General features: G+C 42.3%; 2 protein-coding genes and 1 long non-coding RNA gene across 4 annotated transcripts; 1 reads left to right on the forward strand and 2 right to left on the reverse strand.

The window, feature by feature from the left end:
* Positions 1 to 4,027: 4,027 nt before the first annotated feature.
* On the reverse strand, positions 4,028 to 63,512 carry xirp2b (xin actin binding repeat containing 2b). 2 transcript variants are annotated; one of them, XM_061234318.1, is made up of 10 exons: positions 63,304 to 63,512; positions 35,044 to 35,167; positions 19,834 to 20,003; positions 18,013 to 18,144; positions 16,913 to 17,008; positions 16,463 to 16,532; positions 15,716 to 15,819; positions 5,468 to 15,005; positions 4,305 to 4,438; positions 4,028 to 4,166 (listed from the first exon to the last, which is right to left on the reverse strand). In XM_061234318.1, the coding sequence occupies exons 1-9, from the start codon at positions 63,481 to 63,483 to the stop codon at positions 4,344 to 4,346; spliced, it is 10,509 nt and encodes a 3,502-aa protein (XP_061090302.1). In that variant the 5' UTR covers positions 63,484 to 63,512; the 3' UTR covers positions 4,028 to 4,166; positions 4,305 to 4,343. The 2 variants fall into 2 exon arrangements, with proteins under 2 accessions (XP_061090302.1, XP_061090303.1); XM_061234319.1 differs by lacking the exons at positions 35,044 to 35,167; positions 63,304 to 63,512 and adding an exon at positions 25,224 to 25,369.
* Positions 63,513 to 81,173: 17,661 nt separating this feature from the next.
* Positions 81,174 to 90,190, forward strand: LOC133123352 (uncharacterized). The gene is made up of 5 exons (XR_009708235.1): positions 81,174 to 81,290; positions 87,923 to 88,055; positions 89,161 to 89,218; positions 89,295 to 89,388; positions 90,088 to 90,190. It is a non-coding gene; the product is annotated as an uncharacterized LOC133123352 (long non-coding RNA).
* On the reverse strand, positions 84,383 to 85,982 carry LOC133125102 (uncharacterized). Its single transcript, XM_061236818.1, has 2 exons — positions 85,783 to 85,982; positions 84,383 to 85,280 (listed from the first exon to the last, which is right to left on the reverse strand). Exon 2 carries the CDS (start codon positions 85,160 to 85,162, stop codon positions 84,383 to 84,385), a length of 780 nt encoding a protein of 259 aa, XP_061092802.1. The 5' UTR covers positions 85,163 to 85,280; positions 85,783 to 85,982.
* Positions 90,191 to 106,716: the final 16,526 nt, after the last annotated feature.

Genomic DNA, 106,716 nt, shown 5'->3' on the forward strand with positions numbered 1-106,716 from the left:
ACTCAGCCTGGACAGTATTGGACCACAAGCCACAAACCGGAACTATAGAAATAATTTGTAAACTGGACATTCCGGTTAAGAAGTTGGACATCTAGGTGTAGCATCTAGTCTTGTAAAACTTGTCATACACTTAGCTAGCTAATCAATAGGTTAACCTACTGAACATACATCACCAGTGTCCGTTGCCCATAGGGGATGTTTATTCGTCCATCGACGCATTATCTAACTCGCATATTCCTGGTCAGGGTCATGGGTGCTAGGTGCCTAACCCAACAAGCATTGGACGAGAGACAGGAATACACCCAGGACACAAACACCATTTACTCACAAACTCGTACCATGGTACCTAACCTGCATGTCTGTGAGTAGTACCTGGAGTAAACCCACGCAGGCGCTGGCAGAACAAGAGAACTGCACACAGAAAGGCCCAGGCCAGGATTCAAACCCAGGACCTTCTTCCTGTGAGGTAACAGTGCTAGCCAATGGACTACAGTGCTATCTGTGTAAAACATTGCATTTAGAAATGCTTGCAGATGGCTATATATATATAGGTAGCTATCTATATCAATAACCTAGTGGGTATAACTTTCTGTCTGGTGCTGTGCATGCACCGGTTTTCTTGACTTCTGATAATTAATGCACTTCACCTTATTCATCCTTTTTCTGAAGTGGCTAGAAGAATAAATGGACTGGAGCATAGGAAGAATATTCTGGATTCTGATTTCATTTGTGAAACTGAAGGTCAAATTCAATAACAGCTTTGTTTATTATAAAATTAAACCCATTGTATCCCCTGTATATACTTTGACACAAGTGAAATGTACTGCTCATAGTGCTATAAACTGTGCACAAGATAAAAGGATAAAAATCACATGAAAAGATGTATTCATCATATAACAGCTCGTTCCTCATAAAACTCTCTCATGCTCCATTACGTTGCTGTTTCTATTAAATTTACATTTGAGACACCCCTCAAATTTCCACTACATCTCTGCCTACTCAGTTTTTGAAGCACCAGCCATCAGTGACACACACACATACACTCACTCACTCATACGCTACGCACTTTATTAGGTATTTATTAGACTCGTTTTTTAGACTTCTACTGCTGTAGCCTATCCACTAGAGTTATGATGCATTGTGTGTTCAGAGATGCTCTTCTGCATACCACTGATGTAATGTGTGGTTATTTGCATTACTGTCACCTTTCTGTCAGCTTTGATCAGTCTGGCCATTCTCCTCTGATGTCTCTCATTAACAAGGCATTTCTGTCTGCAGAACTGCTGCTCACTGGATTTTTTTGTTTGTTCTTTTGCACCCTTCTTTGCAAACTCTAGATACTAGTGTGTGTGAAAATCCCAGGAGACCAGCAGCTTCTGAGATACTCAAACCTGCCACCAACAATAATTCCATGGTCAAAGTCACTTGGATCACATTTTTTCCCCACGTCTGGTTGATCTGAACATTAACTGAAGCTCCTGACCCGTATCTACATGACTGTATGCATTGCAATGCTGCCACACAAATCGGCTAGATAATCGCATGAATAAGTAGGTGTAATAAAGTAAAAATGTTCCTAATAAAGTGAACTCTGATTTTGACTCAACATGCTTCCAGCTTTTATTGTCCTTTATTTTTTTCTCAATAGCGACAGCAACCTTTTCAGACATATTTGACTGAACAATTCAGCTATAGGCAATTGGGCTGCTGAAGTAAGAAAACTGCAGTCTGGTACAGACAATACAAATGGTGCAATCAGTGATCCTTATCACACTCAGGTTGTCTCAGTGGAAATCAATAAAGCACTCACTGGAACCATCTCAGCACATCTCAGCTGTGTGGCCGGTCCGCATCAAGCACACATATATCAAAGCAAACCTTTTTACGCAGTCGCAAAGTAATGTCATTTTTGTATTTTTTCTGTTTAAAATGTAAATGTGTTCTTTTTTTACACTTTTGAAGACATAAATGCTTACGGGACTTGAATTGTTTTATGTTTTTATTGTTGTTACTATTTATGGATAAGCAATAAAATATAAATACTGCAGGTAAGCCAGCCTGATAAGTTTAAAGGCATCAGGAATTCAAAGTAAGCAAGGTGCACTAATCTAATAATGCATATACTGTATGCTACAAAATATACCAAAACAAACATGATAAATAAGATTTGATGTATAGATGATGTGTATTAAATTGAACAAAAGGAATTGCCTTGATCATTTTTTTCTAAACTGCACACCAGGTGCTTACAAAAGGCATGTTTAAAAATGTAAATATTTATCCATGATTAGACTGGACAGAATATAATCTTTGATAGTAGTACAAAAAATGAAGAATTTTAAATGCAAACATTTAAACATATTCAAATCATCTCTCCATGGACTTAATGCTTAAATGAAGAGAAAGTGACATAGTACATATAAACTGTATCTGTCTGAATTCTGACTTTTGCATTAGGAGCTTAATATCAGGGCCAATGCCCAAGAATTCATTCATCGTCCTCATAATATCTGTTTCTCTTGATTTGTTCCTCTACGGACAACATCTCGGACTCATCCTGCCAGGGAAGGTCAGCTTGCTCTGATGTGCAGCAAACATTTTCACCAAAGGTATCAGCCTTCCCATCCTCGCCTGTTGGATCGTCTGTGGTTACGTTCGGCTCGGATCCAAAATCCAAAAGGTCGTCAAATAAAGAGGCGAAGGACTTTTCCCTCGGAGGTTCGCCAAACATGTCATCAGAAAGCAAGCTGGAACTGGTGTCGAGGCCTGCGAATATGTCCTGGAGAAAGCTTGAAGCAGTCATTTGAGGTTCCTTTCCCAATGAAAAGGTATTTTTTGGAGACGGATCAGCAAACACGTCAATGGTAAAGCAGTCCCCTGTTTTTTCAATGGATTTGGCACCTGATGGCACAAAAGCGTCATGCTTTTCGGCTAACTGTAAAACATTATCGAGCTGCGTCCATTTCAGCTCATTTGAATCACCAACACAAGTGTCCTCTTTTAGAGACAACTCTGGCATGACTTGCAGGGAAGGGCTACAGGAGCTATCCAAGAGCTCGGGATCCACCCAACTGCTCTCTCTTTCTGTGCAAAGTGTCCCATGGTCAAATAAAATCTGATTGTTGTTATTGTTTGAGTTTGCGTTTTCTGCCATTTGTGCTTGTGCTGTGTCCTCAATCAACATAACCTGCTCTGCCCTTGCATCTCTTTCCTCCTCTTCCTCTTTACTTCCTTCCTCATTCACCTTCTTGTTCAAACTTTCAACACCTTCTTTGCAACCTGCATCCTCTTCTTCATTCACTTGAGTGCCCAGGGGTTGTTCTCCTTCCAGTGGAAAATCCCCATCACTCCCAGCTTCCTCACTACTCACATCACTCCTGTCTGCCTTTTCAGCTTCATCCTTCACCTGTTCCAGCATTTCAGCACCATTCACATGTTCTATAACGTCCAGACCTGGTCTAACATCTGCTGCTGTTTCTCCACTTTCTATAGGCCCTCCATTTTCTACAAGCCCTACACTGTCCAGAGGCCAAAGGCTTTCCACATGCCCTATGCTTTCTAAAGATTCTATGAGTTGTATAGGTGCTACAGGTTGTGCAGTTTCTACAGGTCCTACTATTGCCTTGTTTGCTGCTTCCCTCTCTGTTACTATGCTGTTTTCCTGAGGTTCAATTTTCATTTGCACAGTTGACTTAGTGATCTCTTTCAAAGGCCGTTCCTTGCACAGATTTGTGTGGGCTTGTGTTTCAGATACAGTTGAGCAATTATCCTGGGGAGGCCAGCTTGGCTTTACCAACTTAACATCCTCCTCTATGTTTAATATTTTCTTTGGGGACTCGCTTTGAGGGGGCCATACAATAGAAATTTTATTTGTGGGTTTTTTGGTCTCATCATGTGGTTTACTTATTTCTTTTTTGTTTGGGGCTGGCAGTCCTTTCTCTGCAGAGCTCAGGCTGATCTGTGTACTGGGGCATTGCAAATCAATTTTCACAGGGGAGGTGTCAAGTGTTGCCTTTTCTGGAAAATGCTTTTGGTTTTTAGAGCTCCATAATTCCGTGTATGGTTTCTGTCCGAATCCCTCGTAATAATTTCCTTTGGACTTGAAGAGTTGCTTGAAATGTGGCTTGCAGTATATATGTCCATGGAGAGAGGCGTAGTTGCCAAGGCTGTGGATAACCCCCGCCCACCCAAAAAAAGAAAAGAAAAAAAACTGTGAACATAGTGAAATGAAAGGGACATGTAAATTATGTTCAGCATATTTTGCCATTTTGGGGATTGTTCAAATTTTTATTGGATGAGATTACCTTAATTTACTGCTGCAGTGCACGCAGCGGAAACAGGATTTATGGAAGTTTTGTTTGTCTGCTATCAGGGATTCCATCGGATACACCCTCTTTTGACACACCTGGCACAGGTCCAACTCTGGAGCTTGCATTTTCTAGAAAGAAATAAAGGAATATTAGTACTCTCTACACAGCAAAATAACACCACTGTAAAACAATGTGGAAGGTACATTATATACAATAAGGTATAAGGTATTTACAACCATGGCCAAATTTTCACCACTGTGTAGAGACAGCTGTAATGTATTTGTAAGTATCCAAAAGCAATTATTAGACATTTCTACTGAATAAGAATTATTAAATAATTGTCCACCAAGACTGAATTTGTGATAATACAAATTACACAAAACACAATTAAATCCAACTTCTTTTTAAGCAGATTGCACGTTTGTTTGACAGCATAATAAGAATAATATTGTTTTATAGATACAGATGGCTGTCATCGTGTCATTATCAGCAAATCCGTACAGTAGCGATATTTGGATCTCAAACACAAAGGTGTTTGGCCATAGTTTGTTTACATACACCAGCATTTCTGTTTGCAACATCACACATCCCCATCACATCAATACGCACAAACCTTAGTCTTGAATTAATTCAGTGAGACAGCATGCAAATCCAGTGTCATATTATTCCAAAGCATTAATGACTGATGCATAAAAAATGACATGGCATAAACCGAGAAGCCATGCTGTCACACAGCTTAGCATTCACAATGCTGTATCTTTTAGTATGAAAAAACCTTATTTTTTCATGCTTTGTAAGCAGCTTAATACAACTGCACATGTAACACAAAAGCTTCCGTCTGGGGCTACAGTAACAGGCCCCTGTAGACAGGACATCATGAGACTGCTTCTTCAAACCACATCCACAGATGCTGAACAGATTGTCAGCCCCCATTAGGTTTAGATGCTTTAGTGAGAGATTACAAGGCGTCAGAAGCTATAAGGTGGAAAATAAACCAGGGACTGGAAATCAGACATTGCATCATGCAGGGGAACAGAGAAGGACAAAGCATTTGTTTTGCTTCGTGAAAGTACAATTTTGAAGATTAATAAAACCAAAACACACAGTTCACACTGTTACTGCGTATTAATTTCTTCATGCTGCACATCCCAGTTTACCAGTAATGACAGTCTTCTCCTGGTGTGACACAACCCGTGAAGTCCTCTCCTCAGAGATGGTGTAACCAAGGCTCTTGAAAACATTCTGGCTGTCTGTCCAGGTCTTGTGGAAGTTCTTTAGCAGTTCCTCTGGTGAATCCTCTGCAGACACATCCAATGCAGGGACTTTCCCTTTCACGACGTCTGCGTATGTGGGAGGGGCATGTCGGGTGACCACACTTTCTGCATGCTTGGAGACTGTCGTGGCGCTCCTCGACCCACTTAATTTGTTTCCAAGTTCATCAACGCTGGAGAACTGCTCACTGACAGCCATTGTCTCGCAAAGCTCTGAGGGTTCAGTTGATTCCTCTTTCTTTTCTTCTTCCTGGTGGACAGGCAGGGGAGAGCTCAGCCCGGAGCCCTCTTCTAGCCCTGAGGACTCGGCCTGCTTTGAACCATCTGTCATGACTTCTGGCTCCACTGCCTCCTGTTTATGTTTTTGCTCTTTGGCTTGGGAACTTTTGTCAGTTGTCTCAAACACAGTTCTAATAGCCTTAATGCTATAGGTGGGTATTTCCTCCATCATAGTGACTTTTTTGTCTTCCTGAGTGTCAGTTTCTTCCACGTCAGTCCCCAGCCTTTCTGCAATGAGAATCGGTTCTTTTCTGACATAGACCTTTTGTTCAGGTGACTCAAATTTGTTAACAAGTTGCGACAGGTCCACCCTGGGGAGATCTTCCTTTTCCGTATCTACCTTTTCCGTCTCCTCTGCCTCGGGACCCAGACGCTCAGGGATAGCGATGGGCTCCTTGCGCACATAGGTCCTGTTCACCTCAGCCTTTTGCGCTTCCTCAAAAAAGTCCTTTTTGTCCTTCACTGATGCGCTCGCCGATGCATCTGAACTTTCCGACGTTTCCATGGTGCTGGTTTCAATTTTGATCTGTCGATGGAAGGAAGCGGGCGATTCCACGATTTCAGCCTTTTTTTCCACGAAGGCAGCAGGCTGCTGTGGGGGAGTCGGGGATGCTCTTTGAGATAGCATAGCAGTGGTGTCCTTCAGTTTAGCCAGGCAAGTTGGAGAGGGCGTGGCCCTGTTGATTTGAGAGGAGGGTGTTTCTGATCTGCGGGGAGGAGGGGTTGGAGGCATCGGCGGAGGCGAAGGTGCCATTCTCAGGGGCGAATCAGTTCTCCGTGTCGATTCGATGGTGATGAAGGATGGCGATGGTGAACGCAGCCTTACCATGGGAGAGGGTGTCCTGGACCCAATAGGTTTTCCTTCCATCAGCTCCTGCTTTTTGCTCTCGTGTGAGCTATTTTCTTCAGTAACCACTTTCTTTTGAGTGTCAAGTTTAACAGATCCGATGCTTATTTTGCATGTCTTTGGAATTGCCCCTGCAGCATCTGTCCTTTCAGAGATGTGCTTTTCCGCTGTGGTGCTGTTTTCATTTAGGATTAAAAGCTTTGATTGTGCAAGATTTTTCACATATTCTGTGATCTCTGTCAGCTTCTGCACATTACACTCAGACACAGCTCCGTCAAAATCTTTCTTTTCCTGTGGGTTGATTAACCACTCAGGGATTTCACTTAACATGGTCTTTACCTTATTAGTGTCCATTTCTCCTGACATACCCTGGAGCTCATCAATGTGAGACAGCAGCTTCTGTATGACTTCACATTTTTTAAGGGAATCCTCAGTTACAAGCTGAACAGCTTCTTTCTGTTCCGCCTTACCTATCGATTTGACCACAAATCGCCTGTATTCGCCCTTTGGTTTTCCTGGTATTTGTTTTTTGCTTGATTCCTCTTTTTGCTTTTGAGAAGACCTGACCTGCATCTGAACCTGAACGGAGCCCTGCTGCTGGAAACTCTGGTGAACGTTACTTTCAGTAATAATCACTTCCTCATGAACCTGGATGTGCTCCTCTTGGTGGGTCTTTTGTGTCTGGTGAACTCTTATTTCCTCCTGCTCTTGCACTGACTTTACAGAACTTGGTGGCTTTGTCTCCTTAGAGGCAACTTTAACAGGTGTTGGTAGTCTAGTCTCTTTCTCCTTCTTTGATTTGTGCTTTGGCTTTTTCATTGGGACCTCTGGTTTACTGTCCTTTGGCAAGGCAGAATCATCTACCAGTTGTTGTTCATCTTGTTTTTCAAGCTTGGATTCGATTTCTGTGTGTGTCTCAGCACTGCTGGCTTCCTTTGTAATGCTTTCTTGAACTACCTTCACATCACAGGTCTCTGAAACAGCGGAATCTGTCTTTTTTTCTTGTTTTTCAATTTTCTCAGCTCTTGGTAATTTGACTGTTTTAACTTTAAATTTGGGAATAACTTTTGGCTTCTTGTCCTTTATAGGTGCAGCAGTCTCAGACAACTTATTTTCTTCTACTTTAATTTCAGTTTCAATGTTTTTATGAATGGTGCCAGACACTTCAGTGCTTTCCTGAACCACTTTCATTTCCTGTAGCTCTGAAACAATTTGTTCTTTTTGGCTTAATTCTGAAGTGTCCGTTTGGTCTTCCAGCGTGGTGTCTTTCTTTTGTTCTTGATTCTCAATTTTCTCAAGTGTTGGCACTTTTACAGTTTTAACTCTGAATTTAGGAGTTACTTTAAATTTTTTTGCAGGCTGTGGTGCCTTGCCTGGTCCCTCAATGACAGAGCTTCCTGCTTTCTTGATTCCTTCTATTTTGGTGCTAGCAGAAGTCTGACTTTGCAAATTTGTAATGTCTTGCATAATTTCTTGTTTAGTTTCTAGTGGCTCAGCAGGTGTGGATTCAGAGACTTGATCTTTGATGTTAGAGGAAGAGTCAGACTGAGCAGAGGAAACAGAAACAACCTCTTGTGTTTTGGTAGAAACAGTCTGACGCATGGTGGAAGAAACAGACGAGGACTGCTGCTTTGAGACTACGCTCTGATTGATGGTGACATGCTGTTTAGCTGAGCGAATGTCAGCAGATTGAGAAACGCATTTCTGACTAACAGTCAGACCTGTGGACACAGATGGGAGAAGAGATTCTGTGTCTAATTTAGTCTCAGTCACAGCTTTCTCCTGAATTACATTTGAGGCAATGATCTTTTCAGATTGCTCCTGGGTTACGTCCTCTTTCACATCCTCCTTAATTACAGCATTGGCTGTGAACTGCAGGTCTCCATTAGCAGGTGGAGAGGTTGGGGTCGTATCCTCTGCTCCATTCTCCTCCTCTCTTTGCTTTCGGTACCTTTCCTCTGCCATCATTAGTGGTGTTTTGAATTTTCTTGCATACGGTTTGGGTTTAGCAGGTGGGGACTGAACAGTTGGTAGAGGCAGTTTCTTTGGAGGGCTGAAAACCTTTCTCGGTGGGCGAGGTGATTCTAAGTGAGCAGGCTTTGTCAGCGGAGTTCCAGATGAAGCTTCTGACGAGGACAGTGATTTTAATTCAGTTTGCATCTCTGTTTTCACGGTTTCCTCTTGTTTGCTTATCTCAGTCACAGTTTTGCTTACTGTATTTACATCCGTGGCTGTCATTACTTGCTGTATTTGTATTTGTGAAGTTATCACTGAAGGTTGCGGGGGCGGTGGAGGTGGCATTTTCTTCTTCTGTGCCATTGTTTTTTCCTGCTTGAACTGCCTGGATGTTTCAAGCTTTGGGACTTTATATAAAGCAGGAGCCTTTACTGATTTGACTGTCATTTTTTTAGCCTCAGCAGTTACTGGAGGAGGTGTATGGGAAGGCATAGAGTCCAGCTCTTGCTGTGAGGGTGGGGGAGGCAGAATATCTTGCCCTGGCATTGGGGGTGGAGGTGGAGGTGGAGGGAGAGGGAAATGATCTGGCTCAGGTGAAAGGGATTCAACAGGAGGTGGAGGAGGTGGGGGGAGGTCACTGTCTTGCCTCATTTCAGGTGGAGGAGGGGTTGGAAATGTCTGACGGTCAGGTTCAACTTCAGGTGGAGGCGGGGGAGGGAGAGATAATTCAGACTCAGATCGTGAGGGCGGGGAGGTAGGAGGGGGTGGGGAGGTAGGAGGTGGGGGGAAGTGTATCTCTGGTTTCATCTTCTTCTTACCAGTCTTAATGAGACCCTTTCGGCTTACGTCAAGATTACGGAACTCGGTCTTCAGGGTTTTAACGTCATGCTTTCTGGTGATTGTTTTTTGCTCAATCACGGTTGTGTGCACCTGACTGACTGCTTGTGTCTCCTGCGTATGCTCTGTGTTGATGCTAGTTTGAGATAGGTTGCTAATCTCTGCTGAGTTTGCTGTGTTTTCAGTGACCAGATTGCTCACATTTTTCTTATTTATGGCCACAGGTTCAGGGGAGACCACCTTCTGTTTCGCTGGTCTTTCTTTAACATTTGTCGGTGGAGGAGAAAGGGACATATTGATTGCTGTGGTTTGTGTTGTGAGAGAATGCTCCTCCTGGGCTAAAGACTTGCTTTTCACCGATTTAGTGGCTGTGTGCTTTTGTTGGGTGTTCTGTGATTCAGTGCTCTCAGACAGATTTTTAACAGCAGGAGCTGGCGTCACAGCCTCATTCTCAGCTTTTGTCTCAACTGAGCATTCATGGATCTCCTGCTGAGAAATTAATGAGGCTTTCACAGTAGCTTTAGCTTTCCTGAAATCATTAATAGTGGTTTTAGCTCTTTTCTGCTCTTTCCCCCGGAGCAGGCATTTTATAGTGCCTTGAACGTCACCTTTTATCACCTCTTCCTTCTCTACTTGGGTTTGCTCCTGTCCATTATACAGAGATTGTATAGACATTTGAACATCTCCCTCTGTACTAGGCCTACGCTGTGTAGATGGAGGTGGTGGTTCCAGCAGCAGTTGTATAGTGCCTCTCACATCGCCCTGCTCACTCACTTGCTGCTGGTAGACTTTCTTTTCATTGGATGCCTCTCTTAAACTCTGCATTGCTGTCTGAATATCACCTTTAACAATTTCCTCTTTTTCAATCTCTCTTGAAAGTTGCTTGGCCACCTCCAGTGATTTCAAGGTGCCTTTGATGTCACCAGGCACTAAATCTTCAATGACAATTTCGACTTTTGCAGTCGCCGATTTCCCTAGGGATTCCAGTGCTCCTTTGATGTCACCTGGAACAATCTCTGGCTTCTCAATTTCCTTGGACAGGTTTTTGGCCTCTTCCAGATACCTCAGTGTGGTGGATATATCACCTTTAATCACTTCCTCTTTCTCAACCACAACTGCCTGGCTGGCGGCTAGTGATAGTGAATCCAGGGTAGCTCTTAAGTCTCCCCTCACAATGTCCTCCTTCTCAATATTACTCATGGAGAGCACAGGTTCAGTCATGAACACCTTGACTGTGTTGTGCACATCTCCAGGGACAATGTCATCCTCCGCAACACTGCGTTCAATTTGCAGCTTGTTGTTCTTCAGGATGAGCTTTGTTGCTTTAACATTGCCACCAACAATCTTCTCCTTTTCTTCTTTTTCTGGGAGAATATCCTCTGCCTCAACCTGTAGGCTTTTCAGGTACTCCAGAGCCCCAGACTCAATGCAGGTGGAATAAAAGTTCACATTTCCCTTCTCTGTATCACTAACTTGAATCTTCATCAGCTGTGTATCTGGGCCAGTCAACAGTGTGTTGAGGGTACTCTTAACATTTCCTTTGACAATATCTTCTTTTTCAAAGATATTTTCATCTCTTTGATTGAGGAGAGAATATATAGTCATTCGTACATCTCCCTTCTCGTCTTCCTGAATAAGAATGCCATGTTTGGCAGATCCTTCTCCCTTCAGCAGGTTGTTTATAGCTTCCTGAATGTCACCCCTGATGATTTCCTCCTTTTCAATGCTTCCCACCTCCTGATTGTACAGCTGCTTTACCGTGGTGTTGATATTGCCCCTCTCTTCCTCATTGATAATAACGGCCTTCTCTATAGTGTCCTGTGTGTTTAGCAGGTTCATCATTATGTTTTTAATATCCCCTTTAAGGATTTCCTCTCTCTGGATTTCGGGTGCATCTTGATTCATGAGCTTAAATTTGGCCATTCTGATATCCCCGATTTCATCGGCCTCGATGAGTACGCCTTTTGATGCAACCATTTTCTGACTGTATAGCTCATCTAGTGTCTCCTTGATACTTTTACCAATGATCTCTTCCTTCTCTATGGTTTTTTCATTAAACTCATGGACTGGGGTTGTTTCAAAAAGCCATTTTGTTGTCTTAACATCTGCATTTGGAATCTCCTCACGAGTAACAGCAACATCTGTTTCCTCAGTTTTGTTTATACTACCAAGGGGCTGTTTCTCAAATAGCCAGACCGACTGTTTAACATCTCCCCTTAACACTTCCTCCTTTGTGACTGTTTCCATTTCATTGTATTCTGAGTCTTCACTACGGATCTTATCCAGTGTATGTGTTTCAAACATCCATGTTGCACTTTTAACATCACCTTTGTGGATTTCACTCACACTTACTGTTCTCACAAGCTGTTGTGACATCCCGTTAGACTCAAAGCGTTCTTTGTTTGTCCTTACATCGCCCCCTTGAACATCACTGACTGTTCTGACTGAGACTTTTATGTCCTCCGCAATTTCATCCAGAGGTTGAGTTTCAAACCTCCACCGAGCTGAGCTCACGTCCCCTTTATTTATATCTTCCTCAGTTACAGACTTAATTATATAGACCTCATCAGTGTCCTTTATTGAGTCAAGAGGTTTTGTCTCAAAAAGCCACCTCGCACCCACCACATCTCCCCGCATTATTTCTTCCTTAGTGACAGTGGTGACCTCATGATAATGACCTTCTTTGTCCTGGATTGCATACAAAGGCTGTGTCTCAAACATCATGGTGTAGTTTTTCACATCTCCCTTCTCCTCCTGCTGACGAATGATTTTTTGAATTTGGCTCACCTCTATGTCAGAGGATTGTTTCTGAAAATTATCTAAAGATGTGGTTTCAAAAACGAATCGCCCTTTTTCCACATTACCCCCCTGCACATCTACTATAGTCCGGATGTTCTTGGGTTCTTCAGAATTCTCACAAATGGCATCCATTGGTTGATTTTCAAACATCCATGTGCAATTAACAACATTTCCTTTCTGAATGTCCTCGGTCTGAAGAGTTTTCAGCTTGTGCATGGTTTCCTCACAAGTTGAGGTCATAATGTCAGATGACTGATTCTCAAATATATACTTCATTCTGGATACATCTCCAGATAGAATATCTATATCAGTGACTTTCTTGAAAGAAGTATTTTCTTCACCTGTGATGTTCTCCAGGTTTTCTGTCTCAAAAAGAAAACGAACCATGCGGACATCTTTGCTCTGGACATCCTCCTGCTCCACTGTACGTGTTTTAATACCGGTTTCTGACTCGTCTCGAATTTTGTCCAGGTTCTGGGTCTCAAAGAGCCAAGTGCAGGTTTTGACATCGCCTTTGTGAATTTCCTCAATTTCACTCTCATTCTTTTCTTTCTCATACAGTGTATCCATTTGCTGTGTCTCAAACAACCATTGACATGTTTTGACATCGCCTTTCACAATTTCAACGTCTGTCTTAGTTTCACTTTCCTCATCCTCAACATTGCTGAAATATTTAATGGAATCCAGAGGCTGCGTTTCAAACAGCCACTTAGCTGTTTTAACATCACCTGCTTCAACCTCCTGTTTAGATATTCCTTTAATAATCTGGAACTTTGTGATGCTTTCATCAAACTGATCAATAGGACGGGTTTCAAACATCCACTTACAGCTTCTGACATCACCTTTCACTATTTCCTCCCTTCTAACTGTTTTGACCTCATGGTAGTGACCAGAGCTGTCCTGCATTGCATACAAGGGTGTGGATTCAAAAAGAACTTTATTTGATCTCACAGAGCCACTGGTGACACCCTCAACCTGTATTTTCTGAGTTTCATCACACCTGCTCAAATCCATCGTTTCAAAAATGTCCTTGTAGTTTGAGACATCGCCTTTATCCAATTCCTCCAGCATTACTGTTCGGATTACTTCCTTTTTCTCTTCTCTGATGTTCTCAAGTGGCTGACTCTCAAACACCCACTTCTGATGTCTCACATCACCCTTTTCCTCTTCAGAGGCAACTAGTTTTTGAAGTTTTCCCACTTCAAGATGTTCCTTCAAAGCCTCCATTGGAACAGTTTCAAATAAATGTCTTGCCGCTCGCACATTGCCTCCTACAATTTCTTCAGTGGACATGGGTCTGGCATTTGAATCATCTTTCAACGTGTCCATTGGCTGAGTCTCAAACACCCAACACTGCTTGCGAACGTCAGCTCCAATAATCTCCTCCTTTTGCAGTTTAGAGCCTTCCCATTCTTCATCCTTGATTGAGTCTAAAGTCTTTGTTTCAAACAGCCATCTGCCTTTTTTCACATTATCCTGATAGTTGCCCTCCATGGACACACCACAAACCACCTTCACCTGAGTGGCATCCCTATTAATCATGTCCAATGGCTGAGTTTCAAAGAGCCAGCGTGAGGTCTTCACATCCCCCTTCTCTGTTTCCTCTCTACGGACAGTTGTGATCTCCAGCATTTCACCAGAGTCTCCCCTGATCACACACATGGGCTGCGTCTCAAACATCTGAGTGGTTGTCTTTACCTCCCCTTTGATTTCCTCTAACTCTGACTTCAGCTGCAGGAAGTTGGTCTCGTCAGTGAACTCAGTGTGGCCTAGAGAATCCAAGTGCTGAGTTTCAAACAGGTACCTTGCGGTTTTGACGTCCCCTCGAGTTACATCACTTGCGAGGATGACTTCTGTGGTCTGTCCTTCCTCATGGTAGACCTTGTTGAGAGCATCTAATGGCTGCGTTTCAAACAGCCAAGTCGCGGTGCGCACATCTCCCCTCGCCAGCTCAGGACATTTGCCTTTCTGTTCGACTGCGTCTGGGTCTGGGTTCTCCGTTCCTAAGGCATCCATAGGCTGCGTTTCAAACATCCATGCCGTGTACTTCACGTCACTTCCAGCAATTATTTCTTGCTGAGCGATGTTCTTCACATCGTCCTCATCTGGTGATTCGTCCTTTATGGTGTCCAAGGGTTTATTTTCAAACATCCAGCGCATGGACTGTACTTCCCCTTTCAGGATCTCATCCCATTCCAGATACTCCCTCTCGGGGCTCATACATTTGCTGGGGCTACCCCCCGTGTTTTCAAACACAGACCTGGCCTGCTGGATATCTCCCGTCACCTCCTCTTGGCTCTCCAGCTGGGTCCTCTCCATCTCCGTCACGTCACTGAAGAAGTCTCGCTCCAGGTTCTTGCGGACTTCTGGGTGGATGTGCTTGTAAAGGCGTTTCAGCTCATTAAGGTTTTTCTGCTTGGTGTACTGCTTGTTGACTGATTGCTTGGAGGGAGGCACTGGCTCAGGAGGTTCTGGTGAGCACTCTTCTGAATGCTCTGATGGTGGCTGAAGTAGCTCTGGGGGTGGGGGTGGCAGGCTTTCCATGCTCTCGTACATAGCACCAGAGGCAGAAGCAGAGCTGGAGGCCGCCGCCTCCTCCACTTTTGAAGTAACAACAGACGATACTTCAGTCATCTTGCCTATTGAGGCTTCAGACGAAACATTTGCAACTGGAGCCCATGGAAATTGGTTGTAATCAAGATCAATCTTTTTGGAGGAAAGAATAAGGATACATTCATTGCTTTTTTTAACTTAACATTTGTTAACATGATTTAAAGCCATTGATTTAAAATGCAAGGCAAGTACAATAATTTATGATGTTGCCTTCCCGTGCTATCATTTCGGTTAATCTTTGCAGAAGAGCATAGTTTCTCCACAAATGAACCAAAATGACAGCATGGGAAAGCCTTATGCTGTCCCAGTAAAACTGCTCAACGTCATAAAAGTAACATAAATTACATTTATGTTACACAAGTCTAAATTTGAAAATGATTTGGTTTATCCTTTATTTAGCTATGAATGTATCACATTATTTTGAAAAACAAGTGAGAGGACAGTTTGGAAAAAAGTATGAGATAAAAGGTAGCAGAGAAACAAGAGACTGAAAGCAATGAAAATAACTGTGGGTAAATGCTCATGAAAACATTATTAACAAAAGCTTGTTTTGAAATGTATGAATGGTTCACTCAGATATTCACTTTTTTACTTAATACACATTTCCTTGAAAAAAAATATTACCTAATGGATTATAAAATTTCCATTCCATTTATTTTTTCTTGATTGTTCAGAAGAAACTAGAGGTTCCAATTTAGACAGAGATTTTAACTTTATTAAAAACATTTGCATTATTATATTTGCTAGCACTGTATTTGCTCAAGTTGTGAATGTGGGTGTGAGTGATAAATAACCCAAATTACCTTTATTTGCTTGCTTGGGGTGGCTTCTCCAATGGCTTTTTCAAACTGCTGCTTCAAAGCCTGAGTGGAAATCTTTGGCAACTCCTCTCCTCCAATGACTTTCACTAAAGTAAAAATGAATAAACTATAAATGACAACAAAAGTAATGACGGACAGCTGAGGTAGTAACAGGCACTACAACATGTAACATTGTACTGATATATCGCTTTGGATACAAGTATCTGCTTAAAAACATCAATGTCATAGTATATAGGTACTTTTCCTGAACCTTAAATGTAAATGTCCTGGTGTATACAAATGTTCACCTTACAATAACAACCAGCTGTCCTGATTATTCCACATAGAACATTAATAAGTCAAAGTCATTTTTTTAAATGATCAAAAAAAGATCTTTAGCACAGTATACTATGATGCATAATATGTGAATATACTGTATGCGACATCAATACCCTCAAAAGGAAATATAGGTTAATTAACTTTTAGAGTGGGAAACCACAACCCCGGCCATAAGTAATCCCAGCAGATATGAATAGCCTCTACATGTTTCAAATGTAGAATTATGTAATTTTTATGATATAAAAATTCAAGCATGACCTGAAGCATTTCTACGCATCATGTGTAATGTAAAGAACATTATATTCAGATTGTTCTTAACCACAGGAATGCAGGTCATCTTTTCTCCCAGGTTCAGTGATAGAGAATAGAGAAATCTGAATCAATTCAACATAACAATAGATAACACTTTACCCGTTTCCTCATAATGGTTTGCATAGTCGGAGGCCACGGAGCTCTTGTGAACACTATCATCATGTGATACCTATAATGAGATCAAGTCACAGTGTGATTATTGCAATTATTGACAATCCAATTTCATACTATGATTAGATGAATGAATGCAACACACTAGAAGAGCTATGACAGCTTTAAGGAAGCAAATGCCTACCCACTGCATTTCGATGGTCAAATCTACTGGATGTAAATTATGTCACTATTATATTGAAGTGATAGATCAATAAAGTATTGATCAATGAAAGATCTGACAAAATCAGCTGCATTTTGTTTATTATTGCGCTAACCACATTGTATGAACTGCCTTTATTTTTCGATCATTAGGGAGATTAATTTCCGAATCATCGAAAAAACCACCCCCACCCCGAAAGTTGAATTCATAAAGAGTGAAGCATTGTCCCGCATTACCTTTTCTTCTTGAATGAAAGACGCCAGGTGAGTTGATGGGACCACCTCCCTGGCTTTGCTCTTCACAATCACAGTCTCTGATGAGCTCGACACTTCCTGTGGCAAAGAGGACACCATCAATCACAGTCGCTCACACCTGCACATGCATGCACACACAGCTGCATACATGTCAGCACTCATTCACACTAATGAACATGTTCACCTGTACCGCATGTCATACTTGCACACACACATACAGTATGTAGCCATTCTTAGGCTCCCACAAACATCCACAACACAATATATGTGGACACGCACACACACACACACACATGCACACGCACACAGAAGCACACACATACAACGCATACAAATTTTCTCTGGTAGCCTGGTGGCTGGAGAGGGACTAATTAATGTTAAAATGGTGGCAGATAAAGAATGTATCAGGGGAACAATAACACACAGGGGCTTCACAATTATAAGCCTTTCATATGCAAAATTACATTAATCTGACAGTGCAGCATCAATTCTGGGATATCTCACCACACATGTTTACCAGGAATAGGAGGGAAAAGGCTCATTAGCTTCATTAGACTTTGTGGGCCATTTTAGAATGTGTGCCATACTTCTGTGATACTTGCTTAATTAGAAGGAATCTCCAATACTAGGCTGTATAAAATAGGGGGCAGCAGTGCTGAGTATGTGGGCTGTATCTTTTTCCTTTGCCATATTAAAATACTGCTGACATGCTGTACAACACAAAAGCATTTGCGCCTATCACCAGAACGTAAGACATATAGCTCTAAACCCTCCCACATGAACCAGGTACCATGAATACATTGCACTACACATCTCTTCAGCCCTGGGAAGCATTCAATATTCACACACATTTGTGCCTGCTGACTGCATTGAACATGTTTTAAATTCTGCAGGGGGAAGTCAAAAGATGTAGGAGTTCACTGGAGCGACGTGGCTCAAAAGGACAACCAGATGGTACACAAGAGGCTGGGGGCCAGGCTGTCTTTGCGTTCTCCCTGTGTAAGCACAATCCCCCCTGACGGCCTCTTCTCTACCCAGCGTCCCTTGTGCACCGCGCATTGGCAATAACTTTCCTTAATTACCTGCACAGATCTGTGTTGGATGTGGAACTGGGTGACGGTGCTGTGAGAGGTGGCGATTTCCTGGCTCTCAAATTGTTTCTTCACACCGGCAAGCCCTCCGGGCAAGGAGCAGACCTCGGCCTCCTCCACCACCTGACGGAGCGGTTAAAAACATTGTTAGCTCCCTTCGCTTTAAATTCCCGCAAATACGTAGCTCTTTTACGTATTGACCTTTTGGCAGAAGCATTGAGTTGTGAGGCGGGGGGTGGGCACCGTGTACCGTTATAAATAAAGGCGTACAGAGCAAACCACGTGCGAGAGTTCCTTTTCCCAAAGACGTAAAGATGTTTTTAGGCTGTTGTTCGAGGTGAGCAGGCACAGCGGTCGAAGCACGCAGCCCGACGCGCGCCCCATACGCCCTCAGAACCGTGATGACAGGTACACGGATTAATGGGGAAATGATGCTTCCCAGGGAAATCCTGCAGGGGGCACAAATAAGCCGTCGTGTAGCAGCACGCGCTGGAGGGAACTATTTTCATCCCGTGTACACGGAGCGTGAGTCATGCTTCCTTTCGCAGTCGCGGAATCTCGACTCACAGCGGTCAACCGCTTTCTCGTTCTATCGATTCCGCATGACATAGTCATCGAAAACAGTCACGGGCCCATAACTCAGAATGAATTATTGTGATTAAGCTGAGCCAGGTGTTAGAGCAAATTCTCGTGCGTAAACATCATTCAGTTCTATGCAGAATCGAACGCTGTTAGAAGCGAGCTTTGTCCAAAAATCTGTGATAAGCATTCATCACAGTTTGGTATTGCTCATTTTTTTTCGGGTGTGCAAAACCAAAAGGAATGTGACAACACTTCAATTTATCGACTGGGGTGATCTTGGGGCCACAACTGTTTGTGCTTGAGAAATTCAGGATGTTTTATGTCTCCAAAAAGAAATAGATGAATAAAAATATCTGCAGTCGTGGTACTGTAATTGAAAATCAGGAAAAAGAAAATCGGAAAACCTCCCCTCATCTTCCTTTCAATGCATTTTAAGCAGATAAGCTACCTCCGTCTTTCTGTAAATGTTTGAGAGGGAGCAGTTGAGAACCAGAAAACAAGTGAATGCTGAATATCTGAACATGCTTGATAGGTTCTTTCACACAGGGTTAGTCATGAGCATGATGTGAAAACATGTCCTTGCTCACTGAACAAAGGGAAGAAGCGCAACATGACTGAACCGACCTTGATGTGGTGTTCATACGTGTGCTATTGAGCAGCATTGTCAAAAGACTGAAGCGGTGTCAAAGTGCTGTCCTTATGGCATTCTAAACGTGTGTGAGTGTGTGTGTGTGTGTGTGTGCAGCTGTGTGTTTGAGTGCGTGTGCGTGTGTGCAGCTGTGTGTCTATGTGTGTGTGCAGCTGTGTGTGTGTGTGTGTATGTGTGTGTGCAGCTGTGTATCCATTTTTTTTCTCTCTAGCAAGTCACTCTGTCCTCAGTGCATGTGCGCAAGTTTGTTTCATGTTAGAAAGCATATCTACAGAATGTACGTATGCATGTGCTTGATTGTTCATGCACTACGTGTCTTTGAATTTGCATATATACATTTGTGTGTCGTGTATATACATTTATGTTTAAATATGCTTGTGTGTGTGAATGTGTAAATTTGCAGCTTCTATCACTCCATCACTGTGTGCACTCATAAAATATAAGACATAGACATGTACGTACAATTATTTATGTGTTCATGATGTATGCGCACATGTCCTTGTGTGTATTTATGGGCGTGTGAATACGTATTGTGAGTGCAGGTAATTGTGTACAATGGGCCGGGGCAGAGGAACCCTCACCGTGTTGGAGGAGGCGAGCGCCTCCTTCTTGGAGACAGCAGCCTGATACATGGCCAGCCTTTCCTTCAGCGGGATGTGCTCTGGCTCCGTTCCCTCAGCGGGAGCACTGCTCCACTGCCTCTCAGCTTCCTCAGGAAGTCCTGTCCTGGGTCCACCCCCGCTGCCTGCAGCTAGGGAGACAACAGCCTCCGATGACTCACCGCTTCCACCGTAACACAGGTGGAGAGAGAGCCAGGGACCGGGCCCGGCTCAGTGCACCTTAACACAGGTGGAGAGAGAGCCAGGCACCGGGGTCAGGCTCAGTCCCATTTCATATCAGTTGATTCAGGAAGGAGTCGAGAAGTCCTGCTAGAACATTCCGGGCATTTTTTTAATTAACAAATTGAATTTCGGTTAATTCACCGAATACCCAAAATTAAACGCTATTGACCCCAACACTCCAGGGAATGTAGACAGAATGATGCAATGCATTTTTCATTAATTATGCAAGAACAGTGGGTTTTGATGAAGCCCTTCTGCATGAGACATGATTGGTTTTCTGGTATCGAATAATCAGAACTGGAACTACTAATAACTCATGAAAACGGTGAACTTTTTATTTCCAATATTACTTTCTTTAGAATTCTTTGTAGTGTAATAGGATAATATTAATTTGTTTGTGTAATCTCATTACCGCAGTTCAACACCAGTTTAATAAATTTAAGTGAAATCCATATCATACAACAGGGAAAATAAACAATAATTAATTTCTGTAAAATAATGTCAAAATCTATACAAAAATGAAAAGATGCTGCTTATGTATTCTGTGTTATATATATATATATATATATATATATATAATATATATATATAAATATATACACACACACACACACACACACACAGTGTAACGCTATGGCATTTATATTTTTCTAATCAGAGGATAGCAACCGAGATTAACTTCATATCATGGGCGCCCATCAAGCACCTTTAAGAGGTTAGCTGCACACATTTATACTGCCAGCCGAAGAGTTATCTGCCATTTTTTAAACATGCCAACATGCTTTATATCCAAGCTTGACACCAGCAACTGTGCACGTTAATCTCTCCTGTCATCTAAAGGACTCCATACTCCAACATCGTTGAGTATGAGGTCATTCTAGAACCATTTACATTCTGCACATAGCTACCTAAAGTGGTATTTATAGATGATGTTGTCACGGAGTCCAAACGGCATGCTCATGAATCAGAAATTACCATGTTGGCATTGCACCTCATTAAAATCCCTGTAGGTCATGCCAGTGGATGGCCAATCAAATAAGAGAGGGTAAGGATTTATACTTTTCTGTACACTAAAAATATACGCTGGTAATAGGTCCTGGTAACAATGACACCCAAAATTGCTCATAGACCTACAGAGGAATGTAAGTCGATACAGTGAGTGAACATTGGTTTTTTCAGACCTCATTGTGCTCACAGCCAGGCTCAGAAACATGAAAAAATTAATATCAAACACTCTTTACCCTTGTAGACCTGTCGGCTCTTATGATGCACATGCAGATAAAAATCATCTGGGGAAATCATATTAGTTCAGTACAGTGCTGTGAACCAGCTTACAGGGAATACTATTTGAAATAGTCTGCAATTTGTAACAAACTGGAAGATACTAAAGTTTCTGGGAAAAGAAACACATGCCGATAATATACAACATGAATTCTGGAACAGTACATTAACTTCATAGGCAGGCACAAGATATACGTTTTGTCACAAGTGGCATAATGCCCTGCATAATTCATACACTTGCAAAGGTAAGCTACTGTATGCGAATTCACCAAGGATAATAATTTCAGTTCATTAAAGTATGAAACAAGATTACAAGATAAATACAATACAGCCACTGAATTTGTGTCTGCATTTCCTTTCGATCAGCAGCCAATGTAGGCCATGGAAACAAAGTGTGAAGTCTTTTGTCAATGAATGACTTTTACTCAGTTATGTCCAGTTATGTAATGTCTGGCTGCTGGGTGGCTCAATAGGATAAGGCGTAACACTGTGTTGCATGGATAAGCCCCACGTTCAGATTGTAACCAGACCCTGCCATCTCCATAGGGCATTGCAAAATCGGTGATTGCGCTCCTGCGGGTACGTGAGGGTTAAGTCAGCTACTGGTCCAGGTTTCATCACTCTCTAGTGACCCTCGCTGATTGGATGCCCGTGGACTGCACGCCAAAGCCGCATATAAATGGTCCTCCTCCCACTCAAGTCTATGCAAGCTTGGTTGTAGCAGAAATTAAGCTAAGATGCTAACAACACATGCTCCATAGGAAAACTCTGTTTACGCTGTCCTGAATCAGCAGCAAGGTTCACATATCTTCTGTATGCGGCTGTGGTTGCAAATAAATGGACATTCGGGATTTGGGTGGAAGTTGGATGTGTTCAGCCCCGTATTTATAAAAAATGTAAGTGCTGATACATATCCTCCACGGTCTGAGTTTAAGATCCCTGTCATACAGACTTTCTACGTAATTGGCAAGGTATATGAGCCATCATCAGTGCAAACCAAGTGAAAAATATGGTGTTTGCTGAGGGCAAATTGATGACTCTCCTCAGCAGAAAATGATTCCCTTGCTGCTGGAATAAAAAAATGAATAATCCGGTTACGAAAAAAAAGATGTGTCAAGGTTTAATGATTTTCTTCATAATTACCGTTGATGATATAAAAATGTACAATGCTAATGGACAGTTAACATAATGAAATGGATCGATATGCATTCTTAACAGCTGGAGAGTGAAAAAGTAAATCTGACACAGCTCTGCGTGGAGATAAATATATTACGGGGAGTTTAGACTTGTCTCAACGTATCTGAAATGTAATTGAAGTCATACTAATTAAATAGATTTTATTGCACCGCAAACACAATTTACACCAAAATCACTGCAATTACTAATCTAATGAAGCTGAGGGAGTGGAGCGTTATGGACTGAGTAATGAGGTGTCAGATCTGAGGAGAACAGGTGAACCGCACTTTGGGATTGCAAACGCTTGACTATTCTGACCTTACCGTGTCCCTCCACATTACTATAGCCATTCCTGCCGCATCTCCGGTGCAGAAAAAAGAGGAGAGAAACGCTCTCGGTCTACACTTACGTCATAGCATGCAATCGCAAGGCTCCTGTCAGACGCCGTGCGGTTTTATGACACGATGTTCCCCTTAAACACCAATTTTAGATTCTCAGCCACGACGGGTATGTTGGTGTAAATCTATCGGTCTGTCAGGAGGGGATGTGTTCCTGGCACAGTAGCCCCCCGAAATAAGCAGGGTTTTACCCCTCCAGCCTTTAAAAAGCCGGTGACATGTTCTGCGCCTCAGGTGAAAGGCATTTAGGAACGCAGTGTATGGGAATACGAGAGACAGGCTGTTGTTTTTTTTGTACACGGTCAGAGACTGAGGTTTCGACGCCAAAAAATGTGGTGAGAAAGGTTGGCTACTGTATGATCAGCTTTAACGGCCAGAGGTCTTAGAACAGGATACCGAATGTGCCAAGTCCTTTCGAGAAATTAACCAACTTTATTTGAATCCATTGTCCGTGGAACCATTCTTCCCAGGGAGAGGGGAAGGGGGGAAAAGAATGCCAGGAACAGCAATTTCCCCTAGTTTCAAGAATGACAAATGAATTATCAGAAGGTTGGCAAAATCATCTTGATTGGTGGTGGAAAAAGAAGAAAATTCCTGCTAAACTGCTTACTTTATAGTGTGCATTATAATTGTATAAAGCTCTATATGTAACATTGTTCTTTCTTCACAGTGAGAACATTTACACATACAACATGGCATTTCATTGTTTACAGTAACAATATAATTTCAATATTCATTTTTAGGGATGCATTATATAGATTATTCACCCATGTACTTCAGAACAATAATTCAGTGCTTTCTGTCTTTCAGAGAGCTAATTCAAATTATTGTTATACTTTGGCAATTCTGCTAGTTTCTTATAATTGATGGGTTTAAAGACAGTGATGACAGAAACCAGATACGGTCTTGTCTATGGTATTCAGAGTGCAGCATTACATTACCTTACTGGCATTTAGGAACACTCTTATCCTGAGCGACACAACTTTAGCATTTTTTCCCTTTTTCTAGCAGCTGTTTCAAAACATAACTTGAGTTGGTCAAACCACATCAACTTGGAGCTGTGCTGAACTGGTCAACCAGCTAAACCATGTCAAGCTAAGAGATGGCGGAAACTGGTAACCTGTAAAACTGTCACTGCTCTACACTGAAATTCAGCTATCGGAGGTGGAAAAGAGAAACATGTTAATATGACAATGCTGCATAGCACAGTGCTGCCAGCTACCAGCCTCTTTCTCTTTGCCATCCGCTGGCTGAGTCAGACTGCTGCTTCCTCTATAGCCATCGCAGGCAGATAGCAGTCATCCAATCGACCAGAGGAGCGGATTTTCTCTCAGTTAGATTACCCTGCGCACTGAAATCTGCCCACCCAGGGCCATACTACAGCCAGTTATGCCCCAACCCATAAGGCTGGTGCCCACACCCAGCACCCCAGTGGGGCCTACCACTAGACTGAGAACCTGTGCTTCTTCAGGATAAACCACAAGGTAGACCATGCGATCATATTTCAATTACATCCTAGTATAATTGACTGAATAATGCCTTTCCACCTCAACTCAAGTGCCAAAAGCCACTGTGTAAATAAAATGTGTACTCATAAGTAATTAGTAAATGATTTATTTGGTTTCATTTGTGTAATAATTCAGCCAAATATATCATGCAAATTATTAAATGACACAGAATGTGGTGACAAAAAGACAATGTTACAACACTTTGGCATTGTTGCTTCTACAGTATATAGGGCATATAGACACCCAAAAACATTATTATCATAATGGCTGGCATTTACACAAGTAGATAGTTTCAATAAAATTTTCATAATTTCCATATGGATTTTGTTTGACTTGAATTGGTTCACATAAATAAGTGCCTCATTTTGTAAGCTTAGCATGTATTGCATGATAGATAATCCAAGTATTTATAAAGCACTGCAAATAAATCACGCACATGCGTGCATGCACAACCGCACGCACATGCACACGAGAAGCGCAAGTTTATCATTGCATTTCGACTGTTTACTAAGCTATAAAATACACTTTACCATTAGAATAAAAACAATTAAAAACAGTACTTAAAAAAAAGGAAGCACCATTAAGGTGGCACTGATAAAACATGCCTGAGATCATCAGTGAAACTTCCTAATTATTTTTACATTAGTTGACTGAAAAAAATCGATGTTATTGAATTTCTGTCTCAATAAAATGCCATGGCGATTATCAGCACGACCAAAGCAGTTTGCCTGCCTCATGCTTTCATTTGACAAGTCTGGGTACTTACCAAATAACTGTGACTCTACCACAAGCTTTTTCCAGAGCTAGAATCCCACAAGACTTAAAATCCCTAGCCTGCAGGATTTCTTTTCTGCCCGCAGAAGACTAATAGCCCTTAGCGTTGGAGACCAGCTCCAGCAATGCGCGCGTTAGCTCACCTCTGTCTCTCTAGCAGACAGGGGCAGCTGATTTTATTTTAAACCCCCCTTGTAAAATGATGGGGCCTGGGGGTCTTTTTTTAGAAGGTGAGGTGTACGTGTTCATCAGACCTCAGAAATCTACTTGTAGAGACTTCCTGTTAGTCAGTGACTCCCCACCCCCCCCTCCATATTTAAATCCTGTCTTTTCATTCACGCCATCAGAGAAGCACGTTCTGTAAATGGGCAGGATTATGGGCCCCCAGGACATTCAAGATGAATGAACCGCAAGCTTTAGTGCCATTTTGCAATGACACATACTTTTACAGTTGTGTGCTTTTATGACAACCCATATTTATTCTGAAATGATGCAAAGAACACAAAAGTCAAGCGGGTGTATGATTGGAGTAAAGTTAGGATACAAAATGACAGCCATTGCATTGGCATTACAATTATGGGCATTTAGCAGACACTCTCATCCAGAGTGAATTATAAAACTTTTGAATTCTAGAGTGCCCTGCTATCCAGCTATGCCAGCTCAACCAGCTTGAAAGTTGAGCTGTTGAAGTTGGTCATAAGCTGGTCTAGCTGGGTATGAGCTGGTCAACCAGCTAGTGCTAGTAACTTGTCTGATCTGGTCAACCAGCCACCTGCCGTTTCAAAACCTAGCTTTAGCTGTTTTTGTTTCAGCAGAGTGCTTAAGGGTACAACAGCCGTGTCGTGCCTGGGAATCAAACCTGAAACTTGTAGGTGACAAGCCCAGTTCACGAACCATTATACTACACTGTTGCCCATAGAAAACTCTTTATGTGTTTTTTTCATTGACCTGACGGTGTGGGCTGAGGGGTCAGACTGTAGACAGAGTCAGAATCACCTGAGGCTTGAGGGTTTCATATCCCACCAGCCCGTTCTGGAGAATGACGGCGCCAGAAGCAATAGCACCACCGTCTGAACCTGCAGTCATGTGTGGAGTCCAGACACTATGCAACCAGAGACCACGTATCACAGCAGCACTGTCTACTGTGTGAAATCCTTTTTTACTCATGTCATTGTGTGTGTGTGTCTGTGTGTGTATTTCAATGTGTGTGTCTTGCCAAGGTTAACATAGAGCAGGTCTTACTACACTCACGGATATATTAAACCAATATTAAGGGAATGAGAGACTACAGTACACACATATAATAAACAAAGGTAAGAGAGGGAGATATTAAACTCTCATATAGTATATTAGATTACACTCAAAGATCTACAGTAATAAACCAAGATAAGTGTGAGAGAATATGAGAGATGGTTCATTAGATGGCATACTGTAACAGCAATTGTGATCCTCATTGTAATTATTCTAATAACAATAATGTTTTGATAATTTATCATTGGATGGGCAGATATTAATTATTGCTCACTTTCAAAAGTTGACGTACATGCATCTTTAGAGTACATACTCATTGCCATTTCATATACATTCAGCATTAACCTCTTTACGTCTAGTGCTTCGATTCCAGAGGAATGCCACTACTGCACAGTCATCAACCCACTGATGATTTATGAAGTCTTAACTTCCATATGGTACCTCATAAAAGCTTGGACACTCAATACTTTTTAAGCATTAAGTGGTTATTTAGAGGTACTGACAACTGTGTAAAATTGTGAAACGGCCTAAATGTTGAATATATTATTAAACCATTAGTCATTTTCGTAACATTACTCTTTCTTGTTCTGCTTTGAGTTTGCCCCCTGTAATACGGCACACGGAGGTGATTTATTCACAGAGCTGAGTGGAGAGGACAGGCCACTTCAGAAAGTGCCAGCTGTAATCCAGCAGGGCTGGCCGTCACTTTTCACACACTCGGAGAGGAGATGTGGCTTCAGCCCGTCTCTTAAATCCTTTACATGCTACTGAACACATGCCGCGAGCAGCCAGGAAAGAGGCAGGCTAAGCACGCGGGAGAAATAACAAGCCGGAGACAGGGGGTGACAGCAAGAGGTATATCGCCATTCCATATAGGGGTCACTCTGACTTTGAGGGTGCATTTCACGAGGACTAAAGCCGAACAGACCTGGGGTCAGGGTGACAGTTACACCAGCTACTAAGTTTGCAACTGAGAACACCGTATACTTTTGCACGCTGTGACTCACAGTGACTGCAAGAATTCCAGTGAACAAGCTGATGGCTCTAGAAAGCACCAAGTTCGGGGCATTGCATAAAGCACGTGGGTTACTAAACATACATTTTTTATTTGTGGCAGACACCTAGGTTATATTTGTGGATATTTTCTCATTTTGTATGACAAAGTGTTCTAAAGAAATTCAGTTAAATTTACTCCCAGGCTGAAGTTCCCTTGGGGGGAGCCTAAGCTGAGATTTGAACCTACATATTCCTGTTTACAAGCAACATCAGCCGGCTTGGTTCAAGTACAACGTTTTACTACATATACAGTAAAATGTTAAATCAAAGCTTGCAGAGTACATACGAGACCTGCTCTATCAAAATCAGTCGTATCGACACCAAAATGTATTTGTGTTTCTAAAATGAGTTTTAGGAACTAATCAAAAGAGAAGAATGTAAGCTTTCTAATGATACCAGGGTTATCTCTCTACTCCAGCCATCAAAGGGGTTTTGTCCCGTTTCATTTTGAGTGCTATCAAACCATGTTTTTGAGGAAAATGGCTTCAAAGTTTCATTGCGAGTTATGTTGAGAGAGGCTTGGAGATATCCGACACTGGGCTAACAAAAATCTGGGGCTATAACTTGTCATCTTATGCATAAACCCTTTATGTTTTTACTGTGAACATTTTACTCTAGACATTAGGACACACATACCTTGAAAGCAAATACATTAACATGTAGCCACGAATGCAGCTGATGTGGTTGTTTGTGACTGGTGAACGGTGACAACCTGGCTAGCCTTCAAACAACTCCGGCATTACTTTCACTCTGACACCTTTAAAAAACGATATTTTTACTCAGAATTTAGCATGAAGACATGCAGATTATGAAAGCCAAGATATTGTTCTACAAAATGCAGATGAAAGCCAAAAACAGCCAAAAGTGAACATTTTTACATAAACATCAATTTATGTAAAACTGGCTGGTGTGACTTGCGACTGATTACGATAGAACCGGTCACATATGGTCCCCATTTGACTCATATGTACTCTGTTAAACTTGAATTAATACTGGACATTGACTGTGTATCAATTAAATTGAATACATAATACAATTATTGGCTGTTATCTTGTGGCCAATAAAAAATGAATTTAACACTGACATCTAAAACGCTCTGTTGGCATATGAAATAAAAGCAGTGAAATTACACTGTCACAGCTCAGCAGCGTTCTGTAGAAGTCTTCTTTCAGCATCCTTGGCATGCACATAAACTGACACTACTGCTCAGACGCTGTGAAATGAACCGGAATGAGCAGATAAAAGATTTGTTATCAGGCATGAGTGGAGCTGGGATTACTTTTCAGGAGTTGTCACATTTTGTGTCGAGCTGCCATTGGGTCAAATCGCGCTAGGCTAAGTGTACAGCTAAGTGTAGCTGTATTGTAGTGATCATCTCATTATCATCTGGCTATGCATGGCGAAGGCATTTACACCCCAAAGCCAGATGCAGCTTGCACAGTCCATACGCAGGAATCAATTCTAAATACTGACATACTGGGAAGAGATTATGGATGAATATGCATAACCTCCTGCAAAACAAACATTGGGCCTCATGCAACAATCATTCATACGAACAGATCTGTTGCTTTTACGTTTCACTAATTTTCTCGTTTTTAGCTTATTTTCTTAGGTACAAACAAAATGTATTCATACGATTCATGTGCACTTACCCAGCCATTTTCCAACCAGGTTCTTGAGTATCACATGGTATATGTCATGACAATGTTTTCAATTTGAATACACAAACACACAGTATATAGGCTAATCTATGTAAATTCTGCATATAACATTTTTTTTATAATGTAAGACCATGTTGAAGTTATTCTGACAGTTGCATTTGACTGTTTTATTGTTTTAAAATTCTAATATAATTCATAATCAATATAATGATATTAATTGGGTAGACAATAATCTACATTTTAAATGTCATATTGACCACCTATCAAAGGAATTTAAATTTACACTGGGTTTCTTGTACAGGCCAAAGTATGTATCATGAAAACGGTTAGTTGCTAGCCTATTTCTGCCTCAGCTTGACTTTGGTGATTCTATCTATAGGTCTGCCTCCTCCTCCAAGTTATACCCCCTGTATTACTCAGCCTGCAATGGCCATCTCAATCTCCAGACCTATATCCCATGAAAAACCTGTGGTCTGAACTGAAGTGGGGGCACCCTAAGCAAAAGGGCATCAATGATTCTGGAAAGTTCTGCTTGGAGGACTGGACAAAGATACCTCCCAATGTGTTCTCTAAACTTATCACAAATGATAGGAAAAGACTCATGTCATCTTTGCCAGGGGTGTTTGCACAAAGTATTAAACCAATAATAGGTGAACCTATTTTTTATAAAAGTTGAAGACTTCACTTGGTTCAGTAATGAATCAGTAATAAAGAACACTACTGTACGCATGTTAGAAAATAAAGCTTATGCCAGTAACTGTTATTTTTTTGAACTTTTCTAGCACTTTTTGTGCATATTTATTAAGGGTGCCAATAATTCTGGAGCCCACTGTAAATTAGATATATACTGTATGTATATACACACACACATGTTTCCACTAAAAGAATTCCTGCCAGTAAAAATGAGTAACCTTAGTAACCAGTAATAAAGTGTGACTGCCCCTGTGTGCATCCATCACCCCTCTCAGTTCACTGCCTGGTCGTCTGAGCCAAAATAAACTGCGCCAAAGATCAGGGCTTGTCCTCCTATCGACAGCTGATACTCTGTGTTACCAGGAAGGACTTGTTCTCTGCTTGTCAGTGGAGGCCTCTCGTGGCAGAGACCTAACCAATGGCAGGGGCCTAAACCACGAGAATCATTAGCTCCCAGGAGAGGGTGGGGTTAAGCGTGTCCTTCGAGTACACTGAGGATGATATCACAAGCTATTCTCTATCTGTCCCGCTGTTTGCAAGCAAAGGACAGCGTGATGCAATTCAAGGAGAAAAAAGACATCGGTCTATCAGGAAAGCTCACCGCCATGTTCTAATTCCGCTAAAGATATGTGCACCACACACCGATATCTAATTACCGAAGCGAATTCAAATCTGCTTATCTTATGACTAATGAAAGCAGTTGGATTTTGCAACAGAAATATGACATGCCTGCACATCAAATAACACGTGATTACATTATCACGTAAACAACCGATAAGAGCTCAAGACAAAATAACAACCTTCACCACTAGTGTTGAAGAAAGCAAAAACCGCCTGTTTGTCTGCGCTTATCTTCCTGTAAACAGAAACCTTTAAGTGCCTTTTAAGAGAACAAGAGTGATTTTTCTCACCTTCCCACTCCCCTAGATAAAACCTTGATGAGGACATTTACATTAAACCCTGCCAAGAACACTTTTACCTTTTGTCATTTTTGGAAAACGTGGCAGTTTTTACATTATGTTAACTTATGAGATTTTACTTCACACGTTCTTCATCTTCTTGCACACTGTCGCCCTTGTTCATTAATATCCCAGACAGTATACATGGTGGGTGCCTGACAGTCACATATTTCAGTAATAGTATCTGAATGTTATTTTGGTGCATACTATAGGTGTCTAGGAGGTCCCTGCCTCGCTGTCTGGAACAAAGGTCGATTATCAGCCGCTCGGACACCCGCACGCCAGTGATAATGCCGCTGGACTTAAAACTTGAATTATTGGACCGAGAGCTTAACACGCTCCTCTAAACCTGGCTTTGACGATAACGCCAGCTGGTGGTCTAGAGCTGACACTTGGACTGGAATTCACAAGGTTTACCACCAAAATTCCTGCCCAGAGCAGTGGAGTTCCAGTACAGTCTCTGGGATTGGCTCCCCTCCAGCATTCAGATTCGGCTGCTGTGAAACTAGCAGCACAGAGTACATGTATGGAAATGAGGGGACACTTCGGCCAATCAGAGACAGGGAAGTAAATTACAATGCCTCCTTTGTTCTGCATGTGGTAGGTTTCAACTTTGGTCTCCTGGATAGCGTTCATTAAATTAACTCTCTAGGGGGTTGGTTTTAGATCCATTTAGTAGTGTAAAGGACAGAACCCGGGTCCAAGACTGCTGACAGGCATACAGAGTTAGAATATTAGATCAATTATCACAATACATTAATGCAAATGACCAGTTTAAAATCATTGAGAAAGACCTAGGAGTCTAGGGCCAAGGTTGCCTTCCCTAGCCACTTATCAGTCTAGATTATAAGACAAAAGACCCTATGTTTACTGTTAAAGAACAGCAATGTATGTGTCAAGAAGTAACAGGAAACACATGGCAAACTTAGTAAAAACTTGCTGCCGTTTGTTAAACCCGAAAGCATCACATGCCCCACATATGTGCATCTATCTCCAATGGCTTGCAAGGCTACGTGGGCAGCCTATAGCCTAGTGGCTAAGGTGCTCAAGTGGGATCTGTGCTTTAAGCACCAGTGTAGCCACAAAATGGTCTGTGCAGCTGTTGGGCCAACATGACCAATTATAACTGTCACTACAATTCTGTGCAGTATTATTTAGCATGTCAGATATTTAGTGCCTGAAGAGATTTCTGTATTAACAGTCAGATTATGTAATTATTTAATTCGATTTTTTCAAGGGCCCTTTACTTCACAAGAAATAACTTTTCAGAATCAGAAACTATTTGGAAGGTTTATGTGTTTATGTATTTTGAAAACAGCTGGAAAAACATTTCACTCCATATTTCTGATTTATAAATGTTTTTGGGACTTCAAACCCAACTGCAATAGTTTCCTAGATTTTTGCGAGAGTACTCTTGGTTCCTTAGTAGTGCAAGGGATTAGGGGCGTGTGGAAGGGCACAATTTGCAAGAAGGAAGCAGAGCAATCCGAGGGCCACGCATATTGGTTAAGTAGGTACACACTTGGACTACATTTCAAATTAGTCCAGGCTGTAAAAAAGGGGGGTCTTTTCCACAGTAGGTGACTGAGACCGGAGAACGAATGTGTAAGAGAGAGCTCTGTTCGTGTGAGCATAAGCAAACCTGAAAAGCTACTGTTAAGGTTTTGATTTTCTTTGCCTTCATTATTTTAGTTTATTATTTTTACCCTGTTTGCTCTCTCTCCCTTCCCCAATCCGTATCACTCATAAAACAGCGGTGCAATCCGAAATTTCCCGGGGTCCAGTACTTCTATTCTCTCAGGGGTGTGTCACGGTGTGTGACAGGGAGGTTTCTGTCTGTCTGCACTGCGTGCCACAGTCAGCGGTGTACACACTCTACGGCTGCCTGACTGGAATGTGACATCACTCATCACGCTTCTGTCTTACACTGCCAGCATGACCCTTTCTCCTGTATGCAAAAGGTCAGGGAGATTAAAATATACATTGATTCAATTCAAGATATATTTACACTGCAAACATTGTATGCTTCACATTTACATTTATTGTTTTGGAAAATGAATTACTTAATACTACTAGTATTTACTGCTTGGGTAAAATAAATAAATATGAAAATATGATATGATATTGTCAGCATGCCTACAGTAGAGTACACAGAGGAATTCTGCTGTCATTCATTTTTAATCACAAACTTGCTGTGTCTCAAGTAAGCTGTATTGCTGAGATACTTTAATGGGAAGAAGTAAGAAATAAATGCTCATTTTAATTATCTGGTGGATAAACACCAATGAAAACAAGTCACAAATAATTTGTGCTTGCCAATTTGCGACGACAATATAAGCAATATTTGCTCATCCTTTTGTTATGTCACATTTTGATATTTCAATTACTTTTAAATGATTGCTTAAACAGTTTTAATCTAATGAATTCACTACAGCTGACATTTGCTGTATTTATACATTTAATAAACACTACAAACTTTGCCTCCTAAGAAAACCTCAAAATGGTGAAAACGACTTTAAAATTGTTACCGAGAAGGCCAGTTTAGATGCTTATCAGCCTCTTATTTGCAAAATAGAGCAATAAAACTCCAGCCTCTCCCTCTCACAGTTTACAACCCTCACCTTGCAACAGACTCAGACAATTAAAGGCATCCTTTAACAATACTACTAACAATACATCATTTACATAGAGATGGTTATCAACCTAACGAAAGTTAAAGCGAAGTAAAAGCTAAAGTAAAAAGTAAAGTAAAGCTAGCTAAAAGGTTGTCTTAGAACAACTAGCAGTGGGAGAATGGGCAAGGGCAGGTGTTCGCAGCCTCTGGAAACCACAAGTAATGAAAAAGGAGCAGAAGGCGACCTGGGCTTTTGTGGGGCCCATCATGCAGCCCAGGTCACCCCACATCACAAATGATTATGTTGGTATACGTTACTTGAGCTGCGCACTGCATGAGGTGGATTATATCCAGTAGTTTAGACTGCCTCCGGCAGAATGAAATTCTGCTATGCAAATGCATCAGACTTGATGAGCAACATAAATCTGTGCAGATTAAACTAAGCTTTTACCCCAGGGATGGGCTGCATTGCTGTAAAGCTATGCTTTTAGCCTATAATGGGGTATTTATCTGGTTGTGGTGCATACATTGGGGCAACATTGGCTCAGGCGGTAAGGGCAGTCGTCTGGCAGTAGGAGGGTTTCCGCCCTGGGTGTATCAAAGTTTCCTTGAGCAAGACATCTAACCCCCAAATGCTCCTGACAAGCTGGTTGGTGCCTTGCATGGCAGCCAATCGCCATTGGTGTGTGAGTGTGTGTATGAATGAGTGGGTGAATGAGAAGCATCAATTGTACAGTGCTTTGGATAAAGGCGCCTTAGAAATTCTAACCATTTATACATGACAGCAGGATATATCAATATCAGAGGACAGTTTTTTAGCACATGCGTGGGTTGAAGTTTGGTGGTACAGCAGACATCATACTGCTTTTGGTCTGTATGTTCCTATATTACAATGGTAATGGCACAAAAAAGCCAATTTACGGTTGCTGAGGTATTGGCAAAACGGAGGTGGTAACAGAAAATGACAGGATTTGGACTTGCTATAGATAAACCTACAATTATACTGGGGCTCTGGTTAACCTAATTCTGAAATAAAGTTTCATTTTAAATGTGATGCAGTATAAACATATTCTCTCATATGTGAATAAAACACATGTGAAGATTCATTTTCTCAACATTTGTATCAATCATAAGCTTTTCTAACCATTCATATGTCTGGACAAAGATATATACATATGTTTTGTTGGAGAGATTCTGGGACACTTGAGGACCTTTTGGGAAAACTAGAATTTTATCACCTGGAGATATCTTTACTAAATTTTGACATCAAGTTTGCTCACATATAAAGTAGTTCTGGGTTGGTCCTTGAGATATTCAGTGATAAACTAGAAAGATAAAGGTTTTTGGTATTATTATGTCTTGATATCTTTTGTGTACACTGTATGTACATGCACTGACATAAATTAGTTATGTCTCAAATTTCTGAATCATACAAGCCTCTTCTTTAATTTAAGTCTTCAACCTTGTGTTCCCAGTAAATAGTTTAAGATATAGACACTTTTATAGGACTAGTACAAAATATGTGGACATTGCCCTCTAGGGGGAAAGGGTTAATAAAGAGATGGAGAACTTCCTTACTCTGGTTGTGTTTGGAAGACATGTTCTTGTCGGGTGCTTGCTGTTCCTCAGGATCCACGGACACACCGTTGGGCTGGCCTCCCTGGGGTCTGGGGTAGAGTGCACCTCTCTCACATCCAACTTCCTGGTGGAGACAGAAGGGGGAGGGGAACAGTTACCACAAGACTGGTGACCCTAGTAGGGTAGCCATTCACCTGCTCCTGCCCCCTGGTACATGTTGGGTTGCACAAGTATATTTTCTGCCAACCGCCCACAGAAATGGGTGTTTATCAGTGGTGGTTGTCTTTCAGTGGAACAACATGAATGGCATGAGCTCGCTGAGCAAACAGGGACGTCCTTGAACGGAATACGCAATATGAGTTGCTGAGGAAAATAGCACTCACAAGTTCAGCTCAACCAGATTCAAAGGACATGTTGACAACTTTCATTCTTCTTTTTGCTTTGGCTCGTTTTAAACCCACATAAAAAACATATACAAAATACAACTACCATGCCATATACCCTGAGGTGTCATTTTAAATGCAAATGAGTCAGTGTGCCGAGACAGAACAGTTAATCTTTCTGTGTAATTTAAACTGCTTGAGAAAAAGTCATTGTCATCACTCTATGAATGGTGCTCACTCATTGCCATGGCAGCTAGAATAAGAATAAGTTACACCGCGCTCACAAAATGTTTACCTCTGTCTTTCCGACTAATACTGACATGCACCTTAAAAGCAAGGATGGCTGCATATCAGCTTTTTGGGGAGGAGGGAGGGGTGGATAAATGTACCTTTGTCTTCTATTTTAGGGTATTTGCAAATCAAATGTGCTCCTAGTTGCGGTTCCCTGACGGCTCCGCTGTGGGACGACTTGCCGAAAAGCAGGGCGCCGTGCCAGAACAGAGCGCCTTTAATCACCGGCTCACTTGACTCGAGCATCCCACTTCGGCTTTGTTTGGGTGGAATCAATGGCCACCAACTGCATCCCAAATAAGCAGATGGGAAAAGAACAATAAAAGCAGCACCTTTTCATGAGTGAGATGGAGTCCCACCGGATCAAATTACGGATTCCCAAAAGGCCAAGTGTTGTCCTTCAAGGAGCACTGAGCTCTCCCTACAGGCTGTGTTTCATTGTTCATTGTTTCATTAAAGTCCAATTTAAGCATTGCAGGCAGACATTGTATAGTCTCCTATTACTCAGTATTGTACATAAGAACATCAGAAAGTGTATTGATGCCATTCAGTCCATATAGGCTCCTTGCTGTAGCTTAAGTGACCAGAGCAACTTTGTTCTTTGGAGCTAACATCAATGATGTATTTTTATTGTTTGTATGTATGTATGTTTGCATTTGTGCCTGTATGTATGTATGTACTGTATATTGCAGTGAGTATGTATTTCGACAGTTGGTACATTTTTTGTTCTTTTGCCTCTGCAGTCCAGTACATTGGATTTTTAATGAAACAATACATGTGAGGTTAACGTTCAGACTGTCCCCTTTAATTTTGGGGTATTTACATCCATATCGGATGATGTGTGTAGGAATCGCATCCCTTTTCAAACATTGTCCGCCCCATTTTACAGGACCAAAAGTTGTTGGACGGTTGGCTTCTCAGCTGCCTCTGATTAGTCAGGTGTATTCAATAGCTTCCTTAATGCAGGTATAAGAAAGCTTTCAGTATCTTGTCTTGATTCTAGGCTTTTGATTGCCTTGGGAGTCTGTTATTGGCATGCATTAACATGAGGCCCAGAGTTGTGCCATTGACAGTCAAGGAAGCCATTATGAGGCTGAGAAATAACACAACACATGTGCTTGTAGAGATTACTGATCAAGTGTCTAGCATTCATTTAAACCGTCAAGGATAAATATCAGTAAAATCCAATATTATGACGTGGTTAAAGGAAAGTGTCAACAATAGGAAATACAAATGTACCAACAACAACTGCAATATTGTCTGATTCATTGTACCCAGATGGTTATACTTTGTTTTGCCCAACACGCAATTTATTATCAGACCACACCCACAAGTCCATAAAACAGCATTTGAAAAGCATTCAAATGGGGTTTGTTTCCTGTTTGTTTCTCAATAATATTGAAAATGTTTCAGTTCACCTTAGCAGAAAGCTCAAACATAATCTTCAGTAAAAAAAAAAACATTAACTCCTCTTTTCAGTTAAATTACAGTGGCAAAGTGTATTCCCATGCAGTATATTGCAGATTAATTACCCTAGTACTAATTTGCACATTGATATTCTCTGAACGAATGAATGCTCTTACATTTTATTTATTTAAAAATGTCAGTTAATAAAATAAATAGAAATGACAAGGTAATAAACAGTATTTAAATAAAACACACAGAATGCTATAATCCAGCTCAGCAAAGAATGAAAATATGGCCAGTGTTTTTCCTGTCAATTACAATTTGGAGCATTAGGTTTGTACCTACTATTGAGTCGAGCAGTAGATAATAACAGTTCCAGGAATGCAATCAGATCACCAGGGCTGGGCTGCTGGTGATTACATTAATATATATGATTAATGTACCACAGTGGGTTAATTGCTTAACAAGAGGCTTGAAAGCAACTACAGTGACCTTGCAGTACTAAGAGGAGGGGACTGCTGATAACAAAATAAGTAAATAATTTCTACAGGCCTTACACATTAGTGTTAAGATTACTTGTCATTGGGGCAAATAGTACTGGTCCCCTCTAATCAGAGACCTGACACACCAAGTGAGTGCAATATCTGGCCAATCAGTAACATTACTGGACTATCAGGCAGACGAGAAAACCGGCAGTACCACTGACCTTGAGGGCCAGATTTGTATACCTCTGATATAGACATATTAAAACATATTCTTCTGAAGGAGCACAGTACAGTGCATGAGCCCTATTTCTTTTTAATAACCCTCATTAAAGCCCTGTCCCACCATTGAGACCTGTTAAATGGTAAATGGTTGGCATTTATATAGCGCCGCCATCCAAAGTGCTGTACAATTAATGCTTCTCATTCACCCATTCAAACACACACTCACACACCAACGGCAATTGGCTGCCATGCAAGGTGCCGACCAACTCATCAGGAGCATTTAGGGGTTAGGTGTCTTGCTCAGGGACACTTCAACACAGCCCGGGCGGGGGATTGAACCGGCGACCCTGCGACTGCCAGACGACTGCTCTTACTGCCTGAGCCATGTCGCCCCATGTTCATCACGACAGGAAGTGCAAGCGGGTCCCGAGCATTCTGTAGCCAGGGATGGATGGGAGCGAGGGACACACCCTCCCTGATATCTAGGAACCTATGGCTGGATTGAGAAGTTGACTCAGCAGGGACGTGGGGTGATTGGTGGGGTTTGAATAGAGCAGTGACCCTCTGAAGAGTTCTGGTCCTGGAGAGCCTTTCGATGTTAGTTTGTACTTAATTGATAAATCAATTAAGCAGTCGATAACCCAGTTAACTCATCTCACCTGATTTCTCGGGTCTGAATTGGTTGCTAATAGTGTGCCTGTAAACAACAACAGTACTCTTAAAGTCACGTGGTTTCACAAAACCCATAACCTTAAAATCCCCGGAAGTCAATAGCAGCAAGGAGGTCATTGTGGACTTGTCTTCTGACTTGCCCACCAGAGAATAAACTTAATTTTTCCAATAGTGTGACTTTTGCAGTCTCAAAGCGTGCCCTTGGCATCAGCCATTGCTTCATCAGTTGCAGACGTTTCTTGATCTTCAGATGAACAAACCCCTGGAGATGTGGTGTGCCCAAAGTGCCTTTCTCAAAGCGGACAATGGTGAATTTGCATGTTTCATCGGTCAAGCGGGTCTTAAGTTTCACATTTTTTTCCTCGGTAGAGTTGTTCAAAGTGAAGCACCAGCTTTTCACTGGATTTATGCTACACACAGTGGCTCTCCAGGACCAGGAGTGAGGATCACTGGAATAAAGAGCTCTGTCCTTTCCTGGGCTGGCTTGGAAGGGTCAGTCTGAGAGAAGCCCTATTTCGGAGCGCTGATGAGGAGCCTGGTGAGCGGCTCCGTGTGGTGGGACTGTTCTGCTGGAATTGCAGGTCTCTCTGGAGCTCATCTATCCTGCGCAGTAAGACCTCCCACGATTGCCCCCGTGATTGAAGCGCATTTCCTGTTGTGATCGCTGGCTCCCTTATTACCTACCCAACAGAGCGCTAAGTGGACACTTTGAAATTCAACAGGATGGCTTCCAGCACTAAACGAACACAACAGCAGCGGCTTATGAAACCATTACCCCCAGCTTTGGAGTTTAAGGAATGCTCATATTGCAAATACTTTAGCGGCATACAAAACGACCCCTCTATTTTCATTCATCTAACGACCGTTTCTTCATTATCATATTTGTTTTATTGCTTAATACTAGCTTAGCGGAACATTTTCCGAATAATTGCAGTCACACAGCCAGTAGTGCAGAGATATTTTTGATATATTGCATTATGAAATTGTAATTTATGTCCTTCCTGTATTTTGCTCCCAATTTGTGATCGCTAATTGTGCCCCTCAAGTCACTGCTGAGCTGATTAAACCTGTGTGAGGAACTGCAGTAGCATGCTGAGGAATACGTAATTGTCTTGACTGTGCTCGATTGATCTTTTCTGGTGTAATTGAGCCAACCAAGAGGACCAGAAGGCAGGGCTTGTACTTTTTGAGAGTGAATAATAGTTTCCAATACACCAGAGAAGCTCAGAAAAGTATTTGAATCCAGAACATGCATTATGTATTTGACCCAGACCTGCTGAGCTGAACTCTAATGACATAAACCCACCTTTTCACAGGCAGGACAAAGAATAGCAAAGCTTGACTCAAACCTGCAGCCACAGCCAGGCACACCACTATGGATTTTGGGCACCATGAGAAGTTCTCACATTGGGCCCCAGCACCCCCAAACAACCTATGTGGTAATATTTTTGAGGGCACCAGGCAACAGGCCTCAACTTGTGTTACTTATTAGCATCTTCACCGACAGAGTCTTTTGGGGGTTCATGAAATGCATAATTGAAGACTCATGCCCTTGCACCAGCATCAAAAACGCCCCACGTTCACAGAACTCTTGTGCCTCTGATCCACTGCTGTGGGGAGTCTCATGGACTGCTTTCTGCAAATAGCTCTTCCTTCAGTTTCAATCTCTCATCCCCCTCTGAGTCACTGAGTGGAAAATCTGAACTCTGCAAATGCTTTCCTCACAGCATATGAAGTAAAGCGTTTGGTTTGGAAATACTGGGGTTGTTCCAGTGTTCCAGGGGAGCAATATAAACATTTGCTGTGGTCACAGTCCTCTGTACCCCATGGTTCTGACTGTTCTAATGGTTGTGTATGCTCTACATCCCAGTTAGGTTTTCTGGTGCTGCACACTGTTGGTGCCTTGTGCAAGTCTAGTATTTTGGATTCAAATACTTTTCTATGCCGTACTGAGGTTGTCCGGTCTATTGGAACCCATTAAATACTCTCAAAATTGCAAACCCCACCTTCTGGTCCTCTTGGTCAGCTCAATTGCACCAGGCCTGATCAGCTGAGCACAGAAAAGTATTTGAATCCAATGCAATTACACACATATTTCACTAAGGTCTGTAATGCATTGCACCTGTGCACAACACTGCTGCAACTTCCACAACAACATGGTTCTTCTAATGTTCCCCATTATACAGAAAAGGGGTCTCACAGCTCATCAGCAAATACGGGCGTTCCAGCTCCTCACAGGGCAAAGCCCATTGACTGATGGAGACAGAGGGGGAGACAGTAAGGGCTCTGAGATGTGAAAGCACCAGGAAAGTGTCCAGCCCGTCCGTGGTGGTAATTGGAGGCTTGCATGAGCGTGGCTTGGTCCACTCTTGGGCACAGCTGTCGGCCACACAGGAAGGCCCACCTCTCGCACATTAATTCACAGAGCAGAGTGGCAGAGAGTGTATGTACCTCTTGTACATCCGCCAGCCAATTGCGGAGTGACAGAGAGGGCTCCAGGTCCAACTGGCACTGATTAATGCACTCTAACAGGAAGGTATGTGTATGTACCTCTCACAGTGAGTGGGAGTGTAATTTAGTATACTAAATGTTGTGGCTGTGACTGTTCACTAAAAATATTTACATTATGCAGTGTGCCTTTTGCAGTAGCTTGTGTCTATAATTTCTAAATATTTTTATCATTATCTACTGTATCAATTTGCATATTACAGTATTTCATTAACACAATCCCTAGGGTGATTTCACAAACATTTTGCATTTTCTAGAGCAATTACATTCATTTACAATTACTATTAAAAATGTTATCATTTGTCAGGTAAAAGGGTGGATTGTACATCTCTTATTAAGAAATTGGTTGATTGGTCAAGACAGTCAGTTACAAACTTCAAATCAAATCATTTGTGTAACAATATGGTCTTCATGGTTAATACATGGTTACAAAATAAGGTACTGCTGTAGCTAAAGCAATGGCATCTTAAAGTAGGTTACACAGATGGAACTGTGAGTTTTAAAGCTTTCAAAGGGAATATCCTGTTACCATAGTGATTGAAAATTGCACCGTGGAAAAAGGAATGAATGCAGATAAAATCCAGGCCGTTTTAGCATTGTGTTTGGAATTCACTACACAACAAACTGATTCTTCAAGGTGGTATATTAGGTACTAGCATTGTTCAATGTGAGGTAATATGCAGTATAATGCAGACAGAGAACCAAAAGACCCCTTTTTCTTATACTAATACAACTCTGGCAGCTTTCTTTATTTGTTCAGAGCTTTATGAAAAAAGCTATTTCCTTTGAAAGTAAAAAACTGTGATGCTACTGCTACAACTTTCACACAAGTCGAAGGAATGCACTGTGTTCTATGATACTGCCAAACTGTAATTCAGTGAGGTTCCAGCACAACACTTCCAACAAGACGTAAATCAAATACGTACCTTACCGAAATGGCTGGATCTATCGCGGCACGGTGCACTGTTGTTATTGTAGCACTTACAAATAGTGCTGACCATGAAGCAGAGAAAGCAGAAGTAAATCTTAACTGCAGTAACAGGAGATTGAATATTGTTTGAGCAGAGTTACAGAATGCCTACACCAGGCTTCCTCCTATTCTCATTTGCATGCAGTTCTTTAATGGATGCATATCATGTTTCAGTTTTATATTAAACCCTATATTGTACTAATACTCGCCACATGCAGCTACTGTATTTATTTCCAAGGAGGTAAAACTGCTCTCGCAAATCATTTCTATGCTTTTCTAAATAATGCAGCCGGAGTTACCATCCCTGTCGAGCGTCTAATGAATTCCACTCGTCCCAGGGCTATTTATTTTGTGCAGGCAAACGCGGAGGTCTGTGCAACAGGTCAGTCATTTTATTTGCAATGCAGTGGAAGAGAGCACAGTAACCTTGACATGAGTGCGATGTAGCTGTACTAGCCTCCTGCCTGCACCAGAGTTAATGTTTTAACCAAGGTGCGCTGCCAGACTGTGTATCAAACTTTCCATCAGGCTGACGCATATCGGGGAAGCAGTTTGGAGGGGGATAGAGGACTTGGTGAGAACTCTTTCCTCTTGCAAAATTTTTCGAGTTGTTTTTTTCCTCCTGGAGGTCTGCATCTAGATGCCAAAAATGTGTCTGTGAGGAAAGGGCACTATCAAATGCTAAAGTAATTTGGTGTCTGGTTCATTTTCACCATATCTGTCTTTATAACATAGACAGGCTAGGCTACTTGGTGAGTGCTTCATCTCTAATGAAACTAAAGCCCACTTGTTCTCTTTACATTGGACTGGTACACTGGATTCAAAACAATACATAGTGCATTAGAGATACATCATCATTTATATAGGAATACATTGCAACATCATTTGTCCTGTGATTAATATATTTTACCAGCCCATCTAATACCTATTGTAGAGCTTGTCTGTACAATTGTCTTGCATTTATACTACACAAAGATGAGGGAAATTATATTATGGCCTTTAGCTAAGAATGCATACTGTAACTCTTTAAATAGTAACATAAAACAACAATAAAATGTTTCAAATAGTTTTCCTTGCATACAACTCACCTTAAATAGCAATGCAAATTCTACAGGCTAAAACAAAGGAGAAGAAACAGGAAAATATAAAGTACAAATTGTCCACATACAGTGCTGTAAGCTATGCACACTATGCACTTCATTACAGGGACAACGATGGAATAACCACAATTACAATTACCGTAACAAGTACAATGTTTATATTTAATGTTGATGATGTTCTGTTCTTACTGTAATTGATATAAATGGAAATACAAAGTGGATCCTCAAATAAAGCTATAAAACTCATACACGTTAACATCATGAACCAAGATTGTGAATTAGCTTTATTTTATTAAACAAAATTGAATGTAATAGAAATTATATGAAAGAACTTGCATGTCTCCTCAGAGAAAGACAAATTGGGTTAGGATGGCAAGTTAGCAGCAGTAGCAACAGTACCACAGCTCATTGCTGGCTAACTAGAAATCTAGCAGTTTGATTAAGCTACTGTATGCATGCTTTCCTTTCTGGCTTGGTATATTTCATAACTGTTAACTGACTGTTCTGTGTGAACAAACGTAGCAAAGTGGTGAATACATAGCAGCTGTGTGAACTTTAAACATACAGTAACTTTGCAAGCTATTTCTCTTTCACAGTTTTTCACAAACTAACAAGCATGGATACACATCCTTATACACATCACCAGCTTCTTGCCAATAATTTAATGACATCATAAACACTATGATTTAAGGTAGCATTTCTTCTGCAGACATCATTGTAAAGAGAGGATGATGCTCTTGAGGGCATTGTTCATTTTTTTTACTTCAAAATTTCATAGGAAAAGGTATGATGTTTGTCACTCACTATTGGACAAGCTAGGAGGCAATGTTATGTTGTGCTAGATTATGGGATACACGTCCTGTACATTACATTACCTTAGTGTCATTTGGCAGATGCTCTTATCCAGATCGACGTACAACAAAGTGCAAAGTGCATACACATAACCAGGGATAAGTGCGCTGAAAGGCCCTAGAGGGAAGTACAATTTCAACTGTTACCAGAACAAAAAAGATAAGGACTTGGGCCTATTTGATTATCAGAATTCTTTTAATTATTATTATTATTTTTATATAATACCGCACCACTCAAATATATGAATATACAGCTTATCTAGCCAAACAAATCTAGCAAAGGTATCATTCTAATAACAAAGGTAAATAACACAAGTTAAGACAACAGTTAAGGTTTACAGGGAGCTTAGGAGGGGCAGGGAGAGGTGCAGCTTGAAGAGGTACGTCTTCAGTCTGTGCTTGAAGGTGGTAAGAGATTCTGCTGTTCTGACCTCCACGGGGAGTTCGTTCCACCACCGTGGAGCCAGAACAGACAGTAGTTGTGAACGGGAGGTGGAACTGCGGAGAGGGGGAGGTGCCAGGCATCCTGTGGTGGCCGAACGAAGAGGTCTGACAGGCATGTCAGGGGCTGACCCCTTAACTGCTTAGAACGCTAGCACCAGTGTTTTGAATTTGATGACAGGCAGCCAGTGGAGGGAAGTAAGCAGGGGGGTGACATGATAGTTTGGGATTGCAAGTATATGTTACACTTTGATTGCACATGAATGATCTTAGGCAGTCGCAGGTTTGTGAAATACAAAATTGTCTTGAACATTTCTTGTTTATTTATAGACACAGATATGAGTCTTTCTGGTGTGGGAAAAGAACAAACAGAAGACAGAAACTGGGTTAAAAAAGAAGTGAACTGACAGGCCTCAGAAGTGTGACATGTTATCACAGCATCATGTCCCCTGCTGTGTGCATACAGCCTTGAAGCTATGCTGCTACCAATCATAGAAAACACAGTCATACAGTGAGCTCCAGAGATATTTGCACCCTTGATAAATATGCACAAAAAGTGCTGCAAACTAACGGATGATACAGTTACTGCCATGATCTTTACTTATGTGCAACATAGTGTACTATAGTACTGATCCACTTAGAGTTATGATGTGTTGTGTGTTCAGAGATGCTCTTCTTGATACCACTGTGTGGTTATTTGCGTTTCTGTCATCTTCCTGTCAGCTTTGACCAGTCTGGCCATTCTCCTCTGACCTCTCTCGTTAACAAGGTGTTTCTGTCTGCAGGACTGCTGCTCACTGGATTTTCTTTTGGGGTTTTTTTTGCGCCATTCTTTGCAAACTACTAGTGTACATGAAAATCCCAGGAGATCAGCAGTTTCTGAGTGTTTGAACTGTTTCCCCTGTCTGCCACCAACAATCATTCCACAGTCAAAGTCACTTAGATCACATTTTTACCCATTCTGATGGTTGATGTGAACATTAACAGAAGCTCCTGACCTGTATCTACATGATTGTATGCATTGCACTGCTGCCACACGATTGACTGATTAGATAATCGCATGAATAAGTGGGTGTAATAAAGTAAAAATGTTCCTAGTAAAGTGCTCGGTGACTGCATATTTCCCAACAACAGGTTTCACAATTATTGGCACCCCTAATATTTTATGCGAACACCCCTGGCAAAGATGACAGCCATGAGTATTTTCTTATGGTTTGTGATGGGATGAATGGACCTCTTGACCACATCCGCATGCTTTCATGCATTTATTTGCTGCCACATGATTGGCTGATTAAATATTTGCATTATCAAGCTGGTGCAAAGGTCTACATAATAAATTGATCACTGAGTGTAGTTTCCCATATGTTTGAACATAACATAAAGATCATTATCTGTGTTGTTTATAATTCATATTAAATGCAGAGTAATTGTTAGATTATTTACTGCGATGCCATGGACATATTACAATTTTGAAACTTTAGAACTATTTTCTTCAGAAATAAACAAGTGAAAAAGGAATGATTTCATAGAACAGAAAGTCAACCCTTCTCACACTTTACTCTCATATACTGCATATGTTCATGTAGCAGACTGCTGTGGATAGCATTGGTGAAACATTTTGTCAAACCACACACATTTTATTTTCCTCGCTATCTTGCACAGCAGTTGTAGCTGTAGTTGTCTTCCTTTGAAAATAACACGACTCTGAGAAATTGTATGGCACTGAATGGGGCTTTACTGAAGCTGTATTTAATCATGAGCTTGTGCAATAAGCATGCAATTTCCATTAACAAAAAGTAATATGTATCTCAGGTATAAAACGTCCTCAGCAACGCTTCAAAAGTTTCAAATTTGGGATGAATAAAATAGACAATTAAGTCAGTATACAACAGTATATACTATAACCAAGCTATGTTGTACTGTTGTTTGTTTCCAAAACAAGAATGTAATTCTGCATCTGAATAAGTACATTTCTGATTTAAGTAGATTATTGTCTTGAAAAAAAGTGATTATTGATGGAAGAAAATGGAGAAGACAGCTGATGGAGGCTGGCGGAAGTCACTCATTAATTCTTCAATGCGCATATAGATGTGCATTCAGGTATAAACATAGAACGAGATAAAATTACAATTACAATAACTCAAATATATGAGTTGTAAAAAATACAAGAAATTAGAAAATACAGCACCATATTTTCAGTGTCTATTCAGCTAAAAGCTCACAGCAGTGGGAAATTCAGGCGTATCGAAGTCAATTTCTGTAATTTTGTGACTAGAGACTGCAGAACACCTGCAGTGGAGTTGTGAAAGGGGTTGGCTTAACAGGAATAAATTACCCGTGGGTAATTCAATTCCAGGGGGAGTTTTGTCGAGTGAAATCAGCAGTCTTGGGGTCGAAAACCCGAAAAGCCTCAAGAAATGTCTGTGCTGGTTGAAAGAAATATGGTTTCCCTTCGAGTGCATCAGAGCTGAAATATATTGTCAGTTTCTGAAAGTTTTTAGACATTCAGTATTTATTGTTTTTGACTATGCTGTGCATCCGTTGAGCCAGTGTTTAGTTGTTCAGTGTTATTGTACTTTTAATAACGCTCTGATTTTTCTGCTCATAAACCATATTCCATTAACATGAGATCTAAACACAGTGCAACAACTCCCTGGGCTGTGCCAGCTCAACAGTACTGAGACATCCATCTGCAGGGCTACAAATCTGGAATAGGTAACTGAGAATGGCATGACACAACAGAATACTGTCTGATCCATCTTGTGTTGGATGGCTGTAGTTTTATTGGTAGGTCTAATACTTGTTCTGCTATTACCTTCTTGTATAGAAACCTTTCACATGGGCCATGCTTAAGCTAAAAACTTTTTAAAAACCAGCTTGTCAACTTGAAGGAAATAGTGTGGTTAAAATCCACTCGGGAATTGATTTTCCTTGGAAAGCAAATAATAAAAAGTCTCTGTCATCAGTTCACTTGACTGGTTCCTATACAGTTTATAGACAAATGCATGCATTAGTGTTATCCAGTTTTTTTAAGTGGAATATTTGCACTCAAAAAGTGCAAAAGTGCAAATTGTGGCCAATTTATGCACCGCTCCACCAATCTATCCATCTATCCACATCTCCCCTGCTCAGTTGACTGATTCTCTCACGTTGTTGGTGTCAGTTCAAGGGTAGTTGATATTTTATATTGTAAAAGTCTATTGTTGTTTTGTGTGCATGTATGGATGAACTGCGCAGAATATATCGAATCCATCTGTATGCAGTGTATTCGGCAGATACTGGTTCCCTTAGTCATTCAAAGACCTTTTTGTTTACTTTCTTTCCTTTCTGTGTGTTAAGAAAAGGACATACTTTTATGAGCGTCACAATTAACCAAATGTAATCAGGTTATTGCACCAGTAATCTATCTATCTATGGGGAGTTTTAAAGTGTACTTTTATGGTTATATTTTTAAGGACTTAATGGACTGAAGAGGTTTTTCCGTTTGGCTTTCATTATAAACAAGAACTGTGATAACTAACTGTTTAGGCTGTGCGGTTGCTTGGTATTTATCAATACACGGATAGCACTTGCAGATACTACTCAATAACAACATGAACTGTTGTCCATATTTTCACTCAGTGGAGTTACCAGTTAGTGCTTTCAACTAACTAAAATTAACAGCCCTGAAATGCCAAAGCAGGGTAGCAAAGATAGTGTAAATAACAGATCTCATTTTTGTTCTGGTTAGTATTCTTGCGACATTCTTGCCGTTTTTTGAACAAGCTGCAATCTGTCAATAGATTTTTCTTGGAACACCAGTAAAAAATAACATCATTAACCTCTGTAATAACCTCTCAAAATCAGATTGGAAAAAAAAAAAGAAAAGAAAAGGTGGCAATATTTTCAAACTAAAAAATGTGGTTTTAATTATAGTATGCATATGATTGTGTAACTCTGTGGAAGTCTAGAATTACTTCTAGTACTTTTTACTTTTGGTTTACACTGCAGAGTAAAACAATCCAATTTTGCTCACTATTGTTTTCTCTCAGAGAATATGGGTCTGTAAATAGACAAACATTTAACTATTGGTTTAAAAGTGTGGGCATTTGGCTCAACCGACATCCATAACTGTCATCACAGTCACAGTTGAGCTCTACATGTTTTACTTTACGCATATGGTCATTGGCTGACATATAATTGCCTTCCTGACAAATATGATTTCACCCAATTGGCACAGTTCTATAAAGACAGGCCCGATTTTCAAGGTGATGAGTTATCATTTCACAGTTTAGGGTGTCGAACATTGCACTGGAGTCTAAAATAATAAGATCTGATAAATCTGATCATTCTCTAAGTCCATTCACCAGCTTCAAAGCAGGCTCAGTGCTTTGAGCGAAAACCAGCTGGAAATCATCCTGTTTTATTTGGGAAACTATTCATTTAATTGAAGACCACTCGTAGAATTTAAGGCACATTTTAATATAGGTGTAAAATTGCTAAAGAGGTGTTAAAGTTATTTTTCTGGAATAAAGGTTTCACTACAGCAGTATTTCAGAGCAACAGGGAAGTCACTAGTCTCCAGAGACCAATTTATTTTTCCAGTCCATTACCAGAAAATAAATCCTTAAAGACAATTTAACAATTCTGTTGGAATGAGATCAAAGGAGTGGATAGTAGATTTCATGTGACGGACAGTTTTGCAAAGGTAAACCTCATTATCCCATGCAAAAGAGCTTAAATCAGCCACATACAATGTAGTTGGAGTAGACAATTCTGGATAGCAGTACTCAGTGTACAGCTCCTTTAGTTTGGAATAGAAGGCTACTACATAGGATAGTACTGCGAGTAATGTAATGTTTATTTTACTGGGTTCAGAGGGTGTTATTCATAAGTAATAATAGTTGTAACCAAAATGTGTTATTTTTCAGCAGTAGACAAAGGGAAGAGAGTAGTGGTTCAGGTGAGAGTGGGAGGAACCACTTGGAGCCTCTCTGTCTCCTACCCTTCAATTGCTCTGTAACGTAAACTCACAAGTGGCCAGTTCCACCAGAAGTTAACATCTGTTCAATGGTAGTTTTTCTCCTGAGGAATGTGGTTTATGATTATGGTTGCTTATTGATTATCTCAGAAACACTGTGATTGATGTAAATTGGACCAATAATAATGGAGAAAACCACAAATAACTGTACAACGTCCCTGTGAAGGGAAGGAATTAGACTTTATACACACACAAAAATACCAAAGCTGATCTGGAAGTAATTTGGTGAGCTAACTTGGTGTAACACAGTGAGTTTATGTTACATGTACGGTCCTGCTGATATATGCTTTTCCATAAAAGCTACATTTCCTTAATCACATTTTCCATGGCGACCTCACAAAGAACATCTCCATTTTGGAAAAAAAATCCCTTTGGTTTTTGCTCTCCATTCTCCTCATATGGGCTTTTGAAGAAAATGGGAGTTCATATAAATAATATATATATAATAATACCCTCAGCCACCAATTCAGTTAAGAACAGTCTGGTCTCTGCCCAATCATTGTCAATTTGCAGGCTATATATTGCTGAGTGGCTTTCTTGAGTGGTACTTAGGGTCATAATTAAAACAGTACCACTCCTTACTGTCTCTTCCATACCAGCCGACAGTTAACAACTGACTCTGTGCTGAGAGCTGCAAGTGGTTAGCAGAGACATTTCATTATGCTATAAAATGAGATAGTTATGTGTGTGTGTGTGTGTGTGTGTGTGTGTGTATGTGTACATGTCCGTGCATGTATGTGTGTGTTTCCATGTGCGCATGAATACCATTGCTACATTATCTGTGACTGAGCCTCAGAATGCAGTCGCCTGGTTAATACGTTGAGTTACTACTGTTGAAGAGGTTAAGGTGGGACCGTCAGTCCTGGCTCAAAGACCCAACTGTTGTCAGAACCATGCAAGCGGCAGAGAATAAATGGCCTTCTATCGCGGCACGCATTTTGGTTCACGCTACGGTGGCTCGGATTAAAAATTCTAATTTGCACACAGCGAGGCGGAGGGAGTCAGCTGCAGAAGGAGCTATGCGATTTGGGCCGGTTCGGTTTAAAATGGAGAGAGCGAGGCAGGTTGGAATAATGTATGGGTCCTATGTTTTATTCAACAGGCCCGCGCCCCGCTCAGGAGAGAGAGTGAGGGGGTCACAGCCTCAGTCTATGGGCCATAAAGCCACCAGACCGCCTCCTCCACTGAGGCGGATTACAGCCAGCCTTCAACACTTGCGGGAGAGAAACATGCTTCCTCGAGGGTCCGCACAAGAGCCGGCCCCACCTTAATTAGATCCCCAGGCAATCCCGAAATGGATTTCCAAGCATTAAAAATTAAAATCAGGGAAACCTTTAAAGATCAGTACTCAGAGTGATTAAAATGACAAATCCAATATTACTGCTACTTTTGGTCGGTGGCTGAATGTATTGAGTTTCTGTTTTAGAAAGCAGCCAATGTTCTGCATCATGGTATAGAAATAAACAAAGAGCTATGTAGTTGCACAGTGATAGTTGCCCTTATTTTAGGTAATATTGACACCGCTGGGTATTTAACTGACACAATACAGGTCACAAGGTTAAATGCTTAGCTCAAGGACACAATAGCATTTCCACCCCCAGTTTAAGAACTTGCCATCTTAGAATGAGAAGTGCAGTTCCCTATAGATTTATGTATTCAAATGAGAACAAAATAACACTTCTTGATTTTTTTTGTACTAAGTAAGTGGTTGTGAATGGATGCAGCTTTCACATAAAATGTAGTAGTGACTGAAATATTCGAATAAATCATTTTCATTTTTTACATTTTAAGGTCATATAATACTATTTATTACCTAAAAAAAAGAGCAAAATTATAATGCACATATTTCATACTGGTAGTATTAACCTATTATGGACTAAGGTGCCTTACAGAAAACCCACATAAAGACCTAGGAATCATAATGCATTTCAATAGGATCAAATCATATGATGAAATACAATGTTGGCGCCACATCCGTCTGTTAAGGGAGATGTAACACGCAGGTCGCATCTGTCTGTTAAGGGAGATGCAACACGCAGGTCGCATCTGTCTGTTAAGGGAGATGTAACACACAGGTCGCATCTGTCTGTTAAGGGAGATGTAACACACAGGTCACATCCGCCCATAAGGGGTTAAACTTGGAAAGTTGCTCAGGGGCCGTCTGTATATAAAGGTTCTCAGAATAACACCTAAGAAACACATTGAGAGAGCTTTTAAGACCAAAGAATATTTGCAGAATGTTACTCATTCAGTAGGACCAGGTTATAAAACTGTTCAAAATAACTTATTAGCAGAGTCAGACAGCCTTAGGAGGAGCTTTTAGATTTTAGGCAAAAGCATCTGCCAAATGACTAAATAATAAATTGTACTTGTAGATAATCTTTATTGCTTAGAAGGGGCAATTTGTAAATGTGTATGCAGTATCGTTTAGGATTTATCGAGAGCCGTTTGAGAATAAACATATTACCTCCTCTGAACTGTGAAATAATGAAATAATGAAGTGAAATAATAAAACAAAGAAAAATAAATTAATAATAAAACTAGGCTATTTCATGATACTGTACATTTTTCGGGGTATTTTCTTGGGTTAGATGGGAAATCAATTAATCTAACTATATGAGACACACAACGTACGTTATGGCTTGACTAATGACAGATTAGGATGGTCCCAAATGACTGCTGCACAGCTGCAGTTTTCTCTATGCCAGAAAATGCACTTATAATGACTTTCACTTCTCCCATTAGAGTCATTTTTGCTATGAACGGAATCTGTCACAAAAAGAGGACCTTCATGAGCAAAGGGTATTTTATTATTAATTCCATCTCGTCCAATGACAACGCAATGTCTCTTCTTTCACAAACATGAGCCCTCTTCCTCTGGCTAGCTGGAACATTCTGGCAACTCTTCAATGAGACATTGCAAGGACTGTAAATTCAGCTTGTTACAGCTCAATAATGCTTTTTTAAGATTTGTAGGGTACAACATATATACTCACGGAGGACTTTATTAGGAACACCTGGACCGCTATTTATTCATGCGATTATCTAATCAGCCAATCGTGTGGCAGCAGTGCAATGCGTACAATCATGCAGAAACGAGTCAGAAGCTTAATTTAATGTTCATATCAACCATCAGAATGGGGAAAAAATATGACCTAGGCTCATGTGATCCAGTGAGCAGCAGTTTGACTTGTTAATGAAAGAGGTCTGAGGAGAATGGCCAGACTGGTCAAAGCTGATAGGAACGTGACAATAACACAAATAACCACACATAGAAGAGCATCTCTGAGCAGAAAACATGTCAAACATGTAAGTGGATAGGCTACAGCAGCAGAAGATTTAATAAGTCTAATAAATAAGTCTTATAAATACCTAATAAAGTGCTCACTGAGTTTATACTGTGAGTCTGAAGCTGCACAATGGAGTGGAAAACATATCACAATGTCAACATGCTAACAAGCAACATACTACAGAGCCCCTTTGTAGCCTGCCCCTTTACAATCCCTGCCAACAGAAAACATGAACAAAATGGCAGGCACAGAGCTGAAGAAATGATAGTGATCTCTCATCAGCAGAACACAGCAAGAGCACACATCTCACTGAGATTAAAACAAGCTCAGTTGACCGAAATGAAAGAGCGTACAATGTAAAAAAAACCACGCTACATCAGAGCTTGAATCCTTGAAAATGTCACAAATGTGAAGCACACTCTCCGTGCCTCGAGAAACTCGAGTGCACTAATTAAAGACGAGCATTTCGTCTGTATTCATAGCAACAGCACATATTTTTAGGCACTGCATGTCCTGGGATGTGATCCTCTCACCTCAGAGCCAAAAGCTTTTCTAGAATCTCTGAAAACAACTAAAAATAGCAATGCGGAGTGACAAAAGACCCTGTATACAAATAGCAGGTGAAAACGCATTGTCATTTCTCATATGACTTGACTATATACCTGCCAACAACCTGATTTAGAGTCTCCTCGTAGTCTTATGTAAAGGCTTTCTTCGCCCTTTAACCTTTACAGGCCTTGGCCACAGCTCCATATCATTGCGCTACATGATAAATCGGTCACTGGAACAAAAAGGTCCCCAGACCGGTTAATGCCACTGACTTGTTTAAACCGCGTGTTATGAAGGAGTTTTTGTACCTCTGTGACTTTTACTCTGGAACAGCTTTACTCTGAGGTCTGCTTGTGCTTTGGCAGGCAAATAGCTGTGATGTCATTCTCATATCTGTATGTAGAGGCACAAAGGGAAGGTCTGTCATCGGGCACACGGGAAGCACAACAGAGACACTGCGTTTGCATTACAGTGGAAAATCACCACCTATATGTGTGAAATAATAATTTATCCTACAAATCGAAAATATCAGCTGTTGATGGGTTCCATTGTAGCTACGGTAGGCCACCTTACAGCTTTTTATGTTATATTACATTACAGGACATCTTATTTAATAGATTCTGTTATCCAAAGCGACGTCAAAATCAACGACATTATAAACTACAGAACAGGTCAGATAGGATACAATTCACATAGAATCAGTTGTGAACATTTTGTCCAGTACACATGGTAAATAGGTCAAGTGTGTAAGTAATTAGGTCAGTAACAACAGTACCAAGATGAATGGACATGCAAATACAATATAAATACAACTGCACTGCAACAGTCTCAGACTACAAAGTATAACAAACTACAAAGTATAACAAGGCGCTAAAAGATTGCGACAGATGAAATAAGTGGTAATAGAGCAGGGTGCTCCCGCAGAGAAGTCAAGGTACAGTGTGAAGAGATGAGTCTTCAGACCGTGGGGAAAAACGGGCAGTGAGTGAGCAGTTGTTATAGGAATGCAGAGGTCGTTCCACCATTACATTACATTATTGGCATTTGGCAGCTGCTCTTATCCAGAGCGACGTACAGTTGATTAGACTAAGCAGGAGACAATCCTCCCCTGGAGCAATGCAGGGTTAAGGGCCTTGCTCAAGGGCCCAATGGCTGTGCGGATGTTATTGTGGCTACACTGGGATTAGAACCACCAACCTTGCCTGTCCCAGTCATTTACCTTAACCACTACGCTACAGGCCGCCCACCACTGGGGAGGGTGGAGAAGCACCACAGTTGGGACAAACGAGGGCCATGCACAGGATGTGCATGTCACCCTGTGGTCAAGCTGATTGATAATTCATTTCACATCAAGTTTTTATATCATATATGCGTTAGTTCTGAACTTATGGATATATGCCTTTAGATACACATGTATTTCTAATACACCAATATTAGACACCTTTATTTATATCTTTATTTCTTTTTATTTCCTTTTTTTGGGTCCTTGAGGCCATTGTCAAGAGTTTTGGCCTTCCCTTTCCTAGGAGGACTTACCTTTCCTTTCAAGTCTATCTGATGATTTACAATAATGCTATTGCTTTTTCATATTTTAGTTAAAACACAATGGTATGTGTAAGTTTTTTTTTTCTGTTGGTAGAGCACACATATTTCATGAATTAATTAATGACTGAGTAAATGAATAATGACTAAACAACTAATCTTGGAGGACAACATCCCATACATAAATAGGCATATGCAATGGACAATGGACAGTTTAATTCTAAGCAATATGATGTGAAATTAATTGTCAACCTGCCTTTCATACCAAGCCACTATATCCTGGGTAACTTTACATTTGTTCTTTCTTTGTTGCACCATCAAAATATCTAAGACATTGTATGGTAATGTATGGTATGATGCAACATTTAAATAAATGTATCTAAATTTAAAAAATATCTAATTTAAATAAAAACCCATTACAAAATGACTCGGTAATCACCAATGTTTCTCCAGGCAGTTGACTGCCACCTTGAGGCTGACATAAGCAGTTACGCCTGATGCCATAAGAGAAATTCACCTCAGCTTTTGTTTCAAGTGGAGATCCAAGAAGAGAGGCTGCAGGCAAGAAACGGGCAATAAAGGAACCATGTAGTGGAATATAATACAGCAGCACATGACCAACGGTAGAAACATATCAGTTGTCCTCGAACCAAAACAGCTATAACGGGCCAGGATCTAAATTGGCCATCGGCTTGTTCAAGCATGAGTTTAAAAACGCGATTAGGCTTCAGGCCCTGATAATTGAGTGACACTAAAGGACATCTCTGTGCGCTTAGCAGGGCTCAATTGAGGTTTTAGCATTTTACACGGGCATATCAAAATGGCAATCAGGGAAGATATTGCAGACACAATGTTTTCAAATGCCCGGGCACGGATGTTCAAAGAAAGAAATCATTACTCGCACACAAAGTGAATTTCTTGCCAAAGGGCAAACTCTCAGAGAATTCAAGTTGTCATAGACATAAGAGTGCCTTGCCGGGGACTAATGTATAATTACTAAATCTCAAACAAACAAAGAGCAAAAAATAGATGTTTGCTTTCATTTGCGCCAGAGTTGTTTTTACTGCACTACTGCCACTCTTGAGAAACCTATCACTGACCTATATAAACTCTGAAATATATTGCTCTTGTAAGAGATAGAAGTAACACAATGAGGAGAAGCTAAAATGTTAATCAAATATTCATCCAAGCCTTCCAGGCTTCACTGAAGATAGGGCAATTTCTTCATTCTTAAGTGCAAGAAATTTCTCCTTGAATGACTAAACATAACATTATTATTTTGAGATGAGGCCATTTCTACTACACTGAAGCAAAATTTGAACTGTATGTCATCTTACATTTAATTATACATAACAACTGTAAATAAGCACAAAGAAACAACAACAAATAAGCAAGACAATTTACTTTAATACATACAACAACGAAAGTAGATGTGAAACTACACAAATCTAACATAAAACTATATTTTATTTGAACCTACAACACAACAAGGGTGCTTTGGAGCATTTCATTTTTTTGGTGCAATGATTTTTTATGAGAATTTCAGGATTCAGTAGTCTCTACCTCCAGTACAAATCCTGTCGAGCAGTTCTATGCATTAATAACTCCCTGTATTAAGTGTTTTTGTAAAATCTTTCTAGTGTTAGTTCAAAATTGACTTTTAGATTATTTCCGCCTCTTTGCCTGCTTTAGATTGAAAGGAACATCTATGGCCCTCTGTATTAGTCCCTTCCATGAATGTAAATTCCTCAAACAAGTCTCCTCTGAACCTATATCTACATATTTATATGTATTGATATATATTATACATCAAAGGATATGTGAAGTCTCCCTTCATGAATAATCTGTTTAAAACCTGGAACCAGTCCTGTTGCCTTTATTTATTATTTATTTAGTATTCTAAATTTGGGCTAAGGCATACTATAGTGTCAAATCCATTTGGCAGAGCGAGTGAGAGAGAGAGAGAGAGAGAGAGAGACAGAGACAGAGACAGAGAGAAAGAGATATAACGCATACATCCACACACAGCATACACACGTACAAGCTTACAAACACAGACACATGTACACACGCACGCACGCACGCACGCATACACCTACAACGTCACTTACTGTCATTTTCTTTATAGCCATTTTTTTTATTCTAATTCATAATACATCATGCATGTTGTACATTTTACTATGAAACATATCTGAACCTCTCATTTGGCAAGTTGTCATGCCAAAAAAAGCACTTTGAAATTGAAATTGAGAGAGAGAAAGAGAGAGTGTGTAACATCTGTTAAGCCAATAGCTAAAAAAAATTAATATATCTTCAGTTATTTCCTGTTGTACATTTTACCATAATAGACATTCAAAGACATGGTCCCTTATCATAACCACCACCTGTGACATCTACACTCATTCTATTCTATCAACACTCAATGCAATATAATTACGCTTTTGGAGGAGGATTTCAATGACAGGAATGCTAAATTCAGGTCACCATGCATTTAACGAAGACTGTCTGCATGATGCATGGTGGAGACAGACCATGGGGAACATGGATAATAAGAGGTATGGACAGACCATGGGGAACATGGATAATAAGAGGTGGAGACAGACCATGGGGAACATGGATAATAAGAGGTGGAGACAGACCATGGGGAACATGGATAATAAGAGGTGGAGACAGACCATGGGGAACATGGATAATAAGAGGTAGGGACAGATCATGGGGAACATGGATAATAAGAGGTATGGACAGATCATGGGGAACATGGATAATAAGAGGTGGAGACAGATCATGGGGAACATGGATAATAAGAGGTATGGACAGATCATGGGGAACATGGATAATAAGAGGTGGAGACAGACCATGGGGAACATGGATAATAAGAGGTAGGGACAGATCATGGGGAACATGGATAATAAGAGGTGGGGACAGACCATGGGGAACATGGATAATAAGAGGTGGAGACAGACCATGGGGAACATGGATAATAAGAGGTGGAGACAGACCATGGGGAACATGGATAATAAGAGGTAGGGACAGATCATGGGGAACATGGATAATAAGAGGTAGGGACAGACCATGGGGAACATGGATAATAAGAGGTAGGGGCAGACCATGGGGAACATGGATAATAAGAGGTAGGGACAGATTATTTTGCAGGTGTGGAACATCAGCTGTACCCTTAGCACAGTGGTATGGAATCAATAACAATCCTGACTTAAATGCACTTTCTATCTTCACAAACACAGTTTGAAAAAATAAAAAAGAGCCCTTGTATTTATTTGTGTGAGAGAAGGAAAATGTGCATCCAGTCTCGGTAAATGTCTGCCTCAAATCAGCAGACATCCTGCAGGGCGGATAAACAGATCATATCTACTTAACTGCCGTAGGAATTACATTCCTTTTTATACATAGACCCACATTTTAGTGGACCAAAAGTAATTGGACAGTTGGCTTCTCAGCTGTTTCTGGTTAGTCAGGTGCATTCAATCACTGCTTTAGTGCATGTATCTAGTCTTGATTTTAGGCTTTCTATTGCATTTGGAGTTCTTGGCATTTGTCAACATGAGGAACAGAGTTGCCTATGGCAGTCAAAAGAGCCATTATGAGGCTGAGAAACAAGAAAACAAACAGTCAGAGACATTGGCCAAACAATAAACTAACCAAAAGAAACTATTTGGAACATAATTAAGAATAACTTGCAGAGAAGTCATTGCAAATGGGCTGGTAGGCCAAGGAAGAACTCTATAGTTGATGGCCAAAGAATTCTCGCCATAATGAAGAAAAACTCCCAAACACCTCTCTGATCAGAAACTCTCTTCAGGATCAGAAAATGTCCAGCGGGTCACTGCCATTGTCCTTGAGTGAAGTACAGTGCAAGAGCAGGATCATCACTCCAAATATCCAGTGAAGTACACCAGTAGGATATTTGCTGAAGGTACGTAAGCCAATGTCTGGCAGCATAAATGGATAACACGTAAGATGTAGTCTATTTGTATCACTGGATGAGGTCACCTGAAGAGCGTAAATAATGTGCGATGTGCTAATGACGTGAGAATGGATATGACAGACTCGGAGAAGCATGCGATCGTTCATCATTTTTTCTGGGATCTGGTAAAGAATAAATAGAATAGGAAAGAACATCCACGCACTGATATATATCTCCAAACAAGAGACCACAATTTTTCAAATATTTTCATCTGACTCACTAGAAGAAAGAACAAACTTCTTGCTGGGCTGGGGGGTTCCAGTGGTAATGACCCAACAAACTTCAAAAATAGCAAGAGGGTCGAACAATAAAAGTACGGGTCATGACACTGGTATGGCTCTCCTCTTGAGGTCTACTGACAAGGCTTCAAATGCAGCACTGTCACAAAGCCCCAGGAGTGGACTGAGAGAACTCATAAACAAGTACATTTACATGTTTCCTTTTTCTTTTTTTTATTCTTTATTTTCCTGGGGAAATTGAACAGTACCTGGCATAGGCACAGTGGCACATGCATACATCTAAGGAAGGATGTAATATATTTATAAATATTTACCTCTACTTAGCCATACAAAATATAAACCCTCTCTTTATTTTACATTTTCGCCAGAAATGTATGGCCCAACCCGTATGTATGAAGGGCATGTAGAACTATGTACACCCAAGGGAAGAGATATTTACATTGATATTATAAGCAGATAAATAGAAAATAGAATAAAACATTGGAGAAAGGCATATACACTTTTAATCATTCTGTATCTCAATGAAGACCTTAAAGGTTTTACATACTCAACCCATTTTGACCAATACTTTACACATTTTTCCTTTTGTAGAATAAGTGAGAATGTTAGTTTTCCCACTAAATACATCACATGTACAATGTCAATCCATGTTTCCTTTTTCATTGCAAATTAAAGCAGTTCTTTCTTTTCTGACAATTTTTCTATTGTGACAATGATTCTTGGCAAAACTATGAAATGTGCCCTATTGAATTTTTGAGAAGAAAATCTGATGGTGCATTTATTTTAATTTGAATTGAAGCCATGACTACATTAAGTATAAGTATATAAGTCTGAAATAGATTACATCTAGCAGGCCATTTGTTGTGGCTGCTGCTGTAAAATGAGTTGTTTACTTGTTGTAGTGTTCATTTAACAACTGTGAGCTGCTCTGTAAATAAGTATACTGATTTATCTTTCTCTCTCTCTCTTTCTCTCTCTGAGTAAAGCAAATATACCTTTTGACACATCTTTAAAATGAATGCACCCGATATTAAAAACAATATAGAAACACGCCACAGCTGCCAACGGTACAATTTCTCATATACTTAATAAATGTATGAAAACACCCTCTTTTCACCTAAAATGAATGAATTTGCACAAAATGAAAATGCATCATTGAGTCACATGCCTAAAGACATGAGTGCAGTCTCTAGCAAAATATAGCACAATGCTTGAAGGATACAGTTTGTAATGAAAAACCAGCAACAGTAGTTATTTAATATTTAAACACTGAATGCAATCGGCTCTCATGTATACCTCTAGTAACACATCGTGTTTTAAAAATAAGCAGGAAGACCATGTGGTAATAGTCACTAGGCCACTAGGTTTTCACCTCCCCTGTAATATTTTAGGCTCCTTTTTTTAGAGTTAGAGTTCAGAGAATCTTGCACAGGCATACTTGCAAATTCCTACACTGTAATTTTTAGAACATAGAGCTACTTCTTTCTGAAAGGAGAGCGGAATCACATTGGGTCTAAAACCGCTGAAACCAGCTTGCACTGTAAAAATAGCCTAGCTATGGGTGATTGCTTGTGGGCTTTGCTTTTTCAGCTTTCACCCCTTCCGCACTGGGGAAAGGGCTCCGATTTGGGGCCTCCGGTCCTGGCCGGGTCCAAACGCCACGTCTCATCTCTGCCCGGCAGCTAACCGGGGCAGCCCTCCACTCCGAACGGGCCAATTACTGACTTCTTTTCCAAATTCAGGGTGAACCGTACATCCCAAAAATAGAGATAAAACCACAGGATATCGTGTATCTTTCTCCCAGTGCCATGCGCTCTACTGCCATCTACAGGCTTCAGGGAGCTAATGCCTGAGTGGCACAGAGGCTCTACTTTGTAAGCTCCATTAGTACATCTGCTCCAGTGACAAGCCATAATATACACTATACGGCACCATCAGGAATTGAGGTGTTCTCTGTCGCCATTTTGCCAGTTTTTAATTATGATATAAATAAACTTTGCTGCTTTTGCTGGCCAGGGTCAAGGTCAGCTTGGCTTGCACACAATTAAAGTGAGGTCTGTAAGTATTTGGATAGTGGCACAATTTTGGATTTGAAATTAAACAATGAATATTAATGAATATGAGATTCAAATGCAGACTGTCACCTTTTTACACAGTCCCCCGTTTTAGGGGACGAAAAGTAATTGGACAGTTGGCTTCTGTTTCTGATTAGTCAGGTGAATCCATATGCTTCTCTAGTGCATGCATTAGAAAGATTGACTTATATCAGATTGATGGCAAAAGCAAAGTGTGGAGGCTAAACAGCACCCCTCTCATCTGTGAAACTTGGTGGTGGAGGCATTATAGTTTGGTCAATCTATGGCTACCATAGGTACTGTCTCACTTACCTTCATGTATAATGTTACTGCGGATAGCAGAAACAGAATGAATTTGGGAGTGTACAGAAGCATCTTATCTTCTTATCTTCTGTAGTTAAATCAAACTCAATGGCCGGGGCTTCATCCCACAATAAAGCAATGATCCCAAACCAGTGCTCTCTTTTTTCATAATGATGTTCAAAACTGTTTTTTTTTTGGAAAGCCTATTGTTTGGCCAATGTCTCTGACTGTTTTTCGTATTTCTCATGGCTTCCTTGACTTTCATTGGCACAACTTTTTGCTTATACATGCACTAAGGAGGTGATTGAATAAACCAGACTAATCAGAAACCACTAAGAAGCCAGCTGTCCAATTACTCACCGGATATGGATGTACATTCCCTGAGATTAAAGGCGACAGTCTGCGCTTTAACATCATATTCATTGCTTCATTTCAAATCCAATGTGTTGGTATACAGAGCCAAAAGAACAGAAATTGTAGCACTAACCTTCTCCTACAGTGTATAACTGAAATAGTAAACTTTCAGAAAACCTCTCAGAAAACTTGACATCTTCTCATAGCACTCTCTTATTGTAAAAAGTTCCTGCGAAGATTCATAGAGCAGGCACCATTGTAAAAGGTGTAGACAGATTTATATGTATATTTTATATGTTTTATATGACAAGTTTGGGTTATCGTTTTAGGATCGATGACCGCATAACGTTTTCAATAAGGAGTGCTTGAGTACTTTTCTTTAGACTTTACAACAACAAAAAAGCCTGAAGATAAAATTCCAATGTGTTCCCCAGCCACTGGCATTTGGGGAGTTGCTTTCTTTGACAGATGGTTCATTTCATACAGAAGGAGATTAGATTTTCCTTAAGAAGCAGCCAGGTCTACCGTGATGGAAAAGTTAAGCATTGCTCTCCCTCAACATTTCAAAAAGGGAGGCAAGCAACTTTTCACCGGAATCAATAATCTGTGGCAGAAGCCCTGCCAAAGTACGAATCATATTTCTCTGGCTGCTCCATGCAGCGTTCACAATCCAGAGAGTGGGAATTCTGCACTTCCAGCACTGTTTAAAATGCCACTCTGTTCCCATTTATTTCAAATAAGTGTGCTGCGCATGTTCGCTGCACTGCCATGTTTTGGCGTCCATGTTAATATTCTTTCAGCCACGTTAATAAGCAGTATTCCATTTTGAGCTTTGGCACACTTTCCATGATGGCAGCGGAACTTTATGGCAGTAAAACTTTAACGGCAGCGTTTGTTTTAAAACTTTCCTCAGTTGCTGCTCGCTTGGTGTTGATGCTGCGAGTCACATTTCACAAGGATTGGCCTTTTAGGCTCCGGCTGTAAAATTAATTCCACTCTCAGTCCCACTTTCAGCCAAAATAATAAAAGGAGAGCTGAGTGTTTTTGAGCTCTGCTGGAGGAAAGAGATGAAAGCAGAAAATATTGCTTGTTGATGTTTATGGGTGTGAAGATGACAAAGCCCTGTGCTTCTCCCTCGAGCCAGGAAGAATAACCACTCCCCCCCAACATATAAATTCCACAGTCCTTCCATTAATATCTGTAGGTTTGCTCTCGTCTTCAAACCATATTCAAACCTACTCATATTCAACATGCTCTCAGGATTGTTTGCATCGACTCACTGCAGTCAACAAATTACAGATACACATAGCATGTATGAAAGACGGTTTGTACTGAGCACCAGAAACAAAATGTCTAAACATACACTGATACGCTGAGTTGAGTTGATATTGCCTGTACTTGCTACTGTATGAAACCACTAAGCGTGCACAGTAAACCACTTCAGGGACAAACATTTAACATGCTTGAGCATGACACCAAACTTAGAAGGATATCCTGGAAAGTGAGTGGAGGGTGAAGCTCCAGAAAGTGCCGGAGGTTTCCTTGTTAAAAAGGAAACTTGTTAAAAGTTACTCACGGTTTTATGTGTCACAGGGTTCTCGAACATCATCTTCAGGTTGTCCAGTGAGATGTCAAACCTCTCGATCCTCTTGGTGGCCGGCAGGTCCTCTCTGTGCGGCTCTGCCCAGGGAGGTGAAGAGGATGTGACCACCACTTCGCTCTCCACCGCCACTCCATTTCCTGATTGAATTTCCATTGTTGGCGAAACTGTACACCCCCTCCTCTAGCAACGAAACGATTGTTCGACTGAGATAGGGAGGAAGAGAAAGAGAGAATGAGTGGAAGAGAGAGAGAGAGATGAACGGGAGCTTGTTGACAGAGTCACACGTTCTGTGATGTCTGTGTGGCTGCTCTCTGCACAGCAGGCATACAGATGTTACGCTGACTGGCTGGCCTGGAGTGCAACTTGGGAAAAAAAGAGAAAACCAAAAAAGTTCTGCAGCTCTCCCCCCCCAAAAGCCCTATAAACAGACAGACACACACATGCACGCACACACACTGTGCCTAGTTTTCCCTCTCAGAAGCAACCCACAGTCATGTTTTGGAGAGGGACCTGAGAGTGGGCCTATAGCCAAGGCCCGCATTCTCCACCAATCCTAATCTCTTAACAGCGCTACTCCACCAAGCCTGCCAAGGGCAAAGGCCTCCAGGGCATTCCCCTCTCATGCAGCTCCAACAATGAATGAACCCAGCATGAGAAACCAAAACAAGACGGGGAACATTAAAACTATAAATAATAAAGGCATTTGGAGCACTTTTGGGAACCGCTTCTAGACCCGCTCACTCCCCTTTTCTCCAGGAGGCAGTGCTCCTTAACCTTGAGTCAGAACAGAAGACTCCCCGTGGGTGTGGGGGTGCGGGGTGTTTGGATTCCGATCACACCCGTCTGTGGCACTGGGCGGCCCTGATGCCATGAGTGAGAAGTCCATTATTCCCAAACAAATGAGGGAAGTCCCTGAACAATCGACCTCTCGCCCCGTTCACCAGCTTTACCGCCGCTTTGCGCCAACACCCTTTTCCGTGGGTGCGTCCTGAGGGCCAGCCGGGCTTCAGGGCTGAGCTCACACTTTAAAGGCCTCCTGAGGTATTACCCCTGCTTCACCTCCGCCATTTAACAAATGTACCAACTCAGAGCTTAAATTTATTTCAAAGTCAAAATGGACGAAATCTATGGGTATTTGAAAGTCAAACCCAGGGTGAACATTTTTTTAGGCATTCCTTGCGAGTTTGGTGTCAGGCTGATTTGTACTATGATAGCTCAAATACAGCCAAATATAGGATTTTCACATTCTAGGGTGTTTAATCCTATAGGGTCTTATTTTAAGGGTGTATTCACACTCTAATGCCACAGCAGACAATGCATTTATCTAGTTCAGTATTTTTGACCATCTTCTTATTCCTTATTTTTATACATTTTATTTGTATTTTATGTTCTGGCTACAGGCAGTACAGTCATAATTCTAGCGCAGATTTTGACTAAGGCCTGAGTTGTGTGGTTAATTTTAGGCAGGACATCCAAAACACAGTCCTGGCAGTCCAGCAATGGTAGAATGTGACTTCATTCTTTTGGATTAAACACAAGAATATGATTTTGGTTTTGGCATCTACTGTGTGTCCATATGTCAATGACATTTCAGTTTGTCAAGTGTGGCTGAATTTTCTCCTATGATACAAAATGTAGCATTTAAAATTCAAATCAAAATAGGTGTACAAATGTATCTGATTGTTATTCACTCTGGATATTAATGCCTAATTTTATTAGGCTAGCAGGACTGTATACAGTGCAGTCCATAAGTATTTTGTATAAATAATTAATTTGAGGGTATGCACATCTATACTGGTCGATCCATGGAGGAATTATATCTCTATTTATGCATAGTCCCTCTATTTTAGGGAAAATCTGATTTTTCTGCTGTCTCTGAGTAGTCTGGTGTATTCAATCACTAAATAAATCTTTTAGCATCTAGTGTTGATTTTAGGTCAAGGAAGTCATTATGAGGCTGACAAATAAGAAAAACACAGTCGGAGACATTGGCAAAACAAAAGGCTGACTGAAACAAACTGCCTGGACAAACTGTCTGGAAGGCTAGCACTGGTATATGTTTGAGATCATTCGGCCTCATGCAAGAACATCATACATTTCTCATACTTTTTTAGTATGAAGGGCTCAAGTGTGCCACACCAGATTCAACAAATACACCTAACTTCAAACAACTGTCCTAAATGAAGATGTTATTATAAAGTATATATTGTACTGATTTCAGTCAGATGGGATTAACAAGAACAAGGGAGGACTGATAACTGATTGGGTAGACTGCTTCTCCTAAACTCTGCACTAAAATATATTTCCGAAAACATTTGAGGCAAATTTGAAGAAATAAGCAACGTTGCTGAATCTCGATTCAAATTTGATCTGCAAAATAAGAGAAACAAAAGAATTTAAGAACAAATCTGTTGGTAAGAATGGTTCTTGCATGAGGCCTAATGTAGGATCAGTGAGCCAGCACATGTGGCAGCCATACATGCCCAAACTATAATACCCCACCACCATGTTTCACAGATGAAGGGATGGGGTGCTTTGAGTCTTGGGAAGTTATTTTTGGCCTGCAGACTTTGCACTTGCCATTACTCTGATACAAGTCAATCTTGGTCTCATCTGTACACAAGACCTTTTCCCGGAACTCTGCAGGCTCTTTTATGTAATTCATAGCAAAATGTAACATGTAAGCCATTTCTCATCCTCATAATGGCTTCCTTCACAGTCATTGGCACAACTCTGCTGTTAATGTTGCCAAATGTCAGTAACAGACTCCAAAGGCAATGAAAAGCCTAGAATCAGGACTGAAAGCGTGCTTATACCTGCACCAAGGAAGCGATTGCATATATCTGACTATATAGAAGCAGCTGAGAAGCCAACTGTCCAATTACTTTTGGTCCCCTAAAATATATTGGGGGGGGGGGGGGGGGGGGCTATGTATAAAAATGTAATTCCTGTACATATCACCTGATATGGATGTAAATACCCTCAAATTAAAGGTGACAGTCTGCACTTCATAGCATATTAATCATATCATAGCATATCACACGTCATATTAATTGTTTCACTTCAAATCCAATATGCTGGATTGCAACATATTGAACAGAAATTGTACCACTATCCAAATACTTACTGACTGCACTGAACCAGCCATGTTCATCTTATATGATGAAATTAGAATGTGATTTCAGTTCAGGGGATTCATTTTCTGAAACTTGTAGGTGAAAGGTGGCTGCAGATTTTGGTTGATGGACCTCCTATGGCAGGTTACAAAACTCAATATCATTCTTGACCTCTCCATGCTGGTGGAAAATAACAAACAGGTCAGACATGTGGATCATATCTGAAGAAGCCGGACATGAAAAGATTTGGTTGAACATGCCTTACAGCAAGCCTATAATTCGATGTGTGATTGGCAAGGTACCATTCTCTATGGGCTGATATCAAAATCACTCTTCTGATTCACCAAAACCGGAAAACGGCCATTTTAAAGTTTTACATTTTTCCATTGCCCTTTGACTTACCTTTCTCAACCACCGGCCTCTTTTGTGGATACTGAAGGAAAAGATGCGAGATGTGAAAAGTGTCAGAGGATTAAAGTGGCTGGAATCTGGGGGGGCAACACATTGGCCTAATGAAATGGCCATGACTGACGTTTCCAATAGAGCTGAGACATCCAGCCATGAGCAACACATTATAGAGACGGCGCCGAGGGGCCTTCTGCTGTGTCCTGTGTCTTTCCAGATTAAACACAGATGCTGCCACCAGTGCCCTGGAACCTTTTCTAATGCACACAGATACCGTTTTCAGACAGACGCGGTTCTGGCTCTGGTTCTGTTCTGGAGTCTCAGAGCCTTGGTGCTTTCTGCCGAACCAGCCCGCATCCATACCAGTTTAAGCAGAACCAAAGTTCCACCGCCCTCCATTCATGAATGTGCTCAATGCACAAGGCAGGCCTAGAATATGACACGCCCACGGATGACGTCATGGTTCGCAAAAAAACCCCAACTATTTATTGGTTCCAGCTGAGAACCAACTTTTCAGGTTTGGGAACTGGAACTGGCATGGAGCCTTGCCGGTGTGAAAGGCCTGACGTTATCATAGGAAACTATTTTGTCCTTTTATTCTCTGTTAACTACACCGAATGCATCAGTAAGACCATTTTTCCTACTCGTTATACAGTAAGGCAGACTCACTGTACATATGCTGCATAGGTACAAAGTACCATGTTATAAGGTATAAGGTGCAGTGTGTTTTGTATAGTTATGGTTATGGTGTTGTTGGTTATTGTCATGGTGGGAGGTTATTCCCACTGTGACCACCAGAGGGCCTGAGATCATTGGCTCCACCTGTTCCTCGTTGAGCCAGGGGAATTACCTCCCTTAAGGGTATTTAAGACCGGCACTGACTATCCTTCAGTGCTTTGGTGTTCAACCGTTCGCGATTGCACTAAGCCGGTAACGCACAGGTAGACTCTGCCACTGAGAGTCAGGTATCGTGCTAGTGTATGGTCTCTAGTGTCTATAACTAGAGAATAATTTAGAGAAGGTAAGGAAGGTGTTCAGCTGGCGTTTCTTTCGCTGACATCTTCCTCAAGGGTTTTGTTTCTTTTGGGCTCGTGTGAGCCGGAGGTTGGAGGACGTTGTCCTCCGGTATGTATTTTGGTTTGTGTTTTGGTCCCGAGCTGCGTCTCGAGGTTTTATTTTCTTGCCTAGTTTATCGCTAGGTTGTATTTTAATTTTCTCTCCTCGGTCTGTGACCGTCGGTGCATATTGTTTGGCACTGCTTTTGGTTGGGTCATTCGCCCTGTTTTTTAAAGGGTAGTTTTATTTTCGCTTAGCCGTTTTTGGCTTCTTTTCTGTTTCCTTAAAAAATAATGGAGAAAATCCTTCTAGTGTCTGCATATCCCTCATATTTAGTGACGAGCACGCCCGCGTGTTCGTTTAGGAGGGTTTCACCCTCGGTCGCTTCTGGCTCTCCGCCCAGCCCCTCCGTCACAGAACACCAAAGCCACTATGGAGAGACCAGCGACCAGTTCAGGAAATGAGATGGGAGGTTCCACACTTGAAGCGGTGGTAGCCACCCAGCAGGCTATGCTAGCTAGGCAGGAGCAGGCGTTGCAAGAATTGCACGCCCAGCAGGCTGCTACCACTGAGCAGCAGACCATAGTGTTTCAGCGGCAGGACGAGATCCTGTCCAGGCTGGGTAGGCAGCAAGATGTGCTGATTGGGCTCGCTGATAGTTTTCCACAGTTAGCGAGCGAGTTCCGCTCATCACGGGCACAGGTGCCATCCCCTGACAACCCCCAATCCCTCACCTCTTCTCCACCTACGGGGCCCACTTACCCGCCCAGTACACCAGTGGTGAGGGAACCCAAATTACAACTGCCGCTGCGGTACGGGGGAGAGGCGGGTAGATGTAGGGGGTTTCTCTCCCAGTGCCTAATTTTTTTTAAAACTCAACCCTCACGTTTCTCAACCGCAGGTTCCCGAGTGGCATTCATTTTAGCATTATTGACCGGGACCGCTCTGACTTGGGCGGAACCGCTGATTCGGGCACAATCTCCTGTTATGGGCAATTCCCAGCTTCTCATGCAGGAGATGATCCGGGTGTTCGATCATAATGTCACAGGCAAAGAGGCGGCGGCCCGCCTAACGTGGATGAGGCAGGGAACCCAGAGTGTCGCCGAGTTCTCAGTGACATTTCAGGCTCTGGCAGGGGAGACGGGGTGGGCAGATGAACCACTCATGACGCTGTTCACGGGCGCATTGTCAGATCCTGTCAGAGACGCTCTGGCCACTTTAGAACCGCCAGGAGACCTGGGGTCGCTGATTTCAACGGCTATCCGAATCGATAATCGGGTGCGGGAACGAGAGAGAGAGAGGGCCGGCAGAACAGGCGGGTTTAAGTGGTCGGCTCCTTCTCCGATGGGCAGGGCTAGAGAGGCAGAGGGGAGACAGGAGATACCCACAGTGGAGGAGCCCATGCAGCTCGATAGCACTACACTGACTCGTCCTAGGAGGCGACCCGGGAGAGAAGGGCTGTGTTTTTTTTGCAAGCGGCCGGGGCACCTGATCAGAAACTGTCCCGACCATAAAGCAAAAAGAGCAGTTCCACTAGGGGAGCGAAAATCACTAGTGGGACCTATCGAACATATTAACTTTCGCACAACTTTGCCCGTTGAACTGCAGTGGAAAGGGGTCGTAGTTGGGACGGAGGCTTTTATTGATTCAGGGGCGGTCGATAATTTTATGGACCGTCAGTGGGCTAAGCAGAAAAAGCTACCGGTTCGGGGGCACCGGGAGCGCATCTATTTTTATTTGGTGGAGTCCCCAGCATATCCGATAGTGTTGGGCCATGTCTGGTTATTAAAACACCAACCTCATATAAACTGGGGAGATCGGAGCCATCCGGTGTCCCGGTGGGGTCCGCAATGCGCCGCCCACTCTGATCATGTGCATGTTTCCTCTACCCCTCCCAGAGAGACCGACATAGGGTCCGAATTGGACGAGGAGGAGGCTAGGGAGTTCCTTAGTCCTAATGTTGGGTCATTGGCGGAGGAGGAACATGAAGGGAGTCTGGAGTGGGACTCGGTTTGTGATTGGAATCGTCCTATGGACGAGGGTGAGGGCAGTGAAGTTACGGACTGGGACACCGAGAGCCTTTTCCGGACCTCAGTCAGTGGGAGTGAGGACCGGATGGTGGGGGCGATTAGGTTTCCACTGCCAGTAAATTTTCCTAGTGAGTATAAGGAGCTAGTAGAAGTGTTCAGTAAACAGCGAGCGACCACGTTACCCCTTCATCGGTCGTACGATTGCGCGATTGATTTACACCCGGGGACGGTTCCACCTCGGGGGTCGCTCTATTCACTGTCTGTGCCAGAAAGCAAGGCTATGAAGGAATATATCCAAGATGCGTTAGCTAACGGGTTCATCAGACCATCTTCATCCCCAGCGGGAGCGGGTTTTTTCTTTGTGAAGAAAAAAGACGGGAGCCTAAGGCCATGTATAGATTACAGAGGGCTGAATGCCATTACAGTAAAAAATAGATACCCTCTGCCACTGATGAACTCCGCCTTCGAGCGCCTGCAGACGGCATCCGTATTCACTGAGCTAGATCTCCGCAATGCGTACAATCTGGTACGCATACGGGAAGGCGATGAGTGGAAAACGGCTTTTAATACACACTCAGGCCATTATGAATACTTGGTTATGCCATTTGGCCTCACTAACGCCCCAGCGGTATTTCAGGCATTCGTCAACGATGTGCTCAGGGAGATGCTGGAGAAGTTTGTATTCGTATATCTGGACGATATTCTGATCTTCTCCACAACCCTCTCTGAGCACATTCGTCACGTTAGACGGGTACTGACGCGTCTGCTAGAGGCTCGCCTTTTTGTTAAAGCGGAGAAGTGTGTGTTTCACGCCAATTCTGTATCCTTCCTCGGGTTTATTGTGTCCGCAGGCAAAACCGAGATGGACCCGGCTAAAATTACAGCCGTTAAGAATTGGCCCACCCCGGAGTCTATTAAACAAGTTCAGAGATTCCTGGGGTTCGCCAACTTTTATCGGCGTTTTATTAGAAATTTTAGCACCGTAGTCGCGCCCATCACTGCGCTAACTAAAAAGAATGCTCAGGCACGGTTTGCCTGGACCCCTCGCGCAGAAGCGGCGTTTGTGGAGCTTAAGAAGAGGTTCTGTTCGGAACCTATTCTCCTAACTCCGAACCCGTCACTGCCGTTTATTGTGGAGGTTGATGCGTCTGAGTTGGGGGTGGGGGCTATTCTTTCACAACGTTTCCCCCAAGACCAAAAAGTGCATCCCTGTGCTTTTTTCTCTCGGTCATTGTCTCAGGCCGAGAGAAATTATGATGTAGGGGACAAGGAACTGCTGGCCATGAAATTAGCCTTGGAGGAGTGGCGTCACTGGTTGGAAGGGGCAGAACATCCATTCACGGTTTGGACTGATCACAAGAATCTGGAGTACATCCAGACCGCGAGAACACGCAACTCCCGCCAGGCCCGCTGGGCGCTGTTCTTTACGCGTTTTTCGTTCACTGTTACATACCGCCCAGGATCTAAAAACACGAAACCAGACGCCCTCTCTCGGGCTTTTGATAAAACAGACCAGGAACACAGCCCCGAACCCATTCTCTCTGGCTCTCAAATTGTGGCGCCAGTTATATGGGAAGTGGAATTGGCAGTGCAGAAAGCATTACGCCGAGAGCCGGACCCAGGAGGGGGTCCGCCTAACTGTCTCTTCGTGCCCGCGGGGGTTCGTTCCCGAGTGCTACAGTGGGGACACGCCTCACGGCTGGCGGGGCATCCAGGGCTCCACCGCACCAAAGAATTGCTTTCCCGACGGTTCTGGTGGCCCGGAATGGAAAGGGACGTCCGGGAGTTTGTGTCCAGTCTGCGCGCGCAACAAGGGTTCCCACGGCCCCCCATCAGGTCGGTTACGCCCACTACCTATCCCTAGGCGCCCCTGGAGCCACATCGCGCTCGATTTTATCACGGGGTTGCCACCATCTGAGGGAAAAACGGCCATTTTAGTAGTGGTGGATCGGTTCTCCAAGGCGGCTCATTTTGTAGCGCTGCCCAAATTACCATCAGCAGTGGAGACCGCACGGTTGGTGGCGGATCATGTATTTAGGCTTCACGGTCTGCCCCAGGACGTGGTGTCGGATCGGGGACCCCAGTTCATTTCTCGGTTCTGGCGGGCGTTCTGTTCCTTATTGGGTGCCTCGGTAAGCCTGTCATCGGGCTTCCACCCAGAAACCAATGGGCAGACGGAGCATACTAACGAAACCCTAGAAAACACGCTCCGGTGCTTGGCTAGTGACAACCCCACTGCGTGGTCCCGCCAACTCACTTGGGCTGAGTACGCCCATAACACACTGCAGAACGCCTCCACAGGGCTCTCGCCATTCGAGGTGCAGTTTGGGTACCCTCCCTCACTGTTCCCTGAACTGGAGAGAGGGGGCGAGGTGCCCTCTGCTGAGGCCTTTGTTCGGAGGTGCCGGGCCACCTGGAGGAAGGTGCGGGTTGCACTCCTAAGGGCCACGGCCAATCAGAAGAGGCTGGCCGACAGGCGTCGTCGGTCGGCGCCCCGCTATAGGGTAGGACAACGCGTGTGGTTGTCCACGCGGGATCTACCATTACGGGTGGAGTCACGCAAGCTCGCTCCGCGATATGTGGGACCATTTAAGATAATCAAAAGAATCAACCCTGTTACGGTGCGCCTCCAGCTGCCCCGTGCTATGAGAATCCACCCCACCTTTCACGTCTCTCGGCTTAAACCCGTATTGACGAGCGTGCTGGCTCCTGCAGAGGCCCCTCCACCACCTCCACAGCTAATTGACGGGGGTCCAGTATATACTGTGCGCCGCATCCTGGCAGAGCGCCGTGTGGGCAGGGGTAAACAATACCTTATTGACTGGGAGGGTTTCGGTCCGGAGGAGCGCTGCTGGGTTCCCTCAAGGGACATTTTGGATCCGGAACTGATTCACGAGTTCCACAGGCGAGGGGCTGAAGGAGCGTCTGGGGCCGCTCCTTAGAAGGGGGGTCCTGTCATGGTGGGAGGTTATTCCCACTGTGACCACCAGAGGGCCTGAGATCATTGGCTCCACCTGTTCCTCGTTGAGCCAGGGGAATTACCTCCCTTAAGGGTATTTAAGACCGGCACTGACTATCCTTCAGTGCTTTGGTGTTCAACCGTTCGCGATTGCACTAAGCCGGTAACGCACAGGTAGACTCTGCCACTGAGAGTCAGGTATCGTGCTAGTGTATGGTCTCTAGTGTCTATAACTAGAGAGTAATTTAGAGAAGGTAAGGAAGGTGTTCAGCTGGCGTTTCTTTCGCTGACATCTTCCTCAAGGGTTTTGTTTCTTTTGGGCTTGTGTGAGCCGGTGGTTGGAGGACGTTGTCCTCCGATATGTATTTTGGTTTGTGTTTTGGTCCCGAGCTGCGTCTCGAGGTTTTATTTTCTTGCCTAGTTTATCGCTAGGTTGTATTTTAATTTTCTCTCCTCGGTCTGTGACCGTCGGTGCATATTGTTTGGCACTGCTTTTGGTTGGGTCATTCGCCCTGTTTTTTAAAGGGTAGTTTTATTTTCGCTTAGCCGTTTTTGGCTTCTTTTCTGTTTCCTTAAAAAATAATCAACAAGGAGAAAATCCTTCTAGTGTCTGCATATCCCTCATATTTAGTGACAAGCACGCCCGCGTGTTCGTTTAGGAGGGTTTCACCCTCGGTCGCTTCTGGCTCTCCGCCCAGCCCCTCCGTCACAGTTATTTAACCTACCCTAAAAGCCAATTCAAATAAACCATGCAGCTAAGAACATAATAAGCTCATCGTCACTACCATACAGCTACCGCAAGAAAAGCGTGAGGAAAAACAATGGCTAATTGCAATTGGGAATATTTTCCAGATACACCTGAGACACAGCTGAAGAATGTGTGTAGCAGGCACGTAGGCAAGACCCTTCAGTATTTGCATGCTTTATTGTGTTGTACATTTCATTTTAAATGGATTTAATTGCTATTTTTTCCCATGAATCTACACTACGTCTAGCCAAACTGTTTAACCGGGCAAGAAGGGCCTTGGTCAAGGAGGTCTCCAAAAACCCAATGAGCTTCAGAAATCCTCTGCAAAACCTGCTGGAAGGACGACCATCTCAGCAGCACTCCATAAATCAGGCCTTTAAGGTAGAATTGCTAGACGGAAGCCACTCTTGAGTAAAAGGCATATGACAGCCCACTTGGACTCTGAGAACATGAGGAAATTAGGATTTTCTGGTCTGATGGCTAATATCATCCCTACGTGAAGCATGGTGGTGGCAGCATCATACCATAGAGGTGCTTCTCAGCAGCAGGGACAGAGAAACTGGACAGAATTGAGGGATGGATTAATGCAGCCAAATACAGAGGGGTCCTTGAAGAAACCCTGCTCCAGAGTGCATGCGACCTCAGTCTGGGGCGACGGTTCACCTTTTAGCATGACAAGAACCCAAAGCATACAGCCAAGACAATGCTGGGGTGGCTTTGGGACAAGTCTCTGACTATCCTTGAGTGGCCCAGGCAAAGCCCAGACGTGAACTTGGCAGTTCACAGACACTTCTGCTCCAATCTGATGGAGCTTGCACGGATCTGGCAGGAAGAATGGGATAAACTACCCAAATCCAGGTGTGGAAAGCTTATAGAGAATTATGCAAGAAGACTTGAAGCTGTGATTTCTGCCAAAGGGGCTTCCACAAAGTGTTTTTTTTTTTTATGATCAAAATTGTATTATTTTGTCAAAGAAAAATGTCTATTACAATACATAATGAGATTATAGTACAGCAGCATAAAGGCAGGAAATGGATTGATGAATTGATGAATAAATAAATAATCAATCCCCCAAATTGTGCTCAGCAGTATCTGCAGTCATTGACATCATGAGATATATGATAATTCTGAAGATTTCTGAAAAAGGGAGACAGGGAAAAAACACATTTGATCTTTTAGGGTTGATCTTTCAATGTTTTTAATGTTATGACTCTTACAATACGACAAACTCTTCCATTTGGCTGGTATATTTGATGTTTCATAAATTATATCTGATGCTTACCCTTTTATGAACTGTGGGTAGATTATGGGTTTGGTACATTATTGCTAATCAGATTGCCTCATTTCATTCCCAATTAGTCGATTGTGCTAATTTTGTCATTGTCAAAAAGCTCCATTAAGAGCGGAAAAACATTACACCAAAGAAAGGTAAGACTGAATAGTTCAATTTTTCATATTATTTCCCTATCTAAGAAAACATATTTTCAATTTATACTGTACTGTATGCCAGTGCTCATTTCATTGTTGTCAGTTTTTTTTTTATTTTTTTTTTAAAATAAACAAACAAAAATAAAACAAAAATCACCACTAAGGTTAATTTCAGGCATGCAGGTCATAAGATGTACAGTATATACCCACTACAGCCAACCAGTCCCTGTTCTGTGCATTTTATGAATCCATTTATACACAGATTTTGCATTATTTACATCTGTTTATACAGCTGGGTGTATACTCAAGCTATTCAGGTCAAGTACCTTTCTCAAGGGTGCATTGGCATTGCCTTTGCCTTAGCTGGGAATTGAGTCTACAGTTACAAGCCCAGTTCACACAGGCTACAAAGAATGCACTGAAGGCTATATTTTCACGTGAATCATGCTGCTAGTGTGTTCTGTGCTCAATTTATGGAGTTAGTAGCCACGATTTTAATAGATATCCACTGTTCCTTAACAGCCGCGGTAAATGGCTGCCTGCAAATGCTGTCAATGTCGTGCCACCTCATATGCCTTCCCATTATGTACTCCATTTGACAGCAGTGACAGTAAAATAAATTAACATAACAAGAACCAGGACAACCAGAGCAGAGCATGTTACAATATTTGACGTGACAGGTTGGAGCTGGTCTCCCTTGTTCCTTGTCTCTCATTCAAGTAGCTAGAGTGATTAACTCCATACAGGGGCAATATCTAATTAGATATTATATTATATCTAATTGACAATGGACTGCATAATTGAACATAGCATGTATATCAATTAGTCAAATTGAAATAAACAAAATATGTTTTTTTGCATCGAAGTGTTCATCTATTCATATTAGTGGTGCATTCATAACACCACCAAAATAGCACAGAAAGGTAGCCTTTGAGTTAAAACTGATCTGGGTTGGTTGGTTGGTTGGAATGCAATATTGAACATCAAACTTGCACAATGTTTCCATTGACATGCCTCCTATTGCAGTGCCCAACCCATGTTAATGCAAATGGCTTTACAGCAGACTACACAGCTACTAATCCTGGCACAGGCAGCAAATATGTGTTTGTCGGCAGGAGTGGAAACTACAATAGCGGTTCAATTGTATTTGTTTCGCGCAACTGTCACAAACACGCATTCGAGAACGACAGGAAAGAAGGGCAAAAACGAAAAGGGCAAGCATCAGGCCTGAACCCCCAAATAGCAAGCACATGAGGTAAAAAAAACTCCCCAGTAGGAAGTGAAACAGTGGCAAGAAGAAAACCGCCTAATGGGACAAAATCTCGGGAGGTCTTAGAGGGGGAGCCCATCCTCACAGTGTAAAGTAAAGGTAGAGTGGATATAACGGAAATATGAATATCCACTCAATATGTAATATGAAAGCCATCATATGAAGTCTGAATGGGTTTGGGAGGTTACAGTTAAGGTAATGAACTATCTGGAAAAGTGGAAAGTCCAAATGAGGGGGAAGTATAATGAGCGGTTTAGAGAGACAGGGAGATACATCTGTAGCTCCAGGATGTATCGAGGCCTGGCCATGAACCAGGGGAGGAACAGGACTCCAGCAGTCCATGTCAAAATAGGGCCCTACATATTCTGCTGTTCTGTACTGTATGCAATACACATTTTCATAGTACAGTATTGAACAGATAAGCATATCCAGTAAATACATTTTCATTTCATCTAAGTGCACAAAGACACTAATTTAAATGGCAGAAGTCATCATTTGCATGCATCTGAGGCACCGTGCGTGTGTGTGTTTCTTTCAAACTTAACTGCGTTTAAACACATTAAGTATCAATTATGTTTGTGATTTATTAATAAATAGAATAGTGTCAGCCCGCAGATATAAAGATATAAATATATCTTTTGGTAAATTCTACAAACTGACTTAGATGTATGTCTGCCCTGAGGGGTTAGTAACCTCAGTGGGCTGCAATGACAGCACTCAAGCTCTGTTGCTGTGAAGTTGTATTTCTTTGCTTCAGCACATTTATCCATGCTGAACTGGAGACAAAATTATTGAAAATATTGTCATAGTTACAGCCAGTTAAATATTTATGTTGTTTGTAGAATTATCATGCCCACTGAGATTTCCAATTCCAATTTATTTTTCTGAAAGCCCTCAATGTACAAGGCATTTTAGCCTGCAAGGTAATCTGGGAAAGGTCTGATATCAGGCAGGTGGTGGACAGGCCTCAGCCTGAACTCTTGATAGATGAAATTGTTGGCCAGAGGTGGTGGGTGATGCGCTGTGTGTATTATTATTAATTTATTACAGTTTAGCTTTGATTATTTAGCAAATTAATAACATTACTGCACAGTGACCAAAATCAATTGAATTGAATTGAATTGAATTGAATTGAATTGAATTGAATTGAATTGAATTGAATTGAATTGAATTGAATTGAATTGAATTGAATTGAATTGAATTGAATTGAATTGAATTGAATTGAATTGAATTGAATTGAATTGAATTGAATTGAATTGAATTGAATTGAATTACCAAAGCACATTATATGGGATAAAATACATTTGTCTTGAAACCAAAATATTTGGCTGAAATATGGGACACAAATACAACACTGCTGGCAATCTCATACCATCAAGTATTCAGGAGTAATATAAATGGTAGAAAGGAGGCAAAGCACAGTCTGAATACAGAGTGCACTCACCACATAAAAACAGTATGTTTGTTTTCCACTTGTAAACAAGTCAAAGCTTTGATGAATGAGCAAAGATGTGGGTCATCAGAGGGCCAGCTCCCCGTTCCTGCAAAACAGAAGTGTTCAGATTGTATATATTGCTTGAGAGAATTTTGAACTTTTAAGTGCAGTTATTTACTGAGAAGGAATTCAAACAGGCCAAACCCCCTCTCTGCATAGAACATGGCTTTGCAAGCCAAAACATTAACTAGTACTGCCAACTGAATGAATCAGATGTAAAGCAAAACCAAAAGGCAGACATTTTTATCGTTGTATTTTTAGATCAATTTTAGCAATCAACAACGGGTCACATTACTCAAAACTTTTATGGCAGAAAGTTATATTTGGCACCAGTTTTACAGAATATGATGCGGTATGAGCACGACCGTTGTAATTAAGTTCCTCATGTTCCTTAATGTGCCCGAAGTTCAACTGAGATAATACACTTCAATTGGGCATTCCTGCAGATGCTGCGACAGTCATGATGCAAAAATATGGAGGAAAACATGCATGGGGAGCTCACATTAAATTAATGAACACACTACTTTATCCCCTTAACTCCCCTTAGGGTTGTTTGGCATTCATTCCTTTTTTTAATGGTGGAATTTTCAATCACTATGGTAACAAGATATACCATTTGAAAGCTTTAAAACTCAAAGTTCTATATTTATAACCTATTGTAAGATGCAATTGCTTTAGCGACAACAGTTCCTTATTTTCGGTGGCAAAAGAAGCGTGGGGGGACCTCGCCTTTTCTGCATTTTGGAAATCCACATACTACAAGAAATAAGATAATGTCAGTGTCATTTTCAAGGCAAGGGTCCACCAAATAAAATGCATAATAGTTTCTAATTCAAAAAATTTGATAACTCTCCAGAATTTCTCTGGAGAAATGATCATTGTTATCTGTTTCGCTGTTGCATACGTCTACAAAAGTAAAAGTACATAGGAATGCTGTTATCTCCATTTTGTATAGGCTCTCTCGAACAAGGTGAGCTCACGTATAAGGTTCTGACCAGTAACCGCAGTGCAGTTGCTAAGTATAGGCATACCCACCATATCACCCATTTTATATCCATATATCCATCCACAGCCTATCCCCGCATACATTGGGTGAAAGGCAGGAATACACCCTGGACAGGTTGCAGGGCATACACACCATTCACTCACACACTCATACCCATGGGCAATTTAGACTCTCCAATCAGCCTAACCTGCATGTCTTTGGACTGTGGGAGGAAACCCACGCAAACACAGGGAGAACATGCAAACTCCACACAGAGAGGCCCTGGCCGACTGGGATTCGAACCCAGGACCTCCTTGCTGTGAGGTGGCAGTGCTACCCACTGCACCGTCTGTGCCACCTCCATTTTATATCAGTGAGAATGTAAATATATTCTCAATATTATATTATTATTCTGTCTGTTTATAAATAAATAAAAGGCTTGCTTTATACCTATAGTCAAAAGGGTTGAAGAATAGTAACAATTTTATTTTGGGCACTTTCAAGCGTGTTAAGAAAAGGGGCAATACTTAAGAGGTTAACACAATAAAACACAAAATGCCCTTTCTGGTACAGGAACTCGAGCTGCAGCTCAATTCTACTTTCTCTCTGGAAGGTATTTCTGGAACAGAGGAATATAGTAGAGGCAGCGTGCGTGTACTCTAAAAATAATTACTGACTGCATTTTCAAATGGGATTGTTGAGTGTGTTTATAAATCCATACAGATTTCTGAAACAATTCATCACACCTTTCAACCAGCCAACATGACAGAGATCAACCACTGTGAGGACCTAGGAGTTTTAGGAATCAATAAAGAAAACACAAGCTTGTCAGGAACAGACATTCATCACAATCGCCTGGGACATCTTAATGGATTAAACTGTTACTAGGCATTCATGCTAGCCCTAAACAGAAGCAGGACGCACCAGTCCCAGATGCATATTATGATTGCGACAAAAGAAAATGCCTTCACAACATACGGAATTGCCCAAGAGGGCAGACAGTTTCTGAATTTAGTTTTGACTGGGTTATTTAGCACAAACAGAAATTGTTCTAATACTAACACCTAGAGAGAAAAATGTGTAGCACCGTTGTGCCAGGATGTTCAGATATGTTTAACTGTATATTGGCCAGTGGCTAGGTTTCTAGGTACATGCTTTCTTTCCAGTACGCAATAGAATTTTGATAGACACATTTCAATTACAGTTTTATAGAACATTCTACAAAGGTATGTATAGTAATGTTGAGCTACGCATGGCTTCACTGCATACACAGTATATTGAAACCAGCAGCTTTTCTGAGGATGTTTTTCATCCAGTAAGCACAGCAATATCCCATATCTGCACTTCCAACATCACCCTAAAGACAATAATATGCACTTGAATGTTCTGGAAAATTAAGCTGGGGAGCTAGCACACATTGTGTGACAGTGTGGATGTGAACCAAGTACAAGTCTGTTGTGTTACAGATATGCAAATGTTATGGTACAGTTTGTATTTTTTTTGTTTGATGGCATGGCTTTCAACAAAACAATGACTCTCTTTTATTGTCTTATACTGGCAGAGTGAAAAAAGGCTTGTACGACATGGCAATTGACCCAAATGAAAAGGTGAACTGAACACAACTAAGTTAGAGTGAAATTAAGTTTATAATGAGAAATATGTATTCCAGGCTTCATTACTTTTGATCACAAAATTTGAGCATGTGTGCATGAGTGCGTGTATATTAGGGGTTTCATACGAATACTCGTGATGAGTATTGACTATTTTCCGAACACGAATGTTGAACGAGTAATTGGATTCATTATCCATGATTGGAGAATTGGCCTGCTCTATTTATTTATTTTTTTATATTGGCTGCAGTAGCTGTACCTCAGTGAGGAATGCGTAACATAAAGTTAACACTGTTTCGTGATAGGCAAGTTCCTCCCCCTTCAGTAAAATTTACTGCCAGCAGTTATTTTCCTCCCTTCTCTCTTGTGCATGTCAAGAGACTGTTGTGTGAACTTGCTCCCATTGTAGATTAAGATTATAACTAATTAACTAGCATCTTGTCAACATGTGATCAGGGGTGCGTTCAAGATTGCAAATGTTAACCGAAACTTTTTTCTCTTAAAATTTTAAAAGGTAGTGCCCCGCTAACAGAAATGTACTTCAAACAAGCTATGGTACAGAGCTAACTTCAGATGATCTAGGATTAAAAATGCCAGAGTTAATTGTAAGGGCAGAGGATATGGTACCCGTTGTATAAAAGCGTCATGGAACTCTAAATCCGCTTTGGATCGTGCCTAACCACCCCGCTAGCTGTACCAATATCCACAAGTTCTCGTTCCATAACGCTTAAACGTTCCAATCTTCCATGCGAGCTCAGTGTATTGAATGAGGTGTATTTCCTCAATTGCCTCGGTCACAGATTGCCATGTGTTAGTGGTCCGGGGATCTGGACGGGAGTGGTCGCTTGTCACACAACGGTATGTTATTTGAGCGATTTTATCTGTATTATTTTATTTAAGTAACAAACTGTGGCCCATGTGTTGCTTAAGAGTATAGTGTGTGGTGCCTCGGGGTGGATCCTGAGGTGCAGTGGGCGGGCGCAGCTGGAAACCAGACACAGGAGATAGCAGATATCAGAAAAAATTATTCTTTTTATTTTTTCTGTGTTTTTTTTTTGGGGTATTGGGGATAGCGCCCCCCCTCAGGGCAAGGGTAGGGGAAAACTGGAGAAATAAAAGGGGCCGTTCAGGCAAAAATAAACTAAGGTTCTTCCCAGACTGGGGTATGCTCCAGGGCCTCCTCCCTCCTTCCCTCTTCAGCCACGTCCGGGCTGGGTGGGGGAAACACAAAGAGATGGGGTAAGTAGGACGGGTTTTTGTTTGGCTCACGTGTCCGGCGTCCGTTCCGGGTCTTTGGGGTTGCCGTTCGTAAAGGTGGGGTCTCCTTCAGGGTCAGTACAGCAGGGCATAGAAGGTCCTTCCTCTCTCTGCCTTTCTCCCTCACACGCTCAGGAAGGGTGCCGACTGAACCTGTTTGCAGCCTCGACCGCGCCTTACATACCATTCCCTGCTCGTTAGGAAACAGGCTGCAGCTGAGTCAGTACCTTTCCATTCTGCTCACTCATGTGCGCTGTCCGGGGTCCTGGACTGCAGGTAGAGGGATCTCTCTCCAAGGTTCTGATCTTCCCATCACCTCTACAGGAAGATATACTCCTTCCCAGACCTCTCCTAATGCGTGACGTCCGCGCGGTTGCTCTGCGCGGGTCCCTCCCGGGTTCTCCACCCACGTGGCACAACATGCAGGAGCAGGGGTGCCACATACTCCCCCCCTCAGCTCCACGCCCCAGGCGGGAGCGTCTGCCCCTAGGCCATCCTCTCTCCTGGATAGCGCATCAGCATTCTGGTGCAGCTTCCCAGCGCGATGTTCCACCTTGAACCGGTAAGGCTGCAACTCTAAAAACCAGCGGGTCACTCGGGCGTTGCTGTCCCGGTTAAGGTACATCCATTTTAGGGGAGCATGATCGGTCACCAACAAGAACTCACGGTCGAGTAGGTAATATCTTAATTTACCTACCGCCCATCTGATGGCGAGGCATTCCTTCGACCGTGGCGTAATTCCTTTCATGGCTGAGGAGTTTCCTGCTGATGTATGTCACTGGATGCTCCACCCCATCCTGGATCTGTGACAGGACTGCCCCCAGGCCCACTTCCGATGCGTCGGTCTGCAGCACGAAGGGTTTCTGAAAGTCGGGAGAGATTAGTACAGGTTCCTCACCTGTGCTCCCCGGTTATACAGCCTGGCTTGCTCCCGTTGTACCCGTTCCATGTGGGCCCTCATCATGGGCCAGATCTGGGCCATCCGCCGGTCCATCTGCTCCACATGCTCGATCAGGCTGCGGGTTCGGGACGGTTGCTGTTCCCAGGCCTCCTTCGCTAGGTCTAGTAACCCCCGGGGTCGTCTTCCATATAGCAATTCAAAAGGGGCGAAGCCGGTCGTGCTCTGGGGCACCTCTCTGACTGAAAAGAGGAGATAGGGTAAGAGCTGGTCCCAGTCCTTACCGTCAGTTTCAATCATCTTCCGCAGCATGGATTTGAGGGTTTGATTGAATCTCTCCACTAGCCCGTCGGTTTGGGGGTGGTAGACGGAGGTTCGCAGCTGGGTCACCTGTAGCAGCCGGCACATCTCTTTTAGGACCCCTGACATGAAGCACGATCCTTGGTCTGTCAGGAGTTCCTCCGCTATCCCGACCCTGCTAAAAAGCAGGAACAACTCCCTGGCGACCGCTTTTCCTGTCGCGGTCCGGAGCGGGACAGCTTCCGGGTAGCGGGTTGCGTAATCCAGGATCACAAGGATGTATCGATGTCCCCGGCTGGACTTCGGCAAGGGCCCCAGGATGTCCATCGCAATCCTCCTGAAGGGTACGTCAATGACCGGCAGGGGGATTAGTGGGTTTCGAAGGGTTACCTTAGGGCTGTGGAGTTGGCACACGGCGCAGTGTCGGCAGTAGTCCTCCACAGCCTTTTTCACCCCGGGCCAATAGAACCTCGCCAGGATCCTCTCGTAGGTCTTCTCCATCCCCAGATGGGCTCCCAGCAGGTGAGTGTGGCCTAAGTAGAGGACTCGGGGCACAAACGGTTGTGGGATGAGCAGCTGTTCGACTTCCTCCCCCTGTGGGTTACAGACTCGATAGAGCAGGTCATGTTTTACCCTGAAGAAGGGATAAGCTGGCGTACTCACCGCCCCTTGTGGTGCCCCGTTAATGTCTCGTGCCTCTCTCCAGGCTTGAGCAAACTTTGGTTCATTTAGTTGGGCAGTGCCAAAGCGAGTGGGTGCTTCGGTCTCCTCACTCATGTCTCGGGGGCCCTCCGAGAAGGCCAGACGGACTTCTCTGTCCAGGGGCGGGGCCTCCCCAAGCTCCTTTTCGGACGCGGTGACGGTTCCACTGGTGGCTGGGGCGCTTGGTTGGCGTTCCCTCTCCGGTGGCGGGGCCTCTCCTTCACTGTCCCCGGACGTCACTGCCCAGACTGGTTGGGGGGTACGGTGGGCAGCCCGTCGGGGTTGCCGTGGCCTCGTCTTGTTCAGAGACCGGGGCCCCTCCTCCCAATAGATCTGGAACAACGGACAGTCTCTTCCCATCAACACAGGTACAGGTAAATTCGGTACTACCCCTGCTCTTACCGAGTGCGTCCCCCGTGGGGTGATTAGGTCCACCCACACCGTAGGGTATTTCCTGGTGTCCCCATGGATACACTCCACCGCCACCTCTTCACCCCTCTTTTCTCCAGCAAAGTCTGGTCGCAGCAGGGTGATGGCGCTGCCCGAGTCGAGCACTGCTTCAGTGTCCTGGCCCCCCACTCGTATCGGGAATCTTGGGGCCTCCGTACTCTGGTGCGCCCAGCAGGTGGTCAGGTACAGGCAGGGGTGCGGTGGGCTGCTCCCCCTACTGGCGGTGGGCATGGACACCTCCTTCCTAGGGCAGCTCCTGTCCAGATGCCCCTCCTCTCCGCAGTGGTAGCATCTCCACACGGGCCATGGTCTCCCTGCGTCGGGTCTGCCCCGGCGATTTGGGTCAGGGCCGGGCTGGTGGGTGCTTCACAGGCTGTGGGCCCCTGGTTGTGCGGCTCTGGGTTTCAGTACGGTCTGATTGGAGCATCTTCTGGGTTACCTGATGGTTTTCGAGGAGGCCTACTAGTAGTTCTACAGAGGTGGGGCCCATCTGTGCCACAAACCGTTTGGCTTCCTTCGGTAGGGCGCGGGTGCATCGGTCCAAAACCACCCTCTCCAACAGGGGTGGCCCATCTTCCTCAGCCAGCCAGCTCTTAGTCAGGCGGGTCAGGGCGGCGATTTGGGACCGGGCAGGCTGGGAGGCGTCATATGACCAGTCGTGGTATCGTTGGGCTCGTGCGGGTAGGCTGAACCCATATCGGGCCAGGATGGCTTTCCTCAACTTGAGGTAGTCGATGGCATCAGCCTGGGCCATATCCCGGTAGGCCTGTTGGGCCTCCCCCGTCAGGAAGGGGGCTAGTATGGCCGCCCAGTCTGCCTGTGGCCATTCTTCGCGTTGAGCTGCGCGCTCAAACACATGGAGATATGCTTCAACATCATCGTCGCCCGTCATTTTCATCAACACATCTCGGGGGGTTCGTCTTGATCTGTCACGAGGAGATAGGCGACAGAGTTCGACCACCGCTTCCTGCAGGGCTCGCTGGGACCTGGCCAGCTCGTTGATGACCGCTTCCATCATCATCCCTCTGGACCCCTCCTCTGCTTCTACCCCTTGCATCTCGGCTAGTGTAGGGGCAGCCAGTCGTCTCTTTCTTCGCTGTTCCCCAGGGGGTGTGGCTTCCATTCACTCGTGTCGGTTCTTCTGCCCAGACCAACTTCCACAGCGTGGCATCAGTGTGCCCGCATTCTCCACCATATGTGGTGCCTCGGGGTGGATCCTGAGGTGCAGTGGGCGGGCGCAGCTGGAAACCAGACACAGGAGATAGCAGATATCAGAAAAAATTATTCTTTTTATTTTTTCTGTGTTTTTTTTTTGGGGTATTGGGGATAGCGCCCCCCCTCAGGGCAAGGGTAGGGGAAAACTGGAGAAATAAAAGGGGCCGTTCAGGCAAAAATAAACTAAGGTTCTTCCCAGACTGGGGTATGCTCCAGGGCCTCCTCCCTCCTTCCCTCTTCAGCCACGTCCGGGCTGGGTGGGGGAAACACAAAGAGATGGGGTAAGTAGGACGGGTTTTTGTTTGGCTCACGTGTCCGGCGTCCGTTCCGGGTCTTTGGGGTTGCCGTTCGTAAAGGTGGGGTCTCCTTCAGGGTCAGTACAGCAGGGCATAGAAGGTCCTTCCTCTCTCTGCCTTTCTCCCTCTCACACGCTCAGGAAGGGTGCCGACTGAACCTGTTTGCAGCCTCGACCGCGCCTTACATACCATTCCCTGCTCGTTAGGAAACAGGCTGCAGCTGAGTCAGTACCTTTCCATTCTGCTCACTCATGTGCGCTGTCCGGGGTCCTGGACTGCAGGTAGAGGGATCTCTCTCCAAGGTGCTGATCTTCCCATCACCTCTACAGGAAGATATACTCCTTCCCAGACCTCTCCTAATGCGTGACGTCCGCGCGGTTGCTCTGCGCGGGTCCCTCCCGGGTTCTCCACCCACGTGGCACAACATGCAGGAGCAGGGGTGCCACAAGTGCTTTAGGAAAACGTGGGTATGTGTTTAAAAAGGAGAGTGTGACGGCAACGCGGGAAGTGATTCTGATATGAACAGGCAGGCGGCTCAGCCAAAAGTGTTCCATGTAAAATTGTTTCGGTTTTTAATTAATTAACCAGATAAAGTTTTAATAGAGATTTACCTGCATAACAGAGTGCAACACTGTAGTAATTGTGCTTCAGGTGAAAGTGTTCAGGTATATCAATGTACTGCAAATCGCAATGTAGTATAGGGGACTGTTTAAAATGACACCACTTCCGGGTTACATCACACCCACTTCCGAGTACGAGTAACGGATAATTTAATTGTCTTAACGGATACGAGTAATGTACTACTGGCTTATCCCCAGTGCCTGCGTGTGTGTGCGCGTGTGTGAGTGAGTTTATAGTTTTAAGAATACCATCTTTCTAAATCAAGAATGGAAGACAATATAATTGTAATTTTGACAGTTATCAAGATGCAAGAATATAAAGATGACAAAACATACACTACACAAATTTGCAAGATAAAAAGTCAGCAGACAAGTGACCAGGAGACTGGAGTGGCTTTTTCTCATGTGGAAATAGTGATTGTTACTGCAGTTTGTTTGTAAGCAAAGGGCTAGCCTCTGGTTTAGCAATCTGGCATGACAACCATTGAAAAATATGCAAACAGTGATCTTGCATACGCCACTGAGACAGAATTTTCTGGGCACCCTGATGAATCAGTGCTGCAGAGGGAGGCCTGTTCACTCGGTCTTCCCCACCAATTCATTCATGGAATTAATTCAATATATTGAGTACTATTGAGTACCAATGCAGAAAACATACATTGTAAATAAAAATGTCTTAATTGTATAATTAAATGGTTCCCATTGTCAGTTTGTGTTTGTCCAGGTTGCGTGGATTTCCCTCCTGCTTTTTTAATGACAGCCTCTTGCTCTAGCAACATTCTTCTTCATTCTTGAAAATTTACTGAGGACCAGATCAAGGAAATCAAATATTGTATTAAAACAGACTAAAGATTATCAATTATGTAAGAATTCCCTATGTGCTGCACACTGCAAAATAGGTATATCAGAGCTTGACATTTAGTGTTTTTTCTACTGACCCTACTGTAACTTTTTTATTAATTATCTAAAAACATATGGACAGCTTTAATTAAAATATAAATTAAATACAAAGGCCTGGAGGCACAGTATTTCACAAAGCAGGATGGCTGAGTTAGCTGGATAACTGCACATGATATTTCCCACTGTTATACGTTAGATACATGTTTTTATAAAAACACTACATGACTTTTGTCTCTTCTGTGACAAGTTTGCTGTGACCCTCCTGTGACACATAACCCCAAGCCTCAGACATTGTTTATTGACTGAACAATATATCACAGAAGCATTGGTGACCCATGGAAAACAATCTCTTGTCGTGTTTAGATGATTCATTTGCCACCATCTCGAATACCCAACAGCTCAAACCTTATTGCGTGATGCTCTAATTACCGGATAAGGTATTACCCAGAATATACTGTGGTGATGGAGGAGAGGGGCTCATATGTAGTACTGGCCCAGTTGGACAAGTGATCAATCAGCTGGCCTGTATCAATCCTGTACTGGCCCCAGGTTATCCTTATTGTTGAACCCTGAATATTGCTCTCTGGCATCTGCAATCTCGGAAATGGATGAAAACAAAATGGATGTAATACCACGGAGAGCTATGATCATGTGAGGCCCGGATTTGTGTCTCCTCGGTGAGAGGTGGCCACCCTAACCACTGTGCAATAGATGAATTCCAGCAGAACATTCTGGCAGCCCCACTAGAGGATTGGTACAATACTATAGAGATCATGCCTGCCAGAGATAAGATAGGAAATAGTTTATTGAACCCCATGGGATAATTTGTCCTCTGCATTTGTCCCATCCCAGTTACTTAGGAGCGCTGGGCAGACACTGTGTGGCACCCGGAAAGCAATGTGGGATTAAAGGCCTTGCCCAAGGGCCCAACAGCTGTGCCGATCTTATCGTGGCTTGAACCACCAATCTTCTGGGTCCCAGTCGTGTAAGTATGATATTCTGTCTTTTGCAAAGACCTGAGGCCCCAGGTATAGTAAATGGGTCATACGAACAGATTTGATCATATATTATGCCTACGCTGAAATCCGTGGCAACATTGAGATTTATAAACTTGAAATAATCTTGAAAATGCTGTATTGCAGGCATGAGACACATTTTCCCTGATTTCTCAATAGCTGTGATTTTTGAAAAGCATGAAGCATATAGCCCACGAGCGGTTCGATGTAAATGCATCAGTTTGTTTGTTTAAAGGCAACACAGCAATATGTGAAAATTACAGACAAAAAAAATAAATGAATCCATAAATGCTTACATGCCATTAATGTGGGTTGTATTAACATCCACACACACAGTACACAATAACAGCAGCTCCTGAAACATAGGCAAAGATTCACATTAATTAACCATATTAATATAGGCCTATTGGGTTTGACCAACAGAAGAAGTAAAATGTAAACAGCTATATTGGATTACATTATTATTATTTTTTTTAATCAAAGTAAGAAACGTGTTTGAAATTAATAGCACATGGTAGCACTTGCAAGAAATAATATGCTAATTGCTTCATAGTTGTTAAATGTTAACTCATAGACATGACTATAAAAACCAATACGTGAACTATTCATTTTCATAGAACTATGGCTGCACTTGCACTATTGGGAGACAGTGAGCACGTTTTTTGGGACAGTACTATGACATACCTGTACCTGTACAAGTCCCCTCCCCCCTTGGCTTTCTTGCTACAGGGACCTCTTCCACAGGGAACTTGTCGATCGGTCCAGCATATCACAGCCCTAAAACCACATCAGGCCTGCAGTCCTGAGGGGCATCATTCATCTAGCTCCACAACACAATTGTTTCCCTACACCAGTGCAGCGCAGAAAAAACATTGAAGTGGAGTTTGCCACTCTTGGATTCCCAAACGTCATTCGGGCAATAGACTGCACACATGTTGCCATTCGGGCACCATCAGTAATGAATCCACATATGTTCACTCAATTGATGTCCGAATGATTCGTGATGCCCGTATGGCACTGCTGAATGCGGTTGCCCGACAGCCAGGATCCACCCATGAATCTTACATTCTGCAGAATAGCAGTGTGGGAAATCGTCTTCAAGCCAGGGCTACGAGGAACAGCTGGCTTCTTGGTGAGCACTGGAAATGTTTGGTAATATTTTAAACATAATCGTTACATGATCTACCATGCAGGTATCCCTCTTCCAGGTGATCGGGGCTATCCCCTAAAAACGAGGCTTCTCACACCACCAAACAATCCCCGGACAATGCAAGAGATGTGCTATAACACCCTGCATGCAAGGTCAGTTGTGGAGTGCGCAATTAGCTTAATAAAAGGTAGATGGCTTTGCCTGAATGCAGCTGGTGGGACACTGCTGTACAAGGCAGACAAAATCTGCCCATATTATTATATTGGTCTGTGTGTGTGTGGCGGCACGGATGGTGCAGTGGGTAGCACTGCCGCCTCACAGCAAGGAGGTCCTGGGTTCGAATCCCCGTCGGCCGGGGCCTCTCTGTGCGGAGTTTGCATGTTCTCCCCGTGTCTGCGTGGGTTTCCTCCGGGTACTCTGGTTTCCTCCCACAGTCCAAAGACATGCAGGTTAGGCTGATTGGAGAGTCTAAATTGCCATTGGTATGAGTGTGTGAGTGAATGGTGCGTGTGCCCTACGATGGACTGGCGACCTGTCCAGGGTGTATTCCTGCCTTTCGCCCAATGTATGCTGGGATAGGCTCCAGCCCCCCCTGTGACCCAGTTCAGGATAAGCAGGTTCAGATAATGGATGGATGGATGGATGTGTGTGTGTTCGACAAATTGGCCTTGAGCCATGGGTTTTTGCTGCCGTTGCAGGCTAAGAGTTTTATTCATTTATTTTTCCATTTGGGACATACAATCGAGGCGGGCCAGCAATGGGGTGTTGATGTTCGCCAACACTTTGCGGATCTCTCCAAGCCCTACAACGACACAGCCGATTAATTGCAGTATGTCTTGCTGTGATTGCAGGACTGCTTCGGTGAGGGCCCTCCGACAGGTCTGGCTGCTGGTGGGCGTGGCGGAGCTACAGTCTGCAGCGCATTGGACCCTAATCGCTTCAGCCCCAGCCAGGGATTTCATCTGCAAATAAAATTCATTTCAAAGGGAATATCGACATGTCATGTTTTTCCCCTATCTTAATTGTATACATTTGACCGTATGACCTTAAATTTCAGTCCTGTGAAAACTAACTTTTTGGTGTCATGTCTGTCTCCTTCAGGAAAAATCCAGCACTGATTCGCCAATGATGGCAGCAAGTTGTTGGTCCAGGGGAGAGGGATATGCCTCCCAAACTCCCCTTCCTGTGGCCCTCACACTCACCTTGGGCGATGCGATGCGTTTCTTGGAGAACATCTTCATATCGGACCGTTTAAATAAATTATTCAGACACACTTCTGTTCTTCTCCCCAACCTCATTCACAGCTGCTGTCACAGCTTGCCAAACAACATATTTTGTCTTGTGGACACAGTAGTGCTGATGCGACCAAACAATAGACGTGCTCTTGCCTGCACCTCTGTCAATAGCACTTCAAACTCACATTCTTCAAAAAAGTTTACTACCTTTTCTGCCTGTTTCCTTATGTTTTCTTTTAATGTATTGATACTGCAATTATTTAGCATCGTTTTATACCGTTTCCAAGCAATTAAAATAGCATAATATGATCCATTAAGCCACCATATAAGCATAATTGTGGGTGTCACACAAATTTAGTAAATGGTTGAAAGATGTAATGTAGACAATGTAGCGTGAAATCCACACCAGTGGCTATTTGCACTTTGTAGACTGGCCTTCACATCTAGAAAATAAGCTTTTCACCTCCTTGGAAATTCCATGCCCACGTAGTTCAAGAGCTTACATACGAATACCTGAAGTTCCAACAGACAATTAGCAGGCAGGCTAGTGAGTTTTATAGTAGACTAGATAGTCAGTGGATTTATAATGCCAGCTACAGAGTTCTGGCTTCCAAGTTAGCTAGCAAAAGTATCCACCAATAATAACTTTTGAGACAGCACAATAGCCAGCTATTTATCAATTGTGGAACGAAATAAATGTAACAAAGAAACCTTTCAAAACAGTTTATGGTGTTCAACTACAAAATACCAGTCTCTCCATGGTGTTTTTATTTATGTTTGTGGCTTCATATTTTCAGAGGTGAAAATCCTCCCCAGTAATTAGTTCCAGTTGCCTGGATTTGCTAATTAGCATCAGTCAGGAGGAAGAATTAATTAGTGAAATCAGCTGGCTGAGTTCACGGATGGAAAGAACACATGACAGGGCTTTAACTCTGAACCCTGGACTTTCTACTCCTACATATTTCCCCCCGCAGTTTCCACAAGTACATCAGCATAGTTATTAATAAAAATGTACGGATGTCTATTTTTGTGCTCACCACTGCATGCACTATATGAATGGTCGTTTCCGTCGAGGGAACAGTGTAATTACAAGTGCCTTTATTGGACAGAATAGCTTCTGTCACCATAGCATGTACATTGTGAACATGGGTGATTCAGACTGCAGCTGTAGAAAAACCAATCTCTGCAGTTTCTATTCTCTGTGCCATAATGCTCAGTATAGTCCTAAATTGGCTAATTTTAGTACCTGCTTTACTCCACACTGAGCCTATCCAGCATGTCCATTTTGCCATCAAACATGTTGCACCAGACCAACCACAGCACTCTCTTCCAGTCATAATTCCAATGCATCCGTGTCCTCTTTTCAACCATTCCATATGTTTTGTGTCTTTTTATTATTGCCCTTACAGTGCTTAGTGGTATGTTTATCCATTTATGTATTTTTTTGTAGCCATTACCTGACTTGTGATGGTCAATTATGTGTCTTTTGAATTGACAGCTCTTTGGATTTTCCTAAACTGATGGTTGACAAAGGGATTTTTGTAAGGGGATAAAAATCAGAAAACTGTTTTGCCAAAGCAGTCTCAGCATATTGTTTTATGCAAGCCTAACTATACATCATCAGCTAGAATGCTTCTCAGTCATTACTTCAATACAATACCACTAGCCGGTTGTAGGCTGAGCTGAAGTTATACTGTATTTTTTCATGGATGGGGATTACACCTTTACTGTGCAGCTGGATTATCAATACTGGTGAAGCTTGTATGTGAGCTCACTGAGTTTTTGTATAGGCTCTCACAGAGAGCCTATACAAAACATAGATAATCACATTCCTGTGTACAAGTACTTTTGGATGCAACAGTTTCAGTTAGCAGGTTTTTAGAATACTATTATTATGCAGTTGGTTCTCCGGACCCTTGCCGTGAAAAGGACACTGACATTACCTTGTTGTCCTTATGGATTTCCAAAATACAGAGAAGGCGAGGTCCCCCCGTGCTTATTTTGTTACCCACATGTCACAAAATAAGGAACTGGTGTTGCTAAAGCAATGGCATCTTAAAATAGGTTATGCAGATAGAACTGTGAGTTTTAACACTTTAAATTGGTATATCCTGTTAACACAGTGATTATTAATAATATTCATTATGCTTTCATTTACTGGAAGGCCTACAGGATCCTCTTTGTCTGCTAATGAGGACGAATGCTACCTAACCCACCCTCCCCCGTCGGTCTCTGCTTGGAGGAAACCCTGAGCCATGTTGTGGGCTGGTCAGGAGTAGCCCTCCTTAGGCAATCACATCAACCCAAGCAATGTGGCAGCCTGATGGTGACTCGGGGAGTGGGCATGAGCCCTTGCAAAGGCCTAGTGACTTGAAGTATGCACAGAGGCAGCAGCTACAGCAGCTAAACGCCTTTGTCGCCACTCTGATGAGCCGCCAGTGGCAGCTTCAGGTGCTTTCGATGATGAAGGAGGTCCCCAGTGGTCAGACCTGGAGGAGCCTTCAGAGTCTGGCTTGGGGGTTGATGCCTCCCAGACCTCTGATTCCATTACTCCGGAGCCTTCGGTCAAGGCTGTAATTACTAGGGCGGTGGGGACTGCACTCTTACCCCCTCCAGCCCCAGCGTCAGCTTTCTCTGAGCTTGGCAGAGGCTTGTGATGTCACAGGTTTTATGTCTGAACTGCTATCCTCTTGGGACGCCCCTAGAGCTGGTAGTCTCCGGCTTCCCACTGTGCATACAGCTTCCTGTCTGAGCTGGATGCTAATAAACGCAAGTGTGTAGGGGATACCTGCTATATAGGCTGCAGCAGTTCCATGCACTAAGCTTTTTGCGCATACATATAACGGTACATTAATTCATTCATTATCCTAACCTAACTCCGCACAGAGAGGCCCCGGCTGATGGGGATTCAAACCCAGGACCTCCTTGCTGTGAGGTGGCAGTGCTACCCACTGCACCATCCATGCCGCCTATAACGGTACATATAAAGCTGAAAACTAAGAACGTTGCATCACTCAAACAGTCCCCACGTGTATTTCTATACCGTCGGTGGGCACTGTTGTTGCGTACTCTACATCTGCAGCCATGTGAAATTACGTCTCTTTTAGATTAGATTAGATGAAATGCATCCTCTGCGTTTAGCCTATCCTAGTTACCTAGGAGCAGTGGGCAGCCATAGTACGGCACCAGGAGAGTACTGAGGCCAGTGCCCTGGTCAATGGCAATGATAGGAGTACACTAATGGGCAATTTGACTCTCCAATTCACAGGCCAGTGTGAGCGTCCCAAATACTGCTACTATTTAGCTGTATTATTACTATATGAAATGAAAAAAGAAGGGAAAGCAACTCCCACTTGTTGGTGTATTTGGATGGTTTGCTTCAAGATTTTTCCTCCATGTCTCCCAGTGAGGCAGTGCTTTGGAGCACTTTCGACTGGCGTCTTCACCCACGGCAGAAGCACACATCTCAGCCACAGCCGATTGGAACTCAGCGAGAGCGGCAAAGGGTGTAGGTGATCATCTCAGCTTCGGCTATCGAATGCCACCTCTTTTGTGACGTTGAGGGTAGATGCCCTTGTGGCGAGGCCTTGGGTTTGGACCCCTTTAATCCTCCTTGTGGGTCTCCAGACACGGCTAGGCTGCACCAAGACTGCCCAGTCCAGGCACTGAGGAGTTACATTACACCTGTTTGACTCCACATATGGATCAGCTTTATCTGTTTTGGCCATTCAGGGAGAGGCCAGACTGTGTCTAAGCAGCAACTGGCTCGCTGAGTCGTCAGGGTGATAGAGTTGGCCTACAGCAGTGCCGTGTTGCCCCCTTCCACAGGAGTGGTAGCCCACTCGACCAGGACGCGGTTCAGAGGTGCTTCCTTGATGGAAGTTTGTGCAGTGGCTGGTAGGGTTTTTTCAATGGCATTTGCCAGGTTCTATCACCTGAATATGGCATTGTCTGTCGCCTCTGTTCTGTAAGTAGCAGAGCCACCTTCATTAGTCCTCATCGCACCTTTTTTGTGCAAGTCAGGACATTCTCGCCCAGTGGCTATGTTATTTTACCCTTCATTTGTGGATGTTTTCCCTCAGATCAGGGAATGATTTATTTGTTTCCTGAGATATGGTAGTCCTGGACTTGGTTTCCCCCCCTCCTGACTAATTCAGTGCTTCAGTTGACCCATATGATGGCGTGTTCACCGATCTGAAATAGAACAAAGGGTTACATAGGTAGCCCAGGTTTTATGAATGAAGGTTAAACCGCCACACAGCGTAGTCACTCTGGGAACTCTGGGGGAGTGCTTAATTTGTCATTCTGTCTCCTAAAAGCACGACCTCAGCGAGGCATGCCCTATACGGTAGTGTGTTGGCCTTCATTCATAGAACCTGGGTTACCTAGGTTACCCTTTGTTTTATGTATACCTCGCTATGTCCCCCTCCTGATTAATTTGGTACTTCAATTGACCCATATGGTGGCGTGTTGACCGATCTGAAATAGAACAAAGGGTTACATAGGTAGCCCAGCGTAGTCACTCTGGGAACTCTGGGGGAGTGGTTAATTTGTTATTCTGTCTCCTAAAACACAGGTGTCAAACTCCAGTCCTGGAGGGCCGCAGTGTCTGCTGGTTGTTCTAAGCACCTGTGGTTCATTTAAGTTGTTGCTTCGCTAAATAATCTGCACACCTTGTTCTCAAGACCTTAATTGACAGTTGATTGAAAGGAAACCACAAAAACCCGCAGCCACTGCGGCCCCCTGGAAATTCAGTTTGATACCCCTGTCCTAAAAGATCAACCACAGCGAGGCTTGACCCCTATGGTAGCGTGTTGGCCTTCATTCATAGAAACTGGGCTACCTAGGTAACCCTTTGTTTTATGTTGCCATTATTCATATAATTCACACCTGTTTATTGTTCAGTTTAGACTCATTTACCTTTAGCGTTCCTTTACTATATTTGGCAAAATAGCAACGCATATAGGCTAACCATTCCATAAAAACTTTGTCAAAATAAAGGGGACATCAATAACTGAAACTACTTTGCTTTCAGCCATTTTGATTATTTTGCAGTATTATCAGAGGTGAGGTGCAAGACAGACACTCAGTAAATTCTGTCTGTGAAAACAAGGAAGACATAAATATCTAACTTCCCTCATTCCTCATGCACTGACCTTTTCCCCTTCAAACTATTTTTCAGCAGCTGTTTCCCGCAGATAACACTGGTTAATCTCTAGCTGCACGGCCTTATTCAATGCTTTCTTGATAACAAAACATAATGGTCCTGTTCAATTGCTTCCCAGAATCACTGGTTAATTACATAATCACACCAGAGTCATTAGAAAACATGCCTTTAACAGCTATTTAATCTGATTTTTTCTTTAAAAATAAAGATTAGATCATAAGACCATAGCAACCGTATTTGCCTTGGTGCCTTGCCCAGGTATTCGTTTAACTACAAGTACAGATGGTGACTACAGTTTTTTGCCACTTTCAATGGCCGCTAATAGTAATCATTTTATTCACAGATGTCAATAGTACAATTCATATCCAGCTACATAAAAATGTATAAACATTAATGAATTCTTCAAGTGCTAAATGTTAAGATTACTGCTTGGCTAATGAGGTTGCCATGGCTGTTCACTGCACTTTATGATGGCAACACAGTTGTTTCATAATGGTAATGCATTTATTTGAGGCTGAAAAACAGATCCAACCGAGCAGCAGAATATAGTTTCAGAACATAAATAGCCTGTTGCTCTACAGGCTGCCAAATGTATTTTTGAAAAGTCTGTTTAGTGAAATATTTATTCTAAATATTTGAAATGAATTTCTTCTGATATATTTAGAAGAAATATGACTCTGGTGTAGTGATTGGTTGGTATGAAAGCCTGCATAGTCTCGGCCCTCCATGGCATGTGAGTGGGCACCCCTAAATTAGAACAAGACTGCAGTGCCCAACCCTGTTCCTGGAGATCTACCGTCTGGTAGGTTTTCATTCCAAACCTGATTTGGCACACCTGGTTCTACTAATTAGCAGCTCAAGGAGATCTGTTGCTCAGGGATACTCAATCTTACCCAGAATGGGCCAGTATGGGTGCAGTTCCAACCAATCAGCTACACGCCTGACTCTACTAATCAAAGACTCTAATGGCTGATTAGTAGGTGTGCCAATCAGGTGTGTAAATTGCTTGCTCATTCCAATTGCTTATTTCCTTCCCTTGATCCTGACCTAAGAATCAAAAAGGTCCGCCATCTTTCAGGACATTCAATTCCCTTAAATGTTCCTTCTAGGACCCAGAAGTAGATGTTAGGAACTTCTAATCTTTCCTTTGAGCAAGAAAACATCAGTGCATCCTTTTCTGAAGTATTTTTTGGAATGTCTGACTTATAAATGATTGACCTGTGGACCCCCCTCTTCCCATCTGCCACGTCTGTATATATCGAAAGGATTACGTTCTTTGATAGATTTGCATCTCATTTCATTTACACATCTAAAGTGAATGAGATTGCTGTGCTGGGTCCTCCTCACTGTTGGAGATGGACTATCACTGCCCTCTACTGCCCAGTTTGCCACATTAGCCTCTAGTTCAAAGCTCATCTTTTACTTCCAACACATTGGTGTGTGCAGCATGTATAATGCAGATTTTCTTAAATTATTCAGTTTGCAATGAGCAAATTCAATTACTATATTTACTTGAAAGATACTGTACATTTACCAAGGGTATTTTATAAGCATTAAAAAAACTTGAATTGCAGAATATACATATCAAGCAAGTAATTTCAATGTGATCCATAACATATAAATAATTTGTATGAATCATGTTTGCCAAATTCTAACCCTCACTAGTTAACCAACTCAAGACTAAATAGGGAAGAATCAATGTGTCACACTTGTTACTGTCAACTTGGTAGAATACTGTATTGTTGCCTTTCAATGCTTTGTTAAGAATATGCCACTAGATGGAAGCATTTTCTTTAAATCCACTTGTCTGTCCAGTTAGATTGAGCCAATCTACAGAGCTGTGTATCAATGGACGACTTGTTGGTTTATGATATACGGAGCAACTAAAACAATGTTACTTTAGTTGCTCCATACACCCAACCTGCCTGTAGTGTGAAGTCCTGCTGTAGATGGAACTTTCGAGTCCACGACAATTCTGTGAATTCATATGCTCTTGGTATTGGCGACAATTCCCGAACATCAGTCATGTATATACTGTGACATTTATTTTATGTTATTTTGAATGTGTTTGTTTCAACAGCTCCTTCAGGGTTTAGTGATAATAAGCCACACAGAGCCTTAAACCTGAGGATTTAAGGGTACTTCTGGAGTGCCATTACTGCAAGCCATCTTCCCCTTCTCTCTATGTTCATTGTCTTGTTCATTGTTTTAGTATTTCTTTTTTATCTTTTTTTCCTTTAAGGTCCCTTCTTGGGACATGTTTATGCGTCTTATATGCCAATTTAAACGGGAACCTTTGACCTGGTACATTTGTTAACAGGCCCTGACATACTCATTCTAGTTCCTTCTTCCAGAGAATCGACTCAGGTGATTTGTGCTTTGGCCACATTGATCTGGGTACCTGGTGGACTGAATATCACTATAAGCCATGCTCTTCCCTCCTCTCCCCTGACAATTATACATCCATCCATCTATCCACTATCTAACCTGTTATTATTGGTCAGGGTAGTGAGGGCGTCTAGAGCCTATCCCAGCATGCATTGGGTGAGAGGTAGGAATACACCCTGGGCAGGGCACCAAACCATTGCAGGGAGACATACAGTTAGATAGGCATAAAATATGCCAAAATCAATCACGAGGGACCACACACCCCCACCCTCCCAAAACTAAATACATTCTTGACTCTTCTTATTTCAGTGTCAAAAATAAGCGGAAATCTTGTCTGAATACCTGTTAAAACAAAGGTCATTTCATCTTAGCAAGTCTCTCTTAAGCAGATGCATAAATCTGTCAGGTCTGAATAACTCCCACACCGGACATTTTGGATGTTTGAAGTTTCTGTTTCTCATTGCTGAGCTTCTGAGCTTCTGAGTTTTAAGAGCGCAAGAAAACGCTAACTGAAAGTACTGGGATCACATGGTAGGATACTGTTATAAATTTAGCAAACCAAATCAATATGGAATATTATGGAATATTAATTACTGTGGTGAATCAGCTTTTGAACATTGTGCCAGCATCATTATGTCTTCCAAGAATTGCATTTTGGCAATTAACATCAGTTGGTTTTACTCTAGTTAAAATATTCAATCAAAATCAGACCATAAAGGTTATCTGCTGCATTCAGTGATGTAGCTGTCTAGCTTGTGCTAGCTAGGTTTGGTTATGGAAATCTGCTGCCAAGCTATGGCACACCAGGACTTACTGCAATGGTTGCTTGTCCCTAGCTGTCTCCCTGAAGTCAAATACTTTGATACTTCAGCTAGCTTGGCCATTTCCTAGCCCACATCCTTGCACTACCTCCTTATATTTCTGTCCCTGCCATTATTTCCCATGCTTAATGGTGTAGTGCATATTCTCTTCTGGCATGTTTCTGTAAATTAATTCCTAATTACAGAATTTTGTTAATTGATGTTTTCATTTAAGATTCATGCTGAATTCTATATGCCTTAATTGGGCCTTACTGTATCTCAATCTCCTTCGGACATATCGACTGGAGCGAATTTAGGTGTTGAAAAAAATGAGGTACAGATACTACCAAACCAGTTTCCACTGACCACAGCTGCTTGTCGAGTTTAACAACAGCAAACAAGAAGGTATAATGTATATTGCCCATATTTTGTGATAATATATTGTTGCTGCTACTGCTATTGCTGTTTCAGACCTTTGTCCTTTTAGCATTTTTGGCATTGCTTAAATTGCGTGCCTTGAAAAACCGCCAAATACCACAACTTTATTGGAACACATAATTATGTAATTCTTCTTCATACACAAGTGTATTTAGTCTGCACTGTGCCCTTGTGTAAAAATATAATCCAGATATTGAGCTCCCTGCTGTTTAGTGGCTGTGTCATTGATTAAATGAGATCTATGGACGTACCTCCTTCCATACACTGTTAAAAGAAAGTGTTTAGAAATCTGTAAGGTGGTGCCAACTGAGTAGTGGCCAGTTTAGTGGGTTTTCTAGGTTTTCTAGGTTTTCTAGGGTTGAAAAATGATTTGGATTTCAAAATTCCATGGACTTTTGCCCTGTCAGAGTATGGTACATGGCGTTATAATATAAGAAATAGCCCTATCACTGTGTTTATAATATTCCATTTAGGTATTGATTTTGCAGCCAATATTTTTCTTCTATTCTGTGATGAAACTGCAGTCTTCACACTGTGTTTTCTCGCCTTTTCTCATCCACATTACACACACAAATATTATGAAATCTCACAGCAGACCAATTTCATAGAAGTCAAATACATCAAAAATCCACTGCAGTACAAAATTTTCCACTGGATGTGACTTTATCCAAAATAATACTTTTGATATAGACAGACATTAACCTAACTGCTGATTGTATTGGTTGATGGGGGAACATTTGCCATCTCTTTTGCAGCTTGTGGCCCAATCCCATAATGATGTTGCATGCCGGCAATATCATCGATTCAGCTACAGCCACAGCAACTGTGACAGCTGGCCCGAAGCGCTTTCTCAAACACTGTCGAGCACCATCTTAGCATTTGCTGTTTGAGTTGCTCTTGAATGAATTCATTAATCACTGTTCCCAAGTGTGGATGACTGGGAGCGAACATAATGTTTACATTTTCTTGAGAATGTGGCGTGGATTGATAGTTTCTCCCCACATCGGGTATATGCTGGGACAAGATGGATCCCCAGTATATGTAAACCTGTGAGACAAATAACTGCCATTCTGCAGTTTTCTCACCAGTCACCTCATCTTGATGCACAATTCACTTTGAGGAATTAGTTCAGATTCCTTCAGGTCTACATTTTTCACAATGTAGCTGCCCTCGCTAAATTAGCTAGCCAACATTGCGGGCTCCTGATGCCACTACATTCAAAACCACAGCAAGAGTGTTCAAATGAGTCCTCTGGGTTTTAATTAAGGTCTAGGTTTTAGTGACGATCATTTTAGGATGTTGTGAAGGGGATTACTGTTCTTTACATTAATTTTTAAAGATTATTTTTTTACACAGCCTGACCTGAAGGCACACCAGTAATTTGCAGCATAGCGGTTGGGAAATGCTCATGTAGAATTCCTTTTGCACCTGTAATAATTATTGTTTGAAAGAACCCTTGTGTAGTGCTTGCTTTATTATTTTTATTCATGAGTGCAGTCCTTATATTTTAATTTATTTCATTTCAAACCCATTAGTAGCTGATGGAAATAATTTGGGAATTTAAAAATGACAAGATAATGTACATTTTACTTCATTATTGAAATGTAAATCACTCATTAACCATTCTACATGAAACAGTTTATTAAACCGACTTGTACTTATGCAGCATTTCCTGATGGAATGTTTTTTTGTGAGTAAAATGTGTATGTAATTAGTGCTCATTAGTAAATCAGAGGCTGAATTCACTTATTTCCATCTATCAGGCGGACACACCCCAAAACTTCAGCCCGTCTCTCGCTCCTTTTCAATTGTACACCATTTGAGTACTCAACTCTGAGTTTTCTTACATCCCTGCAGTGTGCAGTTTTGGAATTAACTAGACCTTGCACAAGTGTAACCTGAACCCATCCAGATTCTTTAAAATCTTTTCACAATAATGTACTTAAAAACACCAAGGAACACTGCAGAAAATGAAAAGATTATTCTGTAAATTATCTCAACAAAACCACCCATTAAACATTAAAAAAGCCAAGCTACTTACATACACAAAGCTTGCACTATATAATCTATGATAAACACAATTTCAAAAAATCTATCTCCATACCAAATGGTTAATATTAACATTATGCCAAGATACAATAAATATTTGACCAATATGCCTCAGAGAAACTAAATCATGTTCCACGGCAATGCTACCCATGTTTTGCATTACATTTTTTGTTGCTATATGTCAAGGTCTGTTTTGGTGGAAGCAATATCTGCTATCCCAGTTGGGAGCATTATTCAAAAAAGCAAAAAATAAAAACATTAAAAAAATTGTGTGACCTAGTGGCCACAACTTTGAGAGTTACAGGAGAAAAATAAGTACTCTGTGAAGATATTTTGTATTAAAAGTCCTATGACTAAAAACATTTGATCACAAAAACACATGGTAATTACAGAATGTATATGGTAAAAAACTTATTCAAATAAGACCTTTGTCTTCCTAGACAGAAGGAGGTTTAGCCATCCTAGACTGCAATCTATGTGAACTAGCAGAACAAACTAACAAACAATTATCATATTAAGGATAATTCTCTAGGGATTATGATGATTTTATCATATAATGTCTAATGACTGAAAAACACCAAAGCAATAATCCTTTCCAATGACTTAAAAGTGATTTTCAGAAAAGTAGGTTGGGGTTGATTCACCACTGGGTTACCTCCATTAACACCAACCATTGTGGCTCAGATTGCTCACCTTGCTGTGATGTAAAGGAAAGGTTTGTATCGCTGATTGTGAAGAGATGGCCTGATTGCTCTCGTTACATTAAGTACTGCCACAAAGCTGGTCGATGCTTCTGACAACCAAAGGTTTTATATAAAGGTATTATTATATTTGTATTATATTATTTTCACACAAGCCACAAATACAGTTGTAATCTAAATTATTTGGACACATTAGGAAAAGGTTGCTAAATGTTTGGCTACCATGCCACCCAAACCAGAATCATCATTGCCATTTATTCCTGTAATGGTTTATTAAATACAGTACATAGCAACTAGATCACAGATTTTTTTTCCAGATTGTGTCGCATACAGAATTACCAGTAAAATATTTCCGGGCTGGCTAAGAGTGGGTGGAAGATGGGCAGTGCCCACCCAAAAGGGATGTCCGCCCACCCTGGAGAGACTTGCGAGTGGGCAGAAGTGTCCTGCAAATTGGTACCACAGGCAGAAGAGAAGGGTACAAAGGGTCTGCCCGCCCTTTGTACCCAAATGCCCACCCAAGCATGATACAAAGTTGTATACAGTCTATATACACTGCTATTAAGCAGTGGCTGCTCATAGATCTTTAGTTTGTGGAAGAACAGGGACGGCAGAGCTCCTTTTAGAAACCATTTTCTAAAATCCTAATGTGACTCACCTGGATAAATAAACAATAAATAAAATTGAATTAAAAGGATGGCAGGTAGACTGACAGCAAGTTTAGGCACTACACTTACAGAGCACATTATTAGGTAGTCCTGTACACCAGCTTGTGAATCTAAATATTTGATCAGCCAATCATTTGGCAGCAACTAAATGCATGAAAGCATGTAGACATGGTCAAGATGTTCAGCTGTTGTCAGAATAGATAAGAAATGTGATCTATGTGACTTTCACTGTGGAATGACTGTTGCCAGACACGGTGGTATGAAGAAACTGCTGATCTCCTGGGATTTTCATGCACAGCAGTCTCTAGAGTTTGTAGATAATGGTGCGAAAAACAAAAAACATCCAGTGAGCAGCAGTTCTGCAGGCAAAATAAGTTGTTGTTAATGAGAGAGGTCTGTGGAGATGGGCCAGACTGGTCAAAGCTGACAGGAAGGTGACAGTAACGCAAATAACCACACATTGCAAGAGTTGTATGCAGAAGAGCATGAACACACAAAGTGCCAAACTTTTTAAATGGATACAGCAGCAGAAGACCAATAAGTCTAATAAATGCCTAATAAAGTGCTCACTGAGTGTATACTAATGCTGGGTTTGATTCCTCTTTAACACATTCCCTTCCCGACTACATTTGTGACATACAGCAAACAACATGCAGCAGGTATATAGGAAGTGCTACCCTATTGTATCCTCGGCTCCATGTGCAAGCATTTCCTTTTTCCATAGGTTGACTTTGGAATGTTCATGAATAATTCATAAAAACCATCCTAGCTTATTTTTAACGATAATAAAAACACACCTGCCGGTATTATAAAATATTTTTGTGAGGATTTCTTACACCTCATTAAAAAACGCGAACAAAAAAATATAGGCTAATGTATCTGAAGTTAAATCCTCGGTCCTTTACTCCCCACACACCCCTCTCATCCCTCAACATGTGCTCATGAATTATTAACGAACCTGCCGTACTTATCCGACATTGCCTCTTCCATTTGAAAGCGCAATGATTCACTCCTCTCGTCTAAATACATGAAGCATTGCATTGTGGGATTCCCCTTCTTGCTGCAAGCTTGCATTTTATACCCTTGGTGGGCAGAAGGAAAAATGAAGGAACGAAGGAATATAATTATTCCCTCCCCTTTCATAATTTGGAACCAATCCCCACTTGGTGTGGCATATTTCTTTTCAGGGAATCAACCCTTGAAGCAAGGGCAGGGAATATCACGAAGAAAGCGTACCATTTTGATTAAAATCCAGCCCAAGTCTCTTAGATCTGTCACCTCCTCCTTACATCTGTTATCTCCTCCCATAGCCTGTTTTATCACTCCTACACTGATGACACACAACTGTCTCAGCACAGATCTCACCTTGCCTACAAGACATCTGAAGCTGGATGACAAATCTTTGACTTTCGTTCAACTTGGCTAAAACCCAGATACTCTATCCAGCGAAGTTTACTGCTGGACATATATTTAACCCAAGATGGCACTACAGTGTCAACCTACACTACATAGAACACAAAGAGTAGTAGGAGGGACCTTAGCTGGGCAGGGTATTGTGGGAAGTGGAGTCCCACAGGGTTTGGTGCTGGGGCCACTGCTCTTCTCCATTTACATAAATGACAGAGGCATTGAAAGTACTTTATTAAAATTTGCAGATGATACAAAACTAGGTGGTTTAGCTAACAATTTGGAATCTACTAAAGTAATCCAGCCAGATTTAAATGAAATCCAGAAATTGGCGGAAACCAGGCAAATTAAATTTAATATAACGAAAAGTTCTACATGTGGTGAATAAAAACATAAAGCAGGATTACTTTATGGGTGGTACAAAATTGGAAAGTGCTCAAGTTGAAAACAACTTGGGCGTATTAGTTGATCAAAGTCTTTCAGGTTCTAGTCAATGTGAGGTAGTAGTAAAAAGGCCAAAAGGATGCTAGGATAAATGCTAGGAGTATTACGTATTAATCTAAGGAAGTTATATTCACACTTAGAGTACTGTGTGCAGTTCTGGGGGCCACACTATAAGAAAGAAATAGAGGCACTGGAAAAGGGTCAGAGAAGGGCAACTAAATTGATTCCATGTGTAAACGATAAAAGTATAAAAGATAAACTTAAGATACTTAATCTCTTTAAATTTAGTAAAAAGAGATTTGGGAGGATTGGATTAAGACCTTGGATTAAGGATTGGATTAATTTGGATTAATTAGGATTGGATTAAGACCGCTCTCATTAACAAGGTGTTTCTGTCTGCAGAACTTCTGCTCATTTGATTTGTTTTTTGTTTTTCACACCTTTCTCTGCAAACTCTAGAGAATGTCGTGTGTGAAAATCCCAGGAGATCAGCAGTTTCTGAGATACTCAAACCACCCTGTCTGGCAGCAACAATTATTCCATGGTCACTTAGATCACATTGTGTTCTCATTCTGATGGTTGAGGTGAGCATTAATTGAAGCTCCTGACCTGTATCTGCATGATTGTATGCATTGCACTGCTGCCACTCAATTGTCTGATTAGATAATCACATGAATATGTAGGTGTATAGATGTTCGTATTAAAGTGCTCAGTGAGTGTATTTTCAGACAGAAAGAGGTCACTGTGTGGAATAACTTGCCAGGACATGGAGTGGAGGCAGAAACACTGGGGGTTTCCAAGACCAGGCTTGACACGGTGCAAGATACTATGTACCTTTTAGGCAAGCCAAGCAGTAGGTACACTTTAGTGAGAGGGAACGTTGAGCATTGTTGGGCTGAATGGCCTGTTCTCACCAATATGTTATGTTATGTTATGATTGTCTTTATCTTCCAGAAATACTGGTGCGGTACTCAGCAGCAAACTGCTCTTCTCGGAGAACATCATGGTGGTTTGTTGGGTGTGCAGATGTTTCTGTGCAACATCTGGAGAGTCCACTCCTTCCTCACCGCCTACCCAACCCTACTCTTAGCCCAGGCCATGATCATCTCCAATCTGGACCCCTGCAACTCCCTCCTTGCCTCCTTGCTGGTCTCCCTGCCTCCACTATCAGACCTATGGAGTTTATCCAGATTACTGCTGCTGGTGTAGCCATGATAAGATCCGCACAGCTGTTGGGCCCTTGAGCAAGGCCCTTAACCCCACATTGCTCTAGGAGGGATTGTCCCCTGCTGTAAGTCGCTTTGGATAAAAGCATCAGCTACGTAACTGTAACGTAATGTAATGATTTACAACCTCCCCAGACTCAGCCATGTCACTCCCCTTCATTTCCTTCCACTGGTCGTCAACGTCTGGGTGGGGATTGTCCCCTGCTTAGTCTAATCAACTATAAGTCGCTTTAGAGAAAAGTGGTAGCTAAGTAACTGTAATGTAATTTAATGTAATGATTTACAACCTCGCCAGACTCAGATATTTTACTCCCCTTCATCTCCTCCCACTGGTTGTCAACGTCGGCTCGGATGAAATCTAGAACCTTCCTGCTTGCCTATCAGGTGGCAAATCGGACAGCTCTGTTATCTCTTCAGAAGGTTTTCAGACAGACCCTACACACCTACTAGACACCTGTGTTATGCTACTCCTGGTATCTTCCACCCCATCCGCACCTCAAGGTCAAATCCCCTGGTAGATCTGGCCCCCTGGTGGTGGAATGGGCTTCCAACCCTACACGTATTCTGATGCAGACTGAAGGCTCACCTCTTCAGATTGCACCATGGCTGCCCTAACCCCTATAGATATCCTGATATACAGTGACACACTGTAATTCCAACAATGCTGCTTTTCAAGAATTTAATTTATGAACATCTGTTTGCATTGCGCATGCAGGTTGGCGCAAGGTGATTGCAAGTGCCTATTTAATCACAAGAGTTGCTGTTGAGGTGGGAAATACACAGCAGTCAAAACCTTTCTAAAAGGGTCACATGCTTCTCTGCAGGAATCCTGGGTGCATTTCTAGCTAGATACTGTATCTGAAGTTTCCAAGTGATACTGTATATCATTTGGGAACCTCAGACTTTTAAAAAACCCTTTGTGTTCTGTTATTTCCAAATATTTTTGTCACTCGGTAC

Source organism: Conger conger, chromosome 3 (assembly GCF_963514075.1).
Source record: "Conger conger chromosome 3, fConCon1.1, whole genome shotgun sequence".
Classification (NCBI taxonomy): domain Eukaryota; kingdom Metazoa; phylum Chordata; class Actinopteri; order Anguilliformes; family Congridae; genus Conger; species Conger conger.

Bases quoted from the DNA above. Each gene is read 5' to 3' on its own strand.
- xirp2b (XM_061234318.1), bottom strand. From the start codon at position 63,483: ATGGAAATTCAATCAGGAAATGGAGTGGCGGTGGAGAGCGAAGTGGTG. The intron at 35,168-63,303 runs GTGAGTAACTTT...TGTCTCCACCAG, and splicing joins ACCCTGTGACACATAAAACC to GAAGTTGGATGTGAGAGAGG. The intron at 15,820-16,462 runs GTAAAGTGTTAT...TTTTTACTTTAG, and splicing joins AAACCATTATGAGGAAACGG to TGAAAGTCATTGGAGGAGAG.
- LOC133125102 (XM_061236818.1), bottom strand. From the start codon at position 85,162: ATGGAAGCCACACCCCCTGGGGAACAGCGAAGAAAGAGACGACTGGCT.